A 101648-nucleotide genomic window follows, 5' to 3' on the forward strand; every position below is an offset into this window, starting at 1 on the left:
TGTGTGTGTGTGTGTATGTATATATATATATATAATTATTATTGCTTGGGATGCTACAGAAAGCCACCAGTGAGGAAAGGACACCAAGGTTTTAATACAGGGAACAGAGAGGTCGGCCTGCAGTATGGACTCACATAACAGTTCACCAGCATCCACACCAGGATCAACAGCATTCCCTCATCTGTTTTTGGTACAAAAGATGGTATCTCTCTACATAAGCTTGTAAGGCTTTAGGAACTAAAGCATAAATCAAACAAACAAAACCCCCAGAAAAACAAAACAAAAACCCCAGCCCATTAGTTTACAGTTTATTTTAAAAATTCTGAAAGACACTGCAAGTTCTAAACTTTTAGTAGGTGCTCCCCACACACAACCATTCGGTCAGAAACCCAGCAGAAGAGCCCCCTTTCCAGGAAGCTTTGCAACAGCAGAGTGGTGCAATATGGATGTTTCTTACTACAAGAAAAAATTATACATGGCACATTCTCATTCATATTTTGTAATGTAAAAAGTTACAAACATACCTAATCAAATAAATAATAATAAAAAAAAAAGAATTTGAATGTATTTGTAAGTATCCTAAAACCACTACATAGAATAATGGCAACTTCACTCACAGATTATTTACATGGTAGTACCCGGTGTGGGTGCACTGCTACAAAACCCAGAACAGGAGGAGTAAACCTGAAATGTTTCCATAATGAAGATCTAGCAGCATGACTGCCTAACGCTGTTATCCTGACTGCTTCTGAATCCTTCCTTTTTTTAGTCTGTGTCTTCATCCAGTTCGTAATTGTCTTTATCATAAATATCTTTTACTAAAAGAACCCGTACGAGCATGTTTTCCAAGGTGTTTCGGTCCAGTGAGGCGGACGTGTACCAGACAGGGCTGTCTGCAGAGCTAGAGCATTCTGGTTGCAAATAAAAAACATCCATTCTCTGATTAAGATTCTGTGGACTTTGGAAGAAAGAAGAAAGTCAATTTCACAGTATGTATACAAAATTCCTCACAACTTCTTTTTTTATTTTAAGAATAATTCTGCTACCATTACCACATTACATGGGCAGACCACATGCATGATTAACTACATTAAATATTCTATCACTTGAGACATTCTGAAAGTTAATTTCTATAATAAGAGTATTTTCCCACCATAATTTAAATTCTGTATTTCACTGAAACCAAGACATCATCGATAGAAACATTATTTTTAATCATTATTTTAATACTGCCATTAAACAAGTAAAGCACTGCCAATTATAATACTTCAAGATTCATCCCAGTTCCAGAGACAGAATAAAATATGACTGGAAGATCCAAATACTGGTGTAGCCACAGAGGGCTACCCAAAACCACCTGAAATACTAATTATTAAAAATAATCATCCTAGAGGTGACATTACTGTTTTTATGGTTCTTGACAGCTAACCTGGGGACAGTTTATAAAACTGATTACCTAAGAAAATACATTCTGAGTTCATGTTTACCTTTTAAAAATTAGAGGGTACATATATAAAATAATGAACAAGCATAAAATAATTTGTGATCTCTAAAAATTTCACTGGCTGCAAGAGAGACTCACAGCCCCCAAACTTTACACTGTTTACTGTCTCACCCTCTACAACAGCAATAACTTCCTTAGTAGAGAGCAATTTCTTAACATATGCTTAAGAGATACAAGCTGGGTGCTTTATAACAGGACTAAAAACATAATTGAAATAAGAAAAGAGAAAAATTTTAAAAAGGATCAATGAAAAAAAGTCACCTCTGATAAATTCAGAGCACCTAACTGTTGCTACCATTTAAAAAAATCAAGTATCATAAATACTCACCTCTTAGACAAGTAGCATTCAAACATTTTCACAGGACATCTAGAAGGATTGGCTGTATTTTCAATTTGTTCAAATACTGGCTCATCATCTTCATGTTTTCTTTTTCCAGTAGTAATTTTATCTTAAGAAATAAAAATCACATAAACTCTCTACGACCAGCCTTCAAGAAAGGTGACCCGACTCACTGTGTTCACTCCCACTGCTCTTACACCAAAGGACGGGACCGGGTGTGCTCAGAGCCAGAAGCTGTGGCTTCTGGTAATTCCTAATTTTAACACGACATGGGCTGTCTTATCTTATGGAAGCGACAGTCCTTGAGTTCTTAACAAGGGACCTATGTGGCCTCCAGTCAGGCAAGAAGCAGCTATCCCTGCCACAGCCAATCCCAAACGAGACCGGTTACACTACCTTCACTATCTGTTCCGCACAAGGAAGACACTTGGTACCGAAGACAGGCTTTATTTTCCATGGTTAAAGGGTTTTTTTTCCAGTGCCTAAACACAGTGCCAAAGGAAAGCCGTAAGTGCTGTTCCACTGTTTTCAGGCCAAAATACTTAGTGTTAAAGTAGAACAGGGTGTTCAGAAGAGCTACTGGAGAGTGTGATCCTAGCTGTTTTATCCTCCACAGATAATCTTCTTCAACTCGAGAAAATATTGACCCTTAAATAGAGAGAAATATTTTTAAAGAATTACAATAAACAGTTTTCCTGTAACCGTCTAGGAACAGATAGTTAATTCAAGAACAAACCTAATCCAATCCTCCATTCACTCCAGGGCAACTAGAATGAATTTCAGCATCCCCTACATGGCTCTGAAACAACACAGAGCCAGAACCATAACACACTACACAATTAGACCCTGGGGCCAGGCCTTGGGTCTGCTCCTGGTCTTCCAGGTGACGAGCAGACTGTGGTCAGAAGGGGATTTAAATCTGTAGAAATCCTGAAAAAAAATAGGTCATTTCCATTCAAACAAGTTTTCTTTATACGTCTAAAACAGGTTTCTAAGAGAAATTTATATCAGAATCTCTACTAAAGGGCTTGAGAAACAAACATCCAGTTTATTTCTTATTCTAGAGAAACTGAGTCACATTTATCACAAAGTTCTTCATAAACACTAGTTATCAATCACATTCAGTTCTAATTCAACAAAGGATGATCTGATACATTCATAAATAAGTACTCTCTAATTTAAATTATTTCTTAATTTTAGCCACACTTTCTATAAAAACAAGGAGATCCCAGCAGAAAGTCACTGCTACTGTATTTAAAAGAGCATTACCATCTGGAAGTATGCTTGGTTGCCAACTTCGGAGTATCTTATTCAATTCTTGCTCAAATGTCTGGTATCCTGGATCAATAAATATGTTGTCTTTTCGATTACTACCACACAAGTACTGGAAAAAAAAAAAAAAAAAAAAACACACCTTGAAGGAGAATCAACTAATTGTATATCACTTATACTCTTTATTTCCTAAGAAAAAAATAAACGCCTTATATGTCTATTAGCACACTTATAAAATCGGAAATTATCTTTATCTATATACTTAGAAAATGAAAGAAACGTTAAGTTACCAATTAATCTGTTCCTGAAAACACTCCAAGCTGAGGTATACACCTAAGAACTCAGGATGTAAGAGGATGAGAGCTGTCAGTCTGTCAGGTAAGAACACAGCAGGTGGCTCCACTACTACATACAGGGTCCAGGGGACGCACGTTGAGGCTCGGGGCGGGGGCTGGCTTCCCACACCTGTGATGGCCTCGCTGAGCAGCCCAAGAGGCTCTCTATGCTCCACTCTCCTCAAGTCAGTGCAAACTTATGAATCTTATCGCTTCCTATGACAATCCTTAACAGTGAGAGTTGTTAAAGAATGATGTAAACACCAAAGTCCATCTCCAATGAGTAAAAATAAAGTATAAGGGAAACATGGGACGAGCACAAAGCCTGGGAGGTGGGAACCAGGACCATACACAACATTAGAGTGTCATGTATGTAATGGGGCACGAAGATATGAAGGGCGATAATAAGTCACTGAAGATGCATGTTGAAAATCCATTAGAAATCACCTAAGATGCATAAAAAATAAACCAATGGTGGAAGTAAATGTATACAAAACTATACACAGAGCAGCTAAGAAAATCCTTTACAATTCCCTAGTATTTTCAAAAACGTCAGTTTTCATTCCAATCCCAAAGAAGGGCAATGCCAAAGAATGTTAAAACTATCATACAATTGCTCTCATTTCACATGCTAGCAAGGTTATGCTCAAAATCCTTCAAGCTAAGCTTCAACAGAATGTGAACCAAGAACTTTCAGATGTACAAGGTGGGTTTCGAAGAGGCAGAGTAACCAGAGAGCAAATTGCCAATATTCATTAGATTACAGAAAAAGCAAGGGACTTCCAGAAAAACATCTACTTCTGCTTCATTGACTACACCAAAGCCTTTGATTATGTGGATCACAACAAACTGTGGAAAATTCTGAAAGAGACGGGAATACCAGACTACCTTACTTGTCTCCTAAGAAACCTGTATGGGGGTCAAGAAGCAACAATTAGAACTGGACATGGAACAATTGACTGGTTCAAAATTGGGGAAGGAGCACGTCAAGGCTATATATATTGTCACCCTGCTTATTTAAATCATATGCAGAGTACATCATGCGAAATGCCAGGCTGGATAAATCACAAGCTGGAATTAAAGACTGCCAGGAGAAATATCAACAACCTCAGACAGGCAGATGATACCACTATAATGGCAGAAAGTGAAGAGGAACTAAAGAGCCTCTTAATGAGGGTGAAAGAGGAGAGTGAAAAAGCTGTCTCGAAACTCATCATACAAAAAAACTAAGATCACGGCATCTGGTCCCATCACCTCATGGCAAAACAGAAAAGGAAAAAGTGAAAGCAGTGACAAGATTTTATTTTCCGGGCTCCAAAATTACTATGGACAGTGACTGCATCCATGAAATTAAAAGACACTTGCTTCTTAGAAGGAAAGCTACAACAAACCTAGACAGCCTATTAAAATGCAGAGACATCACTTTGCCAACAAAGCTATGGTTTTTCTAGTAGTCATGTACGGATATGAGAGTTGGACCATAAAGAAGGCTGAATGCTGAAGAACTGATGCTTTGGAATTGTGCTGGAGAAGACTCTTGAGAGTCCCATGGACTGCAAGGAGATCAAACCAGTCAATCCTAAAGGAAATCAACCCTGAATATTCACTGGAAGGACTGATGCTGAAGCTCCAATACTTTGGCCACTTGATGCAAAGAGCCAACTCACTGGAAAAGACCCTAATGTTGGCAGACACTGAGGGCAAAAGGAGAAGAGGATGGCAGAGGATGAGATGGTTAGATAGCAACACTGACTCAATGGACATGAATTTGAGAAAACTCCTAGAGATCCTGAAGGACAAGGGACCCTGGCGTGCTGCAGTTCCCAGGGTTGAAAAGAGTATAACACAACTTAGCAACTGAACAACAAAAACCCTATTTCAAGTAAATTATCTTTGCCTTGCTTGGTAAGCCAATAAATCCTTACGTTACATGATATCTTAGAAGAAAACATTTTTCTCTAGAAGCACTGCCATAACAACCTTCCTTAACAACATTGTATTTCAGAGCTGTGGAATTACTGACCTCCTGAATTCCAAGGCAGAGATAGTAGATGCTATCGGGTGCGTAGCTCTCCCCATTGGGCCTTCGGATCTCATTGACAAAGTGGGCCAGGCCGTAGTCCAGCTCAGCCGTGGTGTGAGAGAGCAGATCCTCTTTCAACTTCACTGACTTAGCTAAGAAAAGAAATTTTACTGTCTGAAGATTAAGAAACCTCCTGAAATCACTTTATTCTATAAGAATTCAAATGTATTTTAAGTTCCAGTCATCCTATTCAAAGGTGGTGGATAACAAAAAGCCTGATCTTAAACAGGAACCAGTGAAGACAGAACCAGAGCACTTACGAGGTGTCAGCCCATCTAACACCAGAAGGTCTTCCTCGAACCGCCTCGTCCGGACCCAGTGTCTCCAAGCATTGACCCCATACGCGTACTTGAAAGGGAAGCTGCACTCGGAATTGTCAGAGCTGTCGTCGTGAGACTGGTACCCTGACACCGCCTTCCTCTTGGTGCCCTGGTCATGAAACACCATAGTCACATCTTCTCTTCCTTAAGCCTATTTATCTCACGACTTTAAGTAAGCCATCTCTCAACAAATGCATATTACAGAGAGCTGACTGGAACTTCTGATTTGAGAACAGCTACCTACAACATGAAATCTCTCTCCAAGAATGCTGTATTTGTGCATAAATTACTTTGTATAACAAAATCATATTAACTTTTGCTGTGAAAGTGACTGATGATGAGATAATAAAGACACAAATAATAAACTAAAGATCTGAAGTAAGAGGATTCCAAATATTTATGTAAGACAGAACTAAAGAACTTCTCCCAAGCTCCACCTTAGGGAATAACTCAGTTCCTCCTGCTTCCCTGATGTACTGTTTGCCACACAAAAACTTGGAATTTGGATATAATCCAATTCTTCTATTTTCCCTCTTGTTCCTGAGCTTTTGGTGTCAGATCTAAGAAACTATGCCTGACACAAGTTGAACAAGATTTAGGCCTCTGTTTTCTTCCCAGAGTTCTAGTTCTTACATCCAGGTCTCTGACTCACTCTGAGTTCATTTCTGTGCGTGGTGTCAAGTAAAAGTCCCATTTCATCCTACCACAGGTCTCACTCCTCTTTCAATGTTTCCTTTCTTTATGGAGAAATTCGTCAAAGTCATCTTTTTCTTTTATTTAGATCTTGCTTTATGTTGGAAACCAGAAATACAGCAAGTTGTTACTAAAACTTTCAGAACAATGATACCTGTTCGTTTGTTTAGGTCTGAGAGCCCTGAAAGACTGAATTCTCCAGCACATCTTCTTATGTGCTAGAAGGCTTCACAGAGACCAAACATAACCAACTGTGAACCCCAGCCTCACCAAAAGTCACAGGGGGGAAAACAGTATCAACTGCTGTAAAAGTAGTGAATTTACTTTTGTAGAAAGTATGTCAGCCTTTAATCAAGATAAAAATTAAAAATAAAAGCTAAGTTGCAATGATACTCACTCTTCTATGAAGGTACAACAGAAGATCCTTTACTTAGAAATGAAGTAATAAAAACTTTACCTTTAAGCCATTTTAATCCTGGAAAAGGAAGTATCTTCCCATATTCTGGTGTACAACTGAAGCTCACTACTCGCACAGATGTGATATGAGTACAAGAACACCATCACGATTCATACCTTTTTTTTAGATCGAGGTCTAGGCTGTTCCTCATATTCTTCTCCAAAAACAGGTGGTAATAAAAACTCATTTTCCATGTCAAGCTCCTCAGCAGCTGACAATCAAATCAGAAGAACTTTCACTCCAAACATAATAGCACAGGCTTGCATCACATAAACTCAACCAACAAAAGGACCAATCCCTGACTCTGCACAATACCACGCACAGGGCAGCCTGTGCTGGCTGAAGAACCATTTCTCTACCTAACCTGATCTATGAGATCTGATAACATCTGTTTAGACTCTTAAAACACAAGTATAATGCATATCAACATGGAATTTCACGGAATGTGTGATAGAAAAATTACTAAAACCTGAAATTCAATTACAGGATCTACATGATCTCAGCACAAATCTATTTCAAGCTATTACATCTTTTCCAAAGTTAAACGCTTTATATCCTGTTCAGTACGCTCACTGGCCTTAAGTAGATTAAGAAAATAATGAAAAACAGAACACACTTCTTTTACAACAAAAGACCTAAACACATCTTTATTCCCTGTGAAGGTTAACTTAATTTTCAAAAAGGTTTTAAGAAAAATACTATCAATATTTTATTTAAATTTTTAAAAAGACACCAAACACTTCTTTATTCTTTATCTCTAAAAGTTCCTATAATGAAATAGTTTTAAGGTTTTTAAGGCTCTGGGAAATCCTGTTAATTAAGCTCCTACAATTCAACATGTGCTTCCTTTTGGAAGAAAACTGTTGAGTTTTATTTGCATGAAAAAGACAAATAACAGTACAGGCAATGACATGAACACGAGATTGTTTCATAACCACAATGATGACCCCATAGCTAAAGTCTAGAAACACACTTCATACTCCAAGAGCAAAACTGCATGCTCAGTACCTCTGGGAAAGTCTATTTCAATATCCAAGTCTGGCTCATATGGCACATCGGGCATGCTGGACTGGGTCTCCGGCTCAGCACTCTTCAAGAGGTCAGAACCAATTATGTCCGTTTCAATAATGACATCTGTAATCAAGCCGTAGTATCATCAGAAAACAAAACAGAAAACTGCAACAATACTGATATTTAATCTGTGAAAAAGATACTTAATTATAAATGCAAAATAAGAATCTTTAATTTATCACAAAAGGAAAGAGCATGCATCTACCTTCAAATATAAGCTACTATAAGCTTTGAATTAGATAATCATGAATACACAAAAACTTTCAATCCTGTAAGTTTTCACTGTGCCTCTACAAAGAGAAAAAGCATGTTTTAAGAGTAAACAACTCTATAGAGTATTTCTAAGAGCAATCTCTGGTCAAAAATAAACTTATGAGCACAGACAACTGGAATTTTCAACATTCTTTTTGAATTGTGACCTAGGTTTTCCACATCATTCAATACATGCTTATTTACAATTGTCTTCTAATGTTTTGAATAGTTGTTTTAAACACTTTTGTACTGAAACCCACTGAGAAAGGCATCTTACTGAATTCAGGGTGCGGTGGGAAACAGACATGTGCACACTGGAAACAAAAGTTGTACAAAATAACAGCCTTTCTAGGAGGGATTCATGCTGACACAGCTCCGCGCTCTGGGTGAGGGGAACAGGAGTACGAACATGGAGAAACGTGCTCAGACACAGAAGCATCCAGCACACACGCATCCAGCTACCCCATCTGGCCAGCACTGCCCTGACACAAGCCCTGGTTTAAATAATCCAACTTACTTTCTTCGTATAAATGAATAAAACAAAACTGGGGATAACCATCGTAAAATAACAGTTTGGATATTTATAAAACCTACTATAAAGTCAGTTTTGTGTCTGAGCTCACCCACTGAAACAAGCATTAATTTAGATTTGATTTTAAAAACCAAATCTTGTCAACCATTAAAAGAGACTGTTTGAAATAGGTTATAAATTGCTGGGCTTGAACATGGGCTTGGCATCACAGAGCAACTGCAGATCTGATGTGGGTCTCAACCTGCAATCACCTCTGCAGCAGTGCGTCCCCCACACCTCCCCAGGCTGAAGTTCAGTGAGGGGCCAGCCCAGACCCCCACCCGCTCTGCCCACCCTGGGCAGTGGGGAGCTCACTGTGGAGGTCGGCGCCTTCCGCCTTCCCCTCGTCCTCAGTCATGTCCGTCATGGTCAGCAGCTCTGTGCCCAGGGCATCTGAAGAACCTGTGCTTTTCAGCTCTTCGGGCACAGCAGTCTTCTCACCACTGTCCAGGGGGGCAGGGAGAAACACAGGGACTGGCACCTAAGGGAACAGAGGACCTACTATCAGGCTCACTCGCTTACAAGGTATTTTTCTAAATTAAAAATTACTCTGACATGTGATCTACTTCATAATACTGGATTTCTTAGAAACTTTGGAAAGTCACAAGGAAAGCTCCAAATACAGGCAGCTACTTTTTGAAGTAAAAATTAATTTCTGAGGTTACTGCCATCACCAGAGGCCTCCAGCAGCCACACCCTGCACAGGGACCCAGCAGTGCACATGACGACATCTGTATGTGGCTCCATACCATGTGTGAACCTTCTGGCTCACAAATCTTACTTTCTTCTAAAACAAACATGAATACAAAACATAGTATATGTAAAGCAGACACAGACATAGGTTGGAACTATTTACCTAATATCTAATTAAACACAGAGTAACCCTTGGCAAGGAGAAGGCGATGGCACCCCACTCCAGTACTCTTGCCTGGAAAATCCCATGGACGGTGGAGCCTGTAGGCTGCAGTCCATGGGGTCACGAAGAGTCGGACATGACTGAGCGACTTCAGTTTCACTTTTCACTTTCATGCACCGGAGAAGGAAATGGCAACCCACTCCAGTGTTCTTGCCTGGAGAATCCCAGGGATGTGGGAGCCTGTTGGGCTGCCGTCTATGGGGTCGCACAGAGTCGGACACGACTGAAGTGACTTAGCAGCAGCAGCAACCCTTGGCAGAGCCTCCAACAGATTCAAGTGAAGGTCAGAAGCAGCCACGCCTCATCCTTGCCCACTGAGCCCACACGTTTGGTGGGGGGGAGCCCATGCAGTGTGACTTACGGGCACAGGCACGGTGGTGGGCACGGGGATGCTCTGGCTGTACATGTGCATGGGCACTGGGATGTACACAGGCACAGGGATGGGCACAGGCACGTACTCCGTCCTCCAGTCGCCATCTGGGGACACAGAAGGCAGTCAGGGAGCAACCAGCCTCAACCGCCACCCACCCAGCTGCTCAGGGTGCCCTGAGTACCCATTTAAAAAAATGCCCAGTTTTCACAAAATTAGTTAAGTTAAAAACAACAAAACTGAATGCAGTAGCCATTCTAACTTATAGAAAGCACCGCATGTGGGAATCTTAGCTTCTTCAGTGGAAGTGGGGAGTCTAACCCCTGGACCACAGGGAAGTCCCTAGACTTGTTTTTTAACAAGAAAGAAAACATTTTTTGAAATATAATATGGTTCCAGACACCCCGGCACACTCCCCTCACACTCCCCTCAAAAAGGTTTACTTAAACAACAGAATACAGCTAACATTTAAATTTGGTGAAAATACAGGTTTGAATGATTTCAACTCACTCTGACAAGGAAACAGAATAGTTATGGTTACAGATCACACTCAAAGAGATGGTATTCTCAGAGGAGCTCACTTAACTTCAGTGGGCCCTGGCCCCCAAGGAAACCAGGTCACTGGTGACATAACTTGCACACCTCTGTAGAGACTGATCTTTATTAATGACTGTAAATGATATGCTGTATTCTGAAGGCATGTCTAGAACCAGAAAATCAACAGAAAGTGACAAAACAACCCAACAAATCTACTCTGAAGCCACTGCTGAAAAGATTATGGATGTCACTCAAGGGCAGGGCCTGGGTCACCTGTCTGACAGGACTTGCTCTGCATGTGGGGTTTGCAGTAGGTCGCCTTGGTCATAGTCAAAGGTTTGCACAGAACTGCCTTGTTCTTCATCTCCTTGTTGGGGGTTGGAGAAGGGGGTGGTGCTGAACCCTACAGAGAAACAAAGAGAGACATTTTATTTCTGCCTCGAATTTTTACTGCTTTTGCTATTAAAAAATATCCAGTGTGTTCCAGTGGAGGGAACACACATGGAACCAATGTGAACCTACCCCAACTATCGGCAAAGCGCAGTAATTACCCCTCTACAGATCTGCTCGTCAAGACACCACAGCACACTGTCTGGTCCTGCAGCATGTGGGGTCTTAGCTCTCCACCAGGGTGTGAACCTGCACCCACCCCACTGGGAAGTGTGGGGTCTTAACCAGTGGACTGCCAGTAAGTCCCCACAGCAAAATTTTTAAAAATATAAGAGACAAGTCTCACTCCTAAGTGAAAAAGCAAGGTTGTTAACCCAGTATTTTAAAATAATTAGGCTCTTTTTGAGAAAGAAAAAAATTATTGAAATTATTATGGCTTTCTGATACTCTGGGTTTTTCTACTACATAAACTGTTAATGTGGTACTAACTCTGAAAAGAAAAATGATGAAAAGAATTGCCATAAATGCTATTAAACCTTAAGCTGTGTGTTTCAGGGTAATTTTAGAAACATATCAATAGTCTATCAGATGCTTCAGCCTGTTCACATCACACACACATGCACACACACGCATACACTCTATAAAGGAAGCTGAAGCCCTGTCCCTAAAGGCAGAAACAAAGGTGCTATGGGGAGAGCGATAGAAAAAATGTGGGCACCAAACCCAGGCAAGTTGGGTCTTAACAGAGAAATGCTCTCGAAGCCCCTTATGAACCAGAGGTCCAAGTCAAGACGTCCTGGTCGCCCGTGCTCCACTCCTGTCACTCTACAAACAGGGCACCATGTCAACTAAACTTGGTCACCTGGTAAAAGTTCCTTCCTTTCCTGTTAGTCAACAGGCAAGGTCTATACCTATTGAAAACGAATGCTGAAGGACCCCCAATAATGAAGACTACAATGACAACAGCCACCACACCTCCTGAGTGCTGCAGGGCTGGGTGTCTGTGTCCCCTAAACTTCACACTGAGATGGAACCCCAACTGGATGGCACCTGAAGGCATGGCCTTTGGAAGGCGATAAGGTCATGAATGGGCTTGGGGCCCTCAAAGAAGGGCCCCCACAGCCCCTCCCCTCCCATAAGGACACATGGCAAGACAGGAAGAGGAAGCAGGAAGAGACCCTCGCTAGGCCCTGGGTCTGCTGGAAGCCCCAGAACTCTGAGAAACACGTGCTGTTGTTGGCAGGCACAGCTTCTGGCTACAGCTCCTGTTATATATAACAGCTACCATGGGCAGGACTCCATGCACAGCACCCTTGCAGCACCTTATGACATGAGCCCTCTAACCCTCTCAGCACCACATGGGCAGCAGGTGTTTTCTCCTCCTGTTTTACAGACGAGGGAACTGAGGCTCAGACGATGCATGGCCGGGAGAGGTGACAGAGTGAAGAGTTCTGAAGTCAGGGCCCCAGCAGTTCCTTGATGCAGGCCTCTGTCTCAGCGCTCTTTGTAATGATCCTGAGGAGGTTCCACCACAAGGAGCAAAGCCCCACTTACAAACGAGGGTAAAGTCACACAGAGAACCATGAAGTGACTTGCCCCCAACTACACAGCTGACTCTCATCCTCTGACACTCCTCAGCAAGGAATTAAGGCTCCCAGAGTTCACAGGACTAGGTGGGGAGGACTCCGGACTGCAGAGCGTGACGCTGCAAGGCTCAGCTCCCCCCAGGTCACACCCCCTCTGTCCTCCCATCTTCCCGTGAGAAGGTCTCGGGGCTGTTGGAAGAGACAAGTATTCATTCGCCTCGGTGCAGGTTAAGGGGTGTCTTGAAACCTTGGTCAAAAGCTTGGAAACAAGCTTGGGAGTTGCCTTATGGCTGCACAAAGAGGACCAACAGGAAGCAACCATCTTTACACTCCTCAGCGTGGACCAAGTGCCTGGTGAGCATGGGACGATTCCACTGACTATGCTGTCCTGGCCCCCAGCACAGACCCCATCCTGTCTGAGGGGCGCCGGCCGGCCCACCCTGCCCCGGCTCCCCAGAACTCCACCTCAGGCCCCTCCGAGCTTGGCCTCAGGGAGCAGTCTGGACAAACGTGCACACCTCTGCACACCACATTCCTCCGGCTCATCGTCGTCCACTGGCAACCTTCTGCTTGGCTGTTCAGAAGCTCTGTCACAGCCGCCGGACCACACACGCTCGCCCACTGCAAACGCTCCACTACTCTTGCCCAGGGACACGAGTATTCATGTGTCATCTCGCCCGACGTGGGTGAGGGCCACAACTAATCCACCTTTGTGTCCCTCAGCAGGCAGAAAAAGACCTGTTTTTATTTTGGGTAATTCAACAGAATATGAATACTTCAACCATCTCAACAGGTAAGTAAAAAAAAAAAAATCTTTTATTATTATAATCAGATTAAAATGGACTAATTACTTTTTATGCCCACACTATAAAAGTCAGTATTTAGCACTTTACTTAAGCAATACTTACTGTCATTTTGGTTCGGGACGTCTGACAACCCTGATCTAAAAACAAACAAATTTAAAATAAGACAAATATCACTTTCTTCAGGATTTTCTAAATCCATATTTCTCATTAATTTTTATGGATTTTTTTGAAATAGTCACTGATGGAAATATTTCATATTCTTCTGAGAGCTGAAATACAGAGCTAAGTTGTGGAATTAACTCTTTCCCCCTTTCGTTCCATTAGAAAGTATATACTGCTTTGGGAGCAATACTATTTTCTTAGATTTAACTCTTAAATAAATCACATCATCTAAAGGGTTTTGCTGTTTGTCCTATCGACCCTGGAGCACATACAATTTGCTGAAAAATGTTTTCATTTAAATTGCAAGTGAATAGGCAAATTTTTTTTTAATTGGAGGATAACTGCTTTACAATGTTGTGTTGGTTTCTACCATACATCAGCAATACATGCCCTCTCTCCTGAACCTCTAGGTTGTTACAGAGAAGCTGGGTGAACTCCTTGTGCTAGACAGCAACTTCCTACTAGCTGTCTATCTTACATATGGTCACGTTTTCGATGCTATTCTTGCAATCTGTCGCACCCTCTCCCTCCTACGCTGTGTGCAGTCTGTTCTCTGTGTCTACATCTCTATTCCTGCCCTGCAAACAGGTTCACCAGTACCTTATTTATTGATCCCATATATATGTATTATTATATGATATTTGTTTTTCTCTTTCTGACTTACTTGACTCTGTATAACAGGCTCTAGGTTTATCTACTTCTCTAGAACTGACTCAAATGCATTCCTTTAAAAAAAAAAATGCATTCCTTTTTATGGATGAGTAATATTCTATTGCATATATGTACCAAAATTTCTTTATCTATTCAAGGCAGATGAAATTTTTTAAAAACAATTTTCGTTATAATTCTGTTTAGATTCTCTCTACCCCAACTAGACTCTATTTTTATCAACTACCATTAAATTTTTAAGAGAGTAAAAAAACAAACTGCAAAACGTCACTGCAGGCACTTCCACCTGGAGAAACCACAGAAGCTGATGTTAAACTAACCCTGAAATCAACTGTTTATTACCACCACCCTGAATCCAGGTCTGCTCAGCGGGCTTTTCAGGTCACTACCTGAAGGGACCCTTACCGTAGTGTAAGTTCTCAGGTCCCCTCTGGGTCGTCATGTTGGGCTCGCTCTGCTGGCAGTAGAAGCGTAACAGGCAGTGCTGGTCACAGAAGTGCTTCATCTCGCCACGCCACTGCACCCTCTCCCGAAGGGCTCCTTGAGACTTACAGCAGTCACACCTGGCAGCCTTAATGAAGCAAGGAAGGGGTCAGCATCTCCCAGGAGAAGGTTTACAAAGCCAGACATGTTTTACAAGACATGAGTTTTATAAGAGTTCTAGCATTTCAGTGATTAATGCCAAATGTGATAAAACAATGTCTGACAAAGAAAAAATAAAACTGTACTATAAATCGTAAGAGTAAAATCCACAACAATTTTAAAAGTAGTAGTTTAGCTAATTGTCAAAATCCCTTTCTATACTTACCAGAAGTCAAAGACCAGCATTACAAAGATAGGATAACCAAAACAAGTGCACAATGGTAGACCAGGCTGGTCCAGTGAGATTTAACATTACGAGGTAACTGAGAGCCACACTGATACACAGGTCCAAGTCTCCCAGTCACACTACACTGGAAATCTCTGAGTAGTGAATAGACTCCCCAGGATCAACTAACTCATAATAGACCAATTTATACAACTGTACAGGCCAGAATAATTTTGAAGCCAGCACTTATGCGAAGAAAAATAATAGATGTTATTTTGAAGTGTTTTGTTTCAATAGTTTAATAAATTTGAAGGGCTTTCATAAATATACTGTATTAACAGCTAGAACTTCAACTTTTTGTTTTAAAACACTCAACATTTAATTAATTAAAAACCAATTAAATTTTAAGACCACAAATTTGAACTACATCCAGGAAAACAATCAGTCCTAACTAGTCTATAACTTAATACGTAAAATAAAACCAACTAGAATTCATACATAAACAAGTTGTCCTTTTTGATGGTCAATCAATTAACCTAGAGACAGAATTTTTGGAGAGTCCATTCTGCCTAGATTTTGCCCATTTTCACTGTTTCTTAATACTCTGATCAATGAGTAGACCAAAAGGTATAAATAATTAATTTTAAAGATAATAGTTTTCATAATTTAGTTCTTATCTAATTACAGGAGAAATAAATTACTGTAATTTAAGAAATCACCCTTTAGTTTAGCCATCAACTTATAAGTTTTGACAAAGCAATAAATGCCAAGTACTTGGTGACGGGTAACAGGCCCAAGGAAGCTCCCCTCACTACTCTGAGTCAGCCTTTCCCTGCCTCCATGGGAGTCCCACGCATAAACACAACAAATTCTAGCTGGCACATGAACAAAGCACTGTGTGGGTAAACAGGTCTTATATAACAAACATACCCCAGTTAGAACATGGGTTCTTTATTTCTCCAGGTCTGGTATTTCTCCTGCTGAATACATGTTAAATGAATGAAGATGAACAGTATCACTACTAAGTGATGCCAATATCACATCTCTCGTCCACAAACTTATGAGCTTAAATGCTATTACTCCTGGTAATATTACATGGTAACCTCAGTAACATTAGCACTATCAACCAGGTCTTGGTTTACTTGATAATAAAAAAGTCCCTACATAAAACTCTCACCAGCAGAGATTGTTCTTTAACCACTGACATGCTGCAGGTTTCCGGGGTTTTTCCCTTTTATGCTTCATACTCAAAGAAAAGCCAAAGCACCAGCTATATATCAAGAACACAGCAAAAGTGAAGATAAGGACCTAAAACAAGGGCCTGACTGCCCCCTCCACTCACAGCACAGTGAGTGACTTTCTAGGGCCCAATGTTGAAGTAAATGCAGGGTCCAAGCAGACACAAGTCCGAATGCAGGCTCTCTGTAGGGCATCCCATTACAAAGACAATGAAAAATCCAAGTGAGTTACTATGGTCAACCAGAAACACAAATCCTAACAGATGTGAAATGCTTGACAGTTCTCAATAACATCTAAAACCCACATTAATTTGTACTTGCACACAAAGTACTGACTTCTCGTACATGGTAATATTTCCAGTTATAGAGTAATTCTGTAGGCCTAGTGCCAACAACCAAGCATATTCCACCCAAAGAATCTGAACAGTAAACTCACTTCATTATTTTATAATTACAGACATTTGGAATTTTGTCCTAACATCACCTTAAGCTCCTTCTTCCCAGAAAATTCAAAACAAATTTAGAAAGTTTCTACCCCACTTACCCCCAAAAAGGAGCAAGATTAATGCTAATTCTGAAAAGGAAACAAAATATTTATGTATTTTTTTCAGGATAAAGGGTAATAACAGAAGTCAATACTAATTTGAAGTTAATACGAAAATCACAATTTTAGAGGTTATGAGCCTCTTGCTTTGGGCTGTTTCTCCCTTACTCAGTCACTCAAACAAACTCCTGGTAAACTGTGTGGCTACTACTGCTAAGTCACTTCAGTCATGTTTGACTCTGTGCGACCCACAGACGGCAGCCCACCAGGCTCCCCTGTCCCCGGGATTCTCCAGGCAAGAATATCGGAGTGGGTTGCCATTTCCTTCTCCAATGCATGAAGGTGAAAAGTGAAAGTGAAGTCGCTCAGTCGTGTCTGACTCTTCGTGACCCCATGGACTGCTGCCTACCAGGCTCCTCCGCCCATGGGATTTTCCAGGCAAGAGTACTGGAGTCGGGTGCCATTGCCTTCTCCAAACTGTGGAATCCGCATCAATAGAAAACCTTGTGAAAGACCATCATTCCTTACCAACACCAACACCACTGCCTCCCACTCATGAGATGGAACTCTTAGGAAAGCTTAACATGTCTACAGCATAAGAACTGAAGTATGACATGTTTCTGCTTTAACAAATATTGCATCATCATTCACTTCATGGCTTTCCCGTCACTGTAGAAAATCAAGGACTGTGTATTACTTTTAGGGGGAAAAAAGTTACTGTTTCAAGCAATCTAAGTAATAGGCAGAAACTAAATTATTAATTCAAAAATGTTAATCCCCCCTTGCAACTAATCTAAGAGCCCCTCTTCAGTAAGCCAGGGAAGGCCACTGGACAGACACTACACTCACAAAGCCCGTGACCTGTCGTGGACAGTTTGGACTGATGCACCCACATCCTTGAAACCTTCCACCCTCTTGTTCCCTACTTCACCAACCACACCTGATTTTCTAAGGGGGAACCATGAATGGAACGGAAATAGAAGATTTTATAGTCATTTATTTTAAAAAAGAATGCAGAAATAAAAGACTGGGCACCGGGTACTATGCAAAGCATTGAAGTGTTAAGAATTCGTCAGTTATACCCAAAGGCACATTAAAAGCAAGAATATTAGGTACTTCCTTTCTAAATCTAATGTCAAAAAATGAGTAATTTTTAAAATCAATATTTCTAGCAGTTTATAGACAAAAAAGAAAAACACAGAAGCCCGAAATATTCTTCATTCAGTCATCCTTTTGTAACTAAGGCTTATTAAAATCTAAGTATTAATCTGACTACAGCTCAAAGTTCCACTACTCAACCATTAGGGCATTTGCTAAAGAATTTAACACTGTCACCCTTCCCTACTGGTTTTTAAAACAAATCAAAACCTGTACTAAAAACCTGTAATTTGAAGAAAGTTTCAGAAAAGCTCCTTAGTTCTATTAAAGAGAGTACTAGGAAAGCATTCTTGGGAAACCATGGGACTTTTGAATTATCTTCGCTGTATATCAAACACCTACCTAGCTATCATTTTATTACAATACTAAATCCTTTTTCTCAAAAAAAATGTAAAACTTACGGGAATGAAAAGAACTATCCTCTCACCTGGTTTCACATTATGCTCGGAAACAATAACTTTGAGGAAAAGTAAAACCTACTTCCTTCTAAAGAGTTATCTGGGAGAAGAAGAAACATTAATTTTACTCTCACCATTTCCTGGTTGCATGATTTCAATGGTCTTTGTATTCTAATTTAGATGAGACAGTACTTAATTAACCTCTATCTTAAATCCAAAAGCAAACCACTACACAGACCTGCACAGATTATTCAAAATGTCTTGTCTAGCTAAACAAACATAGGCAGAAAAATTTTAAATATAGTATCAAATACTTAAACTTAGGCAAAAATGTAAAGCCATTTACACTCTAGGTCATCTCCCAAACCAAAGAAGGAAGATGAGAAAAGGTGGAAACTAGGTGTGTGCGCTCTGCCGGGCTACATGCTCTTGTTAGTAAACACTCACTAATGAGGCACTTTTTATGGATTACTGGTCACATTGTTTAATGAACTAAAATCTAAAATTTTGAGTTCTTAAATTTAAAAAGTGGAAAGGGAGAGAGGTTCAAAAAAATGTAATTTGGTTGGGACTCAATTTAACACATTTTTCAAGACCACATGACAGTAACAGTGAATAAAGCGGACTCATGGTAAGTGCAGAAAACATAGATGGCTGAGGGAAGACTCACAGGCAGCGACTATGAATCAGTACCGGCTGCCTCCACAGGGGCACAATGATTGATCAGGAGGGGCAACAGTCTCCTCATCTGGTAGGTTGTAATCCTACTGATTACATTAAAATCATCACTGCTACATGCCTCACAAACTTTTATCAAGTACCTTTACTCCTCCAATTAGCACAGTTTATAATAATGCTATGTCATACATTATACAAAGATATGCTGGGTTTAAAATAAAGCAAGAAATAATTAAAATGTTTAATGTATAGAATACTGACATTAAACATAATTGTCACTAATTAACTATTCAACTTTCTGAAATGCACTGCCTCACTGAAATTTCATTATTGAGCACATAAAAACATGAGCTACAATTATCCTTTAAATAGACGACATCTAGAATAACTTGGTCTTCTGTCAAAGAATACTTCTTTGCTTCCCAAAAAAGAAAAAAGGAAACCAAAGGATTTCTATATTTTAATTACAGATAATATAAAAGAGAACAGAAAGAATCAAATCAAAGAAAGAAGCCACACAGAAATACAGTTCATGTGCTCTGAATAGAAAGCAATATCTTCTAACATATTTTTTAAAATCGAAGTTTTGAATTCACAATTACACAATTCAGCAGAAATCTGTATAATAAAATAGTAACAGGGAAATACTTAGTACCACATGGGAACAACTTCTGTCTCAAACAATAAAACAGATGATGAAAAAGGTGACAGTAAGAATAAAATGGAGTTTCCACATTTGTGCCACTAAACACCTTCACTGTTTTCAAATGATCAAAAACTGATTTTTAAAACCTCTACATGATGTAAGAAAAGGTGTACTTGTGTGTGCTAAACTGAAACTGAGCATTTAAAGTCACTGAAGTAACATCTTCTGAGTGACGTCTCATCTGTAACAAGGTGCTGCTTCAGACGGAAAGGCATGTGTGTTCAAGTGAGTTAGTACTTATCCTGTGTGTTTCTAAAATCTGAACCTTAATTCTAAGGCTTAAAAAATAGAAACAGTAAAATAGTGACTAACTTTAAAACTGCAACAAAATCTTCGCCTATGACAACTTGTAAAGTATAACTTTTCTCTTTCTATTTAACAGATGCTTGTTACTATGTCAAGCTGTATATTCAAGACCTACATGGAGAATTCCTACAATTCTCTTACGTACTGTCACTTTACCACTAGTAGCTTTCATTAAGAGACTAAATTACTGTATATGTTTCAACAATTTTATTGTTAGTTTCTTTAGCAGTATTTCACAAATCTGAGGTTACAATGACATCTGGCCTTAAGTGCTTTAGAACTGTATTCACAGCAAAGCTTTAGCACTAACATGGTTTTCATCAGGTAATAGAAGTTTTTATTTGACTAAATAAAGCCCAAATTTATACTCATTTTCTTACTGAAAAAGAAATCAAAGCAATGGACCAAAAGGGGCTTCTCTTCTACTTTTTAAAAAGTAGGTATTTCTAAGACATTTACATATGTATTCACAATTTCAAGATAAACGTTTCTAGTCTCTATTCATCCAGTGTCCTTTCCATTTGAAATTCTTCAAAGATTCATAATTAAAGGGGGAGGGAGGAGGGGGAGAATAATATTTTAAAACACCTCCTGAGTATCTAAAACAATAACCTGCCAATATTCATAATTGATAAAGAACCCATCAAAAATATTTCTATTTAGTGAACTAATGACACACAAACTTTAGATAAATACTCCATGTTGTTAAACGACCCTACTGCAAAGACACACCCTGCTGAGGGAGTGATGCCTCAAGGCGTGGAGTGAGGCCGGCGGGGGTACTTGCCTTGTAGTACCAGTCCTGGAAGCGGCGGCAGCACTCCTCGCTGCAGAAGTCCCTCACCACACCATCCAGCTCCCTTGTCGCCCCCTTCTTACACAGCTGAGAGCAGTAATTGCAAGTCACGCACCTCAGTCCTAAACGCCTTGCAAAGTCCTGTTTGTACAACAGTTTGCAGCCTGAAAAATATAAGATTTTAGTATTAAAACAAAAACTGATTTTTAAGGTAAGAAAGAGTTGACATGTCAAATAGATCACTGGCTTTAGAAAAGTGTTTATAAATTCACACATAAAGTCCTCTTTTTCTCCTGATCAAAACTGTGAAATCTAGTGTGATCAACACTAGCCTGTGAACAGTGGAACAGAGCGTGTAATATTAGATTTAGAATATCATGCAGGTTCAAATAATCAATGTAGTAAGGCTTTCAAATCTGGTAATGACTCAGAACTGTTATACCTGCTCTGTGCAAATATAATCCTGCTTGAGTGTTACCAACACAGCACAAATGGGCATTTAGAGAACTGAAACATGGAGACTGTTGAGAGGCACTGAGCAGACATTCAGCTCAATAGGCATTTTAGCTCAAGTCTCTAACCTTACAAGTGTCTGTCACCCTAAAGGACCTTCAGGGAAGTAAAACTGGTTTAATGACCTGCCCACAAGAGCAGTGTTACTCTATTCTTTTATTAAAACACTTCCTTTACCTACTATATAAATGCATTATTTTAACTTACATTTAAATCTTCTTTACTCCCTGTATCTTTATAAGGATTAAATAACCTTCACACTTCTACTCATGATGTGCACCTAAGAATGAACTTCTGCTGTTGTATTTATGAAATCCTACCCACTCTTTAATAAGGATGGCAGCTGTTTGCTACGTAATTTACTAGGCCATTACTTATGAACCATCCTTATGACTTCTTTTCTATTACTGTGAACAATATTTTAAAACATGTTTAATATTTTACCTTTATTAGCTTTATCTTTCTAACTAGCTTTTGATGGTAGTACCAGGTATTACATGTTTTGTTATTTCTGACAGGTTCCAGCAGAGAACTAGGTGTAGTTAAGAGAAAGCACAAAATATATTATTAAACAGAAAAAAATACACATCCCTTTTAACCTTTTATTGCCCAAAGCTATAAGTTCCTCTAACTGAAAATTATGTTCTTCAATGTCAGTTATCTATTTGTTGCTAATTGTCCGTCATTTCCATAAAATCTACATAATCCAAATGGTACAAGACCATTAATGTGTGTGCAAGCCCTTGACAAGGACATGTTCCAACTTGTGAATCACTGAGACTGCCACTGCACAAAAATTCAGGTAGAAGAGCTGAATTAATTTAGTCATTCTTTTCAGTGAAGCATATGTTACTTTTCATTAAGCTACAATCTTCACAGTAATCGTGACTGCTCTTCTCCAGGGGGCTGGACCCAAATGTGCAGGAATGCCTGCTGTAGGCAGCGCCGCCTGGAGTCATGGCCTCGTGTGTTGAAGACGCCTGATGATGGACTAAGAATCTTCTGATACTGCTGTTACTCTACTGCATTTAGGATCTCCCAACCCTGCTCTCGCCTCTAACCAGCAGAAGATGTCGACAGAAAAAGAGGATCCAGGAAGAAGGGGAAAAAAAAAACTGGGAAATAACAGATGAGGACAGCAGGTAGAAAAGCAGAGTCCAGTGCCTGGGGCCAAAGAATCGAAGGGAGAGCCACATATAATAAATAGAGTCCAAAGCCCATAGCTACAATCCTGATTCCTATCTCTGGAGAATCAGAATGAGGAAACGGAGTTCATCTCTATAACCTGCCGCCTGGGACCAGAGCAGCAAAAACTATACATTGAAAGAGGATTTCCGGATGTACTGTAACCAGGGCCAGCATCTCCCTGGCCTCCCAGACTGAAAACTTGGAGGTCTTTTCCGGCTATGGTGATGCCCGCACTGATACAGGGAATACCTCTGCAGACCAGCAGTCAACTGGGCAGGGAATGGAGCCAGTGGACAGTAACTAATCCACCTGGAAAATCAACTTTCAGATCACTATTTGCCCGTTTAGAAATGACCTGGTGTGGCAATGCTTTTCTTTTCTTTCACCCTCAAAACTTCCTTGTAATGGAAAAACATGTTATCAAATTCTTAGAGATCAAATACTGTGAGGCCCAGAGATCGAGCGATCTATCTACCTATAGTATTAGTAACAGTAGAAAAGCAAACAATTTTTTTGTTCAGCTATACTAAAATTATACCGCTACTCTGAACATATTTAGTGATAAAGTTCAAAAATATTTTGGCAAAAAATTAACATTAAATATTAATGAAAGTTATGAACAACACTGTATATACACTTGCCTTCACTACAGAAAGGTCTCTTAACGCCAGAGAAATTTACTGTTTCATGAAGAGTCTTCTCCTCTTGACAGTATTCGCAATATGTAACTATGCAATGCAGCTTCTTATAGTCATCTGAACAAGTTTTGCTGCAGAATTGATGAACTTTGTTCTAAATGCACAATGGGAACCTTGGTAAGTATATGACAACCACCTCAAGAACAAGTTTAAGAAATAAACAAGCCACTTTTACAGAAACAAAGTTAAATCATTACCTACTTAATGTTACAATCCTTAGTGATACATTTCCTATAATAGGCCACAGACACCTAATTTAACTAATTCACTGCTGTATTTAGATATAGCTCCACAAAATTCAATACCATTAACTACTCTAAAATTACTCAAAGAATAAAAGTGCAAGTATCACTAAGAAAAGGTGGCAGTCCAGTGTTGCTAACAGAACTGGAGAAATGGGAAAACAAAGGAAGGCACAACATGGGTAAGCTACAAAAAGATAAGAACTAGGACAATAATATGATTTTCACTTAAAAAGAAGTACTCTTTGTGGAGTACAGTCAAGTGGGCTCAGTCGCATTCCTGCCACAGCATTAACAGTAACAGCCCTAGTAGGGGCCACTGCACTGTGTGTGCCCAGTCTAAGCTGGTTCCCTTGAGTGGAATAGTAACAGCCCTAGTAGGGGCCACTGCACGGTGTGTGCCCAGTCTAAGCTGGTTCCCTTGAGTGGAGCAGGTTAATAATCACAAGAGTTGTGTCTCCTGTCCCCAAACCCACCAGAGCCAGAGTGACTTCGCAAGTAGCCAGCTGAGCAGGGGTAAGGTAACATGTCCAGGGCGGCAGCCTTCCCTCTCTTACTACAGAGCACAGAGACGAGGTCCAAACCATCTGCCTGACACTCACAGCACTATCTAAAGACCAAGGGGACAAAGGCCAAGGTTTTGGAAACACCCCAGGAGTGAGACGAGCTGCCCTACAGGGGATAAGCCCTCCCAGAAGCCTGTCAACCGTGGGACAAGAAGCAAGAGGCCCATGGGACAGGCTCACTCAGCCTCGTATAAAGACCCACAGCTGGGAACGCAGAGTGGGCAGCACTAGCCTGGGGCTGCTGTGGGGACCCTGCTCACCCGGGTCGCCAGGCCCAGTGTGTGCAGGGCTCTTGGCTCCTGTATGCGCTATGCTATGCACCCTCCCCTCCTTCTTCAGCACCCCTTCACTCCTTCCTACAGGCCTAATATCCTTCCTGCTGTGATTTAAAGAGGGGAACAGTCACTGAAAACCATCACTGGTGCCAATAACAGTCTCAAAGAATGACCAATTTAAATACCCTTAAGACAGCACCAAACAAAATAGCAAAACAAAAAAAATTTTAGGGGCTAAATAATGCAACCTCGGATTTCCAAAGTACTTCAGAAATCACGTGGTCCCGTTCTGGGGACCAGCTTCTGCCTGAGACTAAGACACCGGGGACAAGCCAAGAGCCACTAGTAGGTCTGGCTCAAGGTCAGCGGCTCTTAGCACTACATCTTGTGACCATCTTATCACACACTCCATGCCCTCGAAAACATGAAAGAATGACCGCAGGTGAACACAGCTCAAGAAGCTGCGTTTAGCCCGGGCCACCCTGTCCCTCCCTCCCTGCCTCCCTCCATCCACTCCTTACTGCCCCTTTCCAAAACAAACATTAATGCTCAGAGTTTCTGCTCTGGCGAAAAGATATGGCAAAGTAAATTAATACACCGGTGAAGACAAGGGTGGTTAAGAAAGGGAAAAAAAATTCATATTTGGATTCTTTGATAAAACACAACTATAAAATGTTACATCACAACATAAACCTAAGGCAGTATAAGATCCTACAGTTCACAGACAATGCTTATAAACACAAGGTGGGGAGAAAGGTGGGAACAAGAACACTCCACACAGAAGACGCTGTAGGTACGTGACCAAGCAAAGACTCCTTACACTACCATGAACACAATGTGGAGTATGACTTCAGTGTGCTCTTTGACTTAAAAAGAAACAGGTCCTTTCCTGGTGCTATTCCCACATTAAAAAAAAAAAAAAAAAAGCAAATAATCCAATCTTCACTAAATCTGAAAAATGAATCTTTATTCACTAGGAAATAGTTGCTCAAATGAAAATGCCATGATTACTATACTAGACTTTTACTGTAGCAGAAGATAGCATGCATAATAAAACATGACTTGCCTCCCATTCCAAGATTTCTGGCTTTGAACAGAAAGAGTTTTTGCAATAGTTGCACTTCAATTGAATATCACTTGGCGCTACAAACTGGCCGTTGGGAGATGACTGCATGCTGAGAGCCTAAAACAGAGCAAGAGACACCAAGTCTGAGGTGGTTTTACAAGTTTTATTTGTGACAACCATCGAGTACCAACTACATCCAGAAAATAATACACATCTTTAAGTTCTTATCTCAACATATAGAATGACATTTTTGAATTTTGTCTTTAAAAATACTAGTATACTGTTTAGTTTGATGAAACTGAATTTCATTTTTTACCACACAATTTCTATTAAAGATGAAAAAAGAAAAAAATATAAAGTTCAACTGTGATTTTTTCTTTAAGAAAATATAAACAAATAATAAATAGTGAGGTCGATCCACCAAGTCCTGAACCAGTAACAAAATACAGAAGAACGTAATTCCCAACTCTGCCTGTAACAGCTGATACTGCAATCATTTTCATTCCAAGTGCATCCGTGAAAATAGTCTTTTCATAATTTTTCTCGACGTTTTTTACATGCAATGTTGGGGAGGAAAAGATTTGTAGAAGGGGACAACAGAGGACAGGATGGTTCGCTGGCATCACTGACTCAATGGACATGAGTTTCAGCAAACTGTGAGATGGTGAAGGACAGGGAAGCCTAGCGTGCTGCAGTCCATGGGGTCACAAAGAGTCGGACATGACTGAGTGACTGAACAACAATGAATGGATAACCAGGAATTTCAGTTTCATTACACTTTAAAAAGTTAAAAGGATTTACAGGTTGAAGTGAGATAAGCAAACATGAGTGTCCCATGTCTTTAAGAATTTTCTACAGTTTGTTGTGATCCACACAGTCAAAGGCTTTAACATAGTCAATGAAGCAGAAGTAAATTTTTTTTTTTAACTCCCTTCTTTTTCTATGATCTAGTGGATGTTGGCAATTTGATCTCTGGTTCCTCTGCCTTTTCTAAATCCAGCTTGAACATCTGGAAGTTCACGGTTCACGTACTGTTGAAACCTGGCTTAGAGAATTTTGAGCATTACTTTCGTAGCATGTGAGATGAGCACAACTGTACAGTAGTTTGAATATCCTTTGGCATTGCCTTTCTTTGAGACTGACATGAAAATTTACCCCTTCCAGTCCTGTGGTCACTGCTGAGTTTTCCAGATTTGCTGGCATACTGAGTGTAGCACTTGAACGGCATCATATTTTAGGATATGAAATAGCTCACCTGGAATTCCATCACCTCCACCAGCTTTATTCACAGTGACGCTTCATAAGGCCCACTTGACTTCAAACTCCAGGATGTCTGACTCAAGGTGAGTTACACACCATGGTTATCCAGGTCATTAAGACCTTTTTTGTATAGTTCTGTGTATCCTTGCCAACTCTTCTTAATCTCTTTTGCTTCTGTTAGGTCTTTACTGTTCCTGTCATTTATCATGCCCATCTTTGCATGGAATATTCCCCTTGATGTCACCAATTTTCTTGGAGAGATTTTAGTCTTTCCCATTCTATTGTTTTCCTCTATTTCTTTGCATGTTCACTTAAGAAGGCCTTCTAATTTCTCCTCGCTATTCTTTGGAACTCGAGTTCAGAAAGGTATACCTTTCTCTTCTCTTCTTTCATCAGCTATTTGTAAGCCTTCCTCAGACAACTTTACCTTCTTACATTTATTTTTCTTTTGAATGTACAGTGCCTGACTGTACAATGTTACAAACCTCCATCCATAGTTCTTCAGGCACTCCATCAGATCTAATCCCTTCAGTCTATTTGTCACTTAAACTGTATAATCATAAGGGATTTAATTTAGGTCATGCCTGAATGGTCTAGTGGTTTTCCCTACTTTCTTCAATCTGAGCCTGAATTTTGCAATAAGGAGCTCATGATCTGAGCTACAGTCAGCTCCAGATCTTATTTTTGCTGACTGTATAGAGCTTCTCTATCTTAAGCTGCAATGGATATAATCAATCTAATTTCAGTACTGACCATCTGGTGATGTCCATGTGTACAGGCATCTCTTGGGTTTTTGGAAAAGGGGTGTTTGCTATGATCAGCATATTCTCCTGATAAAACCCTATTAGTCTTTGTTTTGTACTCCAAGGCCAAACTTGAGTGTTATTCCAGGTACCTCTTCACATCCTACTTTTCCATCCACTTAGAACAACAAAATAGAACCTTCCCCTTAAGAGTCAGATGTTACTCAAACCATCCTATTAAGAACACACTGCACAGCAGGCACTGAGCACAATGAAACTGTGTGAAAGTGAATCAAGAAAAATCTCACTGAAAAACAGAGCCAAGAAGCCTGGTCAGCTCACCCCACAGACCCCAGCAGGAGGGAGACTGTCTCCATGGCCATCAACAACTCAGATTCTCACCAGCCTCCAGGTACGGCTAAGTCACTTCAGTCGTGTCCGACTCTGTGCGACCCCATAGACAGCAGCCCACCAGGCTCCCCCATCCCTGGGATTCTCCAGGCAAGAACACTGGAGTGGGTTGCCATTTCCTTCTCCAATGCATGAAAGTGAAAAGTGAAAGTGAAGTCGCTCAGTCCTGTCCGACTCTTAGCGACCCCATGGACTACAGCCTACCAGGCTCTTCCGCCCATGGGATTTTCCAAGCAAGAGTACTGGAGTGGGGTGCCATTGCCTTCTCCAGCCTCCAGGTAACTTGGGCTCAAAACCACCCCCAAGGCAACCCTAACCTCCTTTGTTCTCCAGACTTGTCTGTGGTGCCTCCTGATTGGCTATTCCCAAATGAACTTGATTTTGCTGGCTAGACCACCTACTCTTTTGTTTTAAAGGTTGATAACTAAAATATATTTTCCTTCAAGATCAGTATCACAAATAACAGTTAAGAAGCCAATTTGAGTACCCACACTAAGTAGATCACTGGTAAAGTCACACCTGCTCTAGCCCAGAATCGCCACCCTCCAATCTGACCGTCAACAATATCATGTAAAACTTAGCATGTTAAATACAGATGAAGTCATGTCACAGTGTTCATTTTCTACCTATATTTTATCAGAAGCATTAAGCAAAATAAAAAACAAACCTGGAATTTAGCCACACAACTGGAATTGCAAAAGTTATACAACTTTCCATCAGGCATTGTGGCTTGATACTGAGGTAAAGAGTTCCGCTTACAAAAATGGCAAATAATTCCCAAACCTAAGAGAGAAAAAGTATGTATCAGATTTTTTATGAAATAGCCAAGGTTTTTCCTAAAAATCTTAACTGACCTCTCAGACTAGTCTACTAATGAAACTTTCTATATATTATTATTTTATTAATTTCTGAGATTAATTGCACCTTAAAAAAATACTGTCATAATAGAGTCTGATACCATGTCTCCAAAACAAACACAGATACATGAAACAATCTCAGTTTTAGATAATGTTTAAATGGAAAAACAATTTTAGCTAAGAACACAGGCATGGACAAACTCCACACCAATATTTTAAAAACTAAATTATCAAAACCATTAAAAATTTTTTACATTAACAAAGTTTAGTGTGATGATAAAAATAAACCATTTATGTGGTTTAAAATGAGCATAAAAAGAGAAGAAATAGTTAAGAAATTATTAATGTTATTAAAGTTCTTAAACTTTCCAAATACCTGAAACTTACTTTGTGATTTTGCATATTTTGTCTTGTGACTGTTCATGCAAGCAGTTGAACAATATGGCTCCATATACCCATTAGGACCTATACACTGAGTCATATCAAAAAACCTGCACTGTGTTCGGCAACCAGTACAAGTGGTCAGTTTTCCATATTTCTAAAAATTGAAACAAAAAGAAAATAAAGAATTTAACTAGAAAAGTATTTTTCATTATACTTTTTTTCTCTGTAAAACAATTTTGTTCATCTCTAATCAGGCTTAGTGGGTCAAAAGTCTTCATCTGAGGCTGAGTTTACTGCAATGCAGCTATACTAGGGTCAAACAAAAGTATAATCTAAGTCTCCTTCAAAAATAGTGGTTTTCCCTATTAAGTTAAACCAAATCATTACACATAAGTAAACAGAAACTGAAAATCTAAGGCAAAAAATCTAAGGTTTATCTGTTCACCATGATGACACACTTCCTCGTCTTATGGTAGAAAAAATTAATGAATCCTAATAATCAAACAACTACAGTCCTTCAAAGGAATAATTTGAAGATGTTAAATACTTTTTCCATTGAGCTGCTGCTATTTCAAGCACTCTGATACTTCCCTTAAAACTGATTTACCACCATTCTACTACATTTAAAACCTCATTCAACCAACATAAAACACAGAAACATTTACATTTTTTAATTAAAAACTTCATTCAAAATTATTTTTGGTTATTAAAGTTAATAATTAAGTCGATAGGTAATAATAAAGTCAATTGTGCCAAACATGAATACTGCCAACCCTGTATAGTTGAGAGAACAAGGAGAGAGTGAAGTTCAAGGGAAGGCACAGGAGGCCCACTCTGGAATCTACTGGACAAAAACAGCATCACTGCACAGTCTCCAACAACACACCCAGAGGCTGGTGTGTCTGTATACAAGAATCACCCTGAAGTCAAACAAAACTAAAGGCAAACCTTTAAGTGCAACTTTTATTTGATGTTTTTTTTCTGAGTGGTAACAGAATTATCATAATCAGTTACATCAAACGTCACATTTCACAACGCAAAGTAATCATCTTTTCAGTCCTCTGCATTTGCAGACACAAGCTCATCGCATGGAAGGGACTTGAGCATCCATCCTTCCACATGATGTTTAGATTGTTTCCCTTATCTTCGCACCCAACACCACGCAGTACAATATGATGATATAAGAAGGCCTCAGGACATTCCATGGACAAACGAATAAGAGATGTCAGGGGAAAACGACAATCAGGCCAAAAGTAACAAAAAATGAGCAAACTGCATGGATAAATTTCACAAATGTCACAGGATTTGAGAAAACAAAATAATAAACTGAAGGTAAAAACATTAGGCAAAAACAACAACACCGATAAAAAAAGAAAAACTTCCTCAGCATACAACAAATGGAAAAGTTATGAGAAAACAGCTATTTACATTCCAGGAATGCATGTCATATTCATACTGGTTCCTTATTTACTCAAACACCTAAAGGAAGCCATAAACATTACTTCTCAAAGTAGAAACCAACTCATCTCTTTATTCAATCTCTGAAAGGCTCAAAAAAAAAAAAACCCAAAAAACAAAAAACCGAAAAACTTATCAACAGCAAAAGAACGCTAACATGGAAAAAAAGTAAGAATAACTGCAAACCTGTTAAGTCTAATTATGATTCTCCCAAGGTTACAGGACAACAGAGGAAAAGGCTGGTTTTTTGTTTGGAACGAAATATGTTTTCCTGGAGCTTAATAATTTACATTTTATATAGGAAGAAAAAAAAATCAGTAAGACAAAGAAAAAAGAAAAGAATGTTTAAAATCTGGCACTACAGCACAAATAGGGAATACTAAAAATATCAGACACCTGCCATTGTGTCACAGATCTACACAGAGAAAAGCAAAGTGGCTCTCAGCAGTGGACGTGAGACCTCCACAAGGCAGCTCCTAGGAAGAACTGTCTTACCAACATAACCAAGGCTCAATCATCCACTCTAACCTACATTACATTACATAACTTATCAGAAATATCCTTCAAGTTGACAATGAGTTCACTGTCAGAATGGCTAAATATCAATCATTAGTAACTTTTAAGACATACCAAAAAAAAGTAGATCAATTAACTTGGGTCAAGTAAACAAGAAGCTGAAAAAAAAAAAAAAACAAGAAGCTGAGCAACTGGTCCCCACTAAGAAACAAGTTTTATGTGAAGACACTGAGAAAGACAGAATCATCAATACTGAGAACGCTATAACAGCCACCTTTACGTTTGCCACTATTTCAACCCTGAAAGGGCCCACCTAATGGGAGAGTGAGAAGGTAATGGCACCCCACTCCAGCACTCTTGCCTGGAAAATCCCATGGACGGAGGAGCCTGGTAGGCTGCAGTCCATGGGGTCGCTAAGAGTCGGACAGGACTGAGCGACTTCACTTTCACTTTTCACTTTCATGCACTGGAGAAGGAAATGGCAACCCACTCCAGTGTTCTTGCCTGGAGAATCCCAGGGACGGGGGAGCCTGGTGGGCTGCCATCTATGGGGTCGCACACAGTAGGACATGACTGAAGCAACTTAGCAGCAGCAGCAACGGGAGAGTATTATCAAAAAAGACATACACTGCCATGCCGCGTTTTCTCTGCTTCCTATGTAAACAATCAACATAATCATATTTAAATGTCATGCTTCTATAAATATGCACTGAGTGGTTTAAGGAACAAAATTAAGTGAAACAAATTCCCAATTATTACACTCCCCATTCAGGCATGGGGGAAACCTACTTATAAATTCAGTAAAAAAAAAAAAAAAAAAAGTATGAAGAAGATCTGATTGAAACAGCACTGGTGTAAAAGGTAAAAATTATGGGGTACTTGTGGCAAATGGACTCATTTCCAGTCTACTCACTGAAAAAAAGTGCCTTATTAACCAACTCCACATGAATATAAAAATCGATCACATGATTCCAAAACTTTCCCATTTTTTCCTTTACTATGTAAGCAAAATATCTCATTTATTACTTTTTTAACCAAGCGAGTGGACAGCAGTGGTAGGTGCTCAAGCAATAAAGGTTGGATGGACTTGTAACTGCGAATCTAACCCAGGAAATGGGCATGTGTGTGGCTGCACAAAACCAACTCCTGGCCACGTCCAGAAACAACTGAAAGCTAACTTCTGTCTGCAACACCACATGGAGAAACATACCCCTTCAAATTCATTAACATCCAACCGACCGACATGCAGCTCTGTTTTTCATTTCCATTAGAGGCAATAAACCACACTAGTTAGCAGAACATGTGACTTTGTCAAAAATAAAAATTCCCAACTTTTTATCTATATTGGCAGGTGTATCAATGTATCACAGATGTCAACCTCAAAAAACATTATAGTTATTAAACACTATACCTTACTACTTAATGCATTAATACCACGTGCATAAATCACATTTCATTTAATACTTTTAAAACTATATTTTGAATAACTGGTCCTATTTGTAATCATAGATATTTTATTTATGCATCTAACAGCATTCTGAGAATCCATCTAACTGTGTTACCAAAGGAGTCCAAAGCATAAGAACAGTGAAGAACTAAATCTGTGGAGGAGAGGCAGTGGTAAACTGTCAACAATGACATGATATTATACTAATTTCTATATTAAGTGAAGATTAAGAGATAAATTCAAGCAAACCTTGTACTTCATTCATTCAAAAAAAACCCTGAAATTCTTCCTTCATGTTGAAAGATGTTTGTGCAGAAAAATAAAGATCTAAAAAATTTACACACCATCATGCTTGACTTTTCTTCACTATTGTATAGCTTACAATTTTTCTTTCAATACATATATACTAGTTTTGCAATTTTTAGAATTTTTCTAATTGACAACAGATGCTAAAAATAGTGAGAAGTTTGCTGAGCAACATGATATTTCCATAGTATAAAATACATCCCCTCAAAATAACTTATATATGGAGGGAAAAACAGCAACTGCCCTGGAGAAATGGTACAGCGCCCCCTTGACCGAGTGAGCCAAGCCAATGCACAAGAGCGGACAGCAGACATCACGTGCCTGCTGGTCTGACGCTGCACAAGGATGTGTACTGCTGCCTAGGTATTCGTGCCCACCATGCACCACCTCAGTGTCATCCTGAGAAAACAGCAGACAAACCTAACTCAAGGGCACTTCACCACCTGTCGTGCAGTGCTCAGAAATATCAAGGTCACGAAAGACCTTGGGACCAGACAGACCAGGGACCAGTTCAGAAGTCCCTTATATAAAATGGTATAGTATGCACATCTCCCTCAATTACGTATAATAACTAAAACAATGTAAATGCTATGTAAACAGCTGACAGTGTGCAGCAAATTTAACTTGTGATTTTCGGAATTTTTTGCCACACCCCCACCCCCAACACATTTTCAGTCAATTGAATCCATTAGATGCAGAACCTGTGGATATAAAGGGCCAACTGTATAACTCTGTAAAACATAGAAAGTTTATATAAAAAGGACATATGAAAAGAGCCACTATGATAAATATGCTGATATACTCAAGAAACCCATGGAGGAACATGAACATAATGCGGCCAGAAATAGAGGACATAAAAAAGACCCAGACAGAACCTCTAGAGATGACACAAAGGCCAAGCCAAAATCTACACCACACTGAACAGTTGGTTAGAAACAACTGAGTAAAACCAGTAAAACCAAAGATACAATAGAAAGTCTCTAGTAGGAAGCAAGAAGGAAAACAAGACTTAAAAAACCTCAATAAATAATGAATGAGCCACTGCGACCAGGGGCAGGAGCAGGAAGTCTAGCACACCTGGAACTAGGGTCTCAGGAGGAGAGAGGGAGAAACTGAAAAAAAGGTTTCTTTAAATAATGGCTTATGACTCTGGATTAGATGTTATATAAATCTTTTTTCCAATTTGTTATAACAGACATTAATGAACAAATTTTGAATAAAGTCTATAGATGAACCAAACAGCAGTATTAAGAATGTCTTATTTTGATCGCTGTACTACAATCTTAATTACTGTTAATTGTATACATTTATTATTCAAATACTAATTTACTCATGCAGTTTAACAAATATAGATTTGGAAACAGTTTTTGAAAGAAAGGGGTTTTTTCCCCCTCTTTCAGGTAGGTCCAAGAGAAGGACTTTTATATTCTACATTTAAATGCTCACTGAGGTCAAGGACTATGAGTTAAAAATCTGTATCTTAAACTAATTTTTAATAACATAAATACCTAAAATCAATAGAATACATCATAAGAAAACACATAATATTTAGTGAAATGAAAGTTTGTTTGTCTGAAGAGATAAAACGATCATCATCATAACAGATTTTAAGTTCAGAAATGGTAATATGCTTCCAAATGCACATGATTCTCAGACACACAATAAGGCAGTAGCAGCATGTGTCACGTGGAGGCCATGGCCAGGCCACATTCCCACTTACCTCAGGCTGCGTGAGGAAAGAGTCTGGTGTGTGATCTCGAACCTCCTTCAGGAAGCCTGGATGGCTACCTACCTAAAAGAAGATTTTAAAAGGCTTTATTTTTTTTTTTGAAGGATAATTGCTTTACAGAATTTTGTTGTTTTCTGTCAAACCTCAACATGAATCAGCCATAGGTATACATACATCCCCTCCCTTTTGAACCTCCCTCCCATCTCCCTCCACATTCCACCCCTCTAGGTTGATACAGAGCCCGTTTGAGTTTCCTGAGCCATACAGCAAATTCCCATTGGCCATCTATTTTCCATATGGTAATGTAAGTTTCCATGTTACTCTTTCCACACATCTCACCATCTCCTTCCTTCTCCCCATGTCCATAAGTCTATTCTCTATGTCTGTTTCTCCAAGGCTGCCCTGCAAATAAATTCTTCAGAACCATTTTTCTAGATTCCATATATGTGCATTAGAATACAATATTTATCTTTCTTTCTGACTCACTTCACTCTATCTAATAGATTCTAGGTCCATATAAAAAGATATAAAGAAAGGCTCCCAGACTGAAAGGTCAACAAGCAACCTGCAAAAGCTGATTCTTAATTACCTATTTCGTGACTTAAAACAACCTCATCCAACTTTACAAATGCCTGTCTGCTCTGTCCTAGTGCCAACGCCCAGCTTACAGAATAATTATTACATAACTTTAATGATCCTATAGAAAAATAAGGCTCAGATGATGGTCAGTATTTTTAACTAAGGTATGTACATTATTTTAGACATTGATGCTACTTGCACACTTAGTAGTCTAAGTCTCACTTTAATATTCGTTCTGCTGCCTGCCACATGGGAGATCTGGGTGCGATCCCTGGGTTGGGAAAACCCCTGGAGAAGGGAGAAGCTACCCACTCCAGTATTGTGGCCTGAAGAATTCTATGAACTATACAGTCCCTGGGGTCACAAAGAATTGGACACTACTGAGCAACTTTAAGTCAGTCAATCAATCTACTGCAGTGGTCTGGAACTGAACCCAAACATCTCTGAGCTGTGCCTGTGCCAGGTTATTCACCATTGGTTATCTGTAGCAGCAAAACAACGGAGATAACGCAGTACCATCCACAGCAAAGTAACGAAATAAACAACAGTTAGCCCAGTGTAGTCTTGTATACTGGTGACCACTGGTTCTTGGGAGGTGAGAGGAAACACCATAATCCACATGGCACCAGCATAAAATGAACATGAAGTCAGCAAGGGAGACACGGATGCACTCCATTACGTACGATATCGCCACCACACAAATACAGTCATGGAAATAACTTCAAGAGCACAGATAACATTAAAATATAATAAAATAATTAGGAATTTCTAAGTTTTAAGTATTTATTTTCTTTGTTTTCAATACTCTGTGTCTCCCTCCACCCCAAATATATTATCTTTAAGCCCTTACTCCCAATGAGACTGTATCTGGAGCAGGGGCTTTAGGGAGGCAGTCAAGACTAAACCAAGTCCTACAGGACACTCTTTCTCCTGAGCACAGAGGAAAGACCACATGAGGACACAGAGAGAAGACTCCCTACAAGTCTGGCAGAGTGGCCTCACCAGTCACCCTGGAAGGGCACCTTGATCTTTAAGCCTCCAGAACTGTGAGAAAGAAAATTCTTGGCTGTCTGAACCCCTCAGTATTTTGTTATGGCAGTCCTAGCAGATTAATACAAATGGAACTTATAAGTTTCTCAAACTTAATTTTTAACAATGGGTTAACAACCAGCTCACAAAATACCTAAAAACTAAGCCATGAAAAAAAGAAGAATAAGGAATATATTGACAGGGGATGCGTCCAAGATACAAATGTACAGTAAAAGCACATAACCGTATGCTCCCTTTTGTACAGGGGAAAAAAGAGAAACTAAGAACAAATTATTTCCTTAACTTTTCAGAAAGAACAGAAAAGAAAATACTATTAAAAATTGATATGTATAAAGAATAAGTAGGAACCAACAGAAGAGAGAAATGGGGCCAACTTCTGACTTTTGAAATCATTAAAAAATAAACTAGATCAAAAACATCTTAAATTTCAAATTAATATTACAAATAAGATAATCATTCCTAAGCATTAACAATCTGAAAAATCGTATTTGTGACCCCTCTCCACCACCTAAAAAAAAATTCAAAACAAGAATCACTGTGGTAAGCATTTACCTATGGTAAAATCACAACCTTATTTCCAACCATCTACATATATTTCCACATTTATCTGAGATAAGGTTATCTCTAAGATGTTAAGACAATAATGGAACTAAATGAGATCCCAAGATAAATCTGGTTACTAAATGCTGTTAAGAGTAAAACTATTACAGCAATTTAAAAACACACTCAAACCAGTGGTGAATTACCTGCTTGTATTCACTGACACAACTCTGGCAGCAAAACCTCTTCTGCTGACCATCAACAACCAGGACATTGTTCCCAGCTCCTTTGCTGGGTAGGTACTCGCCGCACTGCTCACAGCAGTTCATTATAAGGCCATTAGCCATCCTGTATCTGTTAAAGCAATGGTCACTGCACAGCTTATGAGTCATGTTTTTAAAGCTAACTTCATGGCGAATCTGAAAGAAAAACAACAAGCAAAATTTTAAAACACAAATTAATACACAACATGTAGCTTAAGTCACAAGGTGCTTCAACAAAAAGAAAATACCTCTATTTTTCTATGTAAGGCTTGTTTAAGAAAAGGGCAAAACAAAGTACATTTCATTTTTAAACTTTTCTTTAATAAACACACGGAATACACGTATGGCAGGAAGCAGGGAGGACCACCAGGATCATAATACAAGCTTCTCTAGAGGTCTCTATAAGTGATAGGAAGCAACCCAGTCTAGGTAGTATAAAACTTCTAAAACAGACTGGAAATCTTTAGCTAAATCCAAACGGAAATATAAATAAAGTACATTGCTATACAGAATAGGGAGAACTATTATAAATAATCCAAATAAAGATGGATACACAGATTTCTTTTTATTTCATAAAATGCCAAAACCATAATATATTTTTAATGAAATCCTCCAAAATATCCCCACCACTTATTTCACTGCTTAGACAAGATTGTTGCCTCTTGTTTGAAGCTTAGCACTGTTTAAACACTATGGTTTTGTCTGTGAGTGCTCCCAACATCAAGGAAAAAGTCAACTGATGCTATATTTCAGTTTTTTTATAACTACATAAAGGGATAGTTATAAGACAGATTTCATATACCCTCACTTTTAAGGAAACACACACTGATGATACATCATTAACAGTTAAAGTCATAAATATTCCTATTAATCAGAACTAAGTGATAAAGCACAGAAATACAAACCTCTGTTAGTTTACCACAAATTGTACATCTTGATTTATTCAGAGCTCCTTTAGTAGGATTCTGTTTGTCTTCATAGAGAGACAGACAAGATGTGCTACAGAACTCCTGGAAGGATTCACTTGAGTCCACTTGAGCAACAATGGTTCCTTTCATTGTAGTTATATCTCTGAAAAGCAGCAAAGTCAAGCTCCACTTAAAAATAAATCAAATACAAAAAAAGTAAGTGACATTTTTAACTTCCATAAATTGGAACCATTTTTAGATTCATTACATCACCTTTACTATGTAAAAACTCTTGGTTCATAAAAATATGATGAACATAGAAGCTTGAGAAGCAGTACTATTAAACCCCAGCCACCACTCAATTCATCTTCAAGCTCCTTAACAAAGCTTTCAGACACTGGAAACACTTTAAAAGAAAAGTTTTTGTTATAAATGTGGAGTTTAATGTCAAGGCCTAATTTACTGAGGTATAAACTGTGATACCTATGCAATTTTCCTCTCCAGGTAAGCAGAAAGCATGAGATATCTAGGTCACAGGAATACAACATCCTTTTAGAGAGCAAAAGTGAATTTAAATACATCCCATAACCCAGAACAACCCCACTGACCATTCTGTACAGCTCTCAACTACAATTAAAAATGTTAAGAAACAACCACATTGATGACTTTAGAAATTTTCCTTTAATTCTGAATTTTCAGGTCTTACACCACTGCATGCAAGCCTATTACTGTAAAGCAACCAAAAAATGTATAACAATTGCACCAATATTTGAATTTACTAAACTTACACAGAGCACTCAGCCCTTTTCAAATTTCTAAGATCTAAAACATCTTCACAAACATGGGCTGCTCAAGAGATGGTACAGAAAATCCACCTGCTTGACCTTGTACAGAATATGCCATATTCATCTCATTTTTAACTAGTGAGGCCAGACGTAGAAACAGCAGGAGAGGATTCACTACAAGGCTGTCAAAAAATTGGTACCTGAGTCATCAAAAGGTAAGTATTAAAAAATGACCTAAAATTTAAGACAAACATAAATAAATGCATACAATAACCAAAGTTCTGCCAATTTTAAACAATCTTAACATGAAAGTACTCTAAATTTTGACCTATTTTAATACAAAACTAGTCACACATAAATTGTGTAAGAATTTTATCGGGCTAGAACTAAATTCTTATAATTAGTAATGTAAATAAGCATGTATGTATTTTTTACAAACTCAAGAAGTCCAAAGGAGATCACAGATAAAATTAATTACAGGGATCGAGGATCTAAATCAACCCCAAAGCCCATCCAAGTAGGAGGCTCTTTATTCCTAAACCACCTCAGCTTGACAGAGAACACTCTAATGTTCTACAAATTTTAGTCTGGCTTAGCTTATGCATTTTCAAAACACGGTGATTCACCTCTAAAACAATTTTTCTCAAATTTTATATCACCAATATTCAACCACATGGAAATATGCTGAAAGGTAAACCTTACTTTTTACACATAACACAAAGTTTCTTTGGAGCAGGCTTGTGAGAGAAGGAAGAAAGGCAGGTGGTAGAACAGAAGAGGTGAGCTGATCCTTTTCGCTGATAAGCTGTCTGTCCCTTCTGCAGAGGTTTTTTGCAGTTTGCACAAGTGACTTTAACTGGTTTAGTGGGTTGCTGTTGGGCAGAAGGCTGGAAAATCTGTTTAGGAAGCGAGGCCACTGGTGATAAAGAATCCACCCCTGGCTGTTTCTGATTACGGGGAAAGGATGCTGACTGGGAGATCCAAGAATCTAAAAAAAAACACACACATATACATTGAAATTTGTATCAGAGAAACATTCTGTACACGTTTCAGACATCAGGAAGGCACAGTACAGCGGACAGTCAAAGGCATAGACTTTGGAGTCAGCATGGCTGACATGCAGGCTTCATTACCTACCAGCCCAGGAAGTTACTCACCTGGAGCCTAACTCGTCTCTCAACTGCAAACAGAAACTTTAAACGAGATAATACATGGTTTAAAAACCAGTGACTGACATATAGGAAGCGCTAAAAAGTATTAGCCATTAGTTATTAAACAGGAAGAACTTACAGAATATGACTTTAAGCAAGGAACACATATATCAACATAAAAGTATAATAAAATCTCGACCAACCAGAACCTTTGACAAATATAACATAGGTTGGATAAAGTTTACAAATGATTATACTCAAAACATCTTTCTAGGAACGTCTCTTGCAGTCCAGTGCTAAGACTCCATGCTTCCACTGCAAGGGGGCATGGGTTTGATCCTTGGTCAGAGAACTAAGATGCCACATGCTGCATGGCACAGCCAAAAAAATTTTAAAATAATAAAAAGTTTAAAATAAATCTTTCTGAGAACAGCTTTTCCATATACATGTTTCATTCCATGGCCTCCAAGTACATCACATAATATCAAAGAAACCAGAGTGTTAAACAGACATGGGGACCAACGCACCATCACCCAGGGGTGCTGCCCCTGCCAGCAGCACAGCCTACCGGGCATGGCACTGAGAGCTGGGAGCCCAATGCTGGGGAGCAGAGGTCCACCCCTCTCTCCTTCACAGACCGCTTCAGTGGGATGAGCAGTGAGTTTCCATCCCACCACTGGTCACTGCTCCACAGCCTCCCGATGCAACACCAATGTGTGTGCTCGTGCTCCGTTGCTCAGTTGTGTCCAGCTCTTTTGCAACCCCATAGACTGTAGCAATACCAATACGGCTAACGTTTTACATTTTGAAACTTTTCATGCTATTGCTTCTAACTTCTACTACTTTGTACTCTTGTAATATTTTTCCTTTCAAGCTCCTTGTGAAATTTGAACTTCCATACAAAAAAGATGTCCTTTTATAAGAAAAACAAAGTACAAAAATATCTAGAGTATGAGGACATTTCTTTACTATCAAAACCTTAAAGAGGGCAAGTTCCTGGTTCTGACCAGTCCATTCATTGACCTAATGGTTTCCAGGTGCTACATATACTGCTAGTCAAATTTTACCTAATCCACAAACCCCTCCAAATAAATCCATACTTTATACAGAGAGTAAACAAAGTGCATTCTGGAATCCTGTCATCCTGATACCATGAGGGCCGGTTTTAATGAAGAGGTAAAAATACTAAAGAACACGAAGAATGCAAATCACTGAAATGGCAGTTCCATCTCATGAAGAGCCGTCAAACAAAAATTTTATTTGAATATATGTTAGAAGGAATAGCTTTTACAACATAAAGTGGATCCTTAGAATTTTCAACTCTGTAGGCTTCTCATTTGAATATATACTTAAAGGAACCTATTTAAACCTAAAATCATCTATTAACTTGACTTTGAAAATTGGCAATTTTTTTTTCAGTTTAGTTTTAGGCCCTGTAAACTAAATACACAGTAGCTCCTTTTAGCTATACTTTAACTCTTACATTTCCCCTACTTTCAAATTTTCACCTCCTCCAACATCAACACACTTTTAGGAATGGAAGGAACTTAAGCATTCTGTCTGAAACCTCTGTTTTACACAAGGGACATCAAGGAATAGAGGTTAATTTGCCAAAGTCATCATTAGTCTAAGAGCCAGCATAAACAGCTAGGATGTTGTAATTCTCCATTACAAACAAAGACCGCAGGTACACACAAGAGCTAATCGGTAAACTCAGGAGCAAGAGGTGTATCTGTCTGGCTTTCTGATGCACACTTGACATTCCCTGACTCAGCAACAGTCCTCAAGTACTAGGGGTCCCAAGACACATGGATAAGAATATTCTTAAGAGTTATTTAAATACTAAAAACTGGAATTGAACTAAACAGAGAATTACCAAATGCAAACATATACTCTTGATATGGTCAAAAGTTAAAGATCTACTGTTTATTTAAAGGGGAGGGAGGAAGGGAAAGTGTGCAAAGCTAGACCTATCCTGCAATCTCAGGTTACAATTAAATGTACCTTCCTCAACAGTAAAGACTGCACACTATGTTCTGTTTCATACATTTTTAATATATTTAAAATTATAAGAGACAAAATAGCTGTTTTGAAACTAATTTGACTATTATCATGTCTTAAACTTTTATAAAAAGTGAGCCAGTAGGAAAGATATTCTAATATACAGCTGATAGCAGTTTAAATTGGTAAAACCTTTCCAGAAGGCAGCATGACAAACTATTTCCACAACTTAAAAATGCTCTCACAAATTCACGTACACATATGCACATCAATGACCTACCAACAAATATATGTAAATACATACAAGGGGAAATGGTCTTGGGAGACATTAGAATTTTTCAAAACTGAGTATTAAGAAACACACTTTTTTCAAAATCATTATAAACCAGAACCTTTTTATAACCAATGATCTTTGGACAGATAGAAGCAGTGACACTCTCTGACCCAGTAACTTTACTTCTAGGAGTAAACGCTAAGAAATCATCAGATATTTGAGGGGAAAAAAGTTCATCATATACCAACAACAGCAAAAAAGGAAAATGGTGTAAAAGCCAAATATGGCGACTGGTATAATGAAACCCACTGTGCAGTCATTACAACTTCCATGTATGAACAATTTTAGTGATATGAAAAAATACAGAGCCACATTAAGTGGAGGGAAAACAAGAAAGAACATTATGAAGAACTTCACTCAAGCAAATTAAGAAGTACAAAGGAGAAAGAATGACAACCAGCCGCTCAAACCATGATCAACAGTGGTAGGTAACCTTCAGTTAATCACCTATAAGGGTTTCTCCCCCCCATTTTTTAATTATGGATTTTCCAAATATTCTTCAGTAATTAGACATTACTATCATAACCGAAAAGAATAAGTAAGAAAAACAACTAGCATTTCACAAAACATTCTACACAGCTTCGGTTTCAGTCATTTCTTATTATTCCCCACAATCCTAGGCTGATAAAGTTGCTAACAAGCTTAAAATGATGAAGCCTAAGAAGAGAAGGTACAAGAGAGACAGGCAGGCCTCACGTGGTCGGGAAAAGCCACAGAACTCTTCTCACAGTTTCCACAGAATAAAGCTGCCTGCAGAAAGTATTTTCAAATAGTCAAGAAATTTACCAATCTTTACATATTAAAAAAAAATTAGTGCTAATAAGTAAAAATTAAAATCAGACAGGCAATCAAAATTAAAACACAAATCTAAACGCAATTACACAACATTATATTGCTCCTCACATGTACTAAATATCTTTTCGTTCTCTATTTGCACATTAAAACCATACCATTAAAAACACACGAGCATAAAATGAGTACATGACAAATAGGATGCCAAATTATTAGAATATGGTGACTATAAAGAGTATTTTGTTCTGATTAATTTTCCAATACTCTACAGAGAAATATTACATACATAGTTTACATCTCTTATTAGTTAAAATTTGAAACTTGAAAGTCAATAGAATTAACACATCTTACATGAGTAAACTAACCAAAGTAGCACCAATTAGGACAATGAAAGAAGAACCTGCCTGTAAACAACCCCTAAAGGGGGAGCGGGAGAGGACCCTCACTGCTTACCAGGGTTGTGATGAGCTGCAGACTCTCCGTTCTGAAATGCGTCTCCTGCCACATTCATTCTACCAGGATTGAAAGGTCCTACTGCAGTCTTGGTCTGTGAAGTTAAAGACGGGGTGTATGTTTGCATATTAACACCAAAATTACTTGACTGCAGTCCATTAGAGACATCTCCCAAGCTGGCATTCTGCAGGGATGTTACGTGTGTGATCATCAGGTTCATGTCTCTCCCGTCAGTGTGTTCTAACTGGCCATCACTCACAGAGCCGACGCCTGTTTCTAAGGTCGTAACGTTAGCGATCTGAATCTCAGAGTCTGGTTCTGTGGTGATACCACTATTACCCATTCCTGCATTTACCTTACTTCTTGAAAAACTGGAAGGGGAGAAATCCACATCATTGGTTCTGTTTTTAGACTCAGATGGTCTCCGTTCAATAAAACTGGAGGAATTTTTCTCTTGCCCTTGATTTGTTTCCATATCCTCCTCATCATCAATGACAATCGTCTCACTTACACTCCCCTTCTGAGAAGCCAATTCTTTTGAGGAAGGAAGAATTTTGGAATCATTTCCTGGCAGCTCTTCATTTTTCGATGATGTAAATGTTATGGTTCTTTGATCAGCCACCACTGGTGCACAAGGAGGAGGTGGTTGTACTGGTTCAATAAACACAACATCATCATCGTCTTCCACTGATGAGCTCTGAAATTTATTAGATCTATTCACTAAAGGGTTAGGTGGCCCACTAAACGAATTTCCTACATCCGTGAGACTAGCTGCCATGGCTGTCCTCCCCAACAGAACAGGAGTCTGATCAGTCACTTCCAATCCTCCTGCTGAACCTGTGTCCATGCCAAAGACCCTGTTAAGGAGACAGAAAAAAGACACACGTTACAATTGTCAGTATATGGCTTTTGATGCGACTCAAATTCAAAGAATTTTTTGAAGGTACTTTTACTTTCTTTCTTACTCTAAGTAACAACGATTCTTATCGATGATCCAGGAAAAATTTGATATCCATTCTGTGATCTTCCCTCATTCACTAATCATTTCATATAGTTTATGTGATATAAAAATAACATGCGATATAAAAATACAGGTAATTATACAACTTTCAGTAAGAATATGCAGTATATTTGCAACCTTCTCTTCTCTACCACTGCCTACCCTATAAATTTTAACACTGAAAACATACATAAATCGTTCCACACACATGTGAACAAAAAAATAACTAAAATCTGATCATGACAATCTCTTGATATTTAGCCTTATTCACTGTATCGAATAAAATGACATAATTTAATCTCCAACTTTGCTTACCTTTTTTTTTTAAAATCCACTGTTCTCACATTCCCTGGCTCCCATGTAGCTGCGTGATTAAATCCTTCTGAGAATCTGAAATCTTTGCCAACCGCATCCACAAAGCATAAATGCCCACTGCCCTGCCCTTCATGTCCATCTATTGGGCTGCATAACAGTCCTGACGACATCAGATACTAAGCCCTGGAACCTGTAACTGTTACCTTACAAGGAAAGGGGGTCTGTGCAGAGATGATGATGAGAAAGGACTTAAAAATGGGCTTGGCTGGGTGGGCCCTGCACACACCTCTTGTACCCCATCAAGAGGTGGAGGAGATGACAGGCACTGAGACCAGAGGCGGCTGCGGAGAGGGAACGACACGGCCCAGCATGTCACAGCACCAAAACCTACAGGAGGTGAAGAGCGAGCCCTCCCCAGAGCCTCTGGGCAAGCTTAGCTCTGGTCACACCTTGGCTTGAGCCCCAGGCCACCAATTTCTGACTTGTGACTTCCAGTTTTAAACTGCTAAGTTTGTGGTAATTTGTTACAATAGTCCTAGGAAAATATTATCTGCCCCTTGGTTACATCTTTAAAATAACCCTGATATAGCTGTAATATTTGTCCATGTTCATGATTTAGAAATTGTGGCTTAGAGACGCTAACTAACCAAGTCACACAGCTAGAATGCATCCCCAGGTTTTCACCGCAACAGTCCAAACTCCTCATGACTCTGCCACAGTCGACTCGTATTTCTGAGCACTTACTACACAGGCAGAGGTGTGCCAAGGCCAAAGAGATAGAAGCAAGTTAACAGTAAAACAGTCAGAAAGGAGAAAAATAAGTTACTGAGCAGATAGACGATGAGGTGATGGGCACGGATAGTAGCAGACCCAATCCTGAACATGGATCACCTTCATCTCAGAGGCTAAACTGGAAAAAAACAAGAAGGGAAAATGCAGGGTGAGTACAGACTGCAGGTCAATTTGCACAAAGACAGGACCGTGAAGTGGTTTGTACCCTACACCTTCACAGGAGACAAGACTGCAGCTGTGCAGGTGTGGAAACCTGGTCTAAGGGCCCAGTGCCAACTGTGAACTGCCTGGTAACCCTTCTTCTCTCATAAGGCCACTCAACCCAGTCTGATAACACAGAAGCTTACAAACAAACACTGCTTCATCTATACAGCCATTTGCTTACACTGCGACAAAAGCCTCTGGACGGAAGACGATCACCCTAATATAAATAATTATCATGTTGACAGATGGCTGACAGGCATGAAGAAACTATTCAGTGTGTGTTTTGGTGCATTTTCTGAATTTGTGAGCATGACTTCTCACTTATTAAGTTAAAATTTAAATTTTAGAAAAAACAATGGGTAACAGGATGAAGAAAAAAGACCGAAGACCTCTGTGAGCAGGTGATAACTTCACTGAGACCTGGAATGATGAGCAAGAGCTAACTGGGAAACTGGAGTGAGGGCAGCTCCCAAAGAAGCCCAACGGGAACAAGGCTGACACTTCCAGCACTAGGGTGAAGGCCAAACATGGCTGGAACAAGGTCCAGGTCCATGGAAGGGAACAGGATGAGAGGAGATACAAAACAAGCAAAGAACTCACCAAAGTCAGCAAGTCAGGTTAATAGTTGCATTCAACAAAGATTTATGGAGCACCCAGTATATACAAGACACAGTCTGAGGCGTTGAGAAAAATCAATAAACCAAACAGGTCAATACCCCTGCCATGAGAAATCATGAACCTGGGAGTCACTTGATGGACTAGTGGTTAGGACCCCAGGCTTTCACTGCCGAGGCCTGGACTCAAGCAACCACTAGGAGCTATTCTAAAATTCCACAAGCCAGAAAAAAAAAAAAAAAAACCTGTGAATCACTATGTTGTACACTTCAAACTTTCAGAATATCATAAATCAATACTTCAATTAAGAAAAAGCAGTAGCTCAGATATATACATCAAAAGTGCCCAAGGTTCCAAGACAATGTCAGGACTCTACACACTCTGCACAAAGCTTGGCTCCAAGGCTTCCCTGGTGCTCTAGTGGCTAGGATCCACCGGCCAATGCAGGGGACACAGGTTCAGCCCCTGATCCGGGAAGATCCCATGTTCAGTGGAGATTCTGCACCCATGCTCCGCAACTACTGAGCCAGCACCACAGAGCCCACAAGCCACAACGACTGAAGCCCACACTGTAGAGCATGTGCTCCACTGTAAGAGAAGCCACCGCCATGAGAAGCCCACACACCACAGAGAAAGCCCACACAGCAATGAAGACCCAGCACAGCCAAAAATAAATAAATCTTTTATTTTTTTAAAAAAGCTTGATCCTACAACTCTCTTCATTCTTCTTGTTTAAGCTGTTTGTTTCAGGATGGAAGATATAATATTGGAAAATGAGAAAAGATACATTTATATCTGCTTAAGGAAAATAGATAATTTCATTTAAAAATTTAAGGGGTGACTATTTTGCCTTACTCAAAGACCTAAAAATTATCATTCTAAGCTCTAAGACACTTTAAGTATTATTATTTTTTTTTTAGCTGCACCATGCAGCATTCAGGATTTTAGTTCCCCAACCAGTGATTGAACCCAGGCCCTTGGCAGTGAGAGTGCAGAATCCTAACCACTGGACCACCAGGGAATTTCCCTAAGACACTTTAAATACACTTTCAAATATTAAAATATATACTATATTAACCTAATAAGGAAGACTTGTTTATGGTAAAACAACAGCATGTGCTGGGAGAAACCTTCATACAAGGCCTTCACTTAACTTTAAGTAAACATAAAAAATTTTTAACCTCGCTACAGGAAGTTTTAAATGCTGAAATAAATTGAATGACATTTGATTCAAAAATTTAATAACTGATTCAATTAGGTTCTCTTAAAATACAAGTACATTCATCCAGTAATAGTTAACATGTATTTAATACTTATTATGCACCAAATATTCATGACGATTAAACATTTAAGCAACCCAATGAAAAGTAAAATCATTATCTCCCTTATACAGATTTTTTAAAAAATGCAATCATCTAAAATAAACTGCCCAGGACTTCCCTGGTGGTCAAGTGGTTAAGAGACACCACTGAAGGAGGCATGGGTTTGACCCCTGGTCAGGGAACTAAGATCCCACATACCACAGACAAAAAAAACTTAAAGTAAGCTGCCAAGACCACGGTGAGAAAATGGGAGAGGTCAGGATCTGAATATTCGTAACTACTATATAATATGTTATTACTAAACAATAAAATAATATAGCACAACTCTTATTAATTAAACAAACAAAAAAAAGAACACACCATTCAATAAAAAAGTAACCAAATCAGTATGTGAAAAATACAAGTATCAAAAGCAAGAAATATCAAGCCCAAAGTGCCAGGGTAAGATGAGATGTAACACAAATGGAACTGACTTGTAGTTAACATCTATCTGTCAGAAGGAAGGAAGGATCTTCATCAACGTAACAATTTTCAGAAGAATGTGGTGTAAATCCATTGAACTTAGGGAATGCAAAGGCTTTTAAAGCATGAGTTTTTTGGATCTTTTCTATATTTCAGCATACCTAAAACAAGATGACAATTTCTGGGGCTTAAGACAGAACTGAATCCCCAGTGCCCTCTGGTGGCCGTGAGGTATCCCCTCATGTCTCCTCCCAGTGTAACCGTGGGGAGAGGAGACTTCTCTTGCTGCACAGTTCTTTGCAGTAACCCACGCTTCAAAACAGAGTAATTACTCACCCGTAACAGTTCTTTCCAAATCCTAGACTATAAATGTGGTCACTTCTATACGCCACAGAGAATATGCTTCAACTACCACTCACTGAGCCCTATAAAGAAAAGACAATCTAATTCAAGTTGGTCACTTCTACCTTATCCAAATAAAATCTATTCCCTTCAGCCACTTTTCTACACTAAATCAATTCTAATTATCTATTTAACACCAAGTAAATAACTTCAGTTTTCTGGGTTTCAATTTTCCCTAAAATAAATGGCATTTATTTTATGGTTTTTCTTAGAATTTAAAAAGATAACTGAATGTGAAAATCAATTAACACATTGTTAACTCCTAACAATCACCAGGCAGTTTTGTCTGTACCTCAAGATTTTGGTTAAGTTTCTAATTCATTTTTAGGCTTCCTTGCGATACTGCTTCACTGTTATGGACCACATGCTTGTGTTCCCCCTTCAAATTCATGAGATGGTATAAGGAGGCGAGGCCTCTACAAGAAGATTAAGTCAGGAAGGTGGGGGGGCCCTCATGAGTGAGATGAGTGACTGTTTTATAAAAGACACCAGAAAGCTCCCTCTCCCACCACATGAGGACACAGCACGAAGAGGGAAGCCTGTCTGTGAACAGGAAGCAAGCCCTCACCAGCACCTGGTCTGCAGAAGCCCCAACCATGGGCTTTCCAGCCTCCAGAACTCTGAGACATGAAGGTCTATTGTCTCTGGTACTTCAGTTATACCAGCCCAAGTAGACTGAGACAATCGTCATAAATGCTTTCACAGCTTTACTTGGTCTTTGATTCCATGAGAATCAATTAACCCCAATACTTGATGTTCTCATGAAAAAAAGAAAAGGTAGTTAAAAAATAAAATGTTTGGGACTTCCCTGATGGTCCAGTTGGTTAAGATTCTGTGTTTCCAATTCAGGGGGCATTAATTCTATCCCTGGTCAGGGAACTAAGAACCCACATGCCACATGGCATGGCCAATAAATAAATAAAATGTTGACATTCATTACAATAAAGTATTACTAGTAGGTAAGAAAATCTGGTTAACTTTCAATGAAAATCACAAAGAAAGCATTTCAAATGATTCAAGAAAAATATTCATTCATCATTTTCTCACTGATGAGCCCAAGCTTTCTAGGTACCAAAGGAGGTGCAAAGAAAGCTAAGGCAAATTCGTCTCTACAGTAAAGGCTATTATTCAACATGTGTTTATGGCACCTATAATAGTTCTGAGGCAGTAAGACAAATTAAACTTTTTTAAAATAAAAATCCCTGGGAATTCCCTGGTGGTCCAGTGGTTAGGACTTTACACCTAACCACTGCCACTATCTAACCCTGTGCTTCCAATGTAGGGGGCATAAGTTTAATCTCTGGTTAGGGAACTGAGATCCTGCAGGCCCTGTGGTGCAAGCCCCCAAAAAGTAAACAAACAACTGGAGAGGGTGTGGACAAAAGGGAACCCGCCTACACTGTTGGTGGGAATACAGACTAGTGCTGCCACTATAGAAAACAGTATAGAGGTTCCTTAAAAAAAAAAAACTAAAAACAGAGCTATCATATGATCCAGCAATCCTACTTCTGAGCACATATCTGGAAAAGATGAAAACTCAAACTAGAAAAGATACATATGCACCTCAATGCTCATAGTAGCACTATTCACAAGAGCCAAGATATGGAAGCAATCTAAGTGTCTACTGACAGGGAAATGGATACAGATATGGTGGATATATACACAGTAAAATATTACTCAGTCAGAAGAAAGAATTCACATCAACATAGACGGACCTAGAGATTATCATACTAAATGAGGGAAGTCAGATAAAGACAAATGTCATATGACATCACTTGTAGAATCTAAAGAATGATACAAATTTAGACTCATAGACACAAGATAAACTTATGGTTACCAAAAGGGAAAGGGGGATGGAGGTGGATAAGTTAGTTTGGGATTAACAAATACACAGTATTGGGACTTCTCTGGCAGTCCAGTGGTTTAAGACTTCAACTTCCAATGCAGTGGGTGCAATCCCTGGTTAGGAATCTAAGCAGCTAAGATCTCACACTGTCTCCTGGCCAAAAAACCAAAATATTAAAACAGAAGCAACACTGTAACAAATCTAGTAAAGACTTTAAAAATGGTCCACAGGGGGGAAAAAAAAGTCTTTAAAAAAAAAAACACATAGATACACACTATATATAAAATAAACAAGGACCCACTGTAAAGCACAGGGAATTACAGTCAATATCTTACAGTAACTTATAATAGAAAAGAATACAAATAAGAATATATATATAAAACTAAAATCACTTCACTGTATACCTGAAAACTAACACAACACTGTAAATCAATTATACTTCAATTAAAAAAAAAAATTAACCAAACAAAAATCCTGGAGATGAAAAATTTAATAGCAGAAAAGAAAAAAGTCACTAGAGGGGATTAACAGCAGATGTAAGCAAGCAGAAGAATCAGTAAAATGAAAGGCAGGATAATTAAAATTATCCAGTCTGAAGAGCAAGAAAACAAGAATGAAGAAAAATGAATAGAGCCTAAGAATCTGTGAAACACCACTATGTGCACCAATATATATAACAAAAAGAGACAGAAAAGAACAAAAAACATTTAAAGAAATAATGGCTATAAACTACCCAAATATGATGAATATAACGAGGATAAACACATACACCCAAGAAGCTCAATTCCAAGATGGCCATACCAAGACAGTAATAATCAAATTGTGGACCCAACAGTAAAAGAGAATTTTGAAGTAAGAGAAGTAAGAGAGAAGTAAGATCCATATGCAATGGATCCTCATCACCAGATTTCTCATCCAAAATCATGGATGTGAAAAGCTATGGCATGATATTTAAAATGGTGGGAAAAAAAAACTGTCAACCAAAAATTCTATATCCAACAAAATATTCCTCCAAACATGAGAAGTTAAGACATTCCCCAGAAAAACAAAGGTGAATTTATTACCTGCAAACCTACCCAATATGAAATGCTAAAGGGAATTCTTCAAGCAAAAATATAAACTACAGAGTAAGTTGAAGCTCTAAGAAATACAGAACACAAATGAATACATTTAAAAAAAGCAACAGGAAGCCAGTATTAATGTATCTTTGGTTTATAACTACTTATTGCCCTATGATTTAAAAGGCAAAAGCATACAATAATAATTATCAATATGTTAATGAACACACACATATAAAGATGTTATTGGCAACAAACCTAATGTAAAGGGAAGGACAGAGATGTGTAACAGGCAGAGCATTCACAGATTGTTCAAATGAAGAGTATCATTCCTAGTAAGCTGTTGTAATACTAAGATTCTTGTTTTAATCCTCAAAGTAACCATTATAAAAATAATTATAAACTAATCAGGAAAGAAAGGAATCAAAATGGTACACTAGAAAAAATTAAACACAAGAGAAGGTGATAATAAAAGAAACGGGGGGGTTGCGGATTTAAGACAAACAGAAAACAAGCCACAAAATGGTGGAGGTAAACTTCTCCTTACTCCTTTCGAACAATTACTTTAAATGTAAATAGACTAAATTACTGAAAGAGCTTAGGCTGGATAAAAAGACACACATAATCCATCTATATTCTATCTAGAAGAGACTCATCTTAGATAAAAAAAATACAAGGAGGTTGAAAGTAGGATAGAAAAGATATCCCATGCATATAATACCCAAAACAGAAATGCAGTGGATGTGTGGATATTGGACAAAATAAACGTTAAGTCAAAAAAGCTAACAAGAGGGTTTCCCCAGTGGCCCAATGGTAAAGAATCCATCTTGTAAATACAGGAGACACAGGTTCAATCCCTGATCCAAGAAGATCCCACATGACACAAAGCAACTAAGCACTTGAGCTACAACTACTGAGCCTAGCTCTAGAGCCTGGCAACTGCAACTACCGAGGCCCGCACACCCTAAAGCCTGTGCTTCACAACAAGAGAAGGCCCGAGCACCACATCTAGAGAGTAGCCCACAGAGCAACAAAGGGCCAGCACAGGCAAAAATAAATAAATAATTTTTAAAGCCCTGATTAAAAAGAGAAACTTGGGAAATGAGAAAATACTCATGAGACAAAAGAAGACAAAAACACAACAAATTGAAACTTAAGGGATGCAGTGAAAGTTTTATTCAGCAGATAACTTACTGCTATTAACACCTACATTAAAAATCTCAAACCAATAAACTTTACACCTTAAGAAATCAGAAAAAGAGCTAAATAAACTAAAACTAGCAGAAAGAATGCAGTAATAAAGATCAGTGCAGATACACAAAACAAAGAACAGAAAAATAAAGGAAGGGCTTCCCAGGTGGCGCTAGTGGCAAAGAATCTGCCTGCCAATGCAGGAGACATAAGAGACATGGGTTTGATTGCTGGGTCCGGTAGATGCCCTGAAGGAGGGCATGGCAACCCACACCAATATTCTTGCCTGGAGAATCCCATGGACAGAGCCTGTATAGTCCATAGGGTCACAAAGAGTTGGACACGACTGAGGCAACTTCACACACACACACACACACACACACACACACAATCCAGTACAAAATAAAAAAGGGGGAAAAAAAAGAGTGAAAAAAAATGTTTTAATAAAAGAAAAAATAGAGGAAACACAAAATTACAAATATGTGGCTCCTTGAAAAAATTAACAAACCTTTAGCTATACTGACAAGGAAAAAACTCTCTAAAGTTATTAAAATCAGAAACAAAGAGAATTCTCTGGTGGTCCAGTGGTTAGGACTTGGCCCTTTCACTGCCAGGGCCCACGTTCGATCCCTGGTCCAAGAACTAAGATCGCACAAACCAAGCAGTGCAACCGAGAGAGAAAGAAATTGACATGTGACTAGCATAACAAATATAATTTTTAAAAAAAAATCAGAAATATTAATAAGGTATCACTACTGACTTTATAGAAATGACTGAATATAATTTCGCAATTATATGCCAAAAAACTGGACAACCCAAAATAAAAAATTTTTAAAAACGGGTAAATTTTTTAACACAAATTACAAAAACTGACTCAAGAAGAAACACAAAATCTGAATTATAACATGCAAAGAGACTGAATAAGTAATCAAAAAATCTCCCAATAAAGAAATTCACCAGGTTCACCAGGTGAAGTCTACCAAACATTTAAAGAAGAATTAACACTGTTCTTTCTCAAATTCTTTCTAATGATGTTCAACATAATCAGTCATTAGGGATATGCAAATCAAACCAGGAAAGATATCACATCCATCAGGATGGCTACTATCAAAATAAACAAAAAGTAACAGTATCAGTGAAGGGAAATTGGTTAGCTGATTGAAGAAAGGGTGATTCCTTGTGCACTGCTATTGGGAATGTAAAAAGGTGCCACCACTATTCACAACAGAATGGAGGTTATTCAAAAAATTGAAAAATGGAATTACCATAAAATTCAGCAGTCCCACTCTAGGTATACTATATCCAAATATTTTCTCTATAGTTAATCACAGTTGTATGTACCATATGTATCTATCAATATTAAGGGATTTAGTCAGCATTTCATTGAATTTAGACATATTTGAGGACAAAAAAAAATTAATCTTTTACATTATTCAAGTCTTCCCATTCAGATATATGTAAATCTGTCCATTCTGGTTTTCTTGCATGTCTTACTATATTATTTTACAATTTGCTTCATAAAATTCTTGCATATTTGTTATAGTTGTTCCCATTGCTTGCAATAGTAAAATGGATTTTTCCCATTACATCATAAAATGTTTACATAGCAAAGAAACACTATAAATAAGGTGCAAAAATATGAAAAAGACACATGCTATATAATGTATATATACTTGTAATTGAAATAACAAGAACTGATTTCCATACTTTAGAAAGAAGACAAATTAAACTGACAAAACTTTAACTATTTGATAACATTCAGTGTTGGCAAGAACATGGAAAAACTAGTAGAAAGGGCAGTGAGTTTTGTGGTCCAGTCGAAAGCAATCTGGCAGCGTCTATAAAAACGTGTAATATGCACGTGTGCGTGCTCAGTCGCTAAGTTATGTCCAAGTCTTTGGGACCACATGGACTATCGCCAATCAGGCTCAACTGTCCTGGGATTTTCCAGGCAAGAGTACTGGAGTGGGTTGCTATTTCCTCCTCTGGGAGATCTTGCTAACCCAGGGATAGAACCCCTGTCTCCTCTGTCTCCTGTATTAGCAGACGGGTTCTTTACCATGGAGCCACATGCTGACTGGTTCTCCAGAATCTCCCCCAGAGAAAACACACATGAACCCAAAGAAACTACTTCACATATATTTCATGCAGCACTGTAAATAACAAAAAAACCCAAATAGATTAAATGTCCACCAATGGAATATCTGAACTGCTAAAAAAGTGCATGTCATGAAGTGCCACACAGCATTTTAAAAAGAAATCCTTACATACTAACTCAGAAAAATGTCTAAGACATACTACTAAGTGAAAAAACCAAGACGCAGGAAGATGTATATAGTTGTTTATTATTGTTCACTCACTAAGTCATGTCTGTGTCTGACTCTTTGAGGCACCATGGACAGTACCTGTGGTATACCAGGCTCCTCTGTCCTCCAGTATCTCCAGACTTTGCTCAGATTCATGTCCATTGAGTTGGTGATGCTATCTAACCATCTCATCCTCTGCTGCTCCCTTCTCCTTTTGCCCTCAATCTTTCCCAGCATCAGGGTCTTTCCCCATGAGTTGGCTCTTTGCATCAGGTGGCCAAAATATGACATATAGCACACATGTTTTCAACATGCACATATAAGTTTAATTTATTATTACAGGTACATGTTAATATATGCCCAGGAAGGATTTAGAGTAATACACACTAAATTGGTACTACTACTAATCTCTGAGCAAGTGAGGAAAGCAGCCAGGAGATCGATGATAGATGAACACAGATTATGACCTCATGTTGCTTACCATATAGCCACAAAATCCCTTTTAAGAAAATCTCTTAATATCTTTATCAGATATGGGACAATGCTACTCTGGTTTTAGAAGCTGATAGGAATTATTTAATTAACATACTAAAAATCCATTCAAGGGCTATGCCAGCATCTAAAAACTAATCTCTTCTGATTTAGTAAATAAATGAATAAATCAATTAATTGATTCAAGTTACCTCTAGAGTGTAGAATTTCCAAGTTAAGGAATAATCTCTTCTTTTCCATAGGGTCAAACTTTAACTGCAAGATAATTTCAAATAATTTTAACTTTCTCTGGGGATCTCATCCACTCCCCTGATTTTAAATAAAACCTCAATGCCCAGACTGATTAACTTATCTCAGTCGAGGTGTCTCAAAGCCCCAAACCACCTACTCCCAATATCCAAGTCATCTGAATTTCCTTTCACCGTTTTTACCCCTCCTCCAATCTTTGCCATTTGGGGGAAGTTAATGTATCTAGCTTCCCAGGTGGCTCAGTGGAAAAGAACCCAACTGTCAAGCAGGAGACTTGGGTTCAGTCCCTGGGCTGGGAAGATCTCCTGGAGAAGGGCGTGGCAACCCACTCTAGTATCTTGCCTGGAGAATCCCTATCCATGGACAGAGGAGACTGGCGGGTACAGTCCATGCAGGTGGCAGAGAGTCAGACAGGACTGAGGACGGAGCACACATGGTTGTCTGCGTATGTGCCCTGGACCTGACACTCTAAGGCTCCTCCTGACCTCACCCTGCTAACAACAGGCTCCTCACACTTCTGCTGAATTTGCGCTACTACCACCACACAGAACTGAGGCTTGTGGACCAGCCTAACACACTGGTCAGTACAATTCACACATTAATCTGCTGAAGACCTTGGCAACATAAGGAAAGGGATTATCAAAAATGTCAATTGCTTATTTATGTATTTATTTGGCTGCATTGGGTCTTAGTTGCAGCATGTGGGATCTAGTTCCCTGATCAGGGATCAAACTGAGCCCCTGCATTAGGAGCTTGGAGTCTTAGCCACTGGACCACAAAAGAAGTTCCCAAAATGTCAACTGTTGATAATAGTATATATGCAAAATGACTAGTATGCTGAGAATGAAAAAAATCATAATGTTATTTTAAAAATACAAATCTTGAGGGACCTCATAAACTTTTTTCTGTCTGAAACCTCTAGCTGTGCATCACAATCTTACTTAAAATACTTAACTTAAAAACCTCAACACCTGCTTCACTGACTATGCCAAAGCTTTGACTGTGTGGATCACAGTGTGAAAAAGTCCTTAAAGAGATGGGAATATCAGACCACCCTACCTGTCTCCTAAGAAACCTGTATGCAGGTCAAGAAGCAACAATTAGAACCAGACATGAAACAACTGATCAGTTCCAAATTGGGAAAGGAGTATGACAAGGCTGTATTCTGTTGCCTTGTTTATTTAACTTACATGCAGAGTATATCGTGTGAAATACTAGGCTGGATGAATCACATGCTGGAATCAAGAGTGCTGGGAGAAATATCAACAACCTCAGATATTCAGATGATACCATTCTAATAGCAGAAAGTGAAGAGGAACTAGAGAGCCTCTTGATGAAATTAAGATGCTTGATGAAAGTGAAAGAGGAGAGTGAAAAAGCTGCCTAAAAATTCAACATTCAAAAAACTAAGGTCATGGCATCTGGTCCCACCACTTTATGGCAAAATAGAAGGAAAAAGTGGAAGCAGAGACAGATTTTACTTTCTTGGGCTCCAAAATCACTGTGGACAGTGACTGCAGCCATGAAATTAAGATGCTTGCTCCTTGGAAGAAAAGCTATGACAAACCTAGACAGCATATTTAAAAGTGGAGGCTTCACTTTGCCAACAAAGGTCCATACAGTCAAAGCTATGGTTTTTCTAATAGTCATGTATGGATGTGAGAGCTGAACCACAAAGAAGGCTGAATGCCAAAGAACTAATGCTTTCGAACTATGGTGCTGGAGAAGACTCCTAAGAGTCAAACCAGTCAACCCTAAATGAAATCAACCTTGAGTATTCATTGGAAGGACTGATGCTGAACCTCCAATACTTTGGATACCTGATGTGAAGACCTGACTTACTGAAAAAGACACTGACACTGTGAAAGATTGAAGCCAAAAGGAGAAGGAGGTGGCAGAGGATGAGATGATTAGATAGTGTTACCCACTCAATGCATATGAATTTGAGCAAAATCTGGGTGATGGTGGAGGACAGAGGAGCCTAGTGTGCTGCCATCCACGGGCTTGCAAAGAGTCGGACATGACTTAAGAGACTGAACAACAACTGCTACACATTACAACTCTAGACTTCAATAAAGAAAGTGAAGTCGCTCGGTCGTGTCCGACTCTTTGTGACCCCATGGACTGTAGCCTACCAGCTTCTCTGTCCATGGGATTTTCCAGGCAAGGGTACTAGAGTGCGGAGAAGCCAATGGCAACCCACTCCAGTACTCTTGCCTGGAAAATCCATAGACAGAGGAGCCTGGTAGGCTGCAGTCCATGGGGTCGCTAAGAGTCGGACATGACCGAGCAACTTCACTTTCACTTTTCACTTTCATGCACTGGAGAATGAAATGGCAACCCACTCCAGTGTTCTTGCCTGGAGAATCCCAAGGACAGGGGAGCCTGGTGGGCTGCCGTCTATGGGGTCTCGCAGAGTCAGACACGACTGAAGTGACTTATCAGCAACAGTAACTTTCTCAATGACAATTTATAGTTTTTACATATTGGAGCTGTCCATAAGAACTTTGAGATTTGAATATCTTAAAGTGAAAGTCAAAGTGGCTTGGTCCCGTCTGACTCTTTGTGACCCCATGGACTGTATGTAGCCTGCCAGGCTCCTCTGTCCATGGAATTCTCTGGGATAGACAACTGGAGTGGGTAGCCGTTCTCTTCTCCAGGGCATATTCCCAAGCCAGGGATCAAATCCAGGTCCCCAGAATTTCAGGCAGATTATTTACCATCTCAGCCACCAGAGAATATCTTAAAAGTTCTGTTCAATTCTAAAATCCCAATTTGTGCTCTGACAGGAATAGAAAAAAATTAACCAACTGAAATCAAAAATGGAAAATACATGGAATCAACATACTGTCTCAGCATACTTGCTTCCTAACTTAAAATGCCCTACATAAAATACTGTTAATCCAATGGGAGAAAGCACTTGGGTTTAGGCTCATCTTGCATTGCTTAAATAAAACATGCAAGGTGAATATGTCAACGTCCTCTTATAATAAGTGTTATTCAACATAATATATGTGTGAATATTACCAGTAGACAGATATGAATGCCTAGAAAAAGATACAAAATTTCTAATTATACCACACCTTTTGACAACAATAGAGTTCCAACATGCATACATATTCTTTACATAACAGTTACAACACAGCATCTGACCAAAGGTAAGGATTCACTTTGCCTCAAATGCATTAGTAAGGCACTCTGTACCTCAAACAAGGGCAACATACAATAAAACTTCTAAAAATAGGAACAGTGTTGTACGAAGATGGTATGTCAAGCTCCATACCCACACAAAGGTCTGAAATGTTCACTGTCAGCATCGGTGTGACATCTGAGTACTCAGAGTTGTCCCACCACATGGGGTACAAGAGTCTAATGCAAGAGAACCTAGAGGAGAAGAATTCAGAAAAGCAGGGCCACTCTCCCTTTCCCTCAACTGTGTGACAAATGACAGGAGGAGGAACACATACTATTAAGGATGCACTAAAGAAGGTACCATAAACATGTGAAGTATTTTTAAATATCAAAATACTTCATAAGTACACCTAAAGGTACCTAACTCACATTAAGTGCACGATAAATTTACATATAATAAAGAACTTTGATTTAATCAAAGTGAATTTAAAATTGTCAGGTTATCTTTTTGCCTGGTGCATTAAAGCACCATTAGTTGATGCTTTTAAGTAAAAGAATTTTTAATTCTGAGCTAAATCGTTAAGGAAAACAAGAACCACATCCCTTCAAAAACTGAGACTTCCCTGATGTGAGTGGTCAGGACTCTGAGCTTCCACTACAAGGGTCACAAGTTCAATACCTGGTTTGGGAACTAAGATCACACATGCTGCACAGTGCAGTCAGAAAAAAAAGTACATCCGTGTACAAATTATAGTTGGGCCTCCCTTTTACTGAGTTCCTTCATATCAGCAGATCCAACTGCCTGCAGCACTATTAAAAAAAAATCCAGGCATAAGGGGACCCACAATTCAAATCCATGTAGTTCAAGGGTCAACCGTATTTGAAAGAATCTTAGCTTTCATACATACATATGTTCATACATATGTTGACATTACAGTAAAGTCCTGATTATACATTTTGTATGTCCTCATCTCCAAATGTGTACTTAACATAACCAATTAACCTTCCTCCACCGACATCACAAATAAATACAAAGAAAAATTTTAGAATGGTAAATCTTCTAGGAAAATATGTGGTGATAATATAAGCTTTACCCATCTATTGATAGTTGAAAGATTTAATCCCTGATCCACTATATCTGAATGATTTAATGCCTGAAAAGACCTTTAAACTTATTACAGAAGTTATATTCATTTTAAGTTACAGTATTTAAGAAATAGATACTAAATTGCACACATACACACTGAAAGAAGAATATATTATTTCTGATTCAAATAGACCCTATTAGTTTAAAACCAGTCAAATAATTATCTAATAGTTATCTAATTGATAACTGTGGTACTACTTTTTTTTCTTAAAGATACTCAGTAAGATTTAACATTCCATGTTTGTTTACCCACTGGTCTCCAGCAAAAGAATACAGGCTGTAAAGACTGTAACTTCCAGTTTTTTCAATTTCAATTTCTAAATTTGTGAAACAAGCATATTATATACTTTAAAACAGGACAACACAAAGGACTTCCCTAGAAATCCAGTGGCTACAACTCCACACTGCCAATGCAGGGGGCACAGGTTTGATCCCTGATCACAGAACTAAGGATCCTACAGGCCTTAGTGTGGCCCAAAGATTTAAAAATAAATTAAAAAAATGAAAATTTACAAATAAAACAGGACACCACATCTGCTGAACTCAGGCCTGTAACCAAAACTGGTTAAGTTCAAATCCTGTTTAAACAAATACTACTACCTGGGTTATCTGCTTAGGCCTGTTTCCTCCTCTAAGAATTAGGAATAAAAACACTAAGTTTTTATAAAGATTAAACTATTTAATATGTTAAAAATTAGTCTGGACATGTGTTGATAATTATAGAATGTAAATGATAGGTACACAGAGGTTCAATATACTATTTTCCCTCATAAAGTTGATAGTTGCCATAGTAACTTTAAAGAAAAAAAACTTATGCTCGCATACAATACAGGCTCAATACATGCTATTTTTATGACCCCTGCAGGCCATTTGCCAAGATTTCCTTAAAGGAAATAATACATGAAAGCACCGGGGACCTGCCTAAAGTGGTATTTGCTTAATACAAGTTGCCATCCTCACATCATCCTTCACAATCAGTATTCAGTTTGTGTTCATTGTCTATTATTTTTTGACCCATTTGAGACTTAATATTTAAGCATAAGCGACCATACTCATGACTCACCTTTGGCAGAGACCTGCAAGTTAACTATTGGTGGGCTCCAGAGATATAATGTGTCCAGAACAGTAACTTCACTGATATTTTGTAACTCATTACAACGGATGGAAAATGACCCGTTATGTTTATCTTACTGTCTAGCACATTACGAGGCTACTTTAAAACCGACAAATTGCAAGCATTAAACGATAACTCTCAGGTAACACTTAACACGTCAGGAACAACTCAAGGGAACACTAAGCATCACAAAAGATTTGGGGCTAAGAGTAACCAGAGCAGGGAACTAGGTGATAAAGTAAGACAACAGGAGGAGGGGGCCTCATGCCTTTCCTAAGCAAACACTTTAAAGACATCCACCAACTCATGAACCCTAAGAGTCAAAATTTGTGTTTTACATCACACACTCAGAGCTAAATCCGTCGTTTTGCGTCTCCAACCCCTTCAATCAATTCTCCATTGAAAAGGAAGAGAAAGTGTTAAAAGATGGTTGCAGACCAGGCGTCAAACGAAACGACTTCAATTCCCACCCTGGAACTCTAGAGGGCGCCAGCAATATGCCCTCCTTCCTCCACCCCTCCTCCCGGGTAACGTGAGCAGCTGCAGGAGCCCGTATTCTGGTTGCTGAGGTTGGTATTGCAGCAGGAGCGCTCTCTGCAGCGGTGCAAACAGCAGCGCCCACTCCCAGCTGCCTCACCAGCCATTATCCAAGCTGCGCCCCGGGGGCAGTGCCACCCAGGGGGAAGCTCCTCCCCCTCAAAACAACGGGGACGCACCGGTCCCCAGGCCGAGGCCCTACATTAACCTGCCAACGTCTTCTAGGAGCATCAAATTAGGGGCAAAAGACTCACAATCGGGGTGTTGTCCTCCTCACGCTCAGCCAAAGATGCACCAGGTAAGGATGAATTCAAGTCCTGGTCCTGGGATAAGAGAAAAAATGAAAAAATGGATCAACAACATCTAACCAGGTGGGAGAACCAAACCTTTTCCACCAGAAGGAGGCAGAGAACTGAGTAAGAGGTCAAGGAGGTTCGGACCTTCGATTATTGCTCCCTAGTCAGGCACCAACAATCCCCTCCAACGTAAAGTAGAGCAAAACGGCATAAAATTTTTATTTGGGACCAAAACCCACGTGAAAGGCAAACCCTGGGGGGAGGAGGCGGAGGGCATCAGGCCTGCTCGGGGGGAAGGGGGGAGGGGTAAGGGAAGGGCGAGCGCAGCCTCGACGCCAGCGGAGACTCCGATCCCCCGGATCGGCCCGCCCAGCGCCGTCTCCGCCGCGCCCGCACCCACGCCGCGCTGGGGAGAGCCCGCGTCGCCGCGGGGCGGAAACCCCCCGCCTGTGCCCCCGGCTCTTGCCCGGGGCCCGAGACTTGCCCCCCCGCAGTCGGCGACCGGCAGCGCTGCCTCCCCGTCCGCCATTAGAGACCCAGCCAAACAATACGTGCGGAGCCGAGCCGCGCGCGCGCCGGGGCCGGGGCGGCCGAGGAGGGGACCGGCGCGGGGGGCCCGCTCCCTCGCCCCCAAACTCGGGGACCTCGCGCCGTCGCTGGGAGAGCGCTAACGGGACCCCGAGCCCCCACGGAGGCGCCCCTCCCCCACCCACCCCACCCCCACACCGCGCGACCCCCACAGCCGGCCCCCGCCCCGGGCGGCCCCGGGCGACCCCCGCCACCGGCGGCTGCCTCACTCCGCCCTCGCGGCCGCGCCCGCACTCCCGCAGCCCGCGGGCCGCCCGCCAACGCGCCTGGGACATCAGCGGAGCCGCCGGCAGCCGGAGGCCCCGAAGCGGCAGCGGCGACGGCGGCCGCGCCGCGGGGCGCTCGTCCCGGGTCGGTGGGAGGCTTCGGAGGCCGCCCTCACCCATCTCCGCCTCCCGGCGCCTCCGCCTCCGGAGGCTGCGCCGCTCCCGGCCACCCCCACTGTCGGCGGCCCTGGACTGGAGACACGGCGGGGACAAGCCTCACCCGGTTCTGGCTGCGGCTCCACGGAACGAACCTCCCCGCCCCCGGCCCACCCCCCTTCGGCAACACGCGCAACTCCGCTCGGTCCAGTCCCGGCTTTAGCGCTGGTGAGGAGGCGGAGGCGGCGGCCGCGGCGGCGCGGCCCGACCCGGCAGGCCCCGCCCCCTGCGCCCTCACTGGCGGCCGGGGAGGGCGGGCTGGGCGCCTCGGGGGCGCCCATTGGCTGCGTCCGCCTTCCTTCAGGGCCCCCCCTTGAGGGGGTGGTCCGATGCTCTGTCCGTCAGCCGCAGGCCACACCCCCGCGCCTCCATTCCATCCCCCCCCCCGCCCCCACCGTGGCCCGGCCCGTCAGGGTCGGGCCGCCGACTCCGGTTCCCGCAGCACCGGCCGCGGCTCGGCCTCTGGGGCTGGGCGCTGTCGAGCCCCGGCGGCCCGAAGACCTGATCCGGGCCACCTGCCCTCGCAACGGCTACGAGCGCCGCCTCCTCAGGAGCGCCGCGGCCTCGATGTCCCCCAAGCCCTCCCTGTCCAGTGTCTGGGAGCCCCGTGAGGGCTGGAAGAGCAGGGGCTTCGGCGAAGGGGGCGGGAGCCGGGGTCTGGAAGGCTGGCGGGGGGCCCCACGCGCTCCTAGGGCTGGAGGCGCTTCCCCTCTCCTCAGCCCCGTGGGGAGGCGTCCCTCGCTCCCGTCATGGCTGAGGGAGGAGACGACGTCCTCCATCTTGTCGGGGCCGTGGGGGGAACTGGGGGCAACTCCGACTAGTCCCAGGAAGCCGGGGCTGGACCCCGCGGTGGAGACGGCGCCCGCTGCCGGCTGCGAACCTGGGCCCGGCCGACGCGACGGGGTCCGGCCCGGACGCCACTCCCGCTCCGCCGGTCAAGATGGAGGCGACTGCGGGTCCCCGATCCCGGCGCCCGCCTGTCGGAAGGGCTGGGCCGGGCCCGCCGTGCCCCGGCCTCCGCGCTCGTCGGCCTCGCGGCGAACAAGGCCGCGGGGCAGGAGGGTGCGCAGGTGCGAGGCCTGCCGGGCGGGACCGGGCGAGCTCCTACCGAGGAGCCACCTGGGCCGCAGGGCTCGGCTTTTGTTCGCCGTCTACACCTACGTCCCGGGCGCGCGTCACGGGCTGTGCGGGTCCGGAGGTTCCACGTAGGAGGCGGGCGGGGAGGCCGCCCTGGCGGCTGTCGGTGGGACTGCAGCCGGCGCCGTTGGGGCGTAAATGGATGGAAACAGTGGACCTAATTTCACACACCGCGTGCTAGTGTAAACAGACGCGGGATGTTCAACTTTAAAGTTCAACACGATGGTGGACAACATGAACTTTCTAATGAAATTATAATCATCCATGAAGGTCTCAGAAAAGACTGATCTTAAAGAGACGCTACTTACAGAGCACAGTCTAGTAGAAAGTGAGTCTCATTGTGTATAAATCAATGAATATACTGCTCTTTATTTAAATTGAAAGATATGCATTTCAATATGCATTTCAACCCGCTTCCTCAAAATGGTACCATTTATTTTTCTGCATTTTATTTCTTAATTATAAAGTTTTTCAGTTTTCAATAAAAACAAAATATCCTTGTAAGACTATGTGTATTACACAGTACCGTTTTACACTGACATTCTTCACGTCACCATCTTCATGACAGAAACGTCCGCTATTACAAAATGCGGGATAACATTGTAATCAGTCCATGAAAACTTACATCATCCCCTTTATGTTACCACATACCATTGCAATAACTTCTCTTCATTGAGTTTATAATTAGATGGCTTAAGTAGCTGCTGCTGCTGCTAAGTCACTTCAGTCGTGTTCAACTCTGTTTGAGACCCCATAGACGGCAGCCCCCCAGGCTCCCCCATCCCTGTGATTCTTAAGTAGAGATACTTCCAAATAAGCTCTGTCACAGACTTTAGTGACAGATTGGATTGCTGCATGCCGTTTAATTTAAGGAAGCTCCATATTGACACTAATTATCTAACTGTATTGCTGTTTTATAATTAACAAGAGTAATAATTGCTTATTAGTATATATTAGTCACATTTTGTATTTATTCAAATCCATTTGTGAAAATGTTCACTAGATTACCTACATGATATCAGGGAGAATTTTAGTTGAGACTTGAAAACTTGGGGGAGTGGAGGGGGGAATGTTTTGTGTCATAATTTAAATAAAAGCTACATTTAATTTTATAGAAAAGCACCTATAAAAACAAATATTTGCATGTTCACAACAGAATTATTTGTAATTTCCAAAACGTAGAAACTGAAATGTCCATTAACTAATGAATGCATAAACAAATGTGGTAGATCCATACAATGGAATATTATTCAGCAAAAACAAGGAATGTAGCTCTGACACTGGCTACAATATGGATGAACTTTGAAGACACTATGCTAAGAAAAATAAGCAGTCTATACATTGCATGATTCTATTTATGTGACTTGTCCAGGCAAGGCAATCTATAGAGATAGAAAATAGATTAGTTCCCTAGGCCTGGGGAGGTAGGGAGTGATAGCTAAAGTGTAGGGAACTTCTTTTTGGAGCAAATTGATTGTAGTGATAATTGGACAACAGCTCTGAATATACAAAAAAAAAAACATTGAATTGTTCATTTTAAATGGATGAATTGAAAAAAATGGACAAATTATATGGTATGGAATTCTACAGTCCATGGGGTCGCAAAGAGTGAGACATGACTGAAGCGACTTAGCACACACGCGCACATGAAATTATAACTTGAGAAGGCTGTTACAAAAATGTGTGTGTGTGGAGTTATTCTGCACTAATCACAAAAGCAGACTAAGCTTTGCAAGAAAGCAACATGAAGATTTGGGCAGAGGACTTGTATTTTAAATACTTGTTTGGGCACTCAAACCCTTGAGCAAGTTTGCTTCTCTTCTGATCTGGATGAGAATGCAGAACTGACATGGATGTGACTCCACCATTCCTCAGCTCTGTGACCCTAGACCTTCCAGAGCCTCAGTTTCTCCATCAATAAAATGAAGCAATTGTACATAATGTGCCCTTGAATAAAAGTCCACTTGTCTCTTCAGTCTTTTCATCCCTCGGGATCCCAATGTCTCCTCCATCTCTTCTCACTTTCCCAACTTATTATGAACATTGCTTTCCTCTCATTTCCTATGGCTTTTTAAAAATTATTAAATAACCCAATATATTTACTATATATATGTATGTATAAACTTTCCCCCATGCTGAAATGCAAGGACCCACCATGTTTCTCATTTTACTTCCCAGGCAGCATTGCCCACCCAACTGCCTTCTAAACTTTAGAGGTCCTGACTACAATAGAAGCAAATTTTTAAAAAGAAAATTGTATCCTGATTATGGAGGTCCTTTCCAGTAATCAAATTCTATGATTTTCATAAAATCATTAGCTGAAAATAATGATTTAAAGCTTAATTTTTGCCCATTTAAGAGTTCCTTATATTATCAACTATTGTTTTTCGAGTTTCTGTACTAGGTTACAATTCTCTAAGAGACTGAGACCTAAAATTAAGCAAATCCAACAACTTTGAATTTAGCATGCTGCTACTGCTGCTGCTGCTAAGTCGCTTCAGTCGTGTCCGACTCTGTGCGACCCCATAGATGGCAGCCCACCAGGCTCCCCGTCCCTGGGATTCTCCAGGCAAGAACACTGGAGTGGGTTGCCATTTCCTTCTCCAATGCATGAAAGTGAAAAGTCAAAGTGAAGTCGCTCAGTCATGTCCGGACTCTTAGCGACCCCATGGACTGCAGCCTACCAGGCTCCTCCGTCCATGTATTTTCCAGGCAAGAGTACTAGAGTGGGTTGCCATTGCCTTCTCCATGAATTTAGCATACTTTTTTAAAAAATATTTTTCGTACTTCCATAGGTAACAAACACACAGTGACAAAAACAAAAAGCAAACAATAACAACAACAAAAATTGGAAAACCAGTGCAAAAAGAGCAAAAGAAAAAAATTACCTGTAATTCTTCACCCAAGGTTGGCTCTTGGTAACAGGTCATATGCTCTTCCCCAGTAGTTTTAGGTTCACAGCAAAACTGAGCAGTAAATACACAGTGTCCTGGGCCCACTGCCCTACACATGCACAGCTCACTCCACTATCAACAACCTCTCTAAAGTGGTGCATTTGCTTCAGGGAATGAACCTGCATTGACAACACTCTCACCTCAAGTCCACAGGTTACACTAGGGTTCACTTCTGTTACACAGGTTACACTAATAAATACATTCTATAAGTTTTAACAAATGGATGTTGGAATAGTTTCACTCCCGTAAAAATCCTCTGTGTTCCACCTATTTAACTCTCTATCTCTATAACTCGTGCGAATCACTGACCTTTACACTGTCCATAGTCTTATATTTCCCAGGATGTCATATAGTTGGAATCATACAGTAAACAGCCTTTTTAGATTGACTTCCTCCATTAAGCAGTAAGCATTTAACAGTCCTCCATGTCTTTTTGTGGATTCATAGCTCATTTCTTCTCAGTGCTGAGTAATATTCCATTGTCTGGACATATCACATTTATTTATTCTTTCACCTGCAGAAAGAAGCCTTGGTTGCTTCCAAATTTTTGGCAATTATGAATAAAACCCCTATAAATATCTATGTTCAGGCTCTTTTATAAATATGTTTGCAACTAAATTGGATAAATACCACAGAGCATGACTATTGTATCTTATGTTAAGAGTACGTGTAGTTTTGGAAGAAACTGTCTTCACAGTGAACTTCTGCATCTCCTCTGGTAATGAGGAGAGTTCCTGACGTCCATGTCTTCATCAGCATTTGGTGCCTTCAGTGTTCTGGTTTCTCACCATTTAGTAGGTGTGTAACAGCAAGGTGGTTTCTACTTGCTGTTAACATTTTGATGTATCAATATTTTTCCACAGAATGTTTTCAAAAATTTATATCATCCTTAAGTATATCTTGCTAATTTTTTATTATGTGATATAGAAGTGAAAAAGAGATTCAGTAAAAAAAAATCTGGTGATACCTAGAAGAATAAAATTGTCCTTGAGAATAGAGTCATCATCTTTATTGTTGTCAGATAAGTAAAAAGATTTTAAGATGAGGTGCATACAGTGGAGACAAATATGTGTAGCTATGGAAGACTTGCACTTTGACTTCCCTCTGCCTCTAAGACAGAAATCAACTCAAGAACCCACCTATGGAAAAGCAGGACCCAGAATGGCTGCATACTCATGACAGGTAGGGGGATTAAAAAAAAAAAAAAAGCTTATTTTTTATGTGATGTGACATAAAACAATTAGTGGGAAATGCATTTGAGACACCATAGCTGTACTGATAAGAAACTAATTTTGAGTTCAATCATCATTTTTAAATGTAATAAAGAAGAAATGTAACCAGTGTTAGATTCATCAAGCTTGATAAGACAGAAAAGTTTTATCAACTAATGCTTAGTGATACTATAGAGCACAGGAGCTGTATTCAATATCCTGTGAGAAAACATAGTGGAAAAGAAGAGGAAAAAGAATATGTATATATATATATAACTGAGTTACTTTGCTGTACAGAAGAAATGAACACAAAATTGTAAGTCAACTCTACTTCAATAAAATTGAAGAAGAGAAACCTAATGCTTAGTGGTAGAAACAAAAATTAGTCATTGTTGTTAGCATAGTGTGGAATTTTTAAGACATGTATATGCATTCATTCCACAGATATTAACTGAGTGTCTAAGTTATGCCAGATACTATGATAAGTGTGAGGGCTAGAACACAGAATAAGACGGATACAATCCTTGGCCTCATGGAGCATATAGTCTACCCTAGATTAGATAGACATGACAAAGAATCTATGAAATGAATAAAGTAATTACAGTGGAGAGCTAGTAAGAGAACAGAGCTGGTTAATAGGGAGTACCATTGGAGACCTGTTGAGGTCTGTACTAATGATCTCCATTAGTACAGGACCTGTACTAATGACCATGGTACACCTTTCTGAGCAAGTGATCTTTCCATTGAGATCTGCCCTGAAAGTGAAGTGAAAGTCATTCACTTGTGTCCTACTCTTTGCAACCCCATGAACCATACAGTCCATGGAATTCTCCAGGCCAGAATACTGGAGTGGGTAGCCTTTCCCTTCTCCAGGGGATCTTCCCAACACAGGGATCAAACCCAGGTCACTCACATTGCAGGTGGATTCTTTACCAACTGATCCACCAGGGAAGCCCAAAGAGATTTGCCCTAGGAGCAGCTATTAGAATAAGAAGGGGGAGGCAGACAGAGGAGGAGAAATATCATAGGACATTTCTCATGTTGTTGTTCAGTCACAGTCGTAACCAACTCTTTGCAACCCCATGGGCTGCAGCATATCAGGCCTCCCTGTCCCTCACTATCTCCCGGAGTTTGCCGAAGTTCATGTCCACTGAATTGATGATGCTATCCAAGCATCTCATCCTCTGCTTCTCTCTTCTCCTTTTGCCTTAAATCTTTCCCAGCATCAGGATCTTTTCCAATGAGTCAGCTCTTCGAGTTAAGTGGCCAAAGTATTTGAGCTTCAACTTCAGTCCTTCCAATGAGTATTCAGGGTTGATTTCCCTTAGGATTGACTGGTTTGATCTCCTTGCTGTCCAAGGGACTCTCGAGAGTCTTCTCCAGCATCACAATTATATGTGGACTCTAAAAAGAAATTATACAAATGAACTTACTTACAAAACAGAAAGAGACTCACAGACTTAGGGGATGAACTTATGGTTGTGGAGCAGGGGCAGGGGGATGGAGGGAAAGAGATAGGGAGTTTGGGATGGACATGTACACACTGCTATATTTAAAATGGATAAACAACAAGGACCTACTGTACAGTGCATGGAACTCTACTTAATGTTATGTGGCAGCCTGGACGAAAGGGAGTTTGGGAGAGAATGGGTATATGGATATATGTAGCTGAGTCTTCTTGCTGCCCACCTGAAACTACCACAGTTAATCAGCTTGCTGCTGCTGCTGCTAAGTCGCTTCAGTCGTGTCCGACTCTGTGCGACCCCATAGACGGCAGCCCACCAGGCTCCCCTGTCCCTGGGATTCTCCAGGCAAAAACACTGAAGTGGGTGTTAATCAGCTTACCCCAATACAAAATAAAAAGTTTAAAGTTTGCAAGGTGGGAAAAAAAAAGAATAACAAGGGGAATATTATTGTAGGCAGCAGGAAAAATAAGAATTAAGCTCATCCTCCTAAGATCTGGAGATGACTAGGGTAGACAGTAGAGGGTCAGGTGAAGGGGTGACACCACAGGTGCCAGGAGAGCCGGCAAGAGTATAGTTCAAGGAGGGTTTTGTAGGCCTGCTGAGGAGTCTGGATTTTATTTTAGTGCATGAAAGTGAAAGTGAAGTCGCTCAGTCTGGTCCGACTCTTTGCCACCCCATGGACTGTAACCTACTAGGCTCCTCTGTCCATGGGATTTTCTGAGCAAGAGTACTGGAGTGGGTTGCCATTTCCTTCTCCAGAGGATGTTCCTGACCCAGGGATCGAACCCAGGTCTCCTGCATTGTAGGCAGACGCGTTACCGTGTGAGCCACCAGGGAAGTCATGGAGAAGCCACAAAGAGGGTTTTTAAGTGAAAAGGCGATAAGAAACTGATGTTGTACATGTTAAGCAGATAACCCTGAGCACTTTGGGAGGCTAGCTCAAGGGTGGCCAGAGTGGTCTGGGCCAGACCAGCCTCTGCTGTGAAGTCAGTAGAGGGGACTGACTGTGTGAGGTGCCAAAACTTGGAAGGGACTGCCCTGTGATCTAGTGGTTAGGCTCTGTGCTATCACCAATGACAGTGCGGGTTCGATCCCTGCTGGGGGAAGTAAGATCCCTAACTTCAGGGGGCAGGGGAGGCAAAAATCTTTGACTAAGAAGCTAGTTTGAAATTTATATGCAAAGACTTTCTGATATCAAAGTGTTAGCAAATCTGATCAGTTTTGTTCAACAACAGATGAGAAGATTCACAAAAAGATAGAAGCTAGGGACTTCCCTGGAGGTCCTGTGGCTTAGACTTCTTGCTCCCAGTGCAGGGGACCCAGGTTCAATCCCTGGTCAGGGAACTAAATTCCACATGCACAACTGAAGATCCTGCATGCTGCAACTAAGACCTGGTAAAGGAATTAAGTACATTAAAAAAAAAAAAAAAATAGAAGCTCTCTATCAACAAGGACAGCTGATTGGAGGCATCCTAAATAGAACAAGAAATTAATCCTAATTTGAATTGATTGGATTTTTGACAGAGTCCAAAATTTGTAAGTAAAATGTTATTGAGCATTTTACTTACGAATGCTTTTTACTTTCTTTTTTCACAAACTTGGAAAAACAGCAGTTAGGTGGAAAAACAGCAGTTAGAAATACATAAATGCTTCTGAATACAAATAAATGACTTATTTATAACTAATTTCAAAGCTGTCCAAATTCTGTTTTTCTAATTTAATTACTTTCATATAACACCACAACAGTTCTTTTTAATATTAGAAATAACCCAGTATGAAAAAAAAAGTGAAGTGGATTTTCTTTCCTTCTGTTCTTGTTTCCCCTGTTTTCCAGTTAACCAAGCTGCCCCAGAGTCTATATGTAATGGCCCAGCTGCCCAGGAGCATAGACAGTATCACCCAGTTGCCCAGGTGTCTATAGATAACGGTCCAGTTGCCCAGGGTTGGGAAGATTCCCTGGAGAAGGACGTGGCCACCCACTGCAGTGTTCTTGCCTGGAGAATCCCATGTACAGAGGAGCCTGGCGGGTACAGTCTGTGGGTCGCCAAGAATCGGACACAACTGAGCGACAGAGCACAGCACAGGCTGCCCAGGTGTCTATGGATAACCATCCAGCTGCCCGAGTGTCCCAGAAATAAGACCTTGGGGGAGGTACCTGGCCGCGTGGACAACGGGGCAGGGCTCCGGGTAGCCTCTCAGGGCAAGGCGCAGCCCGCACTGCAGGACCCCCCAGCGGAGGCGGGTGGAGGGAGACTGACCGCTGGAAGAGGGAGGGAGGCGCCCAGGCCAAGCTGGAAGATGCGGGGGCAGTTTGGTCTCCCCATCTCCTGGACGTCCCCGCGGAGGCCGAGGCCGCGCCGGGGGGAGCTCCGCGGGGGGGACAGCTGGGGGGCCGAGCGGAGGGGGAGACAGCCGGGCGGGGAGCTAGTTGGGGGGGGGCGGGGTACAGCTGGGGGGAGCGGACGGGGAGGACAGCTGTCGGGGCGAAAGAGGGGAAAGCTGGGGGAGACAGCTGAGGGGGCGAGCGGGGTGGGACAGCCGGGGGGGTCAACGGAGGGGGCAGCCTGGGGGGAGAGCGGGGGCGGGTCACAGCTGGGGGGACGGGGCGGGGGGCACCACGGGGGACGAGGGGGGACAGCGGGGGGACGAGCGGGGGTGTTACAACTGGGGGGCCGAGGAGGGGACACCTGGGGAAGTCCGACCATGGGGCGGTGGCGGCGGAGCTTCGTGGGTCCCAGGCAGGGGTAACCTCGCGGCCTCAGGGGTTGAACTGCGTCTGGACGCTTGGTGAGCAGCTGGATCCCAGGTGAGGGGTGGCGGCTCCGCTCCCAAACCTCTGGCTTCAGGTTGCACCCTGGATCTGTCCCACACGCTTTCTCCCCCGGGCTAGGTCACGGACTCCCAGTCCTGCCCCCGAGCTGCACCCCCTAGATGGCTTCCTCTGGGTCCACCCCCAGCCGGAGGGTGGACAGCAGAGGGCCTTTCTGCTCCCTCCACGATGGTCCTTCCTGGTAGTCCGGGCTCGGCCCTCCTCGGGGCGGGTGCAGATGTGGGAGAGTCTGCTGGAGACCAGCTCCAGGATGGGAAGGTACCAAATGGTGGACCGAACCATCTATCATCACCCTTTTCACCAGGATCCTGTGAGGACTGGGCCCTCCTGGTTCTTTGCAGACCTCCCCGACCATCCATCGTGGACCAGAGGACCCTCTGTCCTCTCTTGAGCTGCTGGCCCTTCTCCCCCGCTTGCTTGGGTGACCACACTAGCTCCCCTCTGCCCTGTGCTCTACTCAGGGTGCTGTTAGTTGAATGCTGCCTGGGATGAGTGGACGTGAGGGGCAGAAGCAGGCTCCTGGGTCAGTTTTCTTCCTCTGCATCACCCTGGTCTTAGGGGCCAGAACAGCACCCCACCTGTGAGAGCCGCGGCTCTCACCTGCTAGCTGTGCAGTCCCGCCCTGTATGGTCCTCAGAGCCATCTTCCCTGAAGCCAAGCATCTTCTCTCACCATAACAGCATGAAACTATTACCAGAAATCAACCACAGAAAAAGAATCAAGAAAAAAGTTTACACGGAAATTAAACAACTTGCTTCTAAAAAAACAATGGGTCAAGGAAGAAATTAAAACAGAAATTTAAAAAATAACCTTCACTTCAGTTCAATTCAGTTGCTCAGTCGTGTCCGACTCTTTGCGACCCCATGAATTGCAGCACGCTAGGCCCCCCTGTCCATCACCAACTCCGGAGTTCGCTCAAACTCATGTCAATTGAGTTGGTGATGCCATCCAGCCATCTCATCCTCTGTCGTCCCCTTCTCCTCCTGCCCCCAATCCCTCCCAGCATCAGAGTCTTTTCCAATGAGTCAGCTCTTTGCATCTGGTGGCCAAAGTATTGGAATTTCAGCTTCAACATCAGTCCTTCCAGTGAATATTCAGGACTGATTTTCTTTAGGATGGACTGGTTGGATCTCCTTGAAGTCCAAGGGGCTCTCAAGAGTCTCCTCCAACACCACAGCTCAAAAGCATCAATTCTTCGGCGCTCAGCTTTCTTCACAGTCCAACTTTCACATCCATACATGACCACTGGAAAAACCATAGCCTTGACTAGACGGATCTTTGTTGGCAAAGTAATCTCTGCTTTTCAATATGTTATCTAGATTGGTCATAACTTTCCTTCCAAGGAGTAAGCGTCTTTTAATTTCATGGCTGCAATCACCATCTGCAGTGATTTTGGAGCCCCCCCCCCAAAAAAAGTCTGACACTGATTCCACTGTTTCCCCATCTATTTGCCATGAAGTAATGGGACCAGATGCCATGATCTTAGTTTTCTGAATGTTGAGCTTTAAGCCAACTTTTTCACTCTCCTCTTTCACTTTCATCAAGAGGCTTTTAGTTCCTCTTCACTTTCTGCCATAAGGGTGGTGTCATCTGCATATCTGAGGTTATTGATATTTCTCCCAGCAATCTTTATTCCAGCTTGTGCTTCTTCCAGCCCAGCGTTTCTCATGAAGTACTCTGCATATAAGTTAAATAAAGCAGGGTGACAATATATAGCCTTGATGTACTCCTTTTCCTATTTGGAACCAGCCTGTTGTTCCATGTCCAGTGCTAACTGTTGCTTCCTGATCTGCATATAGGTTTCTAAAGAGGCAGGTCAGGTGGTCTGGTATTCCCATCTCTTTCAGAATTTTCCACAGTTTATTGTGATCCACACAATCAAAAGCTTTGGCACAGTCAATAAAGCAGAAATAGATGTTTTTCTGGAACTCTCTTGCTTTTTCCATGATCTAGCAGATGGTGGCAATTTGATTTTTGGTTCCTCTGCCTTTTCTAAAACCAGCTTGAACATCTGGAAGTTCACAGTACATGTATTGCTAAAGCCTGGCTTGGAGAATTGTGAAGTGAAGTGAAGTCGCTCAGTCATGTCCGACTCTTTGCGACCCCATGGACTGTAGCCTACAAGGCTCCTCTGTCCATGGAATTTTCTAGGCAAGAGTACAGGAGTGGGTTGCCATTTCCTTCTCCAGGGGATCTCCCCGACCCAGGGACCCAGGAATCCAGCATTGCAGGAAGATGCTTTACCGTCTGAGCCACCAGGGAAGCCCCAAACTTAGTCCTAACTGTCAGGTGAGTGTACGCTCCTCGGTTCTGTCTTGTCCACAACAAAGAATTGGAGCGACGGACATTAAAGCCTTCGGCGCGTCACAGCTGTCGGGTCTTGCCGTGTTATAGAATTTTGAGCATTACTTTACTAGTGTGTGAGATAAGTACAATTGTGCGGTAGTTTGAGCATTCTTTGGCGTTGCCTTTCTTTGGGAGTGGAATTAAAACTGACCTTTTCCAGTCCTGTGGCCACTACTGAGTTTTCCAAATTTGCTGGCATATTGAGTGCAGCACTTTCACAGCATCATCTTTCAGGATTTGAAATAGCTCAGCTGGAATTCCATCACCTCCACTAACTTTGTTCATAGTGATGCTTTCTAAGGCCCACTTGACTTCACATTCCAGGATGTCTGGCTCTACTGAGTGATCACACCATCATGATTATCTTGGTCATGAAGATCTTTTTTGTACAGTTCTTCCGTGTATTCTTGCCACCTCTTCTTAATATCTTCTGCTTCTGTTAGGTCCATACCATTTATGCCCTTTATTGAGCCCATCTTTGCATGAAATGTTCCCTTGGTATCTCTGATTTTCTTGAAGTGATCTCTAGTCTTTCCCATTCTGTTGTTTTCCTCTATTTCTTTACATTGATCGCTGAGCTGAGGAAGCCTTTCTTATCTCTCCTTGCTATTCTTTGGAACTCTGCATTCAGATGCTTCAGTTCAGTTCAGTTCAGTTGCTCAATCGTGTCCAACTCTTTGTGACCCCATGAATCGCAGCACGCCAGGCTTCCCTGTCCATCACCATCTCCTGGAGTTCACTCAAACTCACGTCCATCGGTGATGCCATCCAGCCATCTCATCCTCTGTCGTCCCCTTCTTCTCCTGCCCCCAATCCCTCCCAGCATCAGAGTCTTTTCCAATGAGTCAACTCTTCGCATGAGGTAGCCAAAGTACTGGAGTTTCAGCTTCAGCATCATTCCTTCCAAAGAACACCCAGGGCTGATCTCCTCTAGAATGGAGTGGTTGGATCTCCTTGCAGTCCAAGGGACTCTCAAGAGTCTTCTCCAACACCACAGTTCAAAAGCATCAATTCTTCGGCACTCAGCCTTCTTCACAGTCCAGCTCTCTCATCCATACATCTTTCCTTTTCTCCTTTGCTTTTTGCTTCTCTTCTTTTCACAGCTATTTGTAAGGCCTTCCCATACAGCCATTTTGCTTTTTTGCATTTCTTTTCCACGGGGATGGTCTTGATCCTTGTCTCCTGTACAATGCCACGAACCTCCATCCATAGTTCATCAGGCACTCTATCAGATCTAGTCCCTTAAATCTATTTCTCACTTCCATTGTATAATCATAAGGAATTTGATTTAGGTCATACCTGAATGGTCTAGTAGTTTTCCCTACTTTCTTCAATTTAAGTCTGAATTTGGCAATAACGAGTTCATGATCTGAGCCACAGTCAGCTCCCGGTCTTGTTTTTGCTGACTGTATAGAGCTTCTCTATCTTTGGCTGCAAAGAATATAATCAATCTGATTTTGGTATTGACCATCTGGTGATGTCCATGTGTAGAGTCTTCTCTTGTATTGTTGGAAGAGGGTGTTTGCTATGACCAGTGTGTTCTCTCAGCAAAACTCTATTAGCCTTTGCCCTGCTTCATTCCGAATTCCAAGGCCAAATTTGCCTCTTACTCCAGGTGTTTCTTGACTTCCTACTTCTGCATTCCAGTCCCCTATAATGAAAAGGACATCTTTTTTGGGCGTTAGTTCTAAAAGGTCTTGTAGGTCTTCATAGAACCGTTCGATTTCAGCTTCTTCAGTGTTACTGGTTGGGGCATAGGCTTGGATTACTGTGATATTGAATGGTTTGCCTTGGAAATGAACAGAGATCATTCTGTCATTTTTGAGATTGCATCCAAGTACTGCATTTCAGACTCTTTTGTTGACCATGATGGCTACTCCATTTCTTCTAAGGGATTCCTGCCTACAGTAGTAGATATAATGGTCATCTGAGTTAAATTCTCCCATTCCAGTCCATTTTAGTTTGCTGATTCCTAGAATGTTGACGTTCACTCTTGCCATCTCCTGTTTGACTACTTGCAATTTGCCTTGATTCATGGACCTAACATTCCAGATTCCTATGCAATAATGCTCTTTACAGCATCAGACCTTGCTTCTATCACCAGTCATACCCACAACTGGGTATTGTTTTTGCCTTGGCTCCATCCCTTCATTCTTTCTGGAGTTATTTCTCCAATCATCTCCAGTAGCATATTGGGCACCTACTGACCTGAGGAGTTCCTCTTTCAGTATTCTATTGTTTTGCCTTTTCATACTGTTCATGGGGTTCTCAAGGCAAGAATACTGAAGTAGTTTGCCATTCCCTTCTCCAGTGGACCACATTCTGTCAGACCTCTCCACCATGACCCGCCCGTCTTGGGTGGCCCCACACGGCATGGCTTAGTTTCACTGAGTTAGACAAGGCTGTGGTCCGTGTGATTAGATTGACTAGTCTTCTGTGATTATGGTTTGTGTGTCTGCTCTCTGATGCCTCTCGCAACACCTACCGTCTTACTTGGGTTTCTCTTAACTTGGACGTGAGGTATCTCTTCATGGCTGCTCCAGCAAAGCGCAGCCATCCAACATACCCCTTGGACAAGGGTTATCTCCTCACAGCCGCCCCTCCTGACCTTGAACGTGGAGTAGCTCCTCTCCGCCCTCCTGCACCCGCGCAGCCACCACTCCTTGGACGTGGGGTTGCTCCTCTCAGCCTCCGCCCCTGACCTCAGGAGTGGGGTAGCTCCTCCCGGCTGCCACCCCCGACCTTGGGCATGGGGTAGAAAAAATAACCTTAAGTAAGTGTTAATATAAAATTCTACTTTTTATAAATTTTAAAAATTACTTATTTATTGATTGTCCCATGGCTCAGAGGTTAAAGCGTCTGCCTGCAATGCGGGAGACCCGGGTTCGATCCCTGGATCGGGAAGACCCCCTGGAGAAGGAAATAGCAACCCGCTCCAGTATTTTTGCCTGGAGAATCCCATGGACGGAGGAGCCTGGTTGACTACAGTCCACGGGGTCGCAAAGAGTCGGACATGACTGAGCGACTTGACTTGACTTGACTTCACTTCACTTCATTTATTGATTGTGCTGGGTCTTGGTGGCTGTGTGGGCTTTTTCTCTGGTTGTAGTGCAGGGGCTTCTCATGGCTGTGGCTTTTCTTGTTGCAGAGCACAGGTTCTATGGCTCCTGGGCTCAGCAGTTGCAGGTCCCAGTCTCTAGAGCACAGGCTCAACAGTAGTGGCACATGGGCTTAGTTGCTGTGAGGCATGTTAGGGAGCAAACTCATGTCTCCTACATTGGCAGGCAGATTCTTTACCACTTAGCTACCAAGGAAGTCCTACTTTTTATAAAATATTAATTGAAGTGTGTAATACATTGTGTTTGTTTAATCAAAGAGTTAACAATTTAATCTATATGTCATTCATTAAAAAATGTTTAACACTTAGTTTTATGGGCCTAGAAATTTTTCAGTTGAAACCTATTTACATATTTCTGTTGCAGAGCAATATCATAGGATGATTGCCAGAATAAAACTTTTAAGAATAAATATGCCAGAAGATGTGGTTCATATATTTGTTGTTTTTCAGTTGCTCAGAAATGTCTGACTCTTTTGCGACCCCATGGACTGCAGCATGACAGTCTTCCCCGTTCTTCACCATCTCCTGGAGCTTGCTCAAACTCATGTCCATTGAGTCAGTGATGCCATCAGACCATCTCATCCTCTGTTGCCCCCTTCTCTTCCTGCCTTCAATCTTTCTTAGTATCAGGGTCTTTTCCAATGAATCAGTTCTTTGCATCAGTATTGGCGCTCAGCTTCAGCATCAGTCCTTCCAATGAATATTCAGGACCGATTGGATGCAGTCTCAAAAACAACAGAATGATCTCTGTTTGTTTCTAAGGCAAACCTTTCAATATCATGGTAATCCAAGCCTATGCCCCAACCAGTAACACTGAAGAAGCTGAAATCTAACGGTTCTATGAAGACCTACAAGACCTTTTAGAACTAACGCCCAAAAAAGATGTCCTTTTCATTATAGGGGACTGGAATGCAGAAGTAGGAAGTCAAGAAACACCTGGAGTAAGAGGCAAATTTGGCCTTGGAATTCGGAATGAAGCAGGGCAAAGGCTAATAGAGTTTTGCTGAGAGAACACACTGGTCATAGCAAACACCCTCTTCCAACAACACAAGAGAAGACTCTACACATGGACATCACCAGATGGTCAATACCAAAATCAGATTGATTATATTCTTTGCAGCCAAAGATAGAGAAACCCTATACAGTCAGCAAAAACAAGACCGGGAGCTGACTGTGGCTCAGATCATGAACTCCTTTTTGCCAAATTCAGAAAGTAGGGAAGAAAATTGAAGAAAGTAGGGAAAACCACTAGACCATTCAGGTATGACCTAAATCAAATTCCTTATGATTATACAATGGAAGTGAGAAATAGATTCAAGGGATTAGCTGTGATAGAGTGCCTGATGAACCATGGACTGAGGTTGGTGACATTGTACAGGAGACAAGGATCAAGACCATCCCCAAGAAAAAGAAATGCAAAAAGGCAAAATGGCTGTCTGAGGAGGCCTTACAAATAGCTTTGAAAAGAAGAGAAGCAAAAAGCAAAGGAGAAAAGGAAAGATATATTCATTTGAATGCAGAGTCCCGAAGAATAGCAAGGAGAGATAGCAAGGAAGAAGCAAGCCTTCCTCAGTGATTAGTGCAAAGAAATAGAGGAAAACAATAGAATGGGAAAGACTATAGGTCTCTTCAAGAAAATTAGAGATACCAAGGGAACATTTCATGCAAAGATGGGCACAATAAAGGACAGAAATGGTATGGACATAACAGAAACAGAAGATATTAAGAAGTGATGGCAAGAATACACAGAACTATACAAAAAAACATTTTCATGACCCAGTTAATCATGATGGTGTGATCACCAACCTAGAGCCAGACATCCTGGAATACAAAGTCAAGTGGGCCTTAGGAAGCATCACTACCAACAAAGTTAGTGGAGGTGATGGAATTCCAGGTGAGCTCTTTCAAATCCTAAAAGATGATGCTGTGAAAGTGCTGCACTCAATATGCCAGCAAATTTGGAAAACTCAGCAGGGCCACAGGACTGGAAAGGTCGGTTTCCATTCCACTCCCAAAGAAAGGCAATGCCAAAGAATGCTCAAACTATCGCACAATTGCATTCATCTCACACGCTAGTAAAGTAATGCTCAAAATTCTCCAAGCCAGGCTTCAGCAATACATGAACCGTGAACTTCCAGATGTTCAAGCTGGTTTTAGAAAAGGAAGAAGAACCAGAGATCAAATTGCCAACATCCGTTGGATTATCAAAAAAGCAAGAGAGTTCCAGGAAAACATCTATTTCTGCTTTATTGACTATGCCAAATCCTTTGACTATGTGGATCACCACAAGCTGTGGAAAATTCTGAAAAAGATGGGAATACCAGACTACTTGACCTGCCTCTTGAGAAATCTGTATGCAGGTCAGGAAGCAACAGTTAGAACTGGACATGGAACAACAGACTGGTTCCAAATAGGGAAAGGAGTACATCAAGGCTGTATATTGTCACCCTGTTTATTTAACTTATATGCAGAGTACATCATGAGAAACGCTGGGCTGGATGAAGCACAACCTGGAATCAAGATTGCCAAGAGAAATAGCAATAATCTCAGATATGCAGATGACAACCACCCTTATGGCAGAAAGCAAAGAACTAAAGAGCCTCTTTATGAAAGTGAAAGAGGAGAGTGAAAATGTTGGCTTAAAACTCAACATTCAGATCATGGCATCTGGTCCCATCACTTCATGGTAAATAGATGGGGAAACAATGGAAACAGTGACAGACTTTTTTTTGGAGGCTCCAAAATCGCTGCAGATGGTGACTGCAGCCATGGAATTAAAAGACCATCCTTGGTAGAAAAACTATGACCAATCTGGACAGCATATTAAAAAGCAGAGACATTACTTTCCAGCAAATGTCCGTCTAGTCAAGGCTATGGTTTTATAAGTAGTCATGTATGGATGTGAGAGTTGGACTGTAAAGAAAGCTGAGTGCGGAAGAATTGATGCTTTTGAACTGTGGTGTTAAAGAAGACTCTTTTGAAATGGCATCACGTGAAGCTGCCCATTCCACTGAAGTTCTGAAATCTTTCATCATGTAAATAATTTCCATGTTTCTCTTTTATAATAAACTAACGATATCCAAGCTAATGACATCCAGTGTCTAAAATTTAGTTTCACTGTACTGGTATAAACATTTCCAAATAAAAATACATAAATCAATGAAAAAAAAAAAGAAGACTCTTGAGAGCCCCTTGGACTGCAAGGAGATCCAACCAGTCCATCCTAAAAGAAATCAGTCCTGAATATTCATTGGAAGGACTGATATTGAAACTGAAACTCCAATACTTTGGCCACCTAATGTGAAGAGCTGACTCATTAGAAAAGACACTTATGCTAGGAAAGAAAAGTTTGAAGGAAGGAGGAGATGGGGACGACAGAGGATGACATAGTTGGATGGGATCACCGACTCCATCACTGTCTCAATGGACATGAGTTTGAGCAAGCTCTGGAAGTTGGTGATGGACAGGGAGGCCTGGCATGGTCCACAGGGTCACAAAGAGTTGGACGCGACTGAGTGACTGAACTGAACTTAACTGATTTCCTTTAGGATTGACTGATTTGATCTCCTTGCAGTCCAAGGGACTCTCTAGAGTCTTCTCCAACACCACACCTCAAAAGCATCAATTCTTTGGTTTTCAGCTTTCTTTATAGTCCAACTCTCACATCCATACATGACTACTGGAAAAATCGTACCTTAGACTAGATGGACCTTTGTTGGCAAAGTAATGTCTCTGTTTTTTAAACACTAAGTTGGTCACAGCTTTTCTTCCAAGGAGCAAGCGTCTTTTAATTTCATGGCTGGAGTCACCATCTTCAGTGATTTTGGAGCCCAGGAAAATAAAGTCTGTCTCTGTTTCCATTTTTTCCCCATCTATTTTCCATGAAGTGATGGGACCAGATGTCATGATGTTTGTTTTTTGAATGCTGAGTTTTAAGCCAGCTTTTTCACTCTCTTCTTTCACCTTCTTCAAGAGGCTCTTCACTTTCTGCTATAAGGGTGGTGTCATGTTCATATCTGAGGTTATTGATATTTCTTCCAGTGATCTTGATTCCAGCTTGTGCTTCATCCATCCCGGCATTTTGCATGATATACTCTGCATAGAAGTTAAATCTTCTTTGTGACAATAGGAGGGTGACAACATATAACCTTGATGTACTCGTTTCCCAATTTGGAACCAGTGTGTTGTTCAATGTCCAGTTCTAATTTTTGCTTTTGACCTGCATACAGGTTTCTCAGGAGACAGGTAAGGTGGTCTGGTATTCCCATCGGTGGAATATTACTCAGTCATAAAGAAGAATGAAATTGACTCAGCTGAAGTGATGTGGATGAACTTAGAGCCTGTCATACAGAGTGGATTAAGTCAGAAAGAGAAAAACAAATATCATATATTAATGCATATATATGGCATCTAGAAAAATGGTACTGATGAATGTATTTGCAGGGCAGGAATAGAGGTGCAGACTTAGAGAACAGACTTATGGACACAGTGGAGGAAGGAGGGTGTATGTATTCAGAGAGTAGTATTGACATGTATACACTGCTGTTGCTGCTGCTTGGTTGCTCAGTTGTTTCTGACTCTTTGCAACCCCATGGACTGTTGCTTGCCAGGCTTCTCTGTCCATGAGATTTCCCAGGCCAAAATACTGGAGTGGGTTGCTATTTCCTTCTCCAAGAGATCTTCTGATTCCAGAATCAAACCTGTGTCTCCTGCATTGTCAGGTAGATTCTTTACCACTGAGCCACCGGGGACTTCCTAATTTATTTCTATTATATAGTTCATAAAATTTTTCCTAATACAGAGCATGTCCTACAGTTTACAGTGGGAGTAGGTTATAGCATCCCTCTGGGAAAATATGCATTTTAATCCCCAAATGCACTGAAAAAATGTCTGTTTCTACCTGGAGAAATTTAATTGGAACTGAGTAAATGGCCCCAAGCCATTTGTAGTATAGTCTAGTGGGCTTCTCTTACAGAAACATGGAGAAGCTAAATGAAGATTAGAGAAACTAATGGGCTTAAGAAACAAAATCGTTTGTTGTTTTCAGAAAAAAATCTGGAGACCAGTTAGTACAGCAAGTAAAGGATGGACAGGAAGCTGGTGTCGTAGTGACCAGTGTGTAATGTAGCATGACTGGAGAAAAATTAATGACTTTATTTATATAAAGTAAGGGAAAGTCTTGGCTTTGAATTGCTTCCAAAATCTGAGTAGATTAATAATTTTCTTCTCTGTATCACTGTATGGAAGAAAACAACTGCTTAACACATGGCCTAACCCCCAGTTTTGGCTTACCATTAAGGATGAACTTTATTTTTTGGCCTTGTAGCCTGTGGAATCTTAGTTCCCCAACCAGGGATCTAATTCACGCCCCCGTGCATTAGAAGCGTGGAGTCTTAACCACTGTTCCACCAGGGAAGTTCCAAGGGTGTACTCTATTTCATATATTTTATTTCTTTTCCTTCCCCCTCTTTTTTTTTTCCTTTCTTTCCTTTAAAATTAGTTAAATTAGATACTTGAAGAGGGAAATAATAGCCCACTCCAGTAGTCTTGCCTGGAAAATCTCATGGACGGAGGTGCCCGATGGGCTACAGTCCAAGGGACTGCACAGAGTCAGACACAGCTGAGAGACTAACACACACATATACACAAATTAGATACTAAGACATCAGTTGGAACCCTCTTCACAAATCTTTCAAGTCCATATTATGAATTAAATAATATTCTGTATTTGGTTCTGTGTTTACACAGGTATGTTTACATAAACATTCATATTCTTAAAATATCAAGTGGAATCCTATCATTTCTCACTCTCACATTGGCTTTTTCAGCTAGCCATATAGTACAGATGTGTTCCAGATCAGTACAAATATTAATAGGTCCACCTAATCCTTTTTAATTGCTGCTTTGTAGTCCACACTACTGCTATGCCATACTGCCTTGCTTCTCTCATTTGTAGCTGTCAAAGGGAAAAATTATAGGCCCAAAATGGCATCACTTGTGCTAAAGCCAATGGTACAACCTAGATTAAATACCTAATCTAATTTCAGTTTCAACCTTCCCTAAAAATGTAATCTTAATCAATCAGTTTGAAGTTTTCTGGTTGGCACCAATGAAATAACTTTCATGTGGGTCCTCTCTAATCCTCACACTTTCCCCACCCCTACCCAGAGGAAGGAGAGACAGTCTGCAGGATTAAACCAGTCCTTTTGCCCAAAAAACGATGTCCTGGCCCCAAATAACCCTTTCTTTCCTTTTGCTATGACTTCCTTGCCCCGCCCTACAGCTTATAAAAAGCTTCTGTTCTGCACAGCTCCCTCAGAGGGCCCTGCTGTCTCCTAAAATGGATGCTACCCAGTTCATGAATCACTGAAAAAACCAATTAGCTCTCCAAATTTACACAGCTAAATTTTGTTCTTAACACAAGTTAGGTATGATGATAGTCCATTTTTATCATATGGGGTTGTAATCAGAGTTGAAAGCCTTGATGTACTATTATAATACTGTCCTGGCACAAGGGCCTATGTACTACCAGAGGTTGGGGGAAAAAACCCTGTAGTTCCATCTCTTTCATTTTCATGCCTAGTAGTAGGTATTCCATAATAAATGGGCTTCCATGGTGGTTCAGATGGTAAAGCATCTGCCTGCAATGCAGGAGACCCAGGTTCCATCCCTGGGTTGGGACAATCCCCTGGAGAAGGGAATGGTTACCCACTCCAGTATTCTTGCTTAGAGAATCCCATGGACAGAGGAACCTGGTGGGCTACAGTCCATGAGGTCACACAGAGTTGGACACAACTGAGCGACTACCACTTTCACCTTCATAATAAGTATATTCCCTAATTTGCAATTACTCATATAGTGATTACTGTTTAGGGTATTTTCAATTTTTTACTGTCACAAATTTAGCTTCAGTGAGCATCCTGGAACAAAAATTACACAATTTTTAACTTCTCAACAATTTTTTGCTTCTTCAGTTCAGTTCAGTTCAGTCGCTCAGTCATGTCCAACTCTTTGCGACCCCATGGACTGCAGCACGCTAGGCTTCCCTGTCCATCACCAACTCCTGGAGCTTACTCAAACTCATGTCCATCGAGTCAGTGATGCCATCCAACCATCTCATCCTCTTCCCCAGCATCAGGGTCTTTTCAGATGAGTCAGTTCTTTGCATCATGTGTACAAAGTATTGGAGTTTCAGCTTCAGCACCAGACCTTCCAATGAATATTCAGGACTGATTTCCTTTAGAATGGACTAGTTGGATCTCCTTGTAGTCCAAGGGACTCTCAAGAGTCTTCTCCAACACCACAGTTCAAAAGCATCAATTCTTTGGTTCTCGGCTTTCTTTATAGTCCAACTCTCATATCCATACATGACTACTGGAAAAACCATAGCTTTGACTAGACAGACCTTTGCTGGCAAAGTAATGTCTCTGCTTTTAAATATGCTGTCTAGGTTGGTCATAACTTTTCTTCCAAGGAGGGTCTTTTAATTTCATGGCTGCAGTCACCATCTGCAGTGATTTTGGAGCCCCCAAAATAAAGTCTGTCACTGTTTCCATTGTTTCCCCATCTATTTGCCATGAAGTGATGGGACCAGATGCCATGATCTTAGTTTTCTGAATGTTGAGTCTTAAGCCAACTTTTTCACTCTCCTCTTTCACTTTCATCAAGAGGCTCTTTAGTTCTTCTTAACTTTTTGCTTCAGCCAAAACTGTTAACAACCAGTGCTGATGAAATATGAGGAAAGAGTTAGTTACTCTCATATATGAATAGTTGGAATACAATCTGGTAGATGAATGCAAGTAAAATTTACATATACTGTGATCTCATTCTTTTCTTTTAATTTTTTTGAAATTTTTTAATTAATTGAAATTTTTTGAAATTAATTTGAAAAAAAATTAAAAGAAAAGAATGAGATCATAGCATATGTAAATTTTACTTGCATTCATCTACCAGTTTGTATTCCTACTAAGGGCTTCTCTGGTGGCTCAGAGGGTCAAGTGTCTGCAATGTGGGAGACCTGGATTTGATCCCTGGGTTGGGAAGATCCCCTGGAGAAACAAATGGCAGCCCACTCCAGTATTCTTACCTGGAGAATTCCATGAACAGAGTAGCCTGGCAGGCTACAGTCAACGGGATCACAAAATGTTTTCCACCACTGAGTATGTTCACTTTATCTAGTAGATTAAATACTTATGAGAAAATGTTTTAAAGCTAATCCAGATACATTTTTTCTTTTGTCAAAATGTCAAAGTGGAAGGTTAACTTGGGTCATGTGGACAAAAAAATGTCATGTTAGTATACAAAGGATGTAGTGATAAAGTTCTCAGGGACTGCTGCCCCACCCCCACCCTAAGGTCTCCTGTCTCCTGAGGGATTCAGGATGGAGAAAACAGGATAGTGGCCCTAGATAAGGTGCATAACAAAAGAATGATTTCAGGGAATTCCCTGGCTGTTCAGTGGTCAGGACTCAGAGCACAGGGGACACAGATTCCATCTCTGGTCATGGAAACTAAGATCCCACGTGCATGTGGCCAAAAAAAAAAAAGATCTAGTAAATATATGAATTATAGAAATTACTAGATACTAGGAAAGAAACTAAGAACCTTTTTTACTTGGCAGACTACTCATCAATGCTTTTCAAGTTCTTTCTCTTCTTTTGAAAAAAAATTATATGACTTCTCCTGACTTAGAAAATTCCTCATCTGCAAAAATAAGCTTCTTAATAGTACAATCTATGATTAAATGAGCAGACAAGAATAAAATATTATATGTACCAAAACCACTAAATGTTCTTTCTAAGATTCATGTGATGAGGTTATTTTATGGGAAAAATTGCATACGATACAATCCTTTAATTCTGGAAAAGCCTGAAGCAAACTGTCTTCATGATAAATACTTTTTGGAAAAGTATTTGGAAAATAATATTACAAAGACATTCTTCCATGTTATACTTGTACATGTTGGACTTTGAGAATTAAAAAGCATAGAAGAGACTAAGATTTTCAAATACCTTATTGTTGCTCACTGGAGAGGCCCTCATTCCATCTAACAAACACAAATCATGCTTAGAATTTTAAAAAGACTCTCTTGAAACCCTCCTTGTGTTTTTTGATTCCTGACATAGAAGCTGAAAAAAAGGGTTACACTGAGGTGAATACCTTTGCCATTCACATAGCTAATGAGTGTTTGCTAATAGTCATTTTTTACTTCACTGAAAAGTAGCTCTAGAACAGATGTCTAGACTTGGACATTATCTGATAGTCTTTCCTAGGACATTCCTCCATATCCCACAGCAGGAAAATTACTGAGCAGCAACTCTGGCCCAGAGAATTGGTGAGGAAAATATCAGTATAGAAGCCATCCCTTACAGCTGGGCTGGACGCAATGTGATGCGCAGCTAGGGGGTGAGAGACTTGCTGTAGAAGGGTTTTCAGTGGACAGCTGGGCTGTCATCCCTGCCTCTCTGAGCACCATGGAGGTGCTGCAATGCTGGACACAATGAGATAAGCCAGTGTCTACCAAGCAGGAGTGTCTCCAAATGGACAATAATTTGTGTTATAACGTCAGCATTTGGAGGATCAGGAATTGCTGGCAGTTGAACTTGCAGCTTTCTTGAAAAGGAGTTAGAAAAAGATGGATTAAATTTCTGTTAAGATGGGGCCTAGCTCAGGAGGCTGGCTTCCCTCACTACTGAAGTCAATTCTGGGAGAATTTTGTCTATTAAAAGGCTGTTACAATATTACTGAGGTGGTCTTGGCCCCCTTGCAAGTCACTTGACAGCATTGGTGAGGGTTTATACTGGGCTCTTTATTTCTTCCACTTGTTTATAGGTTTTTTTATGCCAGTACGAAACCGAGGGGGGATTTGTGAGGCTCCCAGGCATGGAGGCCTTTCAGTTTCCCATTTCTCGTAGGCAAGACTCCAGCCTCCATGACCTACCTTGAGTTCCAAAGGGTGGATTTGAACAGTTGCTAACCAAGGGAGGAGCAGCCAAAAAACCACCTGAGACAAGACAAAAGGAACCAGAGAAGCTCCTCATTAGGAGACTGATCACCTGAGATGAGACTCCCAGGTGGTGCTAGTGGTAAAGAATCTGCTGCCAACGCAGGAGATGTAAGAGACTCAGGTTCAATCCCTGGGCTGGGACGATCCCCTGGAAATGACAGCCCATTTCAGCATTCTTGCTTGGAAAATTCCATCGACAAGAGGAGGCTATACGGTTACAGTCCATGGGGTTGCAAAGAGTTGGACATGACTGAGCATACACATACATAGTCTTGTCACGCCCTAGTCTTGTCATAGATGCCATCTTTGATCCACTGTTACAAAAACCCTCATCAGGTTCTCTGGGGTGGAAACACATAGTTTTCCAGGCAGAAGCCAAGAGTGTCTCCCTTCATCTCCCTTCACCTGGCAAAGCAATAAAGCTATCCTTTTCTACTTCACTCACAATTCTGGGTTTTGAAGAGGCATAGGAACCAGAGGTCAAATTTACAACATTCTTGTGGAGAAAGCAAAGGAGTTCCAGAAAAACACCTGCTTCTGCTTCCCTGACTATGATAAAGCCTTTGTGTGCATCACAACAAAACTACAGATCACAACAAAACTATTGAAAATTCTTAAAGACATGGGAATACCAGACCACCTTACCTGTCTCCTGAGAAACCTATGTGCAGGTCAAGCAGCAACAGTTAGAACCAGACATGGGACAATGGACTGGTTCAAAATTGGGAAAAGAATATGTCAAAGCTGTATATTGTAACCCTGCTTATTTAACCTATACACAGAATATATCATGAGAAATGCCAGGCTGGATGAATCACAAGCTGGAATTAAGATTGCCAGGAGAAATATCAACAACCTCAAACATCCAGATGATACCATCCTTATGGCAGAAAGTGTAGAGGAACTAAAGAGCCTCTTGATGAGGGTAAAAGAGAGTAAAAAAGATGGCTTAAAACACAACATAAAAAAACCTAAGATCTTGGCATCCAGTCCCATCACTTCATGGCAAAAAGTGGAAAAAGGGGAAAAAGTGGAAGCAGAGACAGATTTTATTTTCTTGGGCTCCAAAAACGCTGCAAACAGTGACTGCAGCCATGAAATTAAAAGACAGTTGCTTGGAAGGAAAACCATGACACACTTAGACAGCCTATTAAAAAGCAAAGACATCGCTTTGCCAACAAAGGCCCATAAAGTCAAGGCTATGGTTTTTCCACTAATCATGTAGGAATGTGAGAGCTGAACCATAAAGACAGCTGAGTGTGGAAGAATTGATGTTTTCAAATTGTGGTGTTGGAGAAGATTTGTGAGTCCTTTGGACTGGGAGGAAATTAAATCAGTCAATCCTAAAGAAAATCAGTCCTGAATATTCATTGGGAGGACTGATGCTGAAGCTGAAGCTCCAATACTTTAGCCATCTGATGACAAGGGCCAACTCATTGGAAAAGACCCTGTTTCTGGGAAAGATTGAAGGCAGGAGGAAAGGGGGTGCTGCAGATGGTTAGATAATATCTAAGATGGTTAGGTAGCATCACCAACTCAGTGGACATGAGTTTGGGAAAACCCTGTGAGATAGTGAAGGACAGGGAAGGCTGGTGTGCTGCAGTTCATGTGGTTGCAAGAGTCAGACACAACCTAGCAAGTGAACAACAGCAACAAAAGATATTAGTCTTTAGTTTTCTTATGTGTCTTTGTCCTGCTTTGGTATCAGATTGTGGTAGCTCTATAGAATGAATTAAGAAATCACTAGAAAAGACATCTAATTTTCTTTATTACAAGTGTTTTGATCACTGAGTCCATTAGTCTATTAGATCTAATCAGTTTTTTTTTGGGGGGGGGCGTGCTGGGCAGACTCTGTATGGTGGAACAGAGGCTTCTCTAGTTGTGGCAGGTGGGGTAGGGGGAGTTACTTCCCCTGGGGGATGGGGGCTCTCCATCTGTCCAAAAAGATTCATCAGCACCTGGGGCTCAGAGTCCCCACTTTCCCCAAGGTCTTCCTACACACTTTCACCCCACCATGCAGCATTCCCATCCTCCCAAAGCAGCGCCTTCAGGTCAACAGCAAATACACTGCCAGACTGGCTGTCCAGGTTGCAGGGTGATAAGCTGCAAATCACAGGACAAGACTGTGCTTTTCTTTTCCGCCATCTTAGCTCTGAGGCTACAAAGATAAATGCTTAAAATATCACATACACAGTCATTTACTTCCTTGCTTCTTATAAGCGGTCAGTTACAAGTAGTCAGTGGAGAAACTTTGTGCATCTCTATCACCAAATCACACCATGGACTATTAGGAAACTCTTAACTACTGGAAATAGTCAACAGCATCTTTATATAATTAGATTAGGGGCCAATTTCAGAAACCCCAGAACCCATTCAGAAAACTCACCCTTAATACTCTTCTCCTATAGAACCAGTAGATACCAAAATCTGTTGGTCAGGGTTCTCTAGAGAAACAGAACTAATAGGATAGGTGGAAAGAAACAGAGATAGAGAGATCTTAAGGTATTGGCTCAGTGACTATCTGCAGTCAGCAGGCTGGCAGCCAGAGACAGTGGACAGGACAGCTACAGGCCTGAAAAGAGGAGAGGTCATGGTCGAAGTCTAGTCCAGATCCTGGGGCCTGGGAACAGTGAGATGCTGTAACTTCCACTCTGAGTCCTAGTCCTAAGACAGGTGAAGACCAACATCCCTAGTGGAAGACAGTCTGGAAGGTGGAAGCTTCCCTCACTTAGCCTTTTATATATCTGGGCCTTCAGCACATTGGCTGAGGTCCACCTTCACTGGGGGGAAGGTCTGCTGTTTTTAGACAGCCAGCTCAAACAGCAACCTGATCCAGAAACAGCTTTCAAGACGCACTCAGAGCACTTCCCTGGTGGTTCAGTGGTTGAGAATCCGCCTGCCAATTCTGGGGACACACGGGTCCCATCCTTGATCCAGAAAGATTCCACATGCCGTGGAGCAACTGAGCCTGTGCACCACAACTACTGAGTCTTAGTAGTTGGAGTCTGGAGTTGGAGTCTTAGAGTCTGGAAGCCACAACTACTGAACCCACGTGCTGCAACTACTGAAGCCTGAGCACCCTAGAGCTCATGCTTGGAAACAAGAGAAGCCATCGCAATGAGAACCCCGCACAGCAGGTGGCAACTAGAGAAGGCCTGAGCAGCAATGAAAACCCAGCACAGCCAAAATAAATAAATTTTTAAAAAACCACACACACTCAGAATAATGTGTAACCAAATATTTGGGCACTCCATTATCTGGAGAAGCTCAGGCGTTAAATTAGCCATCACAGCCTAGTTTTCACTCCTCCAACCCTTCTGAGTTGCACCTACTTCCTGGTACTGAATCCTGTATCAGTGAGCACCATAAGAAACTCAGCAACTGGAGGACATTTTATTTTTATCTTTTTAGTATTTATTTTTATTTATGTATGTATTTGACTGCACCAGGCCTTGGCTGTGACACGTGGGATCTTTAGTTGCTGCATGGGAACTAAACTGCAGGAGATCAAACCAGTCAATTCTAAAGGAAATCAATCCTGAATATTCATTGGAAGGACTAATACTGAAGCTGAAGCTCCAATACTTTAGCCACCTGATGCCAAGAGCCGACTCATTGGAAAAGACCCTGTTGCTGTGAAAGATCGAAAGCAGGAGGAAAAGGGGGTGACAGAGAACAAGATAGTTAGATAGCGTCACTGACTCAATGCAAATGAATCTGAGTAAGCTCTGGGAGTTGGTAGAAGGCAGAGGAGCCTGTCCATGGGGTCACAAAGAGTCAGACACAACATAGCGACTGAACAACAATGACAACAGGAGTGTTAAAAATTTAAGCAGCTCAGAAACAAAGGATGAAAAGGAAAAAGAGACCCCAGGTAAAACAGGGTGGAGTGAGAGGCAGGGTGGGATCTCAGAAAGTCAGTGGCCTTTTAATTTTTAGCTTTTCATAAAGGCAACAGACTTTATTGCTTTACTGACTATGCCAAAGCCTTTGACTGTGTGGATCACAACAAACTGGAAAATTCTTAAAGAGATGACCACCCGATATTTGTAAATATCAGACCACCTCACCTGCCTCCTGAGAAATCTGTATGCAGGTCAAGAAGCAACAGTAAGAAACACTTATGGAACAACAGACTGGTTCCAAATCGGGAAAGGAGTATGTCAAGGCTCTATATTGTCACCCTGCTTATTTAACTTATACGTAGAGTAGAGTACATCATGAGAAACTGGATGTTCTTCATCCAGCTGGACTGGATGAAGCACAAGCTGGAATCAAAATTGCCAGGAGAAATATCAATAACCTCAGATATACAGATGACACCACACTTACAGCAGAAAGTGAAGAAAAACTAAAGAGTCTCTTGATGAAAGTGAAAGAGGAGAGTGAAAATGTTGGCTTAAAGCTCAACATTCAGAAAACTAAGATCATGGCATCTGGTCCCATCACTTCATGGCAAATAGATGGGGAAGCAATGGAAACAGTGACAGACTTTATTTTGGGGGGCTCCAAAATCACTGCAGATGATGAATGCAGCCATTAAATTAAGAGACTCCTTAAAAGAAAAGTTATGACCAACTTAGATAGCATATTAAAAAGCAGAGACATTACTTTGCCAGCAAAGGTCTGCCTAGTCAAAGCTATGGTTTTTCCAGTAGTCATGTATGGATGTGAGAGTTGGACTGTAAAGAAAGCTGAGCACCGAAGAATTGATGTTTTTGAACTGTGGTGTTGGAGAAGACTCTCGAGAGTCCCTTGGACTGCAAGGAGATCCAACCAGTCCATCCTAAAGGAAATCAGTCCTGAATATTCATTGGAAGGATTGATGCTGAAGCTGAAACTCCAATACTTTGTCCATTTGGTGTGAAGAACAGACTCATTTGAAAAGACCCTGATGATGGGAAAGACTGAAGGCAGGAGGAGAAGTGGATGACAGATGAGATGGTTGGATGGCATCACCGACTCAATCGACATGAGTTTGAGTAAACTCCAGGAGTTGGTGATGGACAGGGAAGCCTGGCATGCTGCCGTCCATGGGGTTGCCAAGTGTCGGACACGACTAAGCGACTCAACTGAACTGAATCGAAAGGCAACAGAAGATGGCGCCATAGAGCTGTAAAGTTAGAAAAACAATACTGAATTATATCTCTTACAGTTTGGGAAACTTTTATTTACAGAATGTAAAAATAAATTAACTGAAACATATCCATGCTGAATCTTATGCAAAGTTAATATTTTCAAAAAATAGAGAAGAAACAAGACAAGTTCCACACAGAAAATGAAAGGATTGCGTGCTTACAAAACAGAAACAACAGCCTAGTATTTCACAACTGGATAGAAGACATTATAAAGAATTGAAAAACAATGTAAATAAAAACCAGAGAAATCAGGAATCAGGTAACAGAATTCGGAAAAGAATCACCTCAGAAACAAAAAAAGAACTAGAACAAAAATGAATGTGAGAAGTTCTTATAGAAGAGAAAAAGACAAAAAACAAATAAGTAGTGAAGAAGGACAGAAAATACTTAAGAGGAATTGCTGATAGAGAAGACAGTCAGACAAGGCTCCACAGGTAGGAATGCAGCCAAAGTCACGGAAGCGGAATTAGAGCAAGGAATAAATATTTTAAGATATAATTCAAGGGACTTCACTGGTGGTTAAAACAGTGCTCCCAATGCTGGGGTTATGGCTTCCATCCCTGGTTAGGGATCTCACATGTCACATGGCATGGCTAAAAATAAATATACATATAGAGGAAAAATAAGTACAAGAAATATATGTATTTCAAGAAAATTTTGTACCAACATTTAAAAACTGAAAGGATAAACTCTGCATCTAGGAAAATTGACCCTGAATGACAAACATAAAAACATATTTTTTTTTAATTTAGACTTTTAAATGAATTATTTGTTCATTTATTTTTATGTATTTATTTATTTTTTGGCTGTGTTGGTTGTGCTGGATCTTTGTTGCTGAGCAGGCATTGCTCTAGTTGTGGCGAGGTTGGGCTACTCTCTGCACTGTGTGGGCTTCTCAGTGGAGTGGCTTCTCTTATTCGGATCCCAGGCTCTAGAGCGCAAGCTCAGGAGCTGCAGTGCACAGACTTAGTTTCTCCTCAGCATGTGGGATCTCCCTGGATCAGGAACTGAAGCTGTGTCTTCCGCACTGGCAGGAGAATTTTTACCACTAAGCCACCAGGGAAGTCCTAAATTGTTAGACTTTTTAAAAAAAATTAAAAAAAAAAATTCTTTGGGTCCCAAAGTACAGGTAATGAAACAAAGCTAGTTGTCACCAGAGATTCTTGATGGCAATACTTTATGACAGAAGACAATTAATATAGTTAAGAAATCAAGGGGGAAAAAAAAAAGAAATCAAGGGGAAAAATATGAACCAAGAATCTTATAGCCAGCAAGCAATTTTCAAGTCAGAAGGATGTAGAGAAACTGTCCACAACTTGAAGGAAAAAACTGAGAATATTGTTTCCCAAGTCCTTTCTTCCAAGTCTCCTGGAGAATTATTTTGGGGCACCAGAGTAGTAGGAATGACACTGATTGACTTAAAAAGAAATGGTGAGCCTGGATTTCCATATAGAACACGGAATATATTTAGGATACAAGGAAGAGAATATAGTGTTTAATGAATATGTGACATAGCAAATTGGGGCAAATTCTATTTAATGACTATACACCCTAACAAACTAGACACAACAAAACTGTGGAGAAAATGGTTAAAGGAGAGCATAGACAAACATGTTTTTTTAAAAACTTCTGTTATTAAAATCCCATGTTATTTTTATTCTAAATCTGTTTTATGAATATTATGGGCTACAGCATAAGAGGAGTTATAGCCTGTTTATATCACTCCTAATATGTATTAGAATAATTATTTTCAGTGTGAAAAAAAAAGAAAGCACAGATATACAATAGACTAGGTTAAGTGAACACCTTTAGTCCTAAACTGACAGTATGGATGTGAACTCAGGAAGTGTTTCCTCTTTGCAGTGGAGGGAATGTAGATAGAGACAGGGATTTCCTTGCTCTGTCTATTGAAGAGCCAGGGCTGCATGACTGATTTCCTGTCTTGGGTGGGAAATGTACACTAGGAGCCAGAGCATCGTGTCACAGAGGTAGTGAAGACACGAGTGGCATTGTGTTTGAAGTGCTTGAAAGCTAAAGTGAAGAGGCTCCTGCTTGACAAAGATAAGGCAAACTGAGCAGTAAATAAAAGAAGCTCAATAGACTGAAACACATCAGATATGTTTAAAACCATGAGCTCATTATGATAGTTCTTATAAAAAGAAGTGATTTTCTTTGATGGATTCAAGAGTCTTTTGATGGTCGAATTTTAAGAGTTCTTCATATATTCTGGACACTAGACTTTATTAGATATATGATTTGCAACTATTTTCTTGAATTCTGTGGGCTGTCTTTTCACTTTTTTGGTAATTGCCTTTGATGCACAAGTATTTAATTTTGATGAAGTTCAAATTATTTAATTGTTCATTGCTCAAAAATCCTTGGCAAATCCAAGGTCATGAAAATGTACTCCATGTTTTCTTCTGAGAGTTTTAGAGTTTTAGCTTTTTCATTTAGGTCATTAATCCATTTTGAGTGATTTTGTTTTTTTAGTTAATTTTTGTATATAAACCACTTGTAAAAATGTACAAAGTTCATTGCTTTCCACATAGATATCCACATAGATAGTAGTCTAAGAATCACTTGTTGAAAAGACTGTTCTTTTCCCAAATTGCCAGATAAATTAGGCAAGAAAAAGTAAAAAAATAAGGCATGGATGAACCTTGAGGACATTATGCTAAGTGAAGTAAAGTGAAAGTGAAGTTGCTCAGTCGTGTCCGATTCTTTGTGACCCCCTGGAGTGCAGCCTACCAGGCTCCTCAGTCCATGGGATTTTCAAGGCAAGAGTACTGGAGTGGGTTGCCATTGCCTCTAGTTACAAAAAGACAGATTCCATATAATTCCATTTATATGTCAAAATCATAAAGACAGAAAGTGAATAGTGGTTGCCAGGAGCTGGGGGAGGGGAGATTGGACAGATTATGTTTAATGAGGGCAGAATTTCAGTTTAACAAGATGAAATACCAGCTGGATGGTAGTGATGTACATTCACAACAATATGAATGTACTTAACACCACTGAACTGTACACCTAAAAAATGGCAAATTTGGGGAATCTCCTGGTGATCCAGTGGTTCAGACTCTAGATTTTCACTGCTGGGACGTGGCCAAAATATAAAGGTAAATTTTATATGTATTGTACCACAATTTAAAAAAAGTTTAATAGGAGTTTTTTGTGTGTCCATGTCTGTTAAGAGTTCCAAAAGGAAAAATTAGGGATAATTACAATTGTTTTTAAATAGTTGAGAATTTTCCAGTATTAAAGAAAGATATGAATTCCCGAATGAAAAAGCATACTCAGTTCTACACAAGTTAATTAAAACAAGTCCTCACAGAAACAATCATGGTAAAGTGAGAGAATATTTAAGACACAAAACACGTTTCTAAAAGAGAAATTAAAGTGTTCATACTAAAAGTCAAATTAGGATAATCATAAACTTCTCATTAGGTGCAATACACATCCGAATACGATGCAGTAGTGTTTTTGTGTGTGTGTGTGTGCTGAGGGAAAATAGTGGTGGACTTCGAACTCTGTTCCTACCTAAACAGCCCTTCAGAAGTAAGAGCAAACACTTCCCCTGGCCGAGATTGTGGGGTTTCCCCCTCACTGACCCTCACTGAGAGAATTAATTCTTGAGGTACTGCGAACAAGCAGGAATGTTACTCAAGACCTGAAGAGTGGCATTCAGGAAACATGGTAGAGAAAGAGCGTGTGAATAAAAGAAAAAAAGGAAAAGAAAAAAAGAAAGCACAAATAATCACGTACTGCATGAATTAAAACAATCGTGTCTAATTCAAGGAGAGCTAAAACAAGGACCCTGGTGGAAAGAGGTCCTGGCCATGGCTGCAGGGGCCACCAGGCAGCGGCGGCAGCGGCGGCAGCGGCGGCAGCGGGCTGCCAGGCTGCTTCACCAGGTGCGTCAGGACAGACGGTCTCCGCCTCCTTGGCGAACCGCGTGGGGGCCTTGGGTGCTTTTCCTCCTCCGGCCGGCACGACCGCGAGGTGGTCGGCAGGGGGCGCTGGAGAGCGCGCTGATGGAAGGAAAGGATTCGCACCTGCCGGTGGTTTGTGGTCCAGGCGGGCGCTGCACATCCGGCCGCCTGCAGCCTGGGGCCTCCACGGGTCCTTCCCCGCAGGCTCCAGCTTCCGAGGGGCCTGGGCCTGCCCGGCACGGAGCGGCCGCTTCCCTGAGCCAACCCCACGGCAGGAGTGACCAGGCGAGCCAGAGTGAATCTCAGCGAGTTCCTGGGAGCAGGCCTCAGTTAAGTTACCTGGGCACAGCATCAGGAACCTTAGTAAGCGCTAAGGAGTAGATTTCCAGAAAGTTATGTCGGTGCCGCCCCAAGGAGCATCCTCGGACATTGAGACTTATGGTCATACCACACCCTGCAGACCCTGAAGGTGGGAGCGTCCTGGGGTCCGTCTGAGTCTTCTTGCAGTAGGGTCTGGTCCTTGCCCTGAAGGTGGCGGGTCCTCCTGGACCCCATCTTGGCCTTTAAGGTGGCAGTCGCTCCTCAGACTGTCACCTTGGTCGTGCTTCTCCTGGCCAGCCGGTACTGGCAGTCCAGCCTCCTGTTTGTGTACTGAGTCAAATTGCAAGATCGAGTACACAGACTGTCTCTTATATGTGACAGCTTGTGAAGGACTCAGAAAGTTATTGTGTTCACTGGTGTGCTGCAGAGAAACGAAGTGAAGTGGAGAGAAATCGCTCAGTCGTGTCTGACTCTTTGCACCCCCATGGACTGTAGCCTGCCAGGTTCCTCCATCCATGGGATTTTCCAGGCAAGAATACTGGAGTGGGTTGCCATTTCCTTCTCCACAGAGAAAGGATACAGGTAGAAATCTTCCTAGGGCGAAGAAGGGGTCCCAAGGCAGATCTCTGGTTGTTCTCCCCCTCTGGGGATATTACCCGCCCCCGACCCCAGGTGTGATGTGTGCACAGTGTTGCCAGCCAGTCATCTCACTACACTTTCGGGGTTCACATTTTTACTAGCAGGCAATCACCTGCTGCCCCCCTGGGCAGAACTGAGTTCTAGTCTTCCTCAGTCTCCACTTTCCCCTGAGGTTGGAACCAATGTGGCACAGTTGAAGCCCCCATCCTAAATCACGCCACAGATTGTCCTGTGGTCACAGCTGCTGCTGGTGCTGCTAAGTCGAATCAGTCGTGTCCGACTCTGTGCGACCCCATAGACGGCAGCCCACCAGGCTCCCCTGTCCCTGGGATTCTCCAGGCAAGAACACTGGAGTGGGTTGCCATTTCCTTCTCCAATGCATGAAAGCTAAAAGTGAAAGTGAAGTCACTCAGTCGTGTCCGGCTCTTCGGGACCCAATGGACTGCAGCCCACCAGGCTCCTCCGTCCATGGGATTTTCCAGGCAAGAGTCCTGGAGTGGGTTGCCATTGCCTTCTCCGGTGGTCAAAGCTATAGGCAAACAAAGATTCTCCTGCTCCCTAGACCAAGAAATCACCTCTGAGGACCTAAGGGCAAAGGCCAGACCTGCATTCACAACACATCTGTTACAGGTTATAGGTGTTAAAATATTTGATTAGTTGGAATATTTAGAGAGGATCCTTGTGTTTGTAATTTCCTTATTCTGAGATACAGTTTCTATAGCAAAATAAATCTTGACTACTTTAGTTGCTAGTTTTCAAGATCATGAGTTGTTTTACAGTTATCCTTCAAAGAGATTATTTTATTAGAACAAGCACATTATTAACTCAGGGACTGAAACATATAGGATAGTTTTATTCTTCTGTAGTTATCATTTATTAATGGTCATATCTGTCACTCTGGTCATTTCAGCTTTGCTCCTAAGCCCTTTCACTGTGATTTGAGTTATCCTTCCGGTTTCCTTGGTCTCTGTTATGACATGATGTTTCAGGATCATCTGACACATGTCCTGCCCCCCACCTGATGCAGTCATTTCTCCAAGGAGCCTGGGTTTTTAGTGGGAAACGATTTTAGTGATTGGATCCTCACCAGGCACACATGGGTGTTGGATGTCACCCTCTTGATCAAGTTGCATCATGTAAGGACCCCTCTTACAGACTGAAGAGAGAGATATTCTCCTCTCTGGCTCAGTGATAAGAGCACTTATCTGGGGAGAACCCACGTACCCAGAGCTTGTGGGCAACCTCCAGGGTTTCCAGACAGCTTCTAGCTGACAGCCAGCGAAAAAACTATGGCCCTTAGTCAGACAGCCTTAGAGAAATTATCTCGTTAAATGCCTTACTGACCTTGGAAGTGGCATCTTTCCTGTCAGGCCTACATGTGAGGATGCAGTCGTCAGGCCGATGCCTCAGTTGCAGCCTCATGAGACCCTGAAACAGAGGACTCAGCTAAGCCCTACCTGGGTTTATAACCCACAGAAATGGGGGAATAATCACTGCATTTTTTAAAATGAAAAAATATGTGATTTCATAGTTTTGGGCAACAGAAGTCCAAAATCAGTTTAACTGGGCTCAAAGCAAGGTGTTGGTGGGTCTGGATTTCCTCTGGAGGGTCTAGCAAAAAATGTACTCCTTACCATTTCCGTCTTCTGGTGGCTACTGCTTGCCTTAAATTGAAGTCATATCATTCCAACATGTACCTCTATGGTCACATCGCTTTATTCTGTGTGTCAGATCTTACAAAAATCCCTCTTATAAGGATATATGTGGCTGCATTTAGGACCCACACTTATGCTCCCATGATCTCCCTAATTCTAGATCCTTAACTTAGTCACATTTGCAAACCTTTGCCATATAAAGAAACATTTACAGATTGCAGGAATTGGGTATCTTTGGAGGATGTTATTCAGTCTCTTATAGCTAGTGAGACCCATTAAAGCTGGCTCACGTGTACTTTTAAAAAACTTTTTGTTAAAAGTTTTTTAAAAATTACATAGTTTTCAAATTGTCCATTTATTCTCATGTGAGTTTAGGTAGATTGTATCTTTCTACTGGAAATAGAATTGGTGTATTTCCAGTAAGTTATGCCCAAATTTGTGGGCATAGTGTTGTTCATACTATTTCTCATTATCCTTTTAATGTCCGGGGATCTTCAGTAATGTTCCCTGTTTCATTTATTTATTTATTTTTTTGAAGAATACAGAAGTATTTTTAATTTAATCATGTAAAACACAAATGCTGACTTGACATATATTCACACGTAATTCTTTCTCTCACGTTTACAACTCAACAGATTCGTGAATCCAGAGGAACTGCTATAATCACTTTACGGAACACACTGTTTTAGTATTTCAAAAGTTTATTCCAACCCATTTCTTCTTTTATACTCTAAAACATCTTCGTTATGTTGTTTGATGAGATAGATCCACAAAAAAACGGAGGTGCCCAAGGTCAAGCCAACTTTCAGCCAGTTAGGACTGCCATGTGGCGGTTCCTGAATGTAGAACTTTGACCGAGATGAAGAGACACTCGGGAACCTAGCCGGGGCCAGCAGCTTGTTTCATTTATTTTTAAAAAATATGTATTTATTTATTTTTGTGCTAGGTCTTCATTGCTGGGTTTTTGTTGCTGTATTCGGGGCTTTCTCTAGTTGCAGAGAGCAGGGCCTACTCCTTGTTGAGGTGTGTGGGCTTCTCACTGCAGTGGCTTTTATTGTTGCAGAGCAAGGGCTCTAGGTGCTGGTGCTCAGTAGTTGTGACACATGGGCTTAGTTGTTCTGTAGCCTGTGGGAGCTTCCAGGACCAGGGATTGAACTGGAGCCCCTTGCATTACAAGGCAGATTCTTAATCACTGGACCACCAAGGAAGCCCTTCCCCCTTTTTTCATTTCTGATATTAATAATTTGTGTCTGCTCTCTTGTGCTCTCTCTCTTTTTCAAGACATTTATTCATTCAGCTGCACTAGGTCTTAGTTGCAGCACGTGGGACCTTTGATGTCTGTTGTGGTCCACAGGGTCTTCATTTGACCCGAGTGGGGTCTTTTAGTTGTGGCATACCGACTCTTAGTCGAGACATGTGGTATCTAGTTCCTTGACCAGGTATGGAACCCTGGCCCCCTGCATTGGGAGCTTGGCCTCTTAGCCACTGACCATTAGGGAAGTCCAATGTGTCTTCTTTTTTTCTTAGTTTGCCTGTTTGCTGTTGCTGCTGCTAAGTCACTTCAGTCGTGTCCGACTCCGTGCGACCCCATAGACGGCAGCCCACCAGGCTCCCCTGTCCTTGGGATTCTCCAGGCAAGAACACTGGAGTGGGTTGCCATTTCCTTCTCCAATGTATGAAAGTGGAAAGTGAAAGTGAAGTCGCTCAGTCCTGTCCGACTCTTAGCGACCCCATGGACTGCAGCCTACCAGGCTCCTCTGCCCGTGGGATTTTCCAGGCAGGAGTACTGGAGTGGGGTGCCATTGCCTTCTCCGTTTGCCTGTTTAGAGGCTTATTAATTAAAGGCTTATTAATTTGGTTGAAATTTCAAAGAAAAACAGCTTTTAATTTCATTGATTTTTGTTTATTGACATCTTGTTTTCAATTTA

The 101648-nt window shown here is 41.1% G+C and overlaps 1 protein-coding gene across 3 annotated transcripts; it reads right to left on the minus strand.

The window, feature by feature from the left end:
* Positions 1-295: 295 nt before the first annotated feature.
* Positions 296-63028, minus strand: ZMYM2 (zinc finger MYM-type containing 2). 3 transcript variants are annotated; one of them, XM_070380553.1, is made up of 26 exons: positions 62816-63028; positions 61920-61988; positions 43837-44338; positions 43482-43575; positions 39453-39738; positions 37963-38128; positions 37001-37213; positions 34617-34688; positions 29173-29323; positions 28596-28711; positions 25515-25631; positions 23309-23459; positions 20958-21130; positions 14740-14905; positions 13606-13640; positions 10995-11124; positions 10176-10291; positions 9214-9379; positions 8013-8138; positions 7121-7215; positions 5795-5963; positions 5475-5626; positions 3114-3228; positions 2241-2492; positions 1833-1953; positions 296-958 (listed from the first exon to the last, which is right to left on the minus strand). In XM_070380553.1, exons 3-26 carry the CDS (start codon positions 44326-44328, stop codon positions 766-768), a joined length of 3867 nt encoding a protein of 1288 aa, XP_070236654.1. In that variant the 5' UTR covers positions 44329-44338; positions 61920-61988; positions 62816-63028; the 3' UTR covers positions 296-765. The 3 variants fall into 3 exon arrangements, with proteins under 3 accessions (XP_070236654.1, XP_070236653.1, XP_070236655.1); XM_070380552.1 differs by having other exon boundaries at positions 43482-44338; XM_070380554.1 differs by lacking the exons at positions 5475-5626; positions 5795-5963 and having other exon boundaries at positions 43482-44338.
* Between the last annotated feature and the right edge of the window lie 38620 nt (positions 63029-101648).

This window comes from Bos mutus, chromosome 12 (genome assembly GCF_027580195.1).
Source record: "Bos mutus isolate GX-2022 chromosome 12, NWIPB_WYAK_1.1, whole genome shotgun sequence".
NCBI classification, from domain to species: domain Eukaryota; kingdom Metazoa; phylum Chordata; class Mammalia; order Artiodactyla; family Bovidae; genus Bos; species Bos mutus.

What these genes read in the sequence shown, in the direction of transcription:
- ZMYM2 (XM_070380552.1), bottom strand. Translation starts at nt 44,328, where the DNA reads ATGGACACAGGTTCAGCAGGAGGATTGGAAGTGACTGATCAGACTCCT. An exon ending in TTTGTGGTAAACTAACAGAG is followed by an intron (nt 37,214 to 37,962) that starts GTTTGTATTTCT and finishes TTTTTCTTTCAG; the next exon opens with ATTCGCCATGAAGTTAGCTT. An exon ending in CTTTCCTCACGCAGCCTGAG is followed by an intron (nt 29,324 to 34,616) that starts GTAAGTGGGAAT and finishes TTCAATTTTTAG; the next exon opens with AAATATGGAAAACTGACCAC.